The 144,179-nt window shown below is 37.3% G+C and overlaps 1 protein-coding gene and 1 pseudogene across 2 annotated transcripts; one reads left to right on the top strand and one right to left on the bottom strand.

Annotated features, from left to right (window-relative positions):
- The first annotated feature begins 43,208 nt into the window (after positions 1–43,208).
- On the top strand, positions 43,209–110,112 carry SPINK5 (serine peptidase inhibitor Kazal type 5). 2 transcript variants are annotated; one of them, XM_072631056.1, is made up of 33 exons: positions 43,209–43,341; positions 47,750–47,775; positions 58,300–58,430; positions 60,378–60,441; positions 63,498–63,625; positions 64,675–64,762; positions 67,166–67,293; positions 69,717–69,798; positions 71,031–71,158; positions 72,598–72,664; positions 73,676–73,803; positions 76,279–76,363; positions 77,019–77,146; positions 79,204–79,270; positions 79,480–79,607; positions 81,936–82,002; positions 84,746–84,873; positions 85,255–85,321; positions 89,742–89,869; positions 91,572–91,674; positions 92,072–92,202; positions 92,578–92,647; positions 93,806–93,933; positions 96,039–96,093; positions 98,171–98,298; positions 99,930–100,005; positions 104,020–104,108; positions 105,143–105,245; positions 105,438–105,565; positions 105,984–106,074; positions 107,139–107,269; positions 108,984–109,071; positions 109,814–110,112. In XM_072631056.1, exons 1-33 carry the CDS (start codon positions 43,233–43,235, stop codon positions 109,820–109,822), a joined length of 3,207 nt encoding a protein of 1,068 aa, XP_072487157.1. In that variant the 5' UTR covers positions 43,209–43,232; the 3' UTR covers positions 109,823–110,112. The 2 variants fall into 2 exon arrangements, with proteins under 2 accessions (XP_072487157.1, XP_072487158.1); XM_072631057.1 differs by lacking the exons at positions 76,279–76,363; positions 77,019–77,146; positions 79,204–79,270; positions 79,480–79,607.
- A 22,134-nt stretch (positions 110,113–132,246) lies between these two features.
- On the bottom strand, positions 132,247–132,694 carry LOC140526310 (ORM1-like protein 1 pseudogene; annotated as a pseudogene).
- Positions 132,695–144,179: the final 11,485 nt, after the last annotated feature.

The following is a 144,179-nucleotide window of genomic DNA, read 5'->3' as shown; positions in this document are numbered from 1 at the left end:
CATACCAGGAAACTGAATCACTTCCATTTGAACTGTCTTAGGAAGATTCTGAAGATCATCTGGCAGGATAAGGTACCACACACTGAGGTCCTGGCTTGAACTAAATTGCCAAGCATTCAAACTATGCTATTGAGGGCACAACTCAGATGGGCTGGCCACATTGTTCGAATGCAAAACGTACTCTTGCCCAAAAGAGTATTTTATGGAGAACTCATATAGGGCAAGCGATCATGTGGTGGTCAGAAGAAGCAATACAAGAACACTCTCTAGGTCTCTCTCAAAAACTTTGCATTGGATCGTGTGACAAGGGAGACAGAGGCACAGGACTGCTCAGTATGGCATGCCCACATCAGAAAATAGAATTTAAACAGCACAAAGAAAACAAAGGATGCACAAATTTGGAGTATTCACCCCAAACGTCCACATGGATTATCTGTAGATAATTAGTAGAGCATTCCGAGCTCATATTGGTTTGATCAGCCACAACTGGACATACTTTATTATGGTGATGTCATTTTGGTCCTCTTCAAGAATGAAGGACAACAACCAGTGGGATGGGCTGCCTTGGTAAGCTTGCCATCACTAAAGGTTTTCAGAGATGAGATGAGCTTCTTTCCAAGATTGGGTAGAAAGGATCCACACACTGCGTAGGGAAGAGAAGTGGGTTTGTTGACTTCTAAAGTTCTTTCCAACCATTCAGCCCTGAGAATATTACTATATAAGACACAATAAAAGATGACTTTCCCCAAATCACCCCCTGTCTAAATTTATGCATGTTTGTGAACTTGGGAAGAGTGTCTTGCCAGGTATACCCTGACAAGTACATGGACAGAAGGACAGGAGGAATGGTAACTGTAAAGGAAAGAGTACTTGACTAAGAATCAAGAAATCTGGGTGCTGGCTCTTCCTCTTACTAGCTGTGTGACCTCAGGCAAATTATTTCCATTCTCTGCCTCTATATTCTCCTCTGTAAAATTGGAATAACATCCTCTAATCTGACTCCCTCATAAGATTGCTGTGAGCCTTAGAGGAAAAGATGGATGGGAAAGCACTCTACTGACTACTAGCAACCAGATCAAAGGAGTTAGAATGGGCTAGTTTCCCAGTTAGGAAGAAGTCTGAGGTGTGCTGGGAGTACTGAGTGTGAAGTCACCAAGACACCTTGGAAAGAAATACCAGGTAAGAAAAGAAAAGATACATGCAAACAAGCAGGTGTGTGTGTGTGTGTGTGTGTGTGTGTGTGTGTGTGTGTGTGTGTGTGTGTGTGTGTGTGTGAGACCAGGGCTGCTTATCAAAGCATCCAAGCTACATGTCAAAGAAAACTACCCTTCCTGTAAACCAGTCCTAAAGCAAATGACTGGAAGTTCAAACCCCGCTTTTATCTCAAATAAAGAGGAATTTGAGCCACAAGTTACAAAAATAGCTCTCTGATCACAGGCAAGAAGCAGCAATGATGGTTTGCTTATTCTTAGAGGCACAGTCATAAAGCTTGGATAAATAAGAATCTTAAAAGTGGTGTATCTTAGAATTGTGGTAGAAGAATCATGGGGCACTGGAATATGAGACTCTTGGAGCCATTGATTCACAGTCATAAAATCAGAATCTTTGAGTCAAATACGATAGAATAGAATTTTAGAGTCATTGAATAAGTGAAACATAAGCAAAACATAGAATATTAAACTCATACAATCTTAGAATCATAGAATGTTAGAACTGAAAGGCATTATTATAAAACATCACCTGTATAATAACTAACTCCCTCAATCTACAAGTAAGGGAATGATGATAGAAAATAATTGTGAGTCAAGTAAGAAGAACTACTTGTCCAAGAAAGTCCTTCTGCTTTTGTACAATAAAATGCTTTTCATCACATGGAACCTAAGTCTGTCTCTTCCTAACTTGACTTTTTTGTTCTTAGTATAGAAGCAGCTTAGGTGGCACAAGGGATAGAGTGTTGGCCCTAGTGTCAGGAAGACCTGAGTTCAAATTTGATCTCAGACATGTACTTACTTGTGTGATCCTGGGCAGATCAATTTACTTCTGTGTCTTTTTCTGTAAAATGGAGATAGTAATAACATTTACCTCCTAAGACTGTTGTGATAAAAAAAACAAAATGTTTGTAAAACATTATGCAAAACTTTAAGTGCTGCATATATGCTATCATTTATAGTTATCGTTATTAATTGTTATATTTATTGTTATTGCTATCATCATTAATATCACTACTACTATTACTATCATTACTACGGTTATTACTACTACTACTGTTACTACTATTACTCCTACTACTACCACCATCACTACCACCATTACTACTACTACTACTACTACTACTACTACTACTACTACTACTACTACTACCACTACTACTACTCCTCTCTAAGACTGAAGCAAAGTCTAATCCCATCAGGGGTGGGGAACCTGCAGCCTTGAAACCACATGTGGCCTTCTAGGTCCTTGGGTGCAGCCTTTTGACTTGAGTCCAAATTTTACAGAACAAATCTTTTTATTAAAAGAATTTATTCTGTGAAGTTTGGATTCAAAGAGCCACACTTGAGGACCTTGAGGGCAACATGTGGTTTCAAGGCTACAGGTTCCATACCCCTGCGGACTAATCTATAGTGGGAAAAAAGAAAACAAAACAAAATTTAAAATCTCACTGAATTAGAATACAAGAAATTTGAAAAATATTTTCTCTTGGGTAAGTTATTTACTTTCCCTGAGTTTTAGATTCCTTGTTTTTGAAAGTTATATATATATATATATATATATACATATCATGACTCAGACATTCTCTCAACCTTCACTGTCTTTTTTTTAAATTAGGTTTATTTTACCAGTGTGGGGAGCTCTAGGAAAGAAACTTGCTCTGCCAATGTAGATCATCTTATCTACAAGTTAAAGTCATATTAGCTGGCATTTCTATAGGACTTTAGGGTTTGCAAAATGCTTTGCAAGTATTATTTTATCCTCACAACAACCCTGGGAGTTAAGTGCTATTATTATCTCTATTCTACAGATGAGGAAACTGAGGAAGAGAGAAATTTAGTGACTTGCCATGGGTCATGGAAGTAGTTAGTGTGAGGCAAGATTTGAACTAAGGTTTTCCTGAAACTGGGTCCAGAGCTCTGTCCACTATACCACTTAATATTTTCCTTATGGATACTTGCCTGGCATACCCAGGGATTAAGTGAAATGTCTAGGATCACATAGCCAGTATATTTCAAAGCCAGGATTTCTAGGTCTTCCTGATTCCCAAGCCATTGTTCTGTATGCTACACTATGTTGCCCCTCAACATCTTCTCTATTCTAAGGGTTCCTCTAGCTGCAACACTTTATGTTTCATGTTCCCATATCCCTTCCAGACTTGCTTTACCTAATCCCAGAGGAAAGAACTAGGACAAATGGTTAGAAATATCACCAAAAGGCCTATTTGGGTTTGTCATAAGGATTAACTTCCCAACTTAAAAATCAGACTATGCTGCTTAAATAAACAATAAGCTTTTCCTTTTAAAGGAAAAGCTGGATAATTGTAGAGAGGCTTCCTGTATAGATATGTGTTGAATTAGATAGCTGCTGAGGCCACAGGTCAGTAGAATTTAGAACAAGAAGCTTAGAAATGATCTAACCCACTTTCCTTATACCACATATGAAGAAACTGAAGCCCATACAGTCAATTAATTAACATTTATTAAGCACCTACTATGTGCTCAAAGTCAAACAGATAATAAGCAGGAGGGGCAGGATTCCTTGGCCCTCTGCCTCTAAATCTAGTACTCTTTCTTCTGCCATCTTTAAAACTTAATGAGTTCGTTTCCATCTCTGACATTCTACATTCCACTTTTTAATTCTTTGTAGTTCTCTTGAATTCTGTATTAACCCTGTATGTTTCAGGTAGGATATACACTAGAGCCAGACAGGAGAGGAGGAGCTGAGTCATCCAGCTTGATGGGTCCCAATTCAGCCAGCTGTGTCTGCTCACAGGATTGTGTTCATCTATTGCTGAAGAAGCTCATGCCATCAGAGAAAAAATGACATGATTTGCAGTTGACTTTCTTTTGAGTGAGGGATGGCTGTGCAGGTTACCAGCCTCACTTCTCCTCCACAGTCATGTGAATCCAGTGATCAGATACTCATCCGAATGCCTGGAGATGACCCAGGATGACTCCTCTCCTTTCTTCTCCTCTCCAAAGGAAGATAAATTTGGATGACCAAAAGATGCCCAGTTGATTGACTAGTTCCTCTCCCCTCCCCTCCCCCCTCCCCTCCCTCCTCTCTCTTCTGCTCTCCCAAAACCTTAAATCTACTGCACTCTGAAGCTGGGATGCCAATGGGGCCCCGCCTAAGGGCTCTTCTGGACCCTCCTAGCTTTAGAGTGATTATCAGTAGTAACTGTTGCTCTTTCCCTCTCAGCCTGATGTCTTTCTTTTCCTTGCCCTCATTAAAGGGGCCATGCCCTGGCTACCTTTTAAACAGTCCTATTCAATGAATGGGTGTTGCCTCACCCTAAGTGAGTACCTGTAAAGACCTTGGCCTAAAGGGGCATCATCTCCAGTCATCCTGATGAATATCTGGTTACTGGATTCAGATGGCTCTGGAGGAGAAGTGAGGTTGGTGACCTGCACAGCTGTCCCTCCCTCACTCAAAACAAAGTCAAGTGCAAGTCATGTCATCATTTCTCTGATGGTGTAGTTTTCTTCCTCAGTGAAGAACAAACACACACACACACACACACACACACACACACACACACACACACAAAACAAAAAACTAGAGCTTCTAGTGGTAAAGCAGAAGGTAATTTTTCTGGCCCTGTATCTTCCCCAGGGCTCCTGTCCTACAGTACATATCAGTAGTCTATCTCAGGAAGTCTTCCCCCACATCTATTCCATTTCCACCCCTGATTCTTGCAGCTGTCTTCCCACTGAAATTCCTGGCAGCCACCCCCAAGCTACTCCTTGTCATTGAGTTCTTCCACCTCCCACTGATGCAGACCTTATCGTAAGCTGCCCCCATGGCGTACAATGTACTTCCTTTTAGGCAAACACACCCACCTGGAACTTCCCCTCCTAATGGGGAGGAGTTGGGTTAACTCCTTTCCCTAGCTGAGTCCCACTCAGGGAATGGATAGGAGAGAGTGCTAGTTTAATGAAAAGATTTCTGGACTGCAAATCAGGAGACCTTAGCTTAAGTTACATTTTCCACCCTGAATTGCTATGTTAATAATTGATGGAATTAATAATCCTTGTCTTGCTTCCAATACAAATCAGTTGTGAGGAAAGCACTATAAACTGTAAAGTCTTAGAAATATGAATTCTTTTTATCATCATTATCATTATTTCCCTATTAGCAAACAGAGCCTAGAACATTTCACATTGTATCTAGGAATAAAAGCCTGATCTAGATTCTCTTAAGGTAACAATGGATCCTCCCACATTCGACCTTTCACAACAAATCCTCCCCATCAGTGCAGAGAACACAAATGTGCATCCAGAGACAGATTTTAGAGGGTGGCCTCCATTAATTAATTTTAGTGCCAGGCCACTCTGGTGGCTAATACTGAACCTGAAGCTACTAAAGTCTTCAGGTCTCTGCCCCATAACTGATGAGCTGCAGAAAAAGTGCATGGGCAAATGTAGTCATGTCATGGAGCTTACTCTGTAGTATCTGATGCTAATGGTAAGGATGAATAGAATGTTACAGCTAGAAGAATGTCACAGCTAGAAAGGACATTAGTGCATGGAATGCTTGATCATGGATAAAAAATGACAGGATAGAATACAGAACATAAAAGAGATGAAGTGAGAAAGGAATAACTTAAAACACAGTCAGAGTTGAAATAGATTTTAGAACATGGAACATAGCTATTAGAATGAAGACGGGACTTAGAGGAGATCAAGTCCAGGCTTCTCATTTTAAACATAAGTAAAGGAGAAGAGAATAAACATTTGTATAGTATGTGCTATGTACCAGGGACTTAATAATTATTTTATTTGATCCTCACAACAACCCTGCATGGTAGATGCTATCATTACCCCTATTTTACAGTTGAGGAAACTGAGGTAAAGACAGGTTAAAATGACTTGCCTAGGGTCACACAACTAATAAGTGTCCGAGGCTGGATTTGAACTCAGGCCTTCTTGACTTCAGTGCTCTACTCACTGTGCCACCAAGTACACAGAGAGATGACTTGCCAAATATGTCATAGCCAGATTTCTTGACAAACAATCTAGAGGACTGGTCTCTTTCACTTTTTCATCTTTCATTAACATTTTTTTAAAATAACTTTTTTGTTAAGGTAGGGCTCTTCTTCCATTGTGGAGGGGTATACTGTTTCAAGCTTCAGGGGTTTTGTACAGCTGTATGCTGAGATACTTCTAGGGACCTGTAAATTTTCAGTTCTTCCAAGGTGGTATGATTAAAGGAAAATTGTTTAATCCTTTCCTGGTCTGTGAGTGACCACAAACATTCTTTTCTTCCTTGGAACTGTGAGGAGGATTCCCTCTCCATTGCCACCACAAGCTCCTCCACACCAGCACTCCTCCTTGCCCCAGGACTGCCTGGTATTGTGACCCAGATCCAAGCATGGGCAAAGCAAGAGAATCCTGACTCAGCACCAGCAGAGATTCCTGCAATCTTCCTCTGAGCAGCTGCTTGATCTCCCCACCATCTGTGGGCTGAGAGTTTTGGCAGCAGTCCCTGCTGCTGCCTGGGCAGCCAACACCCTGGTGGTGGGGTTGAACCATGCTCCTCTCTCACTCAGGTCCAGCAGACTTTTCCTATTGAACTTCTAAGTTGTCTTTGGCTTTTTGGGGGGTTTGAGAGGTCTGGAAACCACCACAGCTACCTCTGATTCAGTTCCCTGAGTCCTGCTCTGGGTTTGCTGGGGCCCTGTCTTTGCTGGCATGGCCCATGTTGGACTGTACTCTTCTCTCAAACTGGTGCAACAGACCTTTCCAGTCAACCTTCCAGGTTGTCTTGGGCTGGAAATTTGTTTTGGGTTCTGTTGTTCTAGAATGTTTAGAATCATTTTTTTGCAGGTATTTGGAGGGGTTTGGGGGAGAGCTATAGCAAGTCTCTGCTTTTACTCTTCCATATTGGCACCACCCCTCATTAATTTTTTTTGAATACTATTTTATTTCTCCCAATTACACGTAAAAATAATTTTTAACATTCACTTTTTAAAATCTTGACTTCCAAATTCTCTCCCATTATCTCTCCCCTTTCCCCTCCCTCAGATGATAAGCAATTTGGTATGGATTATACATATGCAATCATGCAAAACATTTCCATATTAATCATGTTGTGAAAGAGAACGTAAATACCCCTAAGACTCCTACAAAAAATAAAGTCGAAGGTAGTATGCTTCAATCTGCATTCAGACTCCATTAGTTCTTGCTCTGGAGGTAGATAGTATTTTTCATCATGAGTCCTTTGGAATTGTCTTAGATTACTGCATTTTCTTTTTAAGTTTTACAAGTCACCTTACTTATGATAAGTACATTTTTATATGGTAATATCTCAGGCAACTGACATGTTTTAAAAATAAGGTTCTTAGAATTCTATTTTGTTTCTGTATTGAAAATAAAATACATGAGGTAAGCAAGTTTCTTTATACAACCTTCATTTATGGATCACATCTGGTTTCTTATTCTTTGTATCAGTCATTAAAATTTTAAACATAGTGCTCAAGAAATATTTTTAAAAGAATAAATGAACTAATAATATGTTTAATATTATGTTTAATAATATGTATAAATCCTACATTTATTTTACTTTGTTATGTATTATTAAAAATGAAACACTTTACAAGTGAAAATAATGATTTTATTATCTATTTATCCAAACATAACCTCTCCTGACCTCTGGTCTGACATCTTCACCAGACTTTTTGAGATCTTTAATGAGTGATCTTAGATCATTGTAAATGACACATCTTAAATTCAGTATGTCCAAACCGAGCACATTATCTTTCTCCCAAAACCCTCTTTTCTTTCTAAGTTCCTTTCACTCTTAAGGGCACTATCATCCTCCTGCTCACCCAATCTCCTTACCTAGGTGTCATCCTCAAGTTCTTTCTCTTACTCACCTCCCATTCCCCGTCTATTGTAAAGTCAATATCTTAGCAACATCTCTCTGCCTTTTCTTCCCTACTACTACTTCCAAAGTCTTCATGGTGCAGAATCACATATCTGCGCCATGTCTGGACATTTGAAATAAGCTCCCTAACTGTTGTTTGGTTTCCTTACCTTAAGTTTTTCACTATTCTAATCAACCATCTATTTAGCTACCAAGGTGATATTTTTTATTTAATATTTTGTTTTCCAACAATTATATGTCAAAACAATTTCAACATTCATTAAAGAAAAAATTGAGTTCCAAACTCTCTCGTGCTCTCTCTTCCCTCCATCCCTCATTGAGAAGGCAAACAATTTGATATAGGTTATATGTCCATAGTCATGTAAAACACATTTCCATGTTAGTCATGTTGTGAAGGAAAATACAGGCAAAAAACTTCCAAGAAAAGTAAAGAAAAGAAAAAGTGTGCTTTGATCTGTATTCAGAATCCATCAGTACTTTCTCTGGAGACGGATAGCATTTTTCATCATAAGTTCTTTGGGATTGTCTTGGATCATTGTATTGCTGAGAATAGCTAAGTTCTTCACAGTTGGTCATCATATAATGTTGCTGTTACTGTATAAAATGTTCTCCTGGTTCTGATCATTTTACTGTGCATCAGTTCATGTAAATCTTTCTAGATATTTTTTCTGAGCATTTTGTCCATCATTTATTATAGCACAATAATATTCCAACATAATCATATACAACTTGTTAAGTCATTCCCCAGTTGATGGGCAATTTCCAATTCTTTATGACCACAAAAAGAGCTGCTACAAAATATTTTTGAACAAATAGGTCCCTTTTCTTTTTCTTAAATTTCTTTAGATTACAGATCCACTACTGGCACTCCTGGATCAAAGGGTATATAGTTTTATAACTCTTTGAGAGTAGTTCCAAATTTATCTCCAGAATGATTGGATCAATTCACAAATCCACTGAATGCATTAGGGTGCCAATTTTCCCACATCCCATCCAATATTTATCATTTTAATTTTCTGTCATATTAGGTAATCTGATAGGTGTAAAGTGGTATCTCTGATTTATCTTCATTTGCATTTCTCTAATCAATAGTGATTTAGAGCATTTTTCATACTGTTATAAATAGCTCTGATTTCTTCATCTGAAAACTGCATGTTTATATCCTTTGATTGTTAATCAATTGGGGAACCTAATATTCTTATAAATTTGACTCAGTTCTCTAAATATTTGAAAAAATAAAGCCTTTATCAGAGACATTTTCTGTAAAAAAAAAATTCTCCTTTAGTTTTTTTTTTTCTTGTTCTGATCTTGCTTGTGGAAACACCTTTCCATTTAACACAATCAAAATTATCCATTTACATCTTGTGACACTCTCTGTCTCTTATTTGGTTACAAATTCTTCCCTTCTCCAAAGATGACAAGCAAACTATTCCTTGCCTATCTAATTTGTTTATGGTATCATCCTTTGTGTCTAAATCATGTACTCATTTTAACCTTGTCTTATGGAATAAGATGTTGGTCTATAATGTTTTCCAGTTTTCCCAGCAGTTTTTGTCAAATGGTGAGTTCTTGGCCCCAGAACTTGAGTCTGCGTACTTTGAGCACCAGATTAGTAAGATCATTTGCTACTGTGTCTTGTGTATCTAATCTATTCCATTGACTCATCCCTCTGTTTCTTAAGTTAGATACCAGATTATTTTTGATAATTACTACTTTATAGTACAGTTTGAGATCTAGTATAGCTAGGCTACCTTTCCTCAAAATTTTTCATCAATTCCCTTGATATTCTTGTCCTGTTATTGCTCTAAATGAATTTTGTTATTATTGTTTTCTAATCATATAAAATAATTTTAGGAAGTTTGGTTGGTATAACACTGAATAAGTTAATATAGATAGAACTGTCATTTTTATTACTTTGGCTCAGCCTACCCATGAGCAATTGATATTTTCCCAGTTGTTTCAATCTGACTTTATTTGTGTGAAAGTATATTGTAATTATGTTCATATAGTTCCTAGATTGTGTTGGCAGGTATACTCTCAGGAATTTTATATTTACTATGGTTATTTTAAATAGAGTTATTCTAGCTATTGTGCTTTGTTGGCAATACATAAAAATGATTTATGTGGGTTTATTTTGTGTCCTGCAACTTTGCTAAAGCTGTTAATTATTTCAACTAGTTTTTTGATTTATTCTCTAGGATTTTCTAAGTATACTGTCATTACCTATAAAGGGTGAGTTTTATTTCCTCATTAATTATTTCAATTTCAATTTCTTTTTCTTCTCTTTTTGCTACAACTAACATTGCTAGCATAATATTGGCTAATAGTAGTGATAATTGGCATCCTTTCTACATCCCTGATCTTATTGTAAAGGCCATCAGCTTATATAACATTGTAGATAATGCTTGCTAATGGTTTTAGATGGAAACTACTTATCATTTTAAGGAAAGCTCCATTTATTCCTGTACTTACTAGTGTTTTTAATAGGAATGAGTGTTATACTTTGTCAAAAGCTTTTTCTGCATCAATTGAGATAATCATATGATTTCTGTTGATTTTGTTATTAATGTGATCAATTATGCTAATATATTTCCTAATGTTGAACTAGTCCTGCATTCCTGAATGCCATTTGGACATAGTGTATGATTCTTCTGATGTATTGCTGTAATCTCCTTACATGTATTTTATTCGAAAATTTTAACATCAATATTCATAAGGAAATCATATAGTTTTCTTTCTTTTCGTGGTTTAGTTCTCAGTACCATATTTGTGTCATAAAAGGAATTTGGTAGGACTCCTTTTTTTGCCCATTTTTCCAAATAGATTACATGGAATTGGAATTAATTGCTTGGAATTGGAATCCACTTTTAAATCTATCTGGCCCTGGGGATATTTCCTTATAGAATTCATTGATGGCTTGTTCAGCTCTTCTTTTTCTAACGTGGGGTTATTAAAATATTCTACTTCTTCTTCTGTGAATCTGGGAAATTTATATTTTTGGTAAATATTCATACATTTCCCTTAGATTGTCAGATTTAGTGGAATATAGTTGGGAAAAATAGCTCCTAATAATTGCTTTAATTTCCTCTTCATTGGTGGTGAATTTATTCTTTTCTTCTTTGTTACTGGTAATTTCATTTTCTTCTTTTTAATCAAATTAGTCAGTGGCTTATATATTTTTATTGTTTTTTTATAGAAATAACTTCTAGTTTTATTTTTTATTTTAATGGTTTTATTACTTTCATTTTTATTAATTCTTCTTTGATTTATAGGATTTCCAATTTGGTGTTTAATTGGGGATTTTTAATTTGTTATTTTTCTAGTTTTTTTTAGTGGCATGTCTAATTAATTGAGCTGCTCTTTCTCTATTTTATTGATGTAAGTATTTAGAGATACAAATTTCTCCCTAAGTACTGCTTTGTCTGGAGTCCATAAACTTTTGTATATTGTCTGACTCTTGCCATTCTCTTTAATGAAATCATTGCTTGTTTCTACAGTTTGTTCTTTGACCAATTCATTCTTTAGCATTAGATCATTTATTTTCCAACTAATTTTTAGTCCATCTTTTCCTTTATTGGATGTAATTTATATTACTTTATGATCTGAAAATGATGCATGCAATATTTCTGCTTTTCTCTATTTGATTTTGAGATTCCTATGCTCTAATACATGGCCAATTTTTGTATAGGTATCATGTGTCACTGAGAAATAAAGATGTATTCTTTTCTGTTCCCATTCATTTTTCTCCAGAGGTCTATCATATCTTACTTTTCCAAAATTCTATTTATCTCCTTAACTTCCTTCTTACTTATTTTGTGTTTAGATTTCTCTGGTTCTTAGATAGTGAGGACGAGGTGCCCTGCAATACCTCCCCCATCTTCTATTATTTTCTTCTCCTCCATTTCCTGTAGGGTGAAATAGAATTCCAAACACCCTTGTGTGTGCATGTTATTCCCTCTTTGAGCCTATTCCAATGAATGTAAGGATTAAACAATGCCCACTACCCCCATCTTTCCATACACTGTAATAGGTCTTTGTTCCTCTTCATGTGAGATAATTTGCTTCATTCTATCTCTCTCCTCTTCTCAGTGAAATCTTTGTCTCCCCTTTATTTTTTTTTCAGATATCTCCCCATCAAAGTCAACTTATATCTCTGCACACTGTCTATGTATACTCCTTTTAACTTTCCTAATGTGATGAAGTTTTTAAGAGTTACAAGCTTTATCTTTCCGTGTAGGCCATATAATCTTATTGAATCTCTTTGCTGTTTACCTTTTTACATACTTCCCTTGAGTTTTATATTTGAAAGTCAAAATGGCTTTTCCAATTTGGTCTTTTTAATCAGGAATGCTTGAAAGACCTTAATTTCATTAAATATCTATTCCCCCCACCCCCACAAAGGATTATATTCAGTTTTTCTGGGTGAATGATTGTTGGTTGTAACAATAGCTCCTTTGCTATATATTCCTTGAAATAGTGTGTTCCAAGCCCCATGATCCTTCAGTGTAGAAGCTGGTAAATGTGGTGTAATCCTGACTGTGGCTCCATGATATTTGAATTGTATCTTTCTGACTACTTGCGGTACTTTCTGTTTGACCTGGGAGGTCTGGAATTTGGCTATAATATTCCTGAGAGTTTTCACTTTCATATTTCTCTCCAGAAGTGATCAGTGGATTCTTTTAATTTTTATTTTACCATCTGGTTCAAGGATATCAGGGCAGTTTTCCTTAATAATTACTTTAAAAATGATGTTTAGGCTTTTTTTTCCTTTTTAGTCATAGCTTTCAGGTAACCCAATAATTTAAAAATTATCTCTACTGGATCTATTTTTCAGGTCAGTTGTTTTTCCAATGAGATATTATTTCGCATTTTCTTTATGTTTTATTCATTCGTTGTGTTCCACTCGCATGATTTTTCATCAGTGAGCTTTCGTACCTCCTTTTCCATTTGGCCAATTTTACTTTTTAAGGAGTGGTTTTTTTCACCAAATTTTTGTACATCTTTTTCCATCTTTTTTTTTGCTTCCTTTGCCAAGCTGTTGATTTTTTTCATGATTCTCTTGCATCACTCTCATTTCTTTCCCTATTTTTCTTCTATGTCTCTTATTTGATTTTTAAAATCTTTTTTGAGCTCTTTCAGGAGTTCTTTTTGGTCCTGAGACCAATTCACATTTTTCTTTGAGACTTTGTGTGTAGGCAATTTGACATTATTGTTCTCTTCTGAGTTTGTTTTAATCTTCCCTGTCACCATAGTAACTTTGTATGTTAAGATCTTTTAAAATATTTTGCTAATTTTTCCAGCTTATTTCATGACTTTTAATTTATATTAAAGTTGGACTGATCTTCTGTGGTGCAGGGGGCACACTCTCAAGTGTCTTGTGAAGGGGTGCTTATTCTCACCATTGGTTTCCTGCTCTGTCTCACCACTGCCATGTTGTACCAGGGCTGTAATATCTCACTTGTTGGTCTGCTGTGACTATGGAACTTCACTACAGAACTGTACCAGGACTCAGGGCTTCACTGATAACTTGCACCTGTGTTGAACTGTGCTTCTCTTTTGCCTGAGTGAGACAGACCTTTCTTACTTACCTTCTAAGTTGTCTTCAGCTGGAAAATTATTTTCCCCTGTCCTTTTGTTTCTTCTGCCACTCCAGAATTCATTTTGAGGTATTATTTTACTGCTGTTTGGAGCTGAACTTGGGAGAACTCAGGCAAGTTCCTGACTTACTCTGCCATGTCATCACCACCCTCATCATCAACATTCCTTAATCATTTACCACCATACGATGTTCATAATTCACACTGACAGGGATCAAAAGAGGAAATTTCATTTTCTCCTTTGGTAGGTAGATAGGGAATAATAGCACACATTGCTCTGAATCAGATGTCAGAAACTAAAAACTATAACAATGTATCATTAAGGTAATTAAGTTATTACTTTGAAGAAGGTGGGACTATAGTGCCAGAGACATCTATGTCTGAAATATAAAGGGTTGAGTCTTGTCTCACGTAAAATATCTCACAATGTCAAGGTCCTGAGGATATAGCAATAAATCCTTCAATAACCTTTTATTAAGTGTCTACTATGAGTCAGGAAGGGCAGTTAGATGGTACAGTAGATTGCAGGGCCTAGAGTCAGGAGGATCCGAGTTCAAATCTGGTCTCAGACACTCAATAGCTGTGTGACCGATCCTGGGCAAGTCACTTAATCCTGTTTGCCTCAGTTTCCTCATCTGTAAAATGAGTTGGAGAAAGACATGGCAAACCACTTCAGTCAACATCTTTGCCCACAAAACCCCAAGTGGGGTCATGAAGAGTTGGACATGATAATAACAAAATGATTCCTAAATACTGTGCATAGAAGGCATTTTGAGGGGCATAAAAATCCTGCATTTTTGTCCCTTCTCTTCCACTTATTAACCATGTATTAGAGCATGGCCAAGGCAATTTATCTAAATGGAGATAATGAAATTGAATTACTCATTTATTAAATGGAAACTATGTGTAGTGAACTGTGTCAGGCTCTGTCTCCTCTAAACAGAAATGTCTACTACGGTATCCTTGATGGGAATAGGAAAGGTGTCATTTAGACTGTGCTTGAACACTGCTAATGATTAAAAGTTTGCTACCTCACAAGGCAGTCCAAGTCAGTATTAGACAACTCTGATTTGTAGGACATGCATCCATATTTTGAAGTTATAGTAGCTGGGTCTGATTCAGACTGGTCTATTTCTTCAGGTTTGGAAATAGATCAAAATAAGACACTTGTAGACCCTCCAACAGTTAGCAAGAATGAGGTTTACTTAGCTATGGCATAGAAAGGATATTTAACAGGAACACACCATTGATTCAGTTGGAAAACAAACAAACAAGCAAAACAAAAACTTCCCTGCTTTTGCATTGCTTATGCTGGTCTGCTTGAGGGAGAAGCTACCTCTGTCTCCTTCTAGGATGCCTTTTGTCCTAAAGGCACTAAGAAGCTGTACAGACAACCTGAGCCTTATTCCTGTAAACCAACTAAGTCTTGAGGACTGTTTCAATAACTTTTAAGGAAAAATAACAGCCTGCATGGCAGATACTGCTTTTTCCACATTCCAGTCCTTACTGGGAAGATTACTTTCCACAATATCTGTACTATTCCCAGGGATGTGAGAAACTAGGACTTCTCCTGTATTGGGGAGGGGAGGAGGAGAATTAAAAATATTTATCCCTTTAGAAATCTCTGTTGAGGAATTACCTATCCTCTTTTTTTTTTTTAACAGCTTATCTGTACACAGTTCTTTCCATTGTTGTCAAGAATCAAGCCACCTTTCAATACCATGGTTCCTCCATGGTTATCCAAGTTCTCCCTTGAGTTAATAAACATTTGTTAAGTGCCTGTTATATATTAGGCACTGTGCTAAGTGTTAGAGTCAGGAAGACTTGAGTTCAAATCTGGTCTCATACACTTAATAGCTGTGTGGCCCTGGGCAAGTCACTTAATCCTATTTGTGTCAATTTTCTCATCAGTAAAATAAGCTGGAGGAGATGACAAACCACTTCAGTCAAGATTTTTGCCAACAAAACCTCAAATGGGGTCATGAAGAGTTGGATGTAAAAGGCTAAAGACAGTTCCTGCTCTTAAGTTCACAATCTAATGGAGGGAGATAACATGTGAACAACTATGTACAAATAGGATGTATACAAGATAATTAAGATAATCAATATGGGGAAGGCCTAACATGAAGGGAGATCGAGAATAGCTTCTTATATAAGGTAGAATTTTACCTGAAACTTGGAGGCAATCAGGGAAGCAGGACTGAGATGAGGAGGGAATTCACTTCTTGGAAGGAGTTGTCCAGTGATCACTGGGTACTGTACTAGTAGGAATGGGAAGGAGACTGAGGAATTTTCCAGATTACGTTAAGGAAAGGCTTATCCAGGGCCTTTCTTTGCCTCTTTCCATGCCAGGGACCACCTGAGATCCCACTTGGCTGCCCATTCTGCTGACACCAGAGCTTGTACCACTGATCGCTGGAGCCCATGATGCTACCCACTGTGCTACTTGTGCACCTGATTCACATGACTGGAGGCCCCACTCTGTCTTCCATTAGTGGCCCTCCTCCCACTGCCCACTTGACTGGCATTAGTAGGGCCAAGAAATGCCCTTCTGTGCCAGGGCCAAATTACCCTGTGTTAGAACGCAGGGTCTAGAATGGTCCCTTCTTCTGGTCCAAGGCCTACTGCAGATATCCACGTATGCCAAAGCTTAGTCACAGCTGAGGCATGAGTGCTACCCTCCTGTGCTGAGGTGAGAGTGCTGGTCCTCTGTGCTGATATAGTACTTCTGTGATGGATCTGAGAGCTGCCCCTGGATGCCCAGACAGGTATTGTTGCAAGCATTGACCCTGCTGGAGCCTGAATGCTGCCCTGCTCCCTGTGCTAGGCTAAATGCTTGTGCTAGGCTAAATGCTGCTGCTACCCTCTCCTCCATGCTACAGCTTAAGCTGGGGCCCACTCCCCAGTGACCCCCCTTACATACTTCTTACTACAGAAGGAAATTCACAGTTGACAGCAAGGATAGTATAAGGCATCTTTCCTTCTTGGCTCTACTTCTGATTCTGCCTTTCCGTACTTGGACACCATGACTCAGCTGGCATCTCATTCTAAAACTTCCCTTAAAATCTGAGGTCTCCTCACCCAGAAATATCCATGTTTTCCTGCAAGCTTTTCACACTGAATCCTGCCCCATCTTCTCCCATTGATTAATTTCACCTTGGTGTCTTGGATTTTGGAGAAGGGCTCAGCATGGTCAAACTTCATTCTCTTTCCTGTTCTCCTCTTTCACTTTTCAATTCCCTTTCATGTATTATCTTCCCCCATAACAATGTAAGCTCCTTGAGGACATAGACTATCCTTCTTTTCTTCTTTTGTTTATAACCCCAGTGCTTAACACAGTTAGTGACATAATGTTTAGTCCTTTAGTTTGTCATATTCTACATGACCCCATGGACTTCTGTCCATGGAGTTTTCTTGGCAAAGATGTTGGAGTATCATTTCCTTTCCTGGGTGTTCCCATTTTACAGATGAGAAACCAAGGCAAATAAATATTAAGTGACTTACCCAGGGTCATATATTCGGTAATGTCTGAGGCCAGATTTGAACTTAGATTTTCCTGACTCTAGGTTTGGTGCACCTAGCTATCTACTGCACCTCCTAGCTGCCCCACCTGACATATAGTAAGCTCTTAATAAATGCTGATTGTCCCAAATTACCCCTCCTTTAAAACTTTTAAAACTAATGCAACCCCTCCTCCATTCCATCAACTAACTGGGACGCATTTGTTACATCCCTCTTTAGCCTCGGTTCTAGAAAGATCTCTAGGGTGGTGTGATCTGTGCTTGCTAAAACTAGAATTGTTGCTTGATGTCCTCGCTTATCCTGTGATGGATTAAGGACTACGGCATAATTCTGGGAGCATTGGTTTGGAGGTCAGTTGACATAGAATCTCTTCCCAGTTCAGTCATTTACACACCAGTATATATCATATTCTTGACTAAGCTCATAGGAATCAGAGGATTTAGGGATAGAAGGGACCTTCAAGGTGACCTAGTCCAACACCCTAATATTATAGATTAAGAAACTGAAGCCCAGAGAGTTTAAATGACTTCCCTAATGTTGCAAAGTAGCAGAGCTGGGATTGAAATGAAGGTCATTTGATTCCAAAACCAGCGCTTTTGCCATTATGGTTTAGCTGCCTTCACTTGGTGCATTAAGTGTTAAAGAAAAACAAGGTCATCAGAAATGGTGACCAATTACAACACTGGAATGCCAGAAAGTAGAACATGAGATATTTAGGAGAAAGAGACTTTATGAATTAGTTTTTCTGTTATCTTGATTTAAGAGTGTTATAGGTGGGAGTCTAATATGTGGAAACGTAAAGAGACACTGCTATGAATGTATATGTATGATAGCTCTAACAATCTTGGAAGGTGCTTAAAGGGATAAAAATAGGCTTGAACTTGGAGCAAAGTTCTCGTTCTGTCTCTGCCACTAACTTTGAGACTTAAACCAAGTCCTTTCCTTTCTCAGGGTCTCAATTTCTACATTTATAAATTGAGGATGTTGGAGTAGATAGTTCTTAAGGTCCCTTTAAGGTGACATTCTATGTTCTCAGACCCTTCTTTCTAGCACTTGCATTCTGTTTCAACATCCTGAGGTGCTACTGATTTCTGATGTTCTTACTTCTAACATTCTGTGTTCCAAGGGTCCTTGAAGAGCAATTATTTTATGTTTAAAGTCCCTTACATCTTTGACATTCTCTGTTTTGTCTTCAAAAGTAGTTTTTCAACTCTAATATTCTCTGTTTCATGCTATAAGGTACTTTTCATCCTTGGTATTCTTTGTTCTGTGTTCTAAGGTCCTCCCCAGCTCACATTCTAAGATCCTTTCCAGATCACATGTATTCTGAGGATTCCTCTAGTTATAACATTCTAGGTTTTAACCCTTTCTGTTTTAGGAGCACTTGATCTAGCATTCTGTTCCAAAGCCTTCTTTTGTCTTTGACATTCCATGCTTTACCTTCTTCCATAGTTTAGATTTTATATTTTCTTTCCTAAGTCCCCTTTCAGCTTGATATTGCTTTGTTCCTATCTTCTAAGATTCTTTCCAGATCTGATATTCTATTTTCTACATTCTGAAGTCCCTTCTAGGTCAGAGTTTATGTTTCACATTCTTATGCTTTACACTCTAAGAATACTAGGATTTCTAACACCCTGTGTTTTAAAGTCCTTTCTATTTTTTGACTCTAGGTTTTAAGGCCCTTTGTAGATCTGACAGTTAATGTTCTTTGGCCTACCATTTTATGTTCTAGAAGTGCTTATAACTCTAAGGCTCTATGATATTATAGTAATTAAATATATAATATTTTTCTCCATCATTGTATCTCTGATAAAGTCTTATCACAGCTTCTAGCTCTCACTTGATCTGGTATAAGGAACTTCAAAGCCTGTTTGTATTGACAACATTTTTCCACTGTTTTATTGATATCTGGGTCTTATTTATCACATTCCTAAAAATGATATGTTTAACTCTAAGGGCCTTCTGAGCACTGAGTTTCTGTGTGCATGTTCCACCACAATTTGTTAGAATTAAAGTGTAAGAATTTTGACCTATATCTGTTGCTATGGGATGACAACAAAGCCAGGACCTATAACTTCATGTGAGACAATGAGAGTTTACATGACAAGTCTAGGCAAATGACATTTTATAATGGAATTGCGTAATTAAAGAAGCAGAAGGTGTTTTTTTTTTTTCGTCCCCTCAGGCTGAGCTCACTGTGTTGTAGACCCTCCCACCTCCAGAATTCTTCTTGCTTGAGTGAGTGGTGTTACTCACCTGGGTCATAGTTGAGAACTTATTGACAAAGATAGGACTCTTGCCTGTTTTGAAGGTTTACTCTACCTTCCTGTATTTTCACATTGCTTGGTCTTGACAGGTCCTGCAATGATTAACTCATCAATTCATAAAATGTTAGAGCTGGAAGGGAGATCTAGGATGACAGAGCTGCAAAGGGCTTTGAAAGCAGAGTAAGTTAGAAGAGACCCTACCACATACAATAGATGACAGAGATCTCAAGGGCCCCACAATATACAATAGGAAGGAGAAGATTCTTTAGAACACAGAATGGTAGAGTCAAATGACATAGAATTATAGAATGTAGAATGTTAAAGTTTGGAGGGCACTAAGAGTTCAAACCCCTACATATAGTAGATGTAAGTGAATCCCAGAGAGATAAAGTGATTTATTTAAGGTCACTGAGTGAATTAATGACAAACCTAGGGCTCATAATTCTCAGTCTCTTGCTCTTTCTACTAGAATAATCTAACTTCACTTGTCCTTCTCCATGGTGTCTCATTCTCCTGAGGATCAAAGTATTTTCCCTCTCATGTTTGTATTTCTGTTTTCTTATCTTTAATTAATAATAACTGACACATATAGTATTTTGAGGTTTGCAAAGTGCTTTATGAGAACTATCTCATCTCAGCTTCATTACTACCCTATTAGTCAGATGTAATGGATTTATTGCCCCCATTTTATAGACGAAGGAGTGGAGTCTAAGAGAGGTTAAATGACTGGTCATGGCCATACAGTCAATGGGACTCTAAGTCCTGCACACTATTCATTAGCCTAGACGCCATTAATACAGTTACTGCATAACTGTTTCAGTCCTAGCTATTCTTCATAGATTGACAGCTTTAAAAGTGCTCCTCTAAAATCTTCCTTTTGCAGACATCTAGTTTGCAAAATATCTTGTCCGTAACAGTCACCATTGATGTTTCTTAGATTTGATTCATATCAACTGGGGCCTAGGAAACTGAAAACTGGGAAAATCTCCTGTCAGAATCTTGGAAGTTAGACATTGGGGGAGAGAAACTGAATGTGAGGAAACAGAATGAGAATTTTCAGAAATAGCCTGAGCTGTGAATCAAAAGCACTGAATTCTAACTGAAGACTTGCTTTGAAGTAGCTATGTGAACTTGAGCAGTTAACTTCTACACTCTGTGCTTTAGTTTATCCATAGTTTCTCTTTTGACTTATGGGACTTCAGTCAGTTCATTCAACCCCATTGTGCCTCATAAAAGTGAGGAAGCTGGATTATATTTAATTCAGTTCTTTCAAACATTAAGTGTCTAAGATGTACAAGGCACAGTGCTAGGTACTGATGATACCAAAACAAAAAAGAAGTAGTCCCTGTCCTCAGGGAGATTCTGCTTTAAGGCTAGGGGATAGGTAGGGAGAGCCACAATATGTACTCAAGTAAGGAAATATAAAATATGTGTATCCATGCCAATATCTATATCTCTCTCTGTATAGCCATATCTAGTATTTATCAATCTACAAAGTAACAATAAGTAATATCAAGAAGGAAAGGTGGCTAATGACTGGAAAGACCAGAAGAGTCCTCATGGAATTGTGGGGAGACCTAAACTCTGCTTAAGGAAACTACAGTCACTTGATAAGCATTGATTGAGTGCCTGTTGTGTGCCAGACACTATGCTAAGCTCTGGTGGTATAAGAGGGACAAAACAGTCCTTGTCCCAAGGAAATTCTGATGGGTAGAGATGAAGATGAAGACTTTTCTAGATATGGCGGTGGGACACTTGTACAAAGGAAGAGATGGGAGATGGAATTCTGTGCTCAGAGAACAGTAGGTCAGTCTGACTGGTATGGGGGATGTGTGAGGTGACTAGCATGAAATGGAAGTGGAAAATTTGGTGGGGACCAGATTGTGGAGAGTTTTAAATGTTAGGCTAAGAATTTTGTATTTAAGGATGACATGAACATTAATTTAGAACTGGAATGGACCTTTGGGGTCTGTTAGTTCAATCTCCTTATTTTGCAGGTGAAGAAATTGAGACAGAGATTTGCAGCTCTCTTTGCACTACAGCACTGCCTTCTTAGAGTGAAAAGAGAAGTATTGAAAATTTTTCAGTAAAAAAAAAAATGATGTAGTCAGTGTTGTGTTTTAGGAATAGCAATTTGGCAGCTGTATGAGGGCTGAATTGGAGAAGGAAAGACTGGAGGCAGAGAGGCCAATTATGAGGCTCTTGCAATACTTCAGGCAAGAGATGATGAGGGCTCGAACTAGAGAAGAGGTTATGTGAAAAAAGAGAATGAGCCAAATGTAAGAAATGTGAAGAGTCAGTACCTAAGACTTGGTAAATTTTTAGATGCAGTAACTGAGAAGGAAGAGCCAAGGATGACTATAAGGTTGGGAACCTGCATGAAAGGAAGGTTGATAATAAATAACCTCCTAGCTTCTTCAAGTGATAAAACCTTAGTCCTACAATTTTTATTCTGAGGAGGTGTGGTTTGAAACCTGAGACAAACCAGAAATGCATCAGATGGAATATTAGTTTTACAAAATTACCTAAGAGAGGCTTTGAAGATTGCTGAAATGGGGTGGGCTGTGATAAGAACTGTATATGATGAAAATGTCTCTGGCACTGTATGTAAAGAAGGTTATGTTTATTCATTGTTTATGTACATTTTACATATGAACAACTTGATTCATTTCCCTAGTATTACAATTTTGTTAATTTTTATCCTTTAAACACCTCACTGCCTATTTGTTCTTACCAAGTACATTGTGGCAAGGAGGTAAAGTTGGATTTTTGAAGTCTGTGTCACCAGAACACAAACTATGGTAGTTCATACTGATTTAGAAAGGCTTTCAGGATGGTGGCTGGTAGAAGGCTTTCTCTGTTACACACAATTTAGATTCTCTCTCTCTCTCTCTCTCTCTCTCTCTCTTCATCTCTCTGTAACCATAGCAATGGAGACTATCTGTTAAAGTTTGTGGATGGGCTGGTATTATTTTTGTCAGTGGAGAAAATGTGGATGTTTTAAAGTATTAGCATGCAAACAAATGGATTTAAGAGATGTGAATTGTCATGGGTAAAATAAAGATTCAAGCTATTCTTCCTGTTAAATACTTCATAATTTTATGGTATTGAGGACTAATAAAGAAGAGTAAGGGAATTTTTAGGTAATAGAAAGAGTTCTAGGTTTGAATTCCAGATACCTAGGTTTTTAGTCTTTGCCCTATAACTTATCAGCCCTGTGACCTTGGTTAAGTCACTTTATTTTACGAAAATTTTTAAATCTATAAAATGGAGATGATTTAGTACCAAAGGTTAACACATATCTTCTCTAAGAAAGGTATCATGCCAGATTCTGATGGTATGGAGATTTTTAAAAATAATAAAGCTCCTGTGATAACGGAGTGTACATTGTATTTTAGTAAGATGTACAAAGATCATGTGGTATTGTGATAAGTAGACTATATTTCAAATCAAAGAACCTGGATTCCATTCTTGGTTCTTCGACATACTATCTATGTGACCCTGAGCAAGTCAATCCAACTCTGAAGATAAAATCTTCATATTAACAAAATAGAGGAGTTGGATTAGATGGTTTCGAATGTTTCTACAGATTATCTTAGTTACACAGTGGATTTCTATCTGTCTCTAGAGTCAGGAGGACTCATCTTTCTGAATTCAAATCTTTCCTCAGACACTTATTAACTTGTGACCCTGGTCAAGTCACTTAATCTCATTTGCCTCTGTTTCCTCATCTGTAATATGAGCGCAAAAAGAAAATGGCAAACCATTACAGTATTTTTGCCAATAAAACCCCAAATCAGGTCACAAAGAGTTGAACACGATTGAAAAGCAACTGAACAGCAGCAACAGTGTTCCTTCCACCTCTAAGACTTGTGATTCTATAAATCCTATAAAGTTTGGGAAAAACGACGAAATTTATACAAAAGGTTAGAGTTGCCTTTGAAATTTTATCCATGGAGGTGGAATGGATCAGGGAATCAGGATAGTAATCATGGAAGAGCAGTCATCTAAACTGCCCCTAAAAGGAAGTAAGTATTTAATCAAATAGAAATACAGAGAGATTGGGAAAGAGCAATTTTGATTCACTAGAGTGCCTATAAAAGTAGAATAAGATTGGGAAATGATTAGTAGTTCACCTTTCCAGTAGTGAAGGAAGAGTAATAGATGATAAGCCCGGAAAAGTAAATTGGGGCCAGATTTCTGAGGGACTTGAATGATACATTGATGACTTGCTGTTTTAACACTATAACAAATGGGAAGCCATAAAAAGTATCTGAGTATGTAGTCAAAGTTGTATATTTTGTGAGACATAACACATGTTATATTGAAATGTGGTGCAATAGAATGAGTCCTGAATTTGAGTCAGATGGCCTGGGTTCAAATCAAAGCAAATCATTTAACCTCTTTAGGTCTCCCTTAACTCATCTGTAAAATGAGGAGGTTGGACCACTTATTCTACTTTTTGGATAGCTCCATAATGAAGTTGGACACAACTCTATTCTTCACCACTTCCAAGCCATATTGTCTATGCTCCAGCTGAGATTTTCATCACTCTCCCATCAGAACTTCACTCTGATAGGTAAATTTTGCCTTATTTTGCCCAGAACCAAACCTTCATATACTTCCAAACCATGCTGTTACATGTATACTCTACTCCCTAATCTCTTCTTACTTTCCTTTATGTGTTTTAGTCATTGTTCAGTTGTTTCCAACTCTTTGTGACCTCATTTGGTCTTTTCTTGGCAAAGGTACTGGAGTAGTTTGCTATTTCCTTCTCTAGCTCATTTTCCATATGAGAAAATTGAGGCAAATGGGGTTAAGTGCTCAGTCACATAGCTAGTAAGTATCTGAAGTCACATTTGAATACAGGTCTTCCTGACTCCCAGCTGACACTCTTTCCAAAGCACCACCTTGCTGCCTATAAGGTGGTGTTTATACACTCCTTAAGGACAGAGGTATCCTTATTTGTCTGAATTTGTGCCACTTGCACTTAGAAGAATGCTGGGCACATAAATGTTTTTTCATACATTTTTTGAGCTGAAATTTATTACTTTGGAACTTTAAATCATTGCTCCCTTGAGGACCCCACAGAAGCTTGATCACTCTTCTACATGACAGTCCTTCAGACAGATATTTCAAGGCAATATTCATTAATATTAATATTGTTTTGGAGCCAGCTTGAACTATGTTGCTTGAGCATATATATATATATATATATATATATATATATATATATATATATATATATATATATATATATATATATATATATATATATATATATATATATATATATGTATAGCTTTGATTTCTTCCTCCGATACTGTCATACTGTTTGTTCATATCCTTTGACTTTCAGCTGGGAAATGACTCATATTCTTCCAAATCTGAAAAAAAAGTTCTCTACATATTTGAGATATGAAAGTTTTATCTGAGAAACTGTCTATAATATTTTTCTCAGTTTTTTGCTTTCCTTCTAATCTTGGATGCATTAATTTTATTTATACAAAACCTTTAAAATTTAATTTAATCAAAATTAATTTTTTTATATCTCACAATGATCTCTATGTCTTATTTATTTATAAGTCCTTATTTTGTACAAAAGTCTGATAGGTAATATGTTCCATATTCTTCTAATTTATTTATATCTCCCTTTATAGCTAGCTTATATATCCATTTTGACCTTTCTTGCTAAATGGTGTGAGATACCAATTTTTACCTGTCTGTTTTCCAGTTTTCTCAACAATTCTTTTGTACCAAATTGTGAGTTCTTATTCCATAAGCTTAAAACTTTACATATATAAACACAAAGTTACTATAATCATTTACTACTGTGTATTGTATATCTACTCTATTTCACTGATCCACTTTACTATTTCTTAGACACTACCAAATAATTTTAATAATTACCACCTTGTAATACAGTTTAAGATCTGGTATTGGTAAACTTCCTTCCTTTACATTTTTTTTAAAATTAATTCCTTTGATATTCTTGATTTTTTTCCAAATAAATTTTATTGTTATTTTCTCTAGCTCAGTAAAATATTTTTTTTGGTAATCTAATTGGAATGGCATTGAATAAATAGATAATTTTAGGTAGGATTGTCATTTTTTATACAATAGTATTTCATTTTTCCACTTATATGTAAAGATAGTTTTAAACATTCATTTTTGTAAGATTTTTGGGTTCCAAATTTTTTATCCATCTCCTTTCCCTCTTCCTTCCCTTCTTCTCAAGATGGCAAGCAATTTGATATAGGTTATACATGTTCCACCAGCCTTAACATCTTTCCCCATTAGTCATCTTGTGAAAGAAAAACAGAACACAAGGGGGAAAACCCTGCAAAAAAAAAAACAAAAAAACAAAGGAAGTGAAAATAGTGTGCTTTGATCTGCATTGAGACTCCATCAGTTCTTTCCCTGAATGTGGATAGTATTTTCCATCATGAGTCTTTTTCAATTATCTTAGATCATTGTATTGCCAAGAAGAGCTAAGTCTATCTTAGTTCATCATGATACAATGTTGTGGTAACTGTGTACAATGTTCTCCTGTTCCTGATTGCTTCACTCAACATCTGTTCATGTAAATTTTTCCAGGATTTTCTGAAATCCACCTGCCCATTTCTTATAGCATAACACTATTCCATCACATTCATATACCACAACTTGCTCAGCCATTCCTCAATTGATGGGCGTTCCCTCAATTTTCAATTCTTTGCCACCACAAAAACAACTGCTATAAATATTTTTGTATGTGTCTGTCCTTTCCCTTTGTTAATGATGTCTATGGGATACGGACATAGTAGTGGCACTGCTAGGAAAAAGGGTTATACATAGTTTTATAGCCTTTTGGTCATAGTTCCAAATTGCTCTCCAGAATGGTTGGATCAGTTCACAACTCCACCAAAAATGCATTAATGTTCCAATTTTCCCACATTTTATCCAACATTTATCATTTTCCTTTTCTGTCATATTACCTAATTTTGTAGGTATGAGTTGATACCTCAGAGATGTTTAAATTAGCATTTCTCTAATCAATAGTGATTTAGAGCATTTTTATATGACTATATTTAGCTTTAATTTTTTCATCTGAAAACTGCTTGTTCATATCTTTTGTTCATTTATCAACTGGTGAATGACTTGTATAGAATTCTTATTTTTTTAATATTGACTCTGCCCACCCATAAACAATTAATATTTCACCAACTATTTAAATCTGACTTCATTTGTATAAGAGTTGTTTTCTAATTATATTCATGTAGTTTCTGGGTTTGTCTTGGCAGGTATGCTCCCAGGTATTTTATGCTGTCTAGGATTATTTTAAATGGGGGATCTTTTACTATCTTTTCTTGCAGGGTTCTATGTGAGAAATGCTAATGATCTATATGGATTTATTTCATATTCTACTACTTTGCTAGAATTATTAATCATTTCAATTAGCTTTTTAGTCAAATCTCTATGATTTTCCAAGTAAACCATCATATCATGTGCAATAAGGACAAGTTTTATTACCTCATTGCCCATTCTGATGCCTTCATTTTCTTTTTCTTCTCTCATTGTTATTGTAAATATTTTTAATATAATGTTGAATAATATTGGTCATAATAGGCTTCCCTTTTTCACTCCTACTCTTACTGGTAAGGCTTCTAACTTGTTCCTATTACAAATAATGCTTGCTGATGGTTTTAGGTAGATGCTTCTTGTCATTTTAAGGAAAAATACACTTATACCTACACTTTCAAGTGTTTTTTAAATAGGAATGAGCATTATATTTTGTTAAAAACTTCTACTGCATCTATTGATATAATCATATGCTTTTTAAAACTTTTATTATTGATATAATCAATTATGTTATTAATTTTCCTTATGGGAGTTAAGTCACCTCTGCATTCCTGGTATAAATCTCTCTTGGTTACTTAATTTTTTCTTCTTTTTCTCATTAAAGGGGACATTATCTGATTACTTCTTAAAGAGGCCTATTCATTGAATGGGCTTTACCTCACTCTAAGTAAGTGAATAGTCCAAGGTCTCCCACTGCATCCTGGGCCTTCTCCAGTCATCCTGATGAATTATGGTCATTGGATCCAGATGGCCCAGGAGGAGAAAGTGAGACTGGTGACCTTGCACAGCCCTCCTTCACTCAAAACAAAGTCAAGTGCTAGTCATGTCATCATTTCTCTGATATTATGGTCTTCTTTGAAAATGAAGAATGAACACAGATGCTGATAGCATTTTCTCCTTGACTTATGAACTTTGAAATTTAGCTATAATATTCCTGTGAGTTTTTATCTTGGGATCTCTTTAACATGGTGATCAATAAATTTTTTCAATTTTTATTTTGCCTTTTAGCTCTAAAATTTCAGGGTGGTTTTCATCAATGATTTCTTGAAATATAGTGTGTAGATTCTTTTTTAAATTATTATTTTCAGGTAGACCAACAATTGTTATATTTTCTCTCCTCAACCTGTTCTCTCTAGGTCAGTTGTTTTTCTTTTCTCTTTGTTTTTATTGTTTTATTTGTTTTCAGTGTTCTACAATCACTTTCATATAATGTATACTTTTCCCCCTCCATCCTTCTCCTTCCTTCCTCCCTCCCCCCTCCCTTCCTGAGACATCATACAATTTTATGTAGGTTCTACACATACATTCCTGTTAAATAGATTTTCACTTTACTCATGTTGCATCAAAGAATTAAAATGAATGGGAAAAATTATAAAACAAACCAAATGTTAATACAAAAGAAAATATTATGCTACATTCTGTGGTCAAATTCCAGTTTTTTATCTGGATGTGGAAAGCATTTTGCCTTAAGAGACCACTGGGAATGTTATAAGTCCTTGCATTGCAATGAAGTTCTAAGTCTACCAGAAAAAATCCTCCCACACTGTGGTTGTTGTTGTGTATAAATTTCTCCTGGTTCTGCAATTTTCCTCTGATTAGTCATCTGACCTCCATACTCTTAATGAGGTGAAAGTTCAGGAAACTGATGCTGCCACCAACACAGCTGCCCCCAGGGCTTATTGTGTGTTGATTGGTGATATCTGCCCTGAGGTATCTTCATTTCAATCAAGTCAGACCACCACCCCAGGAGGTCAGGTCTTTCTTTTTTTTTAAGACATCTTTTTGAACTTTTAATTTTTACATTACATACGGGGCTATTAACTTTCAATTTGGACAAACTGCAAGGTGTCTATACATGAGTTTTTATAGCTCTTAAAAAGAATTCTTTTTAAAAGTAATTTATTGGTTTTCAGTTTTCAGCAATCATTTCCATAAGTTTTAAATTTTCTCCCCCTTACACCCCAAGATGGCATCCAATCTTCTGTGAGTTCTACACATACATTTTTATTAAACATATTTTCACATTAGTCATGTTGCATAAAAGAACTAGAATGAATGGGAGAAATCATGAAAAAAACAAAACATAACATAAAAGAAAATAGCTTGCTTCATTCTGCATTCTGATTCCATAGTTCTCTATCTCCATGTAGATGGCATTTTGCATCAATAATCCTTTTCTTCTTTAAAAAAATTCCTTGACTTTATTTTAGCTTTTCTTAGTGTTTCACTAATTTCTGTTTGGACCATCCTAATTTTCAGTGAGTTTATTACTTGGGTCATTTTTTTAAATCTCTTGTTCCAACCTATTAATTGTCTACCCAAATCTTTATTCCATAAATGAGTTTTCTTTTCCAGTTCTTTTTGCTATTGCTCTCATTTCACTTATACCACATTAACTTATTTTTAAATTTTTACATCATTTCTTCTAGGAATTCTAATTGATCTTATCGGTGTAGAAGTACACCTCACCCATATTCTAAGCACACCTAGAGAAAGCAAGAGGACCAAACAAGGGAAGACAACGAAGAGCTATCAAATTAGAGAAAGAAAGAATGGTTACATATGTAAGAAAATTAATAGCACATTATGTTGTCTCTGAATCCAAAGGAGGAAAAATTAGAACTAGAAGAGGATGTCGGACAAGGTCAAAGCTACAGAAAAGTCATTATCATGAAGACAACAAAAAGATCAGAGATGGTGATTCAGAAGTTATTGGTAACCCTGATAAAGACATGTAGTTGAAACAGAAATCAAATTGGAAAGGGTTGAAGAGAGTTGTTGGGAAAGTAGAGATAACGAGCATAGGCAAATTCTTCAATACATATGTTTTATACAAATACATAGATAAATATAGAAATCAATTAATTAAAGATTAAATTAAATATGAATTGTGTATACACACATAAATTGGGGCAACTAGGTGGCATAGTGAATAGATAGAGTGGTGAGCCTAGAGTCAGGAAGACCTGTATCCAAATCCAGCCTCAAACACTTACTAGCTATGTGGCCCTGGGAAAGTTGCTTAATTCTGTTTGCCTCAGCTTCCTCACCTGTAAAATGAACTGGAAAAGGAAAATCAAACCACTCCAATATTTCTGCCAAGAAAACCCCAAATACAGTCACAAAAAGTTGAACATGACTGAAATGGCTCAACAACAATATATGTATATATGAATACAAACATAAATACAGGCATTTACAAAGTATAAAAACAAATGATATATATGTATATGTATGTACGTAAGTGTACATATGCAAATTTTAGACATACAAATTATATACATATACATTTGCATATGTATGCAACTTGCTCTTATGTACAGTGTCCATACCTGAAGTCTCCCACCTCTGAAAAGAAGGCAATTAGGTACCTGCACATATCTCTGCTTTGGGGCCAAGTGTGGTCATTAGAATTTGTCAACATTCAGTTTATTCATTTTATTTTTTTTAAACTTACATCATTAGAGTTATTATATTGCATGATTTTCAAGTTTTGCTTACTCTACTTTGCTTTTGCTTATGTAAATCTTTCCATACATCCTAATAGTCATCATATTCATCATTCTTTATAGTACGGTAGTATTCCATTGTATTCATATGCCACCATTTGTTAAGTCATTCCCTCATTCGTGGATATCTCCTAAGTTTCAGTTCTTTACTAATACACAGAGAGATTCTATAAGTATTTTGGTGTATTTGTGGCCTCTTCTTTTATCATTGACCTCCTTGAGGATATGTATGGGATAATGTAATATTAATAATAATAATAGGATAGATAATGGGATGTCTAATTCAAAGAGCTGGGACATTTCAGTCATTTTCTTTGGATAATTCTAAATTGTTTTCCTGAAAGGTTGGACCACTCCACAGCTCCACCAGCAGTATGTTAGTATACCCTTCTTTCTACAACTCTGACAATATCGATTATTCTTCTTTTGTCATTTTTATATAGTCATTCTCCCCACCCCCCACCCCCCAAAACACACACACACAAGAAATTTAGTAGTGTATGAGAAGAGAGAGAGAAAGGACAGTAGCTGGATAGGGTAGACCTGGGAATACTTGTATGCAGATGAGAAGGATCTGAGATAATAGGAAAAAAAGAAGATTCATGACAGTGGGTGGTTGTCAGGTAGAGCAAAGACTTGAGGGTGGCAAGAGGGGGAGTCATCAGGTTAGAGGGTTTTGCCTTAGGATTAAAGATATTGCTTAGTCTGTAACTAAAGGCAAAACAAGCATGAATGATGCTGGTGAGACATTTAAGGAATTGAGGAACTCATATTATTTAGCTCCTGATTCATACAGTGAAATAAGAAGCCATTAAGATGACCTGGTCTGCTGTATGTGGAACTGTGACTGCAGATAAAGGTAGAGAAGAACAGGTTGAGAAAAGACAATTTGGAAGAATTAATGGATGATTGAATAAAAAATCATTTTTAAGCTGCTTTTTATGTGCCTGGTTTTGTGCTAAATGTTTGGAATACAAAAAAAAATGACACCATTATTATTTCAAGGAACTTAATTTTAATAAGGAGAGATAGCATATATAGGGGAATGGTAACCAAGGAAGGGTGTTTTTGTACAGGAAGTAACAGAGATGGTGAGTGGAATAATAGTGCAGTGAATTGATGATTCTTTTATAGAGGCAATTATAATATTGATTGTATTGCAGCTTCTAAAGCAAGAGGTAGGTAGAGGAGTTTGGGGAAGAGCACCCATGGTAAAATAGAGCATGACCAGGGTGAAGAAGCATAGTTCGATGTGGGGCTAGATCAAGGCAGTAAGACATGACCCTGAGATAACATGCTAGCATAGAAAGAATATTGTTTTAGAGCCAGAGGACCTGAGTTTCAATCTTTCTCTGACACTACCTATCTTTCCTTGGCTAAATCACTTAAGCTTTCTGGGGCTCATTGTTCTCATCTGTAATATGAGGGGATTGGACTAGGTGGCCTCTAAGATGCCTCTAATCTTTAGATTTTTGAACCCATGGGCCCCAGAGTAGATGTTACATTTTGGAGGGTACAAGCCAGAGTGAAATGTGTGACTGTTATATGACCAGAGAGTTGATAAGGGTAGAATCTTCGTCAAACAATCCAGCTGAAGTTATAGGCCATGAATTTGTAGTGGGTGGATTTAGTTCAAATATGGCAATTTTTGTCCATTGATGTTCTTACTCTCCCTAGAATAGATAGAAGTAGAAGAAATTAAGTTGTAGGAATTTATTCAAAGATAATGATTTATAGGTAGAGAAGAGTGGAAAGTTGAGAGTTAAGAGAGTCTAGGTAGGTTAGTAGCTAGTGAAAGACCAAAATGGCAGACAGTAGAATTAAGGCTGTATAGAGAGTCAAGAGAAACCACAGGGCAGCTTGGAGAGGGAGAAGTATAGCAGACTAGGGCTGAAGACTTAAATTTCAAGTTTACTGATTTTGGAGGTATCTTTCCTTACAGATTATGTATTCTTAGGTTTGATAGTCCTACTTGTGATTGATGCAGAAAAAGAGGTCAGAAGAAGGCAGAAGTGAGGAATTGGTGGTCAGGTTGTTACTGGGTTCTTGAGTGCGAATGCAGAAGTCTTTGAGGATGAGATGGGACAGTGGTGTTTGAACCATTTGGTGTTTGAACCTCCCATTTGGGGGGGTTATAATGATGTTTCAAGGAAGTTCACTAGTAACTAATATTAGAATATGTGGTGAATTCCCAATTTTTTTTGTTGTTGGTGAATGGGATTTCAACAACAAAGAAAAATGTTGAGAACCATTGAGGTGTGAAATTTAAATGATAAGAATTCCATGAGAAATTGAGAATGGCCATTCAGGAATACCCACTCAGTCTCTGAGAAAGTTGGGAGAGTGACTTAGAGCATGGTAGATGACTGTGACAGAAATGAGAAGGTGTAATATAAATGAATTGTAAGGAGTTCAAAAGGGGAAAGATGATTAGAGCATGGTAGTAGAATCATAGCCTAGAAGCGGTAACAAGAAGCAAAGAATACGCTTATCCTGTTTTCTAGACTTAGGATTCGGGGGAAGTAGAAGAAAGTTGCCTCCAGAAAAAGATTGATAAGGGATGTGGTGATATTCTATTGTCTGTATTCTAAGGTCTTTTTCAGCATCGACATTCTGCATTATAAGACCCTTTCCAGTTCTGACATTCTATGTTCTAAGATCTCTTCCTGACATAAAATATGTGATTCTAATCCCTTCTGCATAATACATAGTATCAAATGCATAGAGCATAAGCACATAAGGAATGGAGGGAGGAGAAGATGCCCATCGAATGGTAGAAATTCCAGTCCTATTAGTGACAATAATACTGTGTCTGTCTGGGAGAGGCCTAGCACCGTGGGAACTGACTGTTGGTTCTGGGAGTACTCTATGCTATGGCCCAACACTGAAAGGGGAGATGAAGGAGGCAGTAGGGGGGGAACTCTCTCTTGGTATAAAACAGTCCTTCCCTCCCTGTCTCCTATTCCCTAGCCCTCCCACCCCCACCCCAATTGTGTTCTTCCTCATCAGATGCCCCTTCCTAAGAGGGGAGGGGATCATGCTTAAAGCGAGGTGGCCCAGTTCAGTTTCACCGCACACCAATTAATTAAGTACTGAGACACACTGGGGTGTGGTGATACTGAAGTCTAAGATTCCCCCCACACCCTGAGTGAGCATTGGCTTGGCCTTCTGCCTTCAACCACTCTAACAGCCCTGGCATCTCATATTGCAACCCCACCCATAAAACAATTCTGTGTCTCCATATCTCCCTGTCACAGGATTTCTGAATCTATATATCTCTGTCTCTGCCTCCCTCTCTTTTTTCCTCATTCTCTCTGTCTCTGTCTCTGTCTCTGTCTCTCTGTCTCTCTGTCTCTCTCTCTCTCTCTCACTCTCTCTCTCTCTCTCTCTCTCAGTTCTTGTTTAAAAAAAAAATCACAAATAAGAATTTGGCAGAGAGTTTTCCAGCAAGGTTTGTTTCAGTTCCAGTTTCCACAGCAGAGTGAGCTGGTCTGACACTGGGAGAGTCCACATGTTTATGTAGGGGAAGTAGAAGAATGCAGAAGAATGAATATGCTCCAAATAGATATGGAGTTTAGAAAAATGTAACTAGTTGGAAGTCATGGATTTAAAGAGAACCTGGGGAGAATCAGAATGGCTCATGAGAGGTGGCACTATAAAGTGGAAAAAAACACTGAATTTGAAATTAGCAGGTTCGGGTGCTGGCTGATACTTAATACTTGCCTGATCTTAGGCAAATTACTTAACTCTCCTTAGTTTCCTCATCTGTTCAATGGGTATATTCTATTAGCTAACCTTTGAGGTCCCTTCTCGGTATAAATCTATGATTTATGCAAAGGGAAGAGGGCACATCTGGGAGTCAGTACGCTTGTATTTGATTCCAAGGTCCGCTAGTATTTGTATAACCTTGGCTAAATCTCTTTCTCTCTGTGGACCTCGATTTCCTTGTCTGTAAGACGAACAAATTTTGCAAGATGGTCTCTAAAGGCCCTTTGTGCACTAACATTCTGTGATTCTGTATATTTGGAAAGAGGACAAGGGAACTATTGCCCCTCTCCTTCTTCTGGATGCTCTATATCTTTTAACATTGATGAAATCATGTTAGATTTTTTTGGGCTATGAGGTCATGCTGTATAAAGTTGCTATTTCTAACAATTATTAACTCAGAGTTCTAAAGTACTTTAAGGTTGACACAATGATTTCTTCACAATACCTCTCTGAGGGAGGTAGTGCCAGTCTTTTTCTTTTACAGAAAAGGAAAATTAGAAGATGTACTTGCTCATGATTTTAAGTATTGGGCCTTGCTCTGGAATTGTGTTATTATTGCATGAATTGTCATGTTGGAGGTATCTGTGTATCTGAATATTGTAATTCATTGTTATTGACAATGATGTTGAATTTCTTTTCAAATCATTTTTAGATCATAAGGGCTTACTATGTGTCAGGTGCTGTGCCAAGCACTGTGGACACAAAGAAAGGCACAAAGTCCCTGTCTTCAAGGAGCTCACACTCTAATGGGGGAGACAACATGTAAATAACTATATATTCAAATATATGTACTGAGTAGATAGAAGGTAATGGGGATGGGGGGATGAAGAGGGCAGGAAAAGATCTCCTGAAAAGATAGGATTTTAATTGAGTGCTGAAGGAAGTCTAGGAAGCTAAGAAGGTCAGTATAACAGAATCACCAAATATATAGAGCAGAGTGAAGAATGAGAAGACTGGAAAGATAGGAATGGGCTAGATTGTGAAGAGCTTTTAAAGCCAAACAGGACTTTGCATTTTATTCTAGAGATAATAAGGCACCAATGGATTATAATGAGTGGGTCAGAGTGTGTTACATGGTTATGCCTGTGATCTAGAAAAATAGCTTTGGCAGCTAAATATAGTAATGGATTAGAGTAGGGAGAGAAATTTTAGGCAGGAAGACCCACCAGAAGGCTAGTTGCAGTAGAACACATGAGAAGTAATGAGGAGATCAATGAGATGGCTATGTCAGTAAAGAGAAGGGAACATAGACAAGAGACGTTATGGAGCTATGTAGAAACAGCAAGATTTGATGACCCACTATTCCAACAGCAATTCTCCTGCTGACAACTTCTGGAAGGATTTTTAAGCAGTGTATACACACTATGTTACCACATTAGAGATTGGCATGCTCAGGTCTCCTTTCTACTTGGCCCAACCAAGTTAATGTCTCTAAAAATTAATCAGTGAAACTCTCCTCTTATGATTTCTTGCCATGACTAGCCACCTAATAAAAATAATAACAACCATAAATAGCCCTGACCACACAGTCAACAACTGTTGTAATGTAATTCCATTCTATTCTAAGGGCAGCCCATAGAATTGCTTATCTCTGTAGTTTCTGGGTCTGTGCCACAAACACAGTCTATTGCATAAAGAGGGGTTGAAGAATCATGCTGTGAGAGGAGTATTGCAAGGAGATGGTGGTAAAGCAAGACCTGATCTACCCAGTGCTTTGGAAATGAGACAACAGATTGTTATGTGCAAGGAAGGGAAAAGAAGCAACAGACTCTCTGAGTGGGAAAGAACCTCTGAGGTCTGTAAGTCCAAATCATACCTGAACAGGTATTCTTTCTGTCTACCTTTTTCTGGATAAGTGTTTATCCAATCTCTATTTGAAGACCTTTGAATGATGATGATACTATTTCCATTCCACTTTGGGATGACTCTGGTGGTTCAGAATATTTTTTCTTTATATTGAGTTAAAGTTTGCCTTTTCATCTATCTACCCTGATTTCCTCTTGGATCTTTCTCCTGGACCCAAGCAGAACAAGGTGAATCCTTCCCTAAGCACTACAAATACTTGAAGACAGTTACCCCTTTAGCTAATTCTTCTCTTCTCTAGGCAAAATATGTCTGGTTCCTTCATTAGATCATTGTATGACAAACATTCCAGTTTTGTTTTTATTTTACTACCTTGGTTATTCTCTTCTGAGTATACGTCAGGTTGTCTATGCACTTATAAAAATGTATCATCCATCACTGAACAAAATCTTCTATATTAGGATTGCAGCAGAAGACACTATGGCTACTACCTCCTTAATTCTGCACACTGTTTAAATTAACACAGCTTAATTGCCAGCACATTAGCTTTTGGGACTGCCATGTCACACTGATGACTCAATTGAGTATATAGCCTACTGGAATATAATGATATGGAGGAATAGAAGAGAGGAAATGGCAGAGGGGGGAAGAGGAGAGATGAATTCCATGTTGACAAGTCATTTAAGGCTATGTTGCAAGCATAACTTTTCTGGCCCTGATGGCTGTGTGTGTGTGTGTGTGTGTGTGTGTGTATGTGTGTGTGTGTGTGTGTGTGTGTGTGTAAAGAAAATCTAATCTCATCAAATCACAAGATCTCAGAGTTGAAGGAACCTCAAAGGTCAACCATTACCTGGAAAGGAATGTCTTCTATAATGTCCTCAACAAGCAATAATTGAGCCTCTATTTGGAAACCTCTAGCAATATAGAACCCATTCCTTTCCAAGACAGTGTTTTCCATTTGGGAAAATCCTTGATTGTTAAATAGTTTTTCCTCACATGAAATCCAAATCTGCCTTTCTGTAGCTTCCATGCATTGCTTCCAGTTTTATCCTCTGGGTCATGACAGAACAAATTTTTTTTCCTTTGAGTGGCTTTTAACTACTTCAAGATAACTATTATGTCCTATGCCTTCCCATATCTCCTTTGGAGTGGTTTTCTTTTTCTATGTCACAGAATTATTCATTTCCCTGCTTGTTATTTACAAAGATTTGGTTTATTTATCTTTAGAATTGCTAAGATAATTGCCTCATATATCTTGTTTTGTATTGACTTGGGCCTACATTATTTATAATTTGGGACCATTTCATCTAAGATGGGCATTTCTGGGATAATGAATATCAGTCTAAGAGATTGATAATGATGGTGATGGTAGATATGAAAATGTTTGACTTTACTTAAACTTCTTTCCCTAAGGGAGTGCTTTCTTTTTTTTTTCTTTTTCATTTGGGAAGGGAATAACAGTCTATTCAATTAATAAATCAAGAAGCATTTATTAAGTGCTTACTATGTGCCAGGCACTAGCAACTGTAAAAAAAAAAAAACCTCCTTCAGTAGGGAGCACTTGAGATAAATATTAAAAGAAGGGAGGGAATCAGAGGCAGAAGTTAAGATGGAGAGCTTACCAGGCATGGAAGTCAGCCATGTTAAGGCTTGGAGAAGAAATATGGGACATATGTGTGATGAAAAATAAGTCATATGATTGGACATTAGAATGTGGGTCATAATGTCTAACAAACCTGGAAAGATAGAAAGGGTCAAGGTTGTGAAGATTAAGATATCACTAGAGATTTCCAAGCTGAGACTCAATAAAGAATACTTGCTGAGAATTCTTTCATTCAACAAACACTTATCAAGCATCTACTACATGTAAGACATCATACTATCTTCTGGAAATTCAAAAAAATGTTTTAGAAGATACAATTCTTGCCCTCCAGAAGTTTATAATCTATTGGCTGCAGAGTGTTTGTGGGATGGCTATGACATGCTTCTAGGTAAATATCATACAAGTTGGCAATGATGAGGGCAAAGGAAAAATCTGGACAATTTTTTTTTTAATTAGGAGCCAAAAAATACACTAGAGGGGAACAGGAAAGACTTGCCAGAGGAAATGATCTCTGAACTGAGCCTAGAGGAAACGTAGTAAGCAAACAAACAAATAAATAAACATATAAGAAGCATTTTTTTTTTTTTTTAGAGAACACCATAAACAAGTTTAAAAACATCCTGTAGAAATACTCTTGGAACAAGCTAGCAGTACTTCATTAAGCAATAGTAAAGGTTGATAATGGGAATATGACAGTGGATTTGTCAAATAGAATAGAAAGTCTTTTACATTCAGAGGGAGCTTATAAAATTGCTAGGATGCAACAGTGGAAACAAAAAGGTGATTCTGTATGATAGGTAATATCTGCATGAACTGCACCAACAATATGTCAACAAAGAAGCATCTAATCAGTGTCTAAGTCATGTGGATTTGTTTGTGGAATTGAAGTTTAGGACAGAAACTCAGGACTTGGTGATCAATATAAGTTATTCAAGGAAATTGGAGAAATTGTGCAACACAATCCTACAGCCTATACAATTTAGCCTAATCCTAAATGCATGTTAAATACATAGCAAAAGGTGACCTAGTGACTAGAATAATACATCACAAGTTTGCTGTCAATTTGGCTGAATTATAGAACATATGAAGGGCAGTAAGTGCAACAAGGTTGGAAAGGTAGCTTGGTATTAAATTGTGGGGGTCTTTTAATACCAGATTAATGAGTGTGTGCTTTATCCTAGAGGCAATAGAGATATGCTGAAGGATTTTGATCAGGTGCCTTAGCAAATTATTTTGGCAGCTGTGTAAAAGAAAGATTAGAGAGGAAAGATATGAGAGGCAAGTAGGCAAACCTCAACTAAGAGGCTATATCAATGGTTCATGAGAGAGGTAATAAAGGCTTGATTAGAGTGGTAACAGTGTGAGTGAGATAAGAGAGAAGATGTCAAAGATGAGGAGATAGAATAAATAGGATTTTTCAACCAATGAGACTTGATGGGTAAAAGTGAGGAAAGAATTGACAATTCTTAGGTTTTGAATCTAAATGGTAGGAAAGACAGTCATACTGTCATTAGAAATAAAGAATTTGAGGGGAGGGGCATATATTTTTTTCTTGAGAGGAAGTGGGATTTGGGGGAAACAATGATTTTAGTTCTAAATATATTAAGTTGGGTGGGGTTAGTGGGAAAATCAAATGGAGATGTTCAATAGTCAATTAGATATGTGGGTGACTAACTCAAATGAGAAATTAGGACTGGGGATTATCCTATATATATGCATATTTATGCACCCATCCAAATATACATACATACATACATACATACATACATACAAATGTATAGGTATACGTGCATGTATAACAGGAATAGGAATTGGAGTCAGGAATTAGACCTGTGGACTCATTGGTATAGGGAATTTCTCATGTGAAAACACTCTTGCCATTGCCAAGTGACACTTTCTTTGCAACTTACAGCATTGGAGAGTTGCCTAGAGAACTTAGAGGTATATGTATGCATGCTTGGATCTATGAGGCAATATGAGCCAGGCAAGTCAAAAACCACCTTGACCACCATTTTCCTCTTAAACCCTGATGGAGACAGTTCAGTACCTTGAACCCAAGAGCCTTGGAAAAAACAATGCTTTTGGCCCACTGCATATAGTCATCAACATGGGAAATATCTCCTCTGGGAATGAAGTCTGGAAACCAGCCACATATATTGAAGATACAGAAAAGAAAGTTCTTGTATGCAAAATCTTTGGCACTGCCAAACGGTTCATCAGAAACTGATAGGATTTTATTAGTAGAAATGATATTAAAGAACACACGTTGCCATGTGTTTTGTTGTTGCACCATAAGGATCGTATGATTTTTCCATGTGATTTATTACTGAAACCTTCCATACATGTTTTCTGCTCTACTGGAATATAAGCTCCTTGAGTGTAAGGTATGTCATACTTTTCTATTTGTATCCCTAGCATTTAGCACAGTGTTTTGCATATAGTAGGCATTTAATAAATGTTTCATTCATTCATTCATGTATGCATATGTATATGCATATATATGAATGACGGATAAACAAGACATACACAGAGAGATAGTCATGATATGTACAGCACATATACATATATATACATATTTATGTAGACATAAAGATAGATACATGAAGATTTAGTTGATTTAGTTGAGTTAGGAAATTTTGAATAAGGAAACCCCTCTCTACTAAGGCTTACTGGCATCTTTTCCAGCAACTTATGTCTTAGAGAGTTGATAAGAGTATGGAAAGGTTATGTGATTGGCCCAGTGTCACAGCTAGTATGTGTTAGAAGTAGGATTTGAACTCAGGTCTTCCTGGCTGCAAGGCTAGCTCTATCCATTAGGCCATGCCTTCTCTGGAAATAGAAAGCAAGATCATCTACTGAGAGATAAGGAGTTCGGATAGAGTTGGAAGCTTATGGCTTAGAATAACCATTATGGAGAATTTGATAGAGCCACTCAGAGATAAACAGGATTCCTGTGCAGCAGTGAGGGTTTTGTGAGGTTGGAAATAGAGATTTGTAATAGACCCAGTCAGAAATTTCATTTCTTAATGCAGTAATGTCATTGGTTCAGCAGTAGGGACAAGAGTAGTTGGGGTTGATCTGGGGTAGATAAATAGTAAGGAGCGAATAGTGGGAAGGACAAAGGGGCAAGGGATTCAGAGGTGGAGGACAGTTCTTTGTTGAACTGCTTCACTATAAGGTCAGCACTGTGGCATGGTACAACATAAATATCACTGGACCTATATAGTTAAAGGAAGCACCTGTATTCAAATTATGTCCCTTCTGCTTTCTACCTATTGAACTTTGGGTAAGTTACCTAACTTCTCTGGGCCTCAATTTCTTCATCTTGTAAGGTGAAGAGGTTGGATTAGATAACTTCTTAGGTTCTCTTTAGTTATGACCCTTGGACTATGGCCATAAAGGAAGGAAGGCAAGATCAGTACAGGTGTGAAAGGACTAGGAGACACAGAGACTGTGGGACCAGAGGACCATGATGAGATGTCAGGGATTTTGTAGAGAAGGTTGTATTAGCTATCCTTGAAAGTCCTTTCTTGTTCTGAGACACCACAATTCTGTAATTTACCTTTTTTGTAAACTCCCTCTTTTAATGAGACAAAAGGGATCTTGCTTTTAACATCTGCCATGGATGCTCCCTAAACCTGACCCTCATTTTGACCCCAACCACCCTCCCTCCCAATCCACCAGAGCCTCCATTCCATCCCTGGGATTTCTAGACTCACAAAAAGATTAGCAGAGTACTAAGTGATTCATCTCTGGATTCACAGCATTCCTGAGCTAAAATGAAAAGAGCCTCAGAAGTATGGTCCAACTGCAACATTCTTCTAATAGGTAGATTTCCTAAGCATTCTCTTCTCTGAGAAAAATATTTAGTTTGGTCCATCTTAAAACAACAACAAAAAAAATTTGCTCAAATTTGAAAGTTTAAAAGGCATTTACATCCTCTATTCTAGTCAGAAGAAAAGCAACTCCCACAGTCTTTCCTCATAACTTAGATTCTTCAGCCAGTCAATCATCTTACAGCCATTAGTTCTGCCCTCCTCTTAGGTATGGCTTCCCTCATTGGAAGCGGATTGGTGTGCGCCACATTTTAGTGGTGGTGAGGAGGTTCTAAATAGCAGATTGAACCAGTTCCAACAAGAAATTTTAGTTTCACAAGCATTCAACAGTTACCATTTAAGAAGCAAGATATATTTGTTCAGCCAAAGCTTAGAAACTTCTGTCCAGGACTGAAAGTAGGAGCTTTAAGATAAAGATCTGGTGTTTTAAAGTTTAGAAAAAATATAATCAGATAGGCATAGAAGTGAAAATCCTGTTGCTTCTTATGTATCCATACCCAGAGTTGACTTTACCAGTAACTGAAACCTGGAAATGATCTCAGAGGCTATAAAAATGTGATTACAGAATACACTGTCAGAGCTAGAAAAGATATTGGAACATCAAATGTGAGAGCTGGAAGGGACACAAAGACAGCGTATTAGAGATTGAAAGAGACTAGTTCGCTGGAAGTCTTCTTTTTACAGTGGAAGAAAATGGGGAAGACAGAAAGCCAGGGAATAGAGCTTGCTCTAGGATACATAATTAAATTAATGACAGGGACAGGGCTCTAACCTCAGTCTCCCATCTCCAAACTAGTAAATTTTACATTACACCAGCATGAACTTCAAAAGTAATTCCCCTGGTATCCTTCAGCCACTGGTTTAGTGGAATCACAGACTGACAACAAAGTGATTGAGTCTGGTCATTTTAGCAAAATCCTATCTAAAAAGGGCAGAAATAGTTGTGTATTTTTAAAAAAGAGAAAGATGTTATAGTGTAGTGGGAAGAGTACTAAGCCTTTGAATCTGGAGATTTGGGTTCTAGTGCCACACCTGCTGTGGTATTAATCTGGACAAGTCTTTCCTTCTTGCTAAGAATTATTTAATCACTAGGGCCATGTCCAACATCCCATATTCTCATTTCTCTTCCAGAACTGATATTCTGTATTTCGAGGTTCTTTTTAAATGTGACATTCTACATTATCATCTAGTTCTAACATTCTATGTTCTAAGGCCCCCTTTCTAGCTGTGAAATTCCATGTTCTCAGATGCCTTCCAGGTCTTACGTTCTATGCTCAAAGGCCCCTTCTATGTTTCAAGGCCCCTTTCAGCTCTCACATTCTCTGATTCTCACAATAAATAGTTAGAGTCAGTGGCATACACTGACTAACTTTATTCTTTCTCTTGAATTCTGGGATTTTCTCTTGCCCAAAGTCAGGGTCCAAAAGACTTTTACACAGATGAAATTCAAGCCATAGAGCATCCTTTCATTTCAGATATGAGAGAATTGCATCTTAAAGAGGCACGGTGGTTTGCTCTAACACTTGTCCAGGTTATGGGAAATGTGGGACTAGAACCCAGATCTCCTGACTCCCAATTCAGGCCTCTTTACTACTATATTTATATTGATGCCCAACAGCACAAAACCCCTCCATTACAGGGAAGTAGCCACTATCTGTTTGGGATCTGCTATTTGGGCATGATCTCAAATATGTCCTATGCCATGGAAACTGCTGTGCACATTCATCAGCACTGCTCTCAACAAACTGGTTTATATTGTTAATGATGGCTTTCAAAGGAAGGATGGTGCAACCCTGTGGGGGGTGGGGGTGGGGGGTGGAGCTCCTCTTGTATAAAATAATTGACTCCCCATCAGCCTTGTTCCCTCTCAGAGCATCCGGTTAGCGATGCAATGTGCCGAGTCGACTCATAGGAGCTGCCTTGCGAGACCTGTCTTGACAATGAAGATTTCTGCTGCGTTTATTCTAGTCATCCTGGCCTTGGGCTCCATCTCAGGTAAATGCCTTCTTGCCTGCCACCTGAAGCTCTATCTACCTGAGATAGGCTTTCCATTCAGAATGCCACCCAAAGAAGGGACTTAATAGGGTTATAAGATAAAGATCTGGAAAATGTTAAGGCTTGCTGGGAAGATCCAATGAACTCATTCAGATAAAAAGGTTTTGCAACTGTAAGGTGCTATACAAGTGACAACACGTGCTACTATTTTGAGAAACATTTAGTCAAGCCCCTGAACTTGACAGAAGAGCAAGCAGAAACCCAGAGAGGAGAAATTGTTGACTGAATTGAATTACCCAAACTCAATCAGCTATCTTGCAGCAAAGTCTGTACTAGATCCTGGATTCAGTGTTGACTCAGTACGTTCTGTCCCACAGGGTCATTCATTCTTCCAAAGTCATTTTAACTGGTACACCAAAGCTCTTGAGTTCCTTTATCAAACTTGCCTACACCTTAAGTAAATACTGAATTTAATTCAGTCAGAAATTTACGGATAAAAAACAGAGTATTTTTAATTTTTGTTTATTTGTTTGTTTTTGAAAGGGAAGGGGGAGATTGGTATATGTAAAATGTCTTTTCCTTTCCTTTCTTTTCTTTTCTCTACTTTTCTTTCCCTCTCCCTTTGCTTCCCTTTGCTTCCCTTCCCTTCCCTTCCCTTCTCTTGTTTTTCCTTCGCTTTCCATGATTTTTCTTCAGACCTTGTATAGCACATTCTGTTTAATCTCAAATACCTTTTCACTTTTCTTCATTTTTTTTGCCCTCTTTTTTTTGCCCTCTCCTTGGCTATCTTTGCCATGATGGGGAACATAAAAGATCACCAAATGATTTTAGAATTAGATCTGGTTCAGAGATTATTGGTGGTCAGGAAGAGAGTCCTTGAGTTGCCTATAACTTGAACTGGATGCTGCATCATTCCCATTGATTTCACAGAAGCGAAGGAGGGAGGGTAAGCACACCATATTTCTGAAAGATCCTCCTGGGAGTAGGCAAAATTGGTGTAGAGAAAAGGGGATGGACAATGTAGGAGGTGCCAGAACCATCAGCACTGGGAAATTGTGAAGCATTGTGCTGAATTGTAGTGAGCCATATATAAAAATGATGCCAGTCCTGATGCAGCAATGCGTTATCCCACTCTGGAAAGAATAGAGGACCAAAGGAAAGTATTGAATCCCTGCCCATCTTTTAAAACTCAGCTCAAACGCTATTAACCATCTTCAGTAAGTCTTACAGCTAGTAATAATGGTAACTCATATTGCTATAACACTTTAGAGGTTACAAAGTGCTTTCTCTGTCACAGTCCTGAGAAATGATTAGTTCAAATATTCTTCTGAAAGGAGGTCAGGGTAATGGATTAAAGTACTAGGTTTGACATCAGTCCAATATGTAAATCTAGAAATATAAAAATCATAATAACAGTTTATAGAATTCTCATAATAAAGCAGAATAGGACCTGGGAAAGAAGCCTCAGGAGGCTTCAAAAGGAGCCTCAGCTCCTATGGAGGGACTAGTTCATGGGTGGAAAACTTCAAGTTTCACAATTCTCACTGTTCTGTGAAATTTGGTTCAGTCAGAGGGCCACACTCGAGGATCTAGAGGGCTCCATGTGACCTGGAGGTCAGAGGTTTCCCACCTGTGGGCTAGAGTGTCCTGGGAACACCTCTGTCTCCCCCATTTTGTATACCTTTTCTCTCTTTTGAAGTTTTGTACTCCTCGGCTTTTCAAACTTTCTTTCCAATGAGAACTATAGGAGAAGAGTAAACACAGCCAGGACTCATCTGGAAGGCTCTTCTCCAAACTCAGTTGCTTGTGTTGAGATGTGAGACCAGAGAAAGCTGTTCTGAAAAAATTGATTCACCAGCCTGGCAGAAAGATGACTGGACTGGGAGTTAAGACACCTAGGTTCTAGACCCTGCTCCAACACCGATTCTGCATCTCTGTTTCCTTTATAGTGATGATGATTATGGTAGCAAGAACTTAAGTGCTTTAATCTTTGCAGAGTATCTTACAGGTATTCTCTTTTAATCTTCACAAGAACTTTAAGAGGTAGATGCTGGGAAAACTGAGGTGGACAGCAATGAAGTGAGGGACATGTTTGCTGGGATATAGCCCTGATAATTCTATTCCTTACTAGCTTTTTAACTGGTGAAAGCCTCTTAGTAAACAGGGGACAAAAATATTCACAGGTAGCTATGAAAAAATATTCTGTTGACCTTAAAGCACTAAAGGAAGGGGAGTTATGATTATTATTCCAGTTTTATACAAGAGCAAGCAAAAACAAGGTATAATGTTCTCTAGGGAGAAACTGGACCCTGAAGCAGGAGCAGTACTCACTTGCCTAAGGTCACTTAGCCTGTCTGTGGTAAACTCAGAAACAGAACTAGAGTTTTTTGATTCCAAGCTTGATAAACTTTACTCAAATAAAGAACAAACAAACCCAATATGTTATAGTGACCTTATTTACCTTCTTTATCTAGTATTCTAAGCTTTATGAGCTTTGATAAGTATATAGTACAAGTATTATTATTTCCTTTTTACAGATGAGGAAATTAAATTTGTTCAAGCTTACTGCACTAGAAAGTTCTGCAAAAGGACTTGGACCCAGTATTGTCATCTCTAAGTCTCCTTCACTTTTCTCTGTGCCACACTACTTTGTTTAACTGTACATAGGTCTGGAGTTGATGAATCTGCTGCTCAGACACAGGCCCAGATAGAGTTTGGAATACATATTCTAATTGAAACAGCATTCCTAGGTTTTGTTGTTGTTCAATCGTTTTCAGTCGTGTCCTATTCTTCATGACCCCATTTGGAGTTTTCTTGACAAAGATACTGGAGTAGCTTGTCATTTCCTTCTCCAGCTCATTTTACAGATAAAGAAACTGAGGAACTTGGAAATAAGTGACTAATCCAGGATCACACAGCTAGGAAATGTTGAGGCTGGATTTGAACTCAGGGAAGATGAGTCTTACTGACTCCAGGTCTGGCACTTTATCCACTGTGCTATGTAAGTGCCCCTTATGAATAGGTGGAAAGCAGATATTTTGATAGACCTGTGAGCTTTGAGCCTATGAGCCAGGCATGGGCTTTCAAAAAGGAAGAATGACATAGTGAAAAGAGTTCTATAATACAATTAGGAAGAACTTCGTTTGTGTCCCAACTATGTATTATTTATATGACCTTAGTCAGGTCTTAGGATCATATATTTAAAGCTGGAAGGGACTTAGAAATCTCCTTTATTTTATAGATGAGGAAAGTGAGGCCAAAATGTTATGTGACTTGTTCAAGGTCACAAAGCTAGTAAATGACAGGATATCATTTTCAAAGTTGGTTACTCGTACCCCAAATCCAAAGTTCTTTCTGCTGTGCCATCATGGGCCGTGGTTTTCTCCTTTGTAAAACTAGTGGCTAGAACTCATTGATCGACAAAGTCTCTTCGAAATCTAGAAATCTATGAGTTGTTAGATTGTCTTAAGAATGAGACTAATCTATTAGAATAGTGCTTACATTTTATAATTCCATTGAAAGAGGGTGTTATACATTCAAAAATATTTCTGGTCCATACATTCATTTTTCTAACACCTACTAGCTACAAGATACTGCTCAATACCAAGGGAATATATACACATATATTAGATATGTAGCATATATGTATACATATACTTGTACATGCACATGCATACATACACATACACATAAGTACATAAGTATATGCAACATACACATACATGTACATATACATATATGTATATGCATACACACACATATATGTATACACACACAACTCCTCTCTGACCTCAGGAGATAGCTTTGCTTTTATTAAGGCTTACAAAGCATTATCCTCACAATAATTTTGGAGGAAAGCAGTATAAATATCATCATGCACATTTTACCGGAACTTAGGTGAGTGCACTAATTTGTCCAAAGTTACACAGCTAGGAAGTATCAAAGCTAGAACTCAAACTATGGTCTTTTGATCCCAGGTCTAGGGTTCTTTGTACTATGTCACACTGTCTCTTGGGAGGATAGAAAATTTAAAGTATGTATACAGATTACTGTAATACAGATTTGAGTATACAAAATTCTTAAGAAGAATATGAAGTGCTCTGAAGTTGGATGAAGGAAAAATTACTTTGTGTAAGTGAGCGACTTGGAAGGAGTTAGGAGAAGCAGCATGAGCCTTGAAGGTCAGCTAGGTATAGTTTCAACAAGCAGAGAAAAGGGAGGGGCAGAGAATAGGAGGAAATGCTAAGGGATTATCTGAGAGTTCATGCTATAAAGCTCTAGTGGGCCCCATTAGCAACACTCATACTGGGGGAGTGGTTGGCTGTGTTCAGAAGCTATACTGTCTGTGAATTATGTGCTTTTGATGATTTAATTACCTTATCTTCTGCATCTCTCCTTTTTTTCCCAGATGTTGCCGGTGAAGATGAAATTCAGGTTAGTCCTGCTTTTCCTCTGTTCATTGATTCCATTCCCAGCTCCCTGCAGACAAATGATTGGTGAAGGACACCTGGGTGTTAACACCATTCATCCTACTGAGAGGTGCTGATGGCCTGTGTCAGAAACGTAAACACAGCTCCTTCATGAATGATTCATGAACAGACCTACACGGGGCATGATGGGTATCTGCAAGGGTTAGGTCTTAGATCTGAGAACATAGAGTGTTAAAACTAGAAGGGAACCTGGAACATAGAATCTAGAATATGAGCTTGATGGAAACTTAGAAGGCAGACAAGAGACATTAAAGCAGGATACATACAGCCTTAGGACACACAGTATATAATATCAAAGAAGGATGGAGTCCTAGAACATAGAGTGTAGACATAAAACCTGAGAGTTGATAAGATCTTTAGAATGCTATAGTTGAGAGGGATCTTGGAACATAGAATGTTAGAGCTAGGAGGGATCTTACAATATAAAATGTCAAATTTGGAAGGGACTTTAGGAAATAAAATAACAGAGGTAGAAGGGACCTTAGAATATAGAACATGATGTTAGAACACAACCACTTGGAGCTGGAAGGCATTTCAAAACACAATTTCCATTTCCATAGTGATTTCAGGTTTAAAAAAATGGTTTCTTCACAATGACCCTTTTCAGGTAGATCTTAGCATCTTCATTTTACACATAAGGGAAGGAAGAAGTTCAGCTTCTCTTTCCTGAGTCTACACTCTTCTCCCAAGATCACAAATCCTCTTAGAACATAAAATATTTCATCATACAACCCAGAACACTAGAATGGAAAGGAATCTTGAAAACAAGATGCTAGAGATAGTAAAGATCTTAGGATATTAAAGTTAATAAATGCCTACTGTTGAACTGAGTTAGAATCTCTTGACTGATCATATATATCAGTCCCTTCATTTTTGAAATAAGGAAAATATAAACAATAGGGGTGGGATGCTTTGTGTAAGGTCACACAGCAAGTGACGAGGATGAGACTCAGGTCTAGATCTCATGATTCCCAGCTAAAGTCTATTTAAGCCCTAGAGATTGATATTACTTGAGGAAGGATCATAGTTCTCTTGATGAATTTTTTTCAATTGACTTTCCTACTTTATTTCATTGAAGTTCTTAATTTGACTTAATTTAGAACTTTTTAGTTTAGTTAATTTAGACTTTTCAATATTCATACTTTTTGGTGATATTGTTAATAAAAAGGGAAAATGTATATATTAAGTTTAACAAATGCAAAAAAATAAGAAGTAGCATAAAGTAGCAGAAAGAGCACTCATTTACAATGAGAGGTTCTCTGTTCAAACCCTGCCTCAATCACATACTACTTGTATGACCCTGGACAAATCATGTAACATGATGTGTGAACCTGGGCAATATTACTTTTTCTATTCCACATCTGCAAAATCAGAGGGTTGGACTAGACAGCCTTAAAGGCTCTTTCTAGCTCTAACTTGATGATTCTTTGATCTTGTAGAAAAATATTTAATTTTCTTTAAGACAGGAGATCTATAAATGACTATTTCCTTTTCTTAGAAGATGATGATGGTAATGATGACAATACTACTGGTGATAATGATGATAATACTAACACTTAAAGGTTTGCAAATCACCCTCTCACAACCACCCTGTCAGATTTCTAGTAAGCATTACTAACTCTGTTTGCTCGATAAGGGAATCAGCACTGAGAGAGGTTAAGTAACTTGTCCATGGTCATAGAACAGCTAGTTTCTGAGGCGATATTCAAATGCAGGTCTTTGGATTCCAAGTCCAGTGTCCTTTGTTGCTGTGGTCTCAAAATAAAATTGTGTATTCCTTTGTAGTTTATAGCACTTGTTTATTCAGTGCCTATTCCCATAATCTTTTTTCTTCATTCATAAAGAATTGTTCACTTGATCAGACTGAACAACTAGGAAGGGGACATAATAAAGGGTGGGGTAGCTTACAAGCCAGTGTAGTCTAGTCTTGGAGATTCAAACTCAGGTCACATAACTCTCAAAATCTGGGCCTTTTCCAAGCACCTAGATTAAGTGCTTATGCATTCTCAAGCACATCTTCAATGACGGGAAAATGGAGACGGTAAAATGTTGTGTCAAATCTCAGGAACTTAAGTCAAAATCCTAATGTGTTTGGGAGAAAATAAAATATTTCTTAGAATAGTGGTATAGTGGAAAGAACTTTGGATTTGAAGGTAGAAGTTCTGGTTTGAATCTTGGCTCTGGCATTTACCAGTTGTGTCATTGTAACAAACTTTTTGACTTCCCTTAACTTGTCTTTCATAAGGTAGAGATGCTAACCATCCTATTCCATCCAAGATGAGACCATCTGCCACAAACTCAGAAGGATTTTTCTGTTTATTAGAGAAACTGCAATTAATTTATTTTGTGCTTTTAATAAGATTAATTTCTATCATATTTTAAGGTTTGCAAAATGCTTTTCTTAGCACAGAGCTGTGAGGTAGATAGTGCAAATTTATCCTCATTTCATAGTAAAAGAAAATGATACTAAGGGAGGCCAGCTTATTTCTAGAGTCATAGAATTTGTAACTTATTGAGAGGATCTAGTCCAATCCATTAATGTTTAAAAAAAAAGGAGGAAATAGAGTACCAGATTGGAGTCTGACTTATTCAAGATCACATGGATAGTTAGTAGCAGAGTTGGGACCCGAATACTGGTTTTATGATTCTAAATCCAGCATAGTTTCAATGATGCTGTACTTTTTTCTGGGCTATAGGAAATGAAGATCTCTTCCCCCTCAGAACTCCAGGAATTTTGCCCTGAGTCATAGGTGGACTCAGATGAGGACAAAGGAAAGGTCTGAGATGAGATAATGGGTAGAAAGAGTTAGTCAGTCAGTAAAAAACAAAAAAACAAAAAAACATTTATTAAGCACTTATTAAGTATCAGGTACCATGTTAATCTCAGGGAATACAAAGAAAGGCTCAGAGTAAGGTCCTGTGCTTAATTGCCCTCGTTCAAATTCGATGAGGGGCACAAAGCACAAGTAGCTGTGCAAATACAAAAGAAACAGAATGTCATGCATTAGATCATTCTGTCTGAAGAAGATCAATGAAGTCATGGTAGAGGAAGTCCTTCTCAAGCTAGACATTGAAAGTAAGAAAGGATTTCAAAACCTGGAAGTTGAAAGTTAGGGAGAGTAACGTGAAACATGTAACATGGAAGATATTGTGAATAGACACATTGAGGTGGTAGGCAAGGGTGGGTACAATATGACAGCTAATGAATGTAAAATTGAGCTAAATAGGAAGGCTAGAGCCAGAGGTAGAGCCTTGGAATGCCAGGATTCAGAGGTTTTTACTTGATTTGCTAGGCATATGATAGATTTGGTGCAGTGGTTGCTGAATTAGGAGTCAAAGGCCCTAGATCTAAATCTTGATTTCTGCTATGTATTACATTTGTGACATTGGATTAATCCCCTCCCCTGTCTTTATCTCATCTATCAAATGAACAGGTGAGGTCAGATGATTCTTAAGTTCCCTGATCAGTGAGGGACAATGAGATGTTCTCTGACCTATGTACTATTAAGGTGACAAGTAGAATGTTAAGGAGGTGTTTAACAGTGTTGTGGGAGTGGGGGGAAAGGGAAATAAAGACAGAGAGATATTCAGAACCTGTTAAAACAGTCCAGGGAGATAATGGAGACCTGAGCAGGATAATTATTATAGCAGTGGAAAGAAAGAAATTTAAGTGGTAGATCATCTTACCTAGTGAGGGGTTCATGCTGGTATTATGTTTTCATTTCTTTCCAATGAACAAAAAGGAGTCCAAGTTTGTTTCTACTAATGAAGCAAACTTGGAGGGATCCCCACAAGTGAACACCCCACTGCCCTCAACCCCATAAGCCATAAACCCTACCCACTTGAGGGCCTTCATAATAGCTTGAGACACTGCTAACACCTTCTTTGGCTTCCTAGAAATGTCCATCCCTCCTCTTTCTGGTACAACCCTAGATACAGCCCTAACAATGCAGCCTGAGGGCAATAAACAGGTGCATGTGTGCACATGCACATATGCACACGTATACACATAGATACAAGTTCACATACTTGCTCCTCTCACTTCTTTCTAGCTCCCATTTGTGCAGGGCTTCACAGTTTACAAAGTTTCCTGTGAGGGAGGGTGTCCAAATGAATCACAGAATATTAGCACAGACAGGGACCTTAGAGATCACTAAGTCCATCTTTCAAATTTTGAACCCCAGAAATGAAAGAGGACATGCTGAAAGTCAGCTGGTAAGGGGCAGAGATGGGATTTAAACCCACATTTCCCACTGAACCACACATCCTCTCTACTGTCCTCCATTACCCTACATTTCTCTGTCTCTTTCCCATCCATTTCCTACTATTCTTCCTCTCCCTCATCCTTCTTCATCTTTTGGACCTTTCGCATTCTCTTTTCTTGAATCCCTATTTAGCAGAGGGGAAAAAAAGAACTGCAGATCAGAGAAATTCAGAGTTTTGCCCAAGGTCATAAGGCTAATAAAGGTCAAAGTTGAGATTTGGACACAGGCTTTGTGGCTTAAAGAATCTACAATGAGTAGTAAGGGCTGGACACCTTCAGATGAACTATTATATTGAAACAATCATCTTCCATTGCAATGTTGCTCAGGTGTGCTTCACTGTCTCTGTTTCCATGAGATACTCAGCTAAGACTCTACACCTTAAGGTAGAGACTCTGTGGTATTAACCTTTGCCTCCTCAACAGCCCAGGGCTCTGTCTGCACAAACAGAGTAGGCATCCAATAAATATTTGTTGAATTGGACTGATTACATGGGATTGTCTTGTGTCTTAGCCAGGTTTATCAAGTTCAACTTTTAAAACAATGCCTTTGATCTATATTCTCTACTATGCAGTTCTGCTCCTACAATCATGAGAAACACTCTTGAGTGGTCTGAAAGAAGACTATCACAAGGTTCAGAGCTATGAGATTTTAGAGATCATCTGGCCATATCTTCTCATTTTACAGAAATCAAACTGAGACCCAGAGAGGAAGATGAATGTGCCTAAGCTTACACAGGCTTGAAGTGGCAGAGCTCAGGTACAAATTCAAGCATAGTTTCTATGGAGTGTTCGTTCCCCTCTTAGTGTGATTTAGACATCCTTAGGAGAATCAAACTCTGTAAGTCTCTTTCCAAAGGATGAAAATGATGTTTTCAACACTGATGGCCTCTGGGGGGCCATTTTTAAAGGTTAGGTTATAAAATCTGCCTAAGAAATCAAAGAAGAAAGGTTCCATATGTACAAAAATATATAAGTTCTTTTTGGAACTCTTTTTGGCAAAGGACTAGATACTAAGGGAGTGCTAATCAATCAATCAATAAACATTTAATAAGCATCTATTATGTGCTCGGTATAGTGCCATGTGCTCAAAATACAAAAAGAGTTGAAAAGCAGTCTCTGGCCTCAAGAAGCTCAAAATATAATGGGGGAGACAACACGAAAACAAACAAAGACAAAAAGACTATTAGCAAAATGTGTAGGAAATAATTAGCAGAGAAAAGATATTGGAATTAAAAGGAGTTGAGAAAGGATTCCTGTAGAAGGTAAGATTTTAGTTGGGACTTAAAGGAAATGGGGAGGTCAACAGTGGGAGCAGAGGAGAAAGAATATTTCAGGCATGGAGGATAGTCAGAGAGAATGCCCAGAGTGAAGAAATGGGATATCTTGTTTATGAAATAGTCAGGAAGTCCACTGTATCGAAGAGCGTGTGTTGGAAATGAGAAAACTGGAAAGCTAAGATGGGGGCTAAGCTATTGAAGATATCATTTTCATTCTTTTTAAAAGACACCTACAGAGTATGATTATCTAAGAACTCTCAGAAGAATTTGTGCTCTGTGAATATAATTTTGGCTTTGAATGCCAAATAGATCATTCTGTAATTGACACTGAAGGCAATAAGAGTTTATTGAGTAGGGAGTTGACATGATCAAGCCTACATTTTAGGAAAGTTAGGGAATATGATCGTCTGCAAGGAAAAAAAAAATTGTGTCAGACAGTTCTCTGAAGACTTCTAAGAACTGATACAGAGAGAAGTGAGCAGGACCAAGAGAACAATTTATACAATAACAACACTTTAAGACAGATTTCTTTATGGAGAAGATAAAAGTACATTTTCAACTAAGAGATGTTTTGAATTAGCATGAGAGGAGGAGGCCAGAGGAGACTGTGTTTTAAGTAACTGAATGGAATCACATATAAGTTAATATATTTCCCCAATGTGTCAAAATTTGGAGGGAACCAGACCTCTCCAAGATTATATTCATGGAGCACAAATTCTTCCTCAGAACAAACCAACAAACAACAACAAAAAGCTGAACTTGAGAAAAATAGAGCTGCCAAGGCTGCTTTGGTCATTTAAGCATATTCTCAGCTTAGGGTGGAAAGGATATTACAGAGAGACTAGTCACTGACATTCATTTTTTCACCATATAAATCAATCAAATCATCTACTGAGCACAGCGGATGGAGTGCCTAGCCTGGATTCAGGAAAATTATTGATTCAAATCCTGCCTCAGATACTTATGACCTTAAATATATTACTTGACCTTGATTTTCCTCCATTTCTTCATACATAAAATGGGAATAATAGTAGCTCTTACATCTTAGTGTTGTTTGAAGATGAAATAATATTTGTATAGTACTTTGAACACCTTATTGCATTATTGTTGCTGCTGATACAACAACTACTACTACCACCCAAAACAACAACAATTAGAGAGGTGATGATCTTTGTGATTTAAGGGTGTCCCCGCACAATTGAATCACATATACACTAAGGATTGGAATTTTGATAGTGGATGAGACCTTTGAATACATGCTGGAGGGACTTTAGGACACAGAATGTTAGAGTTGGAGGAAACATTAAGACACAGAATACTGGAGGCTGGTATGATAAAAATGAATAGGCAATCCAATATGAACTCTATGTGTATCCATATTCTGAGATCAGAGAAGAAAGTGTTTCTCCCTTATCTCTTATCAAAGCCAGAACTTGCTTGGTGACCTCTGAGACAATAGAAAAGACATTGGTCATGTAGGTAAGCAAACTGGGTTCTAGTCCAGGTGCTGCCACTGACATGGGAATGTATGTTGTCACAGCAACATCTACCCACTCTCCAGAACTAAACATACCAAAGTCAATGGCTTTAGGGAGCAATGCTTGGGTGCGGCAGTGTGTGGGCTTGGATCAACCCTTGTGATAGATGAGCACCATTCATGTGAATGTGGAACAATGGCCCACATAGGGTTTTGTGGGCAAGGTTGGAGTGGTGGTAAGGGTGATTTAACGAGTGGTCCTGACTGATTGTACTGGGTGCCCCTCCAACAAGATTGAGTCAGTGCCAGGTCAACATTCACATCAGGGAAAATTGAGAGTCAGAAAATTAATTGGAAAGAATGGGAAATTCTAGCTTCTTTTAACTGAAAGTTCATATTTCCAAGAGTTTGCTTTGTACTAGGAAGGCCAGAAGGGCTATGGAACTTGGTTTCTTAGGTCAGAAAAGCAACTGCTCAGCATTTGGGTATTTTTAAGTTTACTCACCAGCTATTTCCACAGAGCCAGAGTTCTCTACATATCTTGCTATGCTTGTCTACAGTGGGAAAGTGGTTTGCTTGACTTTATCTCATTAACCCTACAATTATTATGGAGTGACTCAGCTTTTACCATTACCTCATATGATGAAACTGAGGAGCAGAGAGTTTAAGGGACTTACTTTAGGTTATGTCAAAGTGAAGAGCTGAATGGATTGATAAATATTTACTAAGTACCTACTATGTGCCAAGTACTGTGCTATGCACTGGGGGTATAAAAACAAAAATGAAACAATTGATGACTTCAAAGAACTTATGTGTTATTGGAATAGGAACCAGACTTAAGAATCTTCTATCCAACTGGCAAATTGTTGCTTCTCTCTGAGTCTCAGTAGACAACTAAGGTCCCTTCCATCTCTGACATTCAGTGTTCAATCATCTAAGATCCCTCCCTACTTCTGACATTTTATATTCCATGTTCTAATGTTAATTCCAACTCTGATGTTCTGCATTGGAATGTGGCCTCCAGATATAATATTCTTTGATTCCCATATCTCAGTCTCTATAAACAACAAAGGACTTTAAATGACAAGGACTATACCTCTTTATTACCTTTTTCATAATTATTTTATTATATTTTATTATATGTCATTATATATAATATATTATAATATATTATATTGTTTTTAATTTTTGCCTGTGCAGTCATGCAAAACATTTCCATTTTAGCAAAGCTGTAAAAGAAAACAGAAAAAAAACAAGAAAAATAAAATCAAAAAAAGAAGTATGCTTTGATCTCCATTCAGATTCTAGCAGGTCTTTCTCTGAAAGTGGATTACATTTTTCATCATAAGTTCTTCAAAATTGTCTTGGATCATTGTATTGCTGAGAATACCTAAGTCATTCATAGTTGATCATCACACAATATTGTTATTACTGTGTAAAATGTTCTCTTGGTTCTGCTCATTTCACTTTTGCATCAATTCATGTAACTCTTCCCTGGTGTTTCTGAAAGAATTCTGCTCATCATTTCTTATAGCATAATAGTATTCCATCACAATCACATACAACACCTTGTTCAGTGGTTCCTCAACTGATGGCATCCCTTCAATTTCCAGCTCTTTGGCACCACAGAAAGAGCTGATATAAATATTTTTATACGTAAAGATCCTTTTTCCTTTTTCTTTATTCTCTTTGTGATAAAGACCTAGTTATGGCATTACTGGGTTGAATGGCATGCATAGTTTTATAGTCCTTTGGGCACAATCCCAGATTGCTCTCTAAAATGGGTGGATCAGTTCACAACTCCATCAATGGTACCATGCCTCATCTTTAAGTAAGTAAGATGAGTAGGATTTCTTAGGTTGAAGGGATATGTTTAATAAGACTTTTCCAGGAAGGGACCATACAAAGTAGAGGAAAGTATTACATGTGAAGGACAATATTTGAGTTAGATTTCCAGCAATGAAAGGATTCCTGAATTGGAAGTCAAGTAACCTGGATGCTAGTCCAGTTTTGTCACTAAGCAGCTATGTGATGTTGAACATGTCATGCTTCTCCACCTCTCCACTGAGTCCCATTGTCCTCATCTCTAAATTAAATAGAATTGCACTAGATGATCTCTGAAGATTCCTTCTGGTCCTTAAAAACAAAACAAAACAAAGCAAGAAAACAACAATAACTTTCTAACTACAAGGGAGGTCCTGACTGCTCTGTGAGTGAGACAACCTGGGTACTAGTCTCAGTTCTTTCACTTTCTGATTATATGTATGACTTTGGACAAGGTTCTTCCTCCCACTGATATTAGGTGGCTTCTCCTCATTTTACTCAACTATACAATGAAGACAATCATTTTTGAATCCCTTGTTTCAAAGGGTTGATGAGAAAGAAAGTACTGAATAAACTTCCCAGCACTCCAGGAGATGAGTCTATTATTATGTGTTTCAGTCTTGCTGGGGCAGGCTGAACTTCTCAAAGAGGAAAAAACAAATTTGTTTTTTTCTTCTTTTCCTTCTTGATAGGCATTGTAGAGGAAATCATTTAGAATTTGAATGTGTTTTTTCCTAGATAAAAAGACAACTGAGATCATCTGGACTTAGGCAATGTCTATTTGGTTCATTCGGGATCACCCACTCAGGTCTATGCCTGAGAAACAGCAGGAAAGACTGGCATATGCTGTAGCTAGACCTCTTACAAGAGCAAAGTCTAGGGCTCGTCTATTTCATTAGAGGCTATTGGTTTGTTTGTTCTTAGTTTGCTCTTAACCTTGACTTTGTTTTATCTCTTGCATTTATTTAACCCTTAGGTTTTTTTCATTTATTGGGTTAGTTGTTTGTTCTAATTATTAAATTTGGTCTGGGTTTTGAGTTTATTGTCCTTTTCCTTTTTTCTTCTCTTAAATCAGTGGTTTGAGTCTACATCTTATACTTTGGTCTGAACTTGACTTTGTTCCAGCTTATAAGTTGTCTATTTTTTGATTTCATCTAGTTTCTAGTTTTATTCTAGATCTTGGGTTAATTTTTTGAGTTTCACTTTACTCTAGTCCTTTAATTTATTATAGTTCTTGGCTTTATTCTAAATCCTAGTTTTAGTCCACATTTTGCAGTTAAGTCTGAACTTGCCTTTGTTCTACCTCATAGGTTTATTCTATCTTTTTGCTTTAACTCTTAGTTTTATTTTAGATTTTAGACTAATTTTTGAGCTTGATTTTATTTTAGCTGTTGAATTTATTTTAGTTCTTAGATTTCCTCTGGATATTGGTTTTATTTCAGATCAAGGTTTTGTTTTTGAGCTTGCCTTTTTTCTAGGTTACTCCACCCCTTGAAGTCTGAGGAATTTGGTGATTGAGGTATTAAACATCTCATACAAGAAAATTTTAAGATATTAAACTGTCCTGAAGGCAGTAAAGTCAAAGTAATACTGTTGATGTCAAATCTCCTTTGTCCTACTTTCCAGGACCAATGTCATGATTTTCGACCACTGGCAAATCCAGAAGGGAGGCTTGCCTGTACAAGAGAAAATGACCCAGTTCTTGGCCCTGATGGCAAAACCTATGGCAATAAGTGTACCATGTGTTCAGAAATATTGTGAGTATAGAATCAATTATTTATAGTGATACAAATAAGAGAAGAGGTACCTGAAGGATCATGAAGGATCTTTGCTCAAGACATAGATTCATATGATCCATTCTACAACTAAGATGGCAAAATCTAGAGGGAGGAAGATGATTACTGACTTTGTGTGTGTGATGGGCTGTCGCAGAAAAGAGGAACTGGATTTGTTCTGTTAACCCCAAACCAGAACCAAGAACAGTGAAAGAGACAGAACTTGATTCATTGGAGGCAAAAACTTTCTAATAACTGGGACCTATTCCCTAGTGAAATAAGTATTCTTCTTGAGCTCCTGAGCAATAAAACATTTATTCAGAAGATGGATGACCATTTGCTGGAAAAGTTGTGGAGGGCATAGGATTCACTGATGTCCAACATCCTCTTTTAAGATTTTATTATTATTTTTAATTGAATTATTTTATTTGTTTTCAATGTTTGACAATCACTTCCATATATCTTAATATTTTTTTCCACTCTATCCCTCTCCTTCTCCCTCCCTCCCCACTTCTTCCCTGAGATGGCATACAATCTTATATAGGTTTTGCACATACATTCCTATTAAATGCATGTTGTATAGAAGAATTAAAATGAATGGAAGAAACCATGAAACAAAACAAAACATAATACAAAAGAAAATGGTCTGTTTCTATCTGTGATTCAGTTCCATAGTTCTTTCTCTAGATGTGGAAGACATTTTGCTTCTAGTATATTGGAAATTTTTTAAGTCCACATATGTCAATGAAGTACTAAGTCTACCAGAAAAATTCCTCACACACTGTGGTTGTTGCTGTGTACAGAGTTCTCCTGTTTCTGCTCCTTTCACTCAGCATCAGTTCATATAAGTTTTTTCAGGCTTCTCTGCAGTTTTCCTGTTCATCATTTCTCATAACATAATAATATTCCATTACATGCATATACCACAACATGTTCAGCCATTCCCAAATTGATGGACAATCCCTTGATTTCCGGTTTTTGGCCACCAAAAAGAGAGTTGCTATAAATATCTTTTGTACATGTGGGACCCTTTCCCATTTTTATGATCTCTTTGGGATAGAGTCCCAGAAGTGGTATTGCTGGGTCAAAGTGTATGCACTTTGGGTGCATACCTTTGCATACAAAGGGTAGCCCTTTGGGCATAGCTCCAAATTGCTCTCCAGAATGGTTGGATCAACTCACAGCTCCACCAGCAATGAATTAGTGTTCCTACTCTCCCACATCTTCTCCAACATTTATTATCTTCCTGTTTGATCATGTTAGCCAATCTGATAGTTATGATGTGGTACCTCAAAGTTGTTTTGATTTTCATCTCTCTAATCAATAGTGATTTAGAGCATTTTTATATGATTATAGACAGCTTTAATTTCTTCCTCTGAAAATTCCCTACTCATATCCTTTGACCATTTATTAAGATTTTATTATTCTACTTGACAAGAGACTCCTAAATGACAATCAAGGAGGTGGGTTTATACAATGGCTTAATTTGGAAGCAACAAAATTCAGAAGGGGAAAAAAATGAAAATTTACTGACATTAGCTGGCTTCTCCAAATTTTTGAAGTCACTGAAATCTATGACTTTCCTATTTTGCCTGCAATTCTCTTTGCCAGTTTTAGTTAAGTATAGTTTAAGATTGGGGTTCTTATCCTAGAGTTCACACACATACTCCCTGCAGTCCACAGTCAGATTTTGTTGTTGTTGTTGTGTTCATTAACTTCATGGATGTGGAAAAAAATACCCTTTTCACTAACCTGTAACTAAAATTTAGCATTATAATATAAACAATAAAAAATATTTGAAGGAGGATCCATTAACTTCACAGAGCTGCCACAAAAGTCAAGAACCCCTTGTCTGTCATCAGCATTTTCTTTTCTTTGCTGAAGTAATTTGATTGTGTTTCTACATAGACCATTTATTTCTCTACACAGAATGAGAGAAGTTAAAGACAAAGCAAAGTTAAGAGAGAGGAGAACCAGCAGAGAAGCTGAAAAGGTGAGTACTGACCTTTGTGACATTTTACAGTTTCTAAAGCACTTTGCTCAAAACACTGGTAAGGGAGGTAGGTAGATATGGTCCTTTTAGCTTTCCTTTACAAATGAGGAATATTCAGAGTATAGAACTGAAATATATAGTCACAAACCTATCAAATATCAGAGACTGGTTTTATCTCAGGTTGACTTCATATCTGATACTCCTTCCAGTGTGGTTGCTCACTTCCCTTGGTTTTGTGTAACTGGCAACAAATGAAGAATGCTTCCTATGCCTGCTTCATGAACTAGGCAATTGTGTTCATATGTTTGTTTATCATATCTAACATCTTTTCCTTCAATGCAAAATCATCCTGAAACCATTTCCAGAATGTTATTAGCTAAATTTTGAGTTCTGAATATGTTTCCTTTTTCAGGCTCCATATTTTGCTTTATTTTCTTGCCTTTTCTTTTCAGGAAGAGAATATTTGAGACTTTGTATGTTCAGCAGCCAATTTATTTCCCATTTCTGTCACTTTCTGTTTGTATGAGGTCTCAGTTACAATGCATATACAATAGATTCATAGGCTATCAAAGCCTGAAAGGAACTTCAGGGGTCATTTTATTAAATCCCTGCTTTGTTCTGAAGAGAAAACTGAAGCCCAGGGATTTGTGGGAATTTATGTCCTTTGTTCTAATATTCTGCATTCAAAAGTTCATTCATATTCTAGTATTTTATTTTCTGTATTGTAAGAGCTGATATTCTATAGACTTTGCTATATATCCTAAGGATCCCACAGCTTTGACACATGGTATGCTGAGGCTTAACAGTTCATGTTTTATATTCTAAGGGATGGCAGTCTGTCTGTGTTCTAAGGACTGACATTCTATATTCTAAGGATCCTTAAGCTCAGAAATTTTATGTTCTAAAGTCTAAAGATCATTTAGGTTCTATGTTCTGAGAACCCTTCTTCTCTGAGATTCTATTCTCTGGGTTTTAAAAAGATTGGTATTATATGTTCTATGTTCTCAGGCATTAACATTCTGTATTCTAAGAACCTTCCAACTCTGATGGTCCGTATTTTGTGCTCTAAGATCTGTGTTCTAAGTGATATTCTTGTTCCAATAGACATCAACTCTATGGCCTTTTCTTTGCTTTTTTTTTTTTTTTTGACTCCTTGGTTATTGCCACTTTTATGAGACATGCACTCCTGATTACAACAAATGGGCTGTTTTACAGACAGTTTAATATCTGTCACAAAATTAACTTGTCAGTCTATTGGCCACAAAATGTTTTACAATGAATCATACCTTAGAAACAAGATAATCATTATTTCTCTGATGGGAATCAATGATCGTGGATTTTATGGCTCTATTTGGATATGCAAGTTATCACTTTCTTCTTAGAAGCCTTCAATGAAGGAAACTCACCCAACATTCTCCAACAGATAAATGGCCCATTCTTAGGTTAGTTCAAGCCAGATTTATACCTATCCCTATTCAGATATTAAACTCTAGTACTACAGATGGTGAGGCTCTATTAGAGTTAGATGTTGTTGTAGGTTGTAGGTTTAACTCCCAAAGTTAAGAGTAACAAAATGGAATGCCAGAAAGAACCTTAGACTTTCAAGACAGAAGCACCCTGACCTCTCTGAGATGGACTTTCTTCCTCTGTAGCATTCATGGGTTAGACAAATGGTTCTCTAAAATTTCTTTTAACTCTGACATGCTATGATCCTACAGTATTGTTTTAACTAATATATGAGTGGAGACAATCTAGTTGCAAAATATTTTGATCTGTTCAAGTCATGGCTACCAAGAGAAAATCAACTACTAGGGAATCTAATACAGAGAATTGTAAAGTCTTTTATTTGAGTTAAAAGGTTCAACTATGTAAGAGTACTATGGGCAAGTCTGACTAGACAAATGTTGAAAAAAAAGCACCTGGGGTCTTAAAGACTGCAAATTTAACACAAATCAACAATATGTTGTGGCAATTAAAGATGCTAAAGCATTCTTAGACTACATTGAGAACAACACAGTAAGGTGTCCAGAACAAGTGATGTGATGGTCCCTTTTCTCCTATACACTGGGTAGACCAATGTATTTAATTTTGGATGTAATGTTTTAGAGTTGCTATTGATAAAGTAGACCTTACTGAGAGGAGGGCAACTACATTGTGGTAGGTATTTGAAACCATATTGCAAAAGGAGTGGTTTAAGGAACTGGAGAAATTAAGTCTGAAGCAGAGAATGTGTAAGGATTATATGATTACAGTGTTCAAAGGGTTATTACATGGAACGTGAAGGAGAACAAAGATTAATGTGAACAGGTCACAGGGAGGCAGATTTAAGTTTCTTAAAGAGAAGAACTTTCCAGCAATCAGAGCTGTTCGAATAGAGGATTAGATTGCATGGGTAGGTAGTAAGTTTTGAATTACTAGAAATCTTTAACCAGAACTTGGGGAGGGTTACTTTTTGGGTCTGTTGTAGAACATTCCTTTTCATCTACTACTTGGGCAAAATTTCTTCTGTTTACCTGTTAGCTAGGTAGATAGAGTGCAATGAATAGAGTGCTAGACCTGGAGTCAGGAAGGCCTGAGTTCAAATCTAGCCTCAGACATTTAGTAGCTTTGTGACCCTGTGCAAATCACTTAACCTCTGTTTGCCTCAATTTCTTCACCTGTAAAATGGAGATAATAAAGGCACCTACTTCCCAGGTTGTTGTGAGGATAAACTGACATGATAATTATAACATGGTTAGAAAGTGCCTGACACATAGTAAACACAATACAAATGTTAGATAGCAGCAGCAGCATCATCATAATCATCATCATCATCATCATCATCATCATCATCATCATCATCATCATCTATGATATTCAATGGAATTAGAGGAACTGGGATCAATGGACAGATCCTCCGTTTTATAGATGTATGACCTGGCCAAATGGCTCCATCACCCTGAACTTCACTGTCCTTATTTGTAAAATGATAATGATGATGATTAGACTTCATGAATGTCCCTCAGATGAAAAGGACACTATTACTCACACTGGTCTTTTAAAACCTGTTTTTGAAGGAATTTTGCAAAATTTTTGAAAGCCAAGTGAGGAATGGGATGCTTCCCTGTACACGAGAGAAGGATCCTGTCCTAGGCCCTGATGGAAAAATACATGGAAATAAGTGTGCCTTCTGTGCAAAATTCTTGTGAGTATGTAAATTGCTCTTTAGAACAACTAAAAATACAGATATAGAGAAAGAGATAAACTATTTCTGAAATTAGTGGGAGATCCAAGACAAAAATCCAGGTGTTTGATAAATCCACTGTCTTTCAGTAAGCAAAGTTTCTGAGTACTGAGCACAATTCTCATTTTTCTTTAGCAGACTTGGATTTGTTGGGTCAGATGAAAATAGGAAAGATTTGACTATGAGATTCTCCATTAAAGAAATGTTGATGATCAGTAGTAATGGCTGACTTTAGTTCTATACTCTCACACATACCTGCAGTAACTTCCATGTTTGAAGCCTCTTCATTTATTTGGAATTAACCTGGCATAGAAAAAAGATCCCTAAGAAAATTTAATCAATCTGGGTTCTATTCCTTCTTTACAACTCTTTTTTTTAACTTAGGTATACTTTTTCCTCTCTGGGTTCCTTTTCTCTCATTAGTAAAAATGAATGAGTTGGATGAGATGATCTCTAAAATTTCTTAGAGATTCTCTAAATTGAATATGAATTTGGAAGAAACAAGGAGGCAGACTTGGGTTCAGCGTGAGTAAGAACTCTGCAACAATTATGAATGTCCAAAAATGAAAGAAACTTCCCTGTTTTGAGCAGAGACTAGACAGAGATTCTGCAGTGTGATTTCTGCTCACATACAGACTGAATTCAGAGATAGGTAATCTGCAGTTCTGAGGCCACCCAGGTCCTCAAGCATGGCTCTTTGACTGAATCCAAACTTCATAGAACACATTGCCTTAATAAAATAATTTGTTCCATAAAATTTAGACTTTCCTATTCCCTTCAACTGTTAGTATCATTCCTCCCACCCTACTCTTGTAAACTTAATAATCTTTTGTAATCTACTGACTTTGTACTTTTTTATGTGCATTTATTCTGCATATACTTATATATGGAGAAGTTGTCTCCTTGAGGGTAGGACCTAGAACGTAGTAGATACTTAGTAATTTCTTGATGATTTTTGATTCAGTGTATTACGTTAGCTTTGGTAACTAAATTTGCCCTCTCTTCTGCAGCAAAAAACAATATGAGGAGGAAAAAAAGAAAGCAGATGAAGATCTTAGGAAGTCTGAAGAGAAACCAAAATTTAAAAGAGAAATTGAGGTGAGGCCAAAATTACATACAGGCCATTGTTGCAATTTTTAAAAATGATTTTTCAAAAGTGAGAATTTTATTTTTTAAGGATAAGAACTTGGACTATCCATAGATCTGGAGTTTAGACCATCTTACTACCTGACCTTAGTTAAAATCCTTCCTGTACATTTACTCTGTGTAACTTTGACTTTCTGGGCTTCAGGTTCTTTTTATATAAATAGCTGGAATTGGACTAGATTGCATCTGAGGTCTCTTTCAGCTTCAGATCTATAATTTCGTGCCTTAGGTGACCTTGCCCATGTCTCTTCCCTTTTCTGGGCCTCAGTCTGCTCATCATTTAAATAGATATAACAATTCCTTCCCTCCCTACCTTCCAGGGAGGTAAAGATTAAATGTGTAAGTACTTTGTAACTCTAAAGCAACTGAAAAAATGCTATTTAAATTCAAAGTGTTATATTCATTGTCAAGATTGCTAGTAATGGTTGTCTGAACATTGTTCCTAAAATTGTAGTATCATTTATCTAGTAATAATAAAAGTGATATTTCTAGAAATGCTTTCTAGCTTTAGAATTTATATAGTGCTTACAATCAGCCAAGGACTGTGCTAAGTGCTTTATAATTGTTATATCCCTTGAGCCTCACAACAAGAAGTAGGGGCTATTGTTATCCCCATTTTGTAGATGAAGAAACTGAGGCAAACAGAGGTTAAGTGACTTGCTCAGGGTCACACAGCTAGTAAGTATTTGAGGCTGGATATCACCTCAGGTCTTCCTGACTCAAGGCACAGAGCTACCATTTGTAATAATTCTACTAGTGCTGTACTGGTAAGTATTCCAAACATTGCATACTGGGAAGGAAAGTAAGACTCTCAAAAAGGGGGAAGTGACTTGCCCAGGGTCACATGGCTAATTAAATGACCCAGGACTGTAGCACCAGTACGATATTCACAACACCAATGGGGGCCGTGAACATCCCAGCGCAACTCTGAATCGCGAAATACCATATGGAAAATAGAACCAAAACATTTATTCAGACACCAGAAAGCTAAATCCATCATAGTAATGGAAATCTATGCACAATAGCAATGCAGAGGACAACACCAGCCCCAAGCCTTCCCCTGCTTCATTAAACACAATTACAAATAGGCTTCCCTTAAAAAAATGCACTTCTCACATTCACAGCCAGCTGCAGACTTGCCTACATCCTTTACTTCTAACTGCTTTCATGACTAACTTCCTCTCAGCCCTGCTCTAGTTCCATCCTTCCCATTTGACCCATTCAGCAAACTCCTCCCACCACTGGCTCCATGTGACTGAAACTCATGTGATTCAGGCTTCCATGTGACCCAGGTAGGTCACACGGGTCTATTAATGAATAAGAAAGGTCTTCCCATTTTAGATCACCATTGCAAGACCTCATGTCTTTCAGTCTATGGCTTTTTCCACCATGCACTTATTACATAGGTAATGATTCATATAAATTTATTCATTTATTTATCTATCTATCTATCCAACCATGTATTAGTCATTCATCATTTAGTCATTTATCTATATCTGTTTGTTCATTTGTTTAGAAATATTCCATTACTTTAAAACAAAGGAATCAAATAGATTTTCTCAGATGTAAAAGAACATTTTTGGTCTTTTCTTCCTATTTTCCTGATGAATCCTTCAGCTCCAATCCATTCAACAACCATTTATTAAGCACATACTATTTACAGAGCCATATGTTGGGCAACTGGGGGTGCTTTATGATTATAGACAAGAATATTTGTCTTAATGGAGATTACAGTCTATTGGGGATCTAAGATGTCAATATGGACCACTGTAATCCCCAACAATTCATGATAAATATGTTAGAAAGATGAAAATAAAGTAGGATATTTGGTTTCAGAGGAAGAGGATGGCTAGGGAATTGGGGATATTTTCTTGAACGAGGTAGAATTTAATTTGAGCTTTGAAGGATGGTTGAGGAGGAAGACATCAGTTAAAGAGGCAGAGTAGGAACCTCTGGAGTTAGGGAATAATGTGAGCAAAGACACAGAGGCAGAATATTTCAGAGTATATAAGCAAAAGAAACGCTGTCAACTTTGGCTACAGCACCCAGTGTGGCAATAGCATAGGGCTGTATAGTAGGGTAGAATTAAATTGCAGAGGGCCTTGAATACCAAGAAGAGAAGTTTACACTTCACTTGAGACAAGAGAGACACTAAAGATATACTTTTTTTAGCAGAGGTATTATCAATACCTGAGGGAGTAGGGAAGAGAGCATAGGGAAACTTGAGGAAAACTCTGATATTCCTTAATTAGTCTTGCCTCCAATGGTAAGTGCATTTGAGATGCATGTTTTATATCTCATGACTATAAAGAATGAACAGGAAATTCAAAGTCAGGTATTTTTTATCTTCTGCAGACACTATGCAGTGAATTCCGGGAACAGATGAACAATGGACGACTCTTTTGCACCAGGGAGAACGACCCTATCCAAGGTTTTGATGGCAAGCATTATGGGAACAAGTGCTCCATGTGCAAAGCCTTCTTGTGAGTATGAAGAGAGGCTGCAAGAGCTCTGCTTCAGGCTGGGGAGACACTCTAAGGAGAGTCCCTTTGGATAATACAGACCTTTATTCCTATTCTCTAATTTCTCATTTCCTACCAACATTCTTTGCCTGGAAAAGCAAAACCTTCTCAGCATTGATTTATTTTCTTTATAAGCACATATTGGAATCTGAAACTGAAGGCAGTGCTTTGGTTCTATTGCACGATAGCACTCTAGACTAATATTCAGAGAATTTTTGAAACTTAGAAGCTCAGACTTTTTGTCTTTTATTTTAATTTGTATTGACAGCTTTTGGTTTTAAGTCATTCTCATTTCTATATATAGACTCCCATCCTCCCTACCCATTGGTCCATCCCCTGTCATTAAGAATAAAAACTAGAAAGGAACAAAAGCAGTTTCATAAAACCAACCATTAACTGAGACTGACAGTATATGCACTATTCTAGAATCATAGCCCCCCACCTCTGCAAAGAAGGGAGGGATGTGTATTTTCTAGACTCTAAGACCAAGTTTCTTTGTCATTAAAATTACAATAGCATTCAAGGCTTTCCCAAGCTTTTCGTCATTCTTTCCATTTGTATTAGTGTAGTAAGTAGTGTAGTCCTCCTGGTTCTGTTTCCTTCAGTTTGAATTGGATCACACACCAAGCTCTACATGCTTCTCATATCCATAGTGTTACTAAAGAACACTTCCCCACCTCCCTCATCTCTGCAGCCACCCAACACATACTCATGTTGTATTTGGGGTTGTAGGTCTCTTTTTTCTTTCTGTCTAATGGGTAATTAGAATTGTACTGACTCAAATATTATGTTTATTCATGCTTTGTAATCATAGACCCAGACATTCCCACTAGAATGATTGTCTCTAGACTCATATTTCTCAGTCACTGCAACAACAGGACTTGTTCAGCTGCATCTAGAGGCATCCTATTCTGTCCTCACTCCCATGTTTAATATCGCACTCGATTCAACACCAAATCCTGGAAGATCACCCACTGACAGAATGTAGACTAACCACTGTCTCAAATGTTTGGCCTGAGCCCTTTCAAACATATCCCACCCTAATCCTCTGGTGTTATTGAATGGGTGAATGCTCTCTGGGACTTACCCAGGGGACCACACCTAGATGTACTCACACAGAAACATGAATTAATATACATCTTGTATTTGTGTTCACAATGCATGGGACATCCCAAAGTTCATACAAACATACATACATATTTAAGCTCCACACACTTGGGAAATTCTTCAGATTTACAGTTAGAAAGCTAGAGATATTCTTCAAAATGTTCCTGGAAGTTGTCACCAAACCTACCTTAAAAACTTGGACCCCAAATTCTAAGGTCAGGGAAAGGTCCTTATGCTTTTCTTAAAATCCCGGGAGAGAAGTTGATGGGGTTGATTTCACTTAACAATCAGATAAGAGGCTATTTTACTTCTCCCACAGTTGCCAACCCCCAACTTTCGGTACTTCTGGGTCTCAGGATGAAAATGTCCTAAAAATAGATTCCTAGAACTGAAGACTCAGAACCAAATCTTTATCTTTCAGAATCTTGTAGTCTCAGGCCTTTTAGATTCCCAGAACTTTAGATCCTTGACCTTTTTAGACTCTTAGAAATACAGAACTTGAAATATTTACTACTTCTAAATTTTTTTTTAAATCACCTTTAGATTTTCAGAATTTTAGAGTTTCTAAACCTCAAAGTCTAAGAAGTAGAAGTGACCTTAAAAATGACCTAGCCCAACCACAAATCAGGGTAGAAATTGCCTAAGCAACATCGTTGACTGAGAGTCATTTGCTTCTTGATTAAATACCTCCAAGGTAGGGAAAGTGAGGATTGGCAATGTAAGTGGTTGAACAGAGCTTAATGTAAGCTGGCATGTATATAGTGCTCTAAGTTTTGCAAAGCACTTTACATTTGTTAACTCATTGGATCCTCACAATAACTCTATGAGGTTGGTACTACTATTTTCCCCATTTTGCAGATGAAGAAACTAGCACATGGATGTCAAGTGACTTACTTTCTTAACGACATACAATCAGTGTCTAATGCAGGATTTACACTCAGATCTTCCCAATCTCAAGTTCTCTTATTCACTTTGCCACCTAGTTGCTAGAACTAAGGTTGGGACAAATTTTGGGTCCCTATAACTTTTTCCTATTGCTGTTAGGTCTGCCCTCTGGGAACAAGTTGGTTCTTTCTAGATTCTAGATGGCTTCTCTTGGAGCGATGATTTATGGGGAGAGGTTGTGAAATAGTAAATATCTCACTTGAGATCTCATTGTTGAAAGGTCCTAATGGTGATCCTGCTAAGGGATGAGAGTTTAAAAGCAATGTTGAAGAGGGAGAAAAAAATGGTATTTCCATGCTTAATAGAGCTCTCTTTCTTTCTCTCCCCTACAGCCAAGCAGAAGCCGAAAAAGACAAAATAAATGAAGAAAATTTAAGGAATAAGAGAGAATCAGCAAACACTGACTCATTTGCGGTGAGTGACAACAAGCCACCTGGTTAGAAATCCCTGGGTTCTGACTTATGTGGTCTCATTGCAGACCAAAATACAAGTCACCTTGAGATCAGGGATGACCATCAATTCTGTGAATATATAGCCATAGTGTCATGGGATTTGGAGCCAGGACGGACCTTGGTAATCATCTGGTTTAAACTTCACACTTTAGAGCTGAGGAAACAGAGGCTCATACAGGAAAAGGAACATATTCAAGCTCACACAAGTGATTCACACAAGAGTTATGCAAGTGTCACACAAGACAAAATTCAAATTCAAGCCCTCTAATTCCAGATTCATGAAGGTGTTGTACTTTGTTATCCCTTTGAGTCTTAGGCAAATCTGATCACACACCTTACATTCCAGCCAAACCAGACTATGGGGTACTGCTCCTCAAACCTGTCCTAAGGCTTCCAACCATCCAGGATTTCCTTTGCTTGTCACTAGCTCCAGAGGCCTTATATGTACTTCTTAAAGCCCTGATCAAATGCCACCTCTGCTGTGAAATCTTGCCAAGTCCTGGCCCCAGATAGAAGATCTTTCCTTCCTCTGAATTAACATAGAAAAATTCATGGATCAGAAGAACTGAGGCTTTAAGATGATTTAGCTAGTCCAACCCTCTCATTTTACAATGGAGGAAATTGAGACCCAGAATGATGTGACTTGCACAGTCAGAAAAAAAAAATTATAATACATATATATATATTTTTTAGCATTTTAAAATTTGTAATAAACTTTTTCACAATCACCTTGGGAAGTAGATACTGCAAGCACCACTGTCCTCCATTTACAGCTGAGGAAATAGAATCTCAAAAAAATAAAATGATTTGGTCAAGGCCATATAGACAGTAATTGACAGAGATGGGATAAAGGCAGAGGAGGGACAAGAAAAAATGTAAAACTCTTGTAATTGCATCATGCTACCTTCCTCCCCTTGTCTATTTTTTTTTATACTTAGGAATGCTAAAAACTTCACAATAGTAGGAATACAAGTTAAACGGACTCTTGAAAAAAATTAATTTGACTTATGAGAGAGATACAGTTTAGGTCTAACTGGACTTAAGAGGATCTCTAACTTAGGGCCAACAGGTCTACCTACTGATATGAACCTTATTATTTTAGCCTTTTATCAAGTTAAAAAAAAAATTGAGGGGAAGTACACAGTTAGAAAAACAAACAAAAATATGTCAACCTCCCTCCTTTCCTGTGGATAGGAGCTGTGCAGTCCATACCGCAACTATATGAGGAATGGACGAATGGCCTGCACAAGAGAGAATGACCCCATTCTGGGACCAGATGGCAAAATGCATGGCAACACTTGCTCTATGTGTGAAGTCTTCTTGTGAGTACAATGAGGGTGTGGAATTAGGGGATCGCTAAAGTCCCTTCCAGACATAACATTCCATGTTCTGTGTCTTAAAGTCCATCCCATTTTTGACATTGTCTGTTCTAAATTCTAAGATGTCTTCAGTCCCTACTTTTTATATCTTAAGGTTCTTTAAGCTCAGACATTACTTATTTTATGTTCTAAGATCCTTTGAAATCCTGATACTCTAGGTTTTAAGATCCTTTCCAATTTTGACATGTGTTCTAAGGTCCCTTCTAGTTCTAACATTGCATGATTTGTGTTCTAAGTCTTTTCCAGTCTCTACAGGTTAAGATCCCTTTTAGCTTGAACTTTCCATATGTTATATTCTAGCTTTTTATATTGTAAGATTCCTTCCAGGATTACAATTCAAAGATATCTTCCAACTCTGACATTTAATATTCTAAGTTCTAAGACCCCCTTCTAAATCTGACATTTTGTTATTCTGATAATAACATTCTTTGAATCTATGAGGAAGATGTCTGTTTGGGACCTTAGGAAGTGCTAAAAAACAGACCTGGCTTGGAGAAAAATTGCTTTGGAGAGATTTATCTGGTAAATGGGTCTGCATATTCTCTCCCCTCTCCTCAATGCCTTTGGTAAAGGTTGTCTGCCTCTTTGGATGAGAAAATTATTGATTGTAATAGCCAGGCTATCAGCCATATAGGCTAAAAGGCCCCGAGTTAGGAACCTGTGAAAAGGGCAGAATTGTATCAGTGGGAGTGTTCCAGTGTATTGACTTTCAGCAATGAATGTTCAGTCTACAGGATCAGGATCACAAAAAAGTTTTTCAAACAGTCATGGGAGAGTTGAAAGGGCATTCACTGGTCATGGATTCAAAGACCTGGCTTATTCACTGTGTGATGATGGGCCACTCTGTTAAGTTCTTGAAGTTCCTATTTCCTTATCTGTCAAATGGGCACAATTATATTTGAGAGGAAAATGTTTTGAAAATCTTAAATTGCTAGAGTTATGGAAGTTAATAATAAAAACACAACTGTGAATTAGGTAATTAAAAGATATTATCCCTTGTTATGGATATAGAAAATGATGTTAAGGAAAAGTGACTTCTGTAAGCTCATATAGCCAGGATTTGTGTCCAAGTTTTTTAAATTAAAATTTAATATGCTTTCCATCAAAACTAGTTGATTGTGAAGCACAGCCCTAAGGGAATGTGGACTCTGTCCTCCAATATTAAACAGTCTCAGAGAACAAAGGCTGAGAGAATGTTGTGTTAGATAGTATATATTCCCTCATGAACAATTTTCCTACACTTGGACTGATCTTTCTTTGTCTCTCTGTCTCTTTTTTCCTCCTCTCTGTCTCTGTCTCTCTGTGTCTCTGTGTCTCTGTCTCTCTCTATATCTATCTATCTGTCTATCTCTCTGTCTCTGTCTCTGTGTCTCTCTCTGCAGTCAACAAGAAGACAAAGAAAAGGCAGCTGTGGAGGCCAGTGTAATAACAAAGAGAGAAGTTGATAAGGTAGTTACACCAACAATGCTGATAGTGGGATTATGAGAAAAGGTGGGTGGCATGAGGTTCTGGAATTGGGATTCAGAGTATTTTACTAGAAGGTGAGGAGATGGGTAACGGAAGGAAAAGTTAGTTTCTAGACAGAGGAGAAGCACCCCATCTTCTGAGAGGGCAGGTTAGGTTTTCTTTTTCAGACTCAGGGATTTATCCTGTTTGGCTGATGGTTGCTCCATGGTGTGAATGTTAGTCCATAATAACGGACCAACACATTTCAGCACCTTGACTCTTGTGGTATAATAGAAAGCTTTATAACTGAAGTAGCACATGTAGGTTTGAATCCTGTTCATATTCACTTTGTCTCTCTGGGTCTCCATTTTTTTTCCTTCCTACAATGTTGGATTAGATAGTTTCTATGCTATTCTGTGATTCTGGGGCAGGGCTTAGGCAGAGGTAGATCAAATGATCATGATCTAGAGCTAAAAGGGATCTCAGAGGCCAACTAACTGAACTCCACTTATTTGACTGATGAAAAAAATCAGGTCCAGATAGGCTAGAAGACTAGCTTCTCATATAGATTCAAAGTCATACAGGTAGCAAATATTAGAGGTAGAATTTGAACGCAGGTCCTTTGCCTCCATACACTATGCCACACTGCCCCCCTGAGTTGGTGGGTATGTGTCCTAAGGACCAACCAGAGAGACTTTTTCCAACTGCTTAAGAGATAGAGGTATCCTGGGATAATGGAAAGAACACTAGGTCTAGTCAGAAGCCTTGGGTTTGAGTTTTGTCATAGATTACTTTGGGCATCCAACTTAATAATTATGTGCTTCTGAATACTCATTTGTCAACTGAAGGGGTGGACTAGGTTATCCCAAAGCATCCTTCCAACTCTAGTTTCTATGAAGTATATGAAGCCAAACTAAAGAGACGAGTATCCAAGGAAGAGAAGAAGGTTGTTGGGGAAGGGGAGGAAGAGGCAACCAGGAGAAACCTTTACCCCAGCAGCATTCTCTTTTACAGAATCTGTGCAGTGAATTCCGAAACCAAGTGAGGGATGGTAAGCTCATTTGTACCCGGGAGAATTCTCCTGTCCAAGGCCCTGATGGCAAAATGCATGGCAACAAGTGTTCCATGTGTGCCAGCATCTTGTGAGTATTTGTGTGACATTCAAAGGGCATGACAAAAAACTCAGAACCCTAGCCTGGTGCTTGATGGAGCTAGAACTTGACTAGTATGTGAAAGAGCAATCAAGAGTCAGGAGACCTGGGTTGGAGGTCTTGTTCTATCACTAACAGACTGTATGATCTTGTTTCTTCATGTACACAATGAATGATGGGGCTGTATCAACTGATCTTTAATGTTTCTTTCAGTTCTGATATTCTGTATTTTCTGTAGTCTAAGTCTCCCTCTAGCTTTGATATTTTATGTTCTTCCAAAGATGATATAATAGAGGTTTCAAGGATTTAGTTTTTAACTAATTTCTATTTCTCAGTATGTCACTTCTTTTTTCCCTCCTGGAGAGCCATTCGTTATAACAAAAATTAAAAAAGGGGGGAACTTTTTTTTTTTAACAAAGCTAACCAACCTGTCTTATGAGCAATGTTCTAAGGCTTCTCCATGTTCTGTATTCTAAAACTCTGTCCAGCACTGATATTCTTTGTTCTAAGGTTCCTTCTGGTTTCTGACTCTTTAACTCATTACATTGGTTAGGAAACAACAATATAGATTCATTAATGACAAACCCTCCAAATGCAACCTGAAAATTAGCTCTGATAGAATAATCTAAATTAAGATGTGATAATCATTTAATATCACTTTTGGATTTTAATAAGGGCTGAAGCCTGAACTAATCAATCAGACTGCTTTATTTTGCTCTAAAAATGCTCTTTCCTATGTCAGCATTTTCAAAGACCTGTTTATGACTGGATACCTGCAATCAGAGTAATGGGATTCTTCTTATCTTGTATCACAGAGACATGCTATGCAGAGGAAACTCAGATATCCTGGGATTGTAAATTCCAGCTGACACTACTCAGTTAATTGTCTTGTCTCATTGTATTTACAACTTATTCAACTAAGAAAATTCCTTTCTCATAATAAAGTGTATTTAAGCCTGGTCATTCTTGGATCAGACAGTCAGAAGTTTACTTCTACTCCATGATCATGTATCTGCTAGCTTTAAGGGAATAAACAATATGAATTTAGCCTATTTGACTCTTTTAACCAAACTTTAGATCAACAGAGCATAACATTTAAAATTAAAACGCCTTTAAATAAGGCCTGTTTTCTATTGATTTCTACAAACTAGGACAGTAAGTATTTGTTTTTCATAGTTATAAAGTCACAACCAAAGAAAAAATATATATAAAAAAAAACATACAAATGTCAGCATGATGTGAAGTCACTTAAAGGAATTTTTTTTTTCTATCAATAGCTATTGATCCACAGAATGAAGTGGAAAAAAGACAAATGACAATCAAAGGTCACATACAAGGAAAAGATGATTTAATTAAATTTTAAAATTAATTTCAAGGAAAAAGTGAAATACTCAAACTAGCATGCTTTTTACATTAAGGAAAGGAACACACAATTGTGTGTGTGTGTGTGTGTGTGTGCGCATGTCTGTGTGTGTGTATGTGTATACTACAAATTGGAAAGATCAAAGGAAAGAAAGGTCAAAGAAGTGAAGGCTGGGTAAGAGGACAAGAGTAGAAAAGAAAGGAAACAGAATGACAAAGAAAGAAAAAGAAAAGGGGGGAGGAAGGAGGCTGAGGAAACAGGACAGAAATGGGCAGAGAAAAAGTTTAAGTGGATTTTGAGATGAAGATATTAATAATCTCTTCTTGGGACAGCATCATGTTCTCTTTTAAAAAGTGACCGTTGGCTATACCTGAAAACAGAATAGCTCAAATTTTATAATGCTTTAAAGTCAGTAAAGCACTTTCTTCACAACACCCAGTGAAATAAGTTTTAAAAATAGATTAACTCCTATTTCTATAGGATTTTTAATACCTTTCCTCCCAGAAACCTTGAAGAGTAGGTAGTATAAGTATATTACCCATTTTATAGGAGAAGAAACTGAGGTTCAGAGAGAACAAGTATATGTCCCAACATCACTTAGCATATATCAGAACAAGGGCTCAGAGTCTGATTTCAAATCAGGACTCTTCCCACACTGGTATACTGTTTTCTAATTAAATCCAATAAATTAACATAAAATATGAATTAGCTGATTAAATGCTTCTCATAGCTCTTGAAGTGTTTATCTTCCATCCTCTAGAGACTCTTCTTTGATGGAGGAAATTATTTTCTTACCTGTATCAGTGAATATTCACCAGTGTTACTCTTACAACTAGATGAAATCTTGCCAAAGACTCAGTCTATCCTGAATTCAATCAGACAATCAACAAACATTTATGAAGCCATTGGATACGTTCCAGACACTGGAATCAAAGCAAAATAGCTCCTGCCCTCAAGGAGCCTACATTCTGCTGGGAAAAGTGGTTGTTTGCTCTGGCTTTAAGCAATTTAGTAACTAGTAGTCTGGGGAAGAATACTCTGCCCCTGCTCTCTAAGGCAAGGTGACATTCAATTCAACCTCTGGCTTTCTCTCGTACATGCAGCAAACTAGAAGAAGAAGAAAAGAAAAACAGAAAAGAGAAGAAAAAAGTAGAGGGAGAAAACAAAGTTAAGAGAGAAACAGTGCAGGTAATTCCTTTCATACCCACTATCCCTTCAGCGTATCCTCAAATAGACTTTTTTGGAGACCAAACATCTTAACCCTAGGCCTTTTTCATCCATCAGGACAGTGAATACCCACACCTAAGAAATATGAAGTCTTGAAATAATATTCCATTACAGTGGTGGTGGTGGTAGAGGAAAGTTATACAGGCCCTCCAAAAACAGGCATGGTTATCTTTGAAGACACAAAAATAACCAGTAGAACTGACTCAGAGGGTCAAGATGCTTAGTTGTGTAGGTGTCCTTGAAAATGGAAACCAGTTTCAAATACTACACCCTTGCAGCTCTGTGTGGGTTTTTGAGGGCCTGGAATGAGAAGGGAATGTCTAAAACTGAATTCTTACTTTTGGGTTCTAGGATAGTTGGTTGTCATAGTGGAGTGAATATTAATCTTAGAGTTAAGAGTATGGCTTGCAATCCAAAGTCTTCCACTTCTGTGTGACTATTGGGAACACTTTCTCAGCCTTAGTTTCTTCATCTTTAAGATGGAGATAACAATACTCCTAATCCCTGTCTTATGTGATTGTTATAAGGAGTGTACTTTATAAACTTTGAAGTGCTATAGAAATACTATAACCATAATAATAACCTGTTATTTTTATTATTATTCCTACATGACCAGGAGCTGTGCAGTGAATACAGAAACTACATAAGGGATGGCCACCTTGCCTGCACACGTGAGAATGACCCCATCTTGGGCCTAGATGGCAAGATGCATGGCAATACATGCTCTATGTGTGAAGCCTTTTTGTGAGTATGGGCTCAGTTACTAATAGAACTAGAAAAAAGGAGGGATTGGCTTCTAGTGTTTGGGGTGAGGTGAGATTTCCTAGAATTGCTTATACTTAGTCTCTTCCATTCTCCTGGTACCTTGGCTGAAAGCAAAGATGATATCTTCCATTGAGAAAATCTGGGACTGTAACACATTGCCCCAGGAGAGAATAATGGAGACATTATTTATTAGAGGGAAGATAGACATCATAAGTTTCCTGTGAATGTTCTGTTATTTCTATAGTACTTCAGAGTTTACAGATTGCTTTTCTTCCCCAAACCCTGTGGGTAGAGAAACACAAAAATTATTATCATTTCAATTTTATAGACGACTAGACCGAGGTACAAAGAAGTAGAGGAATTCATCAGATCATGGAATCTAGTACACCAGAAAAGATCTTAGGGATCACTGAGGCTAACCCATTGACTTTGAGAAGCAGTATGATAGAGTGGATACAGTCCTGGAGTTGGAGTTAGGATGACTTCTGCCACCAAATGCTACTTGAGACATTTATTAGCAATGGGACCACAGACAATTCATCTAATTTTCCTAACTCATTTTTCTTTTCTTTTTCCATATATTTTTATATATTTCATTAAATATTTTTCAATTATGCGTAAAAAAATCAACACTCATTTTATAAAAAGTCGAGTTCCAAATTCTCTCCCCCTTGCCCTTCTCCTGTCCCTTGAGAAGGCAAGCTATGTGATCTCAATTACATATATGCTATTTTTTATAACCTGCGAAGTGAACATTATAATACAAATAGTAACTATCTCACAGTTTGTTTGGTTAGGATACAATTAGATAATATATGTAAAGCATTTTGAAAACTTTAAAGTCCTATATAAATATCTGTTATTGTTTTTGTACAGGGGGAAACTGAGGCACAGAATCAGAAAATGACTTGCCCAAAGTAAGGCAGTAAGGAAGTATTGAAATTAGAACCTGAACCCCATGTCTCTTGGCCTCAAGTTCAGCTACTTTCCACACCCTCGGATATTTGTTAATCCAAACTCTATGAGAGAATGGGTTTTGTCTTTCTCTAATATTAAGAGCTTTCAGAGACTATGGGTTAAGGAAATGTTGCCACAAGACAGACCATTTCCCTTCCTGAGCAATAGCCCTGTACTCAGATAACTCTTAAAATTTATTTTTAAGATTCATTTTTAAAAATTTTGAGTTCTGAATTCTCTTTCTCTCTCACACCCTTCCTCCACCCATTGAAAAAGCAAGAAACGTGATGTTGATTATATGTGCAAAATCATACAACACATATTTCCATATTAGTCATGTTCCAAAAAAAGTGAAAAAAAATTATGCTTCAATCTGCATTCAGACTCTGTCAGTTCTTTCTCTGGAGGTGGATAGTGTTTTTCATCAGTAAGTCTATCAAAATTGCCTTAGATCATTGTATTGCTGAGAATATCTAAGTCATTCACAGTTGATCACTATACAATATTGTTGTTACTTTGTACAATGTTCTCCTGGCTCTGCAAACTTCATTCTGTATCAGTTCATATAAGTCTTCCCAGGTTTTTCTGAAAGTATCCTGCTTATCATTTCATATAGCACAATTTTATTCCATCACAATCACATACCACAATTTTTCAGCCATTCCCCACTTGATGGGAATTTCCTCAATTCCAGTTCTTTGCCACTATAAAAAAGAGCTACACATCCCCTCCAACATTTGTAATTTTTCTTTTCTGTCATATTAGTCAATCTGATAGGTGTGAGGTATCTCAGAGTTGTTTGAATTTGTATTTCTCTAATCAATAATGATTTAGAACATTTTAAAAATATGATTATAGTTTTGATTTCTTCTTTTGAAAACTGCCTGTTCATATCCTTTACCATTTATCAATTGAGGAATGACTCAGACATAGTTTTGTAAATTTCATTCATTTTGAATCATAAAAAATTTGAGAAATAAGACCTTTATCAAATAAACTTCCTGTAAGTTTTTTTCCCCAATTTCTTGCTTTTCTTTCAGACAGATCTTCAATTCTGTTTTTTTTTTTTTCTCCTCTAGCCAACAAGAAGCCAAAGAAATGGCAGCTGCAGAGGCAAAAGTAAAGGCAAAAAGAGAAGCAGACAAGGTAGTTATGAAAACAATGTGGGTATGGAATGAAAGTTCTTGCTATGATGATCCCTCATGCATATTTCTCCATAGGGAAGTGTCTGTTCTCAGGGAAACTAGATAGATTTGAAGGCTGATCAAGCTCTGGAGGGACAGGTGGAAGCAGGAGGGAGACTGGGGAAGCAGACAAATTTGGAGAGAATGACAGCCTTCTCTTGGTTTTCCCAGGCTTTGTGCAGTGAATTTCGGGACCAAGTGAGGAACGGGAACCTCATGTGCACCAGGGAAAATGATCCTGTTCAAGGCCCTGATGGCAAAATTCATGGCAACAAGTGTTCCATGTGTGCCAGCATCTTGTAAGTAGATGTGCCTGGTTCCTAATAAATATGTGAGGAGCACTTTGGTAGAAATGTTACAGAGGGAGAGCATTCCATTTTAGAAAGACTTTGGGTTGTCCTTTGACCATCCTTCCAATTTCTTGATTCTTGATTTCTAAGTTATTTGCCCAGAGTCACAAAGCAAGGTGTGATGGGAGTGGGGTAGAAGAAAGGTTTGGTGATCAGTGAGAGAAATGGGGAAAAAAGAACAACAATAAATACGTTAAAAGTTGCACATAATGAAGAGAAGGGAAGATATAGGAGGAGTAAAATTATGGAATGATTTGTTATTATTTTTAAGCTCTCTCTGACATGTGAACACAAATGCATCTTTAAAAAAAACAGTCCTAAATGGACAGACATTAATGACTTCCTATTCTTCTCTTTCTTACTATTCATGTCTCAAGAATTTTGTGATGTTGATAAATGTTGAAACTATAATATATATGCATATATGCATACATGTTCATAATGTGCACATGTGCACATATGTGCATATGTATACAGATATACACACATACAGTCAATTGATAGGCAAAGGAGAATATGAATCGAAGATTAATAACATTTGATTCTAGATTTGTTTGTGATTTCACCAGAATTAGAAAATCTATGAGTAACCAAGTGTTCACTGTTCCTTTTAGATCATGGATGGAGGTACACACACACACACACACACACACATACACACAAACACACACAGATTATTAAGGACCACTGACTCATGGAAAAAATAATTGAAAACACATCAGTGTAACATCAAGTAAAAAAAAAACCCAAAACAACTTAATTTATTGATTTAAAAAATGTTTTTGCCTAAAGATATGTAAAATACCCAAATCTCTTGCTTTTTACATTGAGATGAAAATTGCATATTATGTATAATATACATATATATGTGTGTGTGTGTGTGTATACATATTTATGCATTATCCTATCTAGCTTAGGAGGATAGGAATCTATGGAAGTTTGGGGTCAAGGACAGAGAGTGAAAAAAATAGGAAAAGAAAGAATTAGGGGAAGAGAATCATTTGTTATTATTCAGTCATGTCTGCCTCTTTGTGACACTTTCTAGGGTTTTCTTGGCAAAGATATTGTTTACCATTTCCTTCTTCATCTCATTTTACAGATGAGGAACCTGAGGCAAACAGTGTTAAGTGACTTGCCTTAGGTCACACAACTATATCTCATGACATATTTGAACTCAGGTCCTCTTGACTCCAGAGCTGGTGCCCTATCCACTGAGGCACTTTTGACATTAGTTTCAGCCTAGAATGAAATAAATGAACATTTATTAAATAACTTCCTTGTATAATATGATATTTAAGGCACCAGAAATAAAAAGATAGTAGTGACAGTATTTCAGGGTTAAAAGCAATCACCAAAGCTGTCTAGTCCACTCCATACATCTACAGAATTCCCACAACATCCTCCAGTGGTCATCTAGCTTTTCCTTGAAAACCCATAGTGAGGGGAAAGCCCACAACATCTTAATTTTACCATTATACTTTTAGAAGTCTCTTCAGGAAATAATGTTTTAAAGTGCCAGTATAGAAGACACTGCATTGTGAGACCTCAAACTATATTATAAAATAATAATCATCACAACTATTTGTTACTCATTTTAAAAAATACCAGAAAAGAATAGAAATAAATAATCATTGAAGGGATCAAAAAGAGATGGGAAGGGAAAATGAAAGACAGGAAAGAGTTATATATATGGAAGGAGATCTAGAAATCTTGAAAGAAATAAATTCATTAGTTATATAATGAAATACATATATGTGTGTGTATGTGTGTGTGTAATTAGTTGTATAATAGCTTGTGAGAGAATAAAAGAAATGAGAGAGGGTGGAAAGGGAAGAAAGAAAGAAGGAAAGAGTAAAAAGAAATAGAAGAACATGAGAGAGACAAGAACATAGAGGACCAGAAAATAGAACAGAGAGAGAGGGAAGAGGAGCCAATGTGACTTCTTGAAGAAAAGGGATCAGCAGCCCTCAGGACACCTTGCTGTTCACTTCAGATAATCTCACTGTTCTTCAAACACTGAACTAAGCTGATTAACAAACTGCTGTGCATGGCTGATCAGGTGCTCTAGTTCTCAAACCTCCAGAGTTTACGAGGAAAGGCTAAAAGGAAACTGTTATCTAGGCTGTAGCAATCTTGCCTGGATCAGTGTTACCCTTTGGTCCTGATATAATCCCAGTCAAGCTGCATCTGACCTTGGGCAAGAGGTTATTGGAAAGGAGAGATTCTCTGGGAAGATGGGCCTGGGATTCAGCTTCTCCCTTTCTCTCCTTTGTGCAGCAAACTGGAAGAAGAAGAGAAGAAAAAAGCAGATGCAGAAAAAAAGGTTAAGAGAGAAGCCATTGAGGTAATTACTTTCACATCCTATCCTTCTTTCAACACCTGCTGGGACTTTGGGGAAACTCCCATAAGGAACAGCAACCAGCTGTGCACAGGAAGCCTCCTCTACTAACTGCATCTCATCTCTAGCACTGATGACCTTTACTGCCCATGGATCTTAGAAAAGTTAAGCCTTGCTCTTGTAAATGAAAGGAAGTTTAGTATAGTAGAACACTGGATGGGGAGCCAGTACACTAGGTTCATGTCTTAACTCTGCTACTTAATAAACCATGTGAACTTGTATAAGCCGTTTTCTCTCAACTTCAATTTCTTCTTCCCTAAAAGGAGGGAGTTTGGCTAGATGACCTTTAAATTCTTTTTTGCCCCTAAATGCTACTCAGTAAATCTTTCAAATACACATGTGCATAAACTTGCAACCCCCCCCCACTCCCTTGTTAAGGTAATATGCTTTTAACTTTGTTATTCACTAGTCCATAGAACTTGAAAGGATTTAGATGTTGTGTTGTCTGTTTCTATCATTTTGCTCATGTGGAATCTAAATCAGAAATATTGTGGTTTTTCTAAAAGTTGTTCAGGTAGTGAGAAGCAGAAACAGGATTTAAACCCAAGTCTTCCAGTTCCAGATCTAGCGCCTTTCTAGAGTTTCACATAGTACACGTAATGGATAGATCCCTGGACTGAAAGTCAGGAGATCTGGAAAGAAATTTCAACTCTGTCTGTCTTTAGTAATGAAATTTTGGCAAATCTTTTCCTCTCTCTTATCCTCTCTCTTATCCTCCATTTCATCCTCTAAAAATGCACAAAATGCGTGTGTGTATGTGTGTGTGCATGCATGTGTGTACATATGTATATGTACACATATACACATGCATACAGTAAGTTGGTATGCAAAGGAGAATTCAGGATCCAAGGTTGCTATTTCAATAGAATTAGAAAATCTATAAATAACCAACTCTTTACTGTTCTTTTTAGATCATGGATGGAGGTGTACACAACATGCACACACACATATTTTTATTATTAAGGACTACTGATGCACGCACAGGAGTGCTGTGATGACAAAATGAAATTAAGGTTGGGAAAGTAATATATAACCACAAAGCACTGAATGTAATGATAATGACAACTACAACAAACAATCATCATCCCTACTACTAATAGACTTTAATATCTCAAAAGACCTATGCTTTTGTCAGTGCTAGTATTTCTTTCACTCATGCAAATCACAGCCTTTCCTCGCCTTAGTAAAGTTTTCATGAATTTTTCTAAGTCAAAAAACTTTCTCCCCCTGGTGATCAATTTATGATGCTACAACATTATAGATAGCTTCTAGCTAGATGGGTCCTCAGACAACGTTTGGGGAGGGGTGTCTGTATTTAAGCCTTCCTACCTTGAGAGGATCTGTTAGAGCTTGTATTCCTTTGGAATTGGCTTTGATAACCTGTTAACTCCTCCATCTTAGCATGTGATATTCACTGGAGTAAGATGTCAGGAACTGGAGGATGGAATGATGATAAATGTAGAGGAGCTCTTATAAGTACTGGACATGGTATTATTAGTTATCTGATAAGCTAATCAAATATAAATTATCTTCTGTGTCAACTGCTTCAAGGAAAATTCTTTTACCCACCTTATGGCCCAGTGTATAAACCATGGCAACACCAAAATTCTCTGTCCACAGCTGATGATAACAATGAACACTTACATAGACCTTTATGTTCACGTAGTACTTCGTATCCATTATCTTATTAGATTGTCTCAGCTCTGGTGGAGAGTTGTGCCCTGGAAAGGCGGCACAGTAGAATAGGAATTATTATCTCTATTCTGTACATAAGGAAATCAAGGCCCAGAGGGTTTGTGTGGCTTGCCTGTGGAAAATAGTATTATGCACTCAGAACTGCAAAGACTCAGATGTCATCTATACAATCTCCTCACTGTACAAGTGAGACAAGGCTTTGTGACTTCAGCCAAGATCACGTAGGAAGGATGTGACAGAGCCTGGACAACTCACATCTTCTCTTTTGTTGGAGTTGAAGAACTGCCTAGGGCTTGCTAGAGAGAACTATTCAGGGTTCACCAGAGTTGGAGAATTAGTTTGAATCTCACAGAGAGTAGGTAATCTAAGGGCCTCTTAGTCATAGATCATGCACCCAGAGGTTTACATTCTGCTGGTGGAGGATTGCTTTGCTAGAAGGAGAGAACTCAAGAGAACTTACTGGGATGGGGTAAAAACAAACAAAAGCAAACAGACAAACAAAAAAACTCCTGCTTAAAATTTCAGTAGGATAGAGAAGCACTCAGCAGTTCATGTCTACCAGAAATAGAACATTGCTTCTGGTTTGCCGGTGAGAGAGAATTATCTGGAGTTTACTAAGTAAAGCATTTCTTTGAGTTCTGGAGGCAGAAGATAGGGGTTTGAAACATGCAGAGAATTATTTCAGGGTGGAAAGTTGTTCAGTTGATAGAACTCTGGGTTCTATCTGTCGATAAAATCAGGAGGACTTGAGTTCAAATTTGGCTTCAGATACTTATTTTTATGACATTGGTCAAATCACTTATCCTTCTGAGTCTTTGTTTCTGCATCTGTAAAATGGGAATAACAGTAGAACCTACCTCCCAGGGTTATTGCAATAATTACAATATTGTAAAACTAATGTAAGGAAAAAATGTGATGATATATATAGGGTATGAATAACCAGTATCTATAATAAAATACTGAGCCCTGTCTTCCTTCTCTCACCCATGGCCAGGAGTTATGCAGTGAATACAGAAACTATGTGAGGGATGGCCGCCTTGCCTGCACCCGAGAGAATGACCCCATTCTGGGCCTGGATGGCAAGATGCATGGCAACACATGTTCCATGTGTGAAGCCTTCTTGTGAGTATGAGAGTCAAGAGATGTCCACAGAAGAGCTTGTGATTGGGGAATGGAGGTTGGTGCTGGTGGAAAGCAATTCTGCATTATTTGTTCCCTTTGCTTTGTACCTTTGTCAAGGGTGGTCATTGTTTTGGTTGAAAGAATTCAGGCCTAGAATACATAGTAGATGAGGGTCTCAGAGTTTTCAAGGTAAAGCCTTACTCTTGGATGCCCAGTAGATGCTTGTTTGCTTACTGTGAATGTTCCCTTAGGCAAAAACAGGTCTATGGACCAGGGTCCTTTGTTCTTTTCCTTCAATGTCAAACATACTATTGAAAGACCAGTCCTCTTCTCTGACAGCAGTCTTGTGCTCGAAATGATTCCTGTTTCTCTCTCTTAAAGCCAACAAGAAGCCAGAGAGAAGGTTGCTGCAGCATCCAGAGTAATTGCGAAGAGAGAAATTACAAAGGTAGTTATCCAGGCAATGTTAAGCTGGAAATAACAAGCCAAGGTTGTAGATTTTTCTGCCATGATGAAATTTCATAGAAATGAAGGGGTACAGATTCTGGGAACCTCCTTGACCTCTCCTTGAATCTTCCCACTTAATCTGGTTTTTCATTCTCAAATCTATTACCCTTAAGCTACCCTGGCCCTCCATTGTCAGTTACCTCTGGATTACTCCACCTGCTTCCCACCCCAACCTTCCATTATCTGTTAACTTTGATTGCCTTCCAGCAGTTTCCTACCCTTGATCAGTCACTTCGGTCTGTCGGGATCCTCCTTGGACTCCCTAAGACCCTCCCTAAACCACTACTCCCATCACCTCAGAGTACTAGACTACCTCCAGATCCCTCCCACAGACTTTCTGTATATAAATTCCATCTTGCCTCCAAGAAGGCTCTGGTTTAATCTAGTTCAGATTCAATCTGGCCTGCTTGTCAATACAAGCCTCACAATTGGTGAGGCTTCTTGAGTCAACCCAGGATTGCCAGTCTTTAATAGACTTTGTTTTACTTTGACTGAAAGAAGATTTGGGTTGAATTCATTCTGGCAGGGCCTAGGGTGTCAGTATTTTGCGGTCCCAACCACCCAAACCTCAACATTAAGTTTCTCTGACCTCAACAGCAATATGGAGAGAGAGAACATAAAATATCAGAACTTAGAACAGGGAACATGAGGTTTTATGGAGTTAGAAAGATAATGGACTTGGATTCCATCAAGTCAAATCCCTTCATTTTAGAGATGAAGAACCTAAACCTCAGGGCAGTTAAATGGCAAAGTCACCTAGACAATGTCAGATGTGGAGTTTGTAGAATTAGAGACATAGAGTTGGAAGGAGCATCAGAAGTTAGCAAATTTAATTCCCTCATTTCATAAATGAGGAAAATGAGGTCCAAAGATGTTGCCAAATGTTATACAGACAGTAAGAACCACAAGTAGGGTTTGTACCCAGAATCTCCAGAGTTAGATTTCTTCCCTTTGTATCATGTTTCCTGTGCTGGAAGGGAACTTGAAACAGAATATCAGTCAAAAGTGAGCTTAGATCTGTGAACAGGGACCACTGAAAATGGAAGGACCTTTAGAATACAGTCTGAACTAGAAGGATTATGAGTATACAGAATACTGAAACAGAAAACACCAAATGCCTTAGTTGGAATGAAGAATGAATAAAGAAAAATCAGTTATTAAACACTAAATTTATGGAAGCACTGTGTTAAGTTCTGGGGGTACAAATTGAAGAGAAGTTCTCAAGGAGCTCATGTTTGAATTGAGAGTGGTAATACATGTAGCAGAGTTCAGCTATAGGGAAGGTGGAAAGGCCTGGGGTCCTTAAGATGCACATAGTAGACAGATAACAAAGCCCACTGTCCTTAGTATGTATCATAGTGCTTGCCCCATAGGAATATCCCACAAACACTGGGAAGGAAGGGGAGGGTCTAAAGGTCAGAATGGAGAGATTTTTGATTCCCTCTGGAAGCAATAGGAATGGTGACCAGTAGAGTAAAAGACTAAGGTATACTGTAAGGAAAGTTGGGGAGTCAGATTGTTGAAGTTTAGGGGTGCTGGAATCCCAAAGTGAATTCAACCCAAGTCTTCTTTCAAGCAAAGAAAAACAAAGCTTTACAAGAGATCCACCATAATGGGTACACTCTTAGGGAATTTGAGCATTTGTGATGGTAATGCAAATCAGCCAGATTGAATCTGAGCACTTTCATGGAAACAAGATGGATCTTATATACAGAAAGATTGAGGGAGAGATCTAAGGGTGGTCATGTATTCTGGGTGACTAGAGGAGGGGTTTAGAGAGGGTCTTGATGGGAGTGGTCAGTAGGCTAGGGTGACTTGAGGAAGAATCTAGGGAAGATCTTGATGAGAGTGGCCAGTAGGCTGGCATGACTAGAGGTTAGATGCTGGGAACCAAGAGAATGGGATTAAGGGTGGGAAGTAGGAGAAGGCTATCTAGAGATAATAGACAAAGGAGGGAGGGCTAGGCTACTTTTAGGGTAACAGAGAATTAGGCATAGAGATAATGAAAGGCTCAAAGCTTCAGATGAATGGCAGATCAAGTGGGAAGATTCAGGGAGAGTTCAAGGGGGTTCTCAAAGCCTATACCCATGCAAGACTAGATGGACTTTCAGGGTCCTTCAAGTTCTAAATCTGTCCTTCTTGCATTTGCATTAGGACATAATCAACTACTAATACCATAAGAGTAAATGTAAAACAGTAGAAAGAGTGCTGTATTTTTAGTCAGAGGTTGTAGGTTTTGCTTTTTAATATCTTTAATATCTTTCTGACCTTGGGCCAATCACTTAATTTCTATTGGTCTTAGAATTCTCATTTGTAAAATAGACTAGATTGACTTCTAAGGTCCATTAAGTTCTATGTGAGATCGTAGGGAGGAAAGATTATTATTAACTTGGGTGGAGGGTGGATCAGGAAAGACCTCTTAGAAGAAGGGTCCATTCTACCTCTGTAACAGTATCCCCACTGTGAGCAAACTCATACTAATCATCATTACTGCCTTCTAGGAAGATTGCAACAGTCTCCTAGTGGGATTTCCTGCCTCTACTCTCTCTGCACTCCATTTCATCTTCCATGCAGCATTGGACACACGTCCTTACACAAATATCTGATCAAAAAGTCACTATAGCTCCCTATTGTCTACCAAGTAAATCTCAACCAGTAGTTCAAGGACTGTGGCAATTAGGCACCACCACTCAACCATTCCAGCTTTATCTTTGTTCACTTCTTTTCCCTCACTCAAGCCAAAGGACTTCTTCCTTCCTCCTGAACAAACTATATGCTATCTTCTCTCCATGTCTTTGATCATTCCCTTCCCTTTTCCAAGGGTTTTTTATTGATTTTATTTATTCCTGGTATTTACTTAGCTATTGAAATCATTCAATCCATCTGAAGTGTCATCTCTACTACAGTGATATGTCCCCAGTCAGTAACAATATTAGCCTCTTGGATTTCACATAGCCTGTCCAATGCAATATAATATGATGCAGTAAACTTTTCTTGATGTCATGCCTCTATCACACTATCTGCTTCCAGAGGGAATATTTTATCTTGACTTTGAATCTTTCTAACCACACTTGAAGGTTTGGAAGATGTGCAATGTAATGAACAAAAGACTATTGGATCAAATTGAATTCAGCAAGATAAAGATGAGTCATTTGAGACAAGATTAAAGAAGTAGATGTTGAGGGAGTTTGGAATGTCAAGTTGAAGAGTCTGTCCTTTAGCCTCTGGGCAACAGAAGACTTTGTAGGTTTCTGAGAGTGGGAAGAGATGATGTAACAGAAGCCCTCAGATTGCTCCTGCACATAAACAACCCTCTAAGGGAAGATTCCACTCAAATTCATTTCTAAGGAGAATTTCTAGAGAGCAAAAAAGACAAAGAGATTGAGCCTAAAAAAGAGCCTAAAGCTATTTAAAAATTTTTAAGGACAACTTTTACATTTATATCACCTTTATTTCTGAATGTAGCTCTCATCCCTCCCTCTCCTTAGAACAAAGAGGGAAGAAACAAAGCAGTTTAACAAATGAACTAATATATCAAATGAGTTTATACAGTTCCTTATCTTTTTTCCAGGTTAAGCGCAATCTTTAGGATTACTCAATTCAGTTTTCTGACTGTTGTTATTGTCTTTTCCCTTTATGTTTTGCAGTCAGTAGGGAGTCTAAAACTATTAACTTGTCCTATGGGAAATGCCTTCTTTTTTTACTTGTACATGGAGGGAAGGCTTGCCAATTTTTATGCCACACATCTAGATAATCAGACACCAAACCTTCACACACACACACACACACACACACACACACACACACACACACACACACACCCCAAACAAATAACTTTGAGGTTATGAGACAGTCTGTAGATCACAATCATGATCATGATCAAGAACTCAATATTTATTTAATTACTGTCACTGATCACTCACAGACAATTCTGTCCAGTGGCTGTGTAGAATCACTGGGACTGTCTAAGGAGTTAAAGATTGGGCATTTCAGAAGAACCCCACAACTTAGAAATGGTTGAAAGCTTATTAGACCTGAGAATTGGGGTGAGGTGGGGGAGGAGATGTCCAGGTTCTTCCATCTAGCACTCCTATGGCCCTGGGCAGGTCCCTTTGTTCCTGACAGGTTTCAAGTCTTCCTCTGAAAAACTAAAAGGTTGGACTAGACTCTTCTTATGATCTTTTTTATAGTGAATGCTTTATCTCCCTTCCAGCTCTGTCATTCTATGTTTTCTGTCCTAAGGGCCACTTGAGTGCTGACGTTACAAAATCCATTCAGAGACTCCATATTTGTGATCTAAGTTATAAAGTTCTAGGAATCTCTGAAATATCAAGGTCACCAGGGTTTTCTTCTCTTTGTAGGATGCATGTGATGAATTTCGGAGTCTTGTGAATAATGGAAACCTCTTCTGTACCAGAGAAAACGATCCCGTCCGGGGACCAGATGGAAAAACACATGGCAACAAGTGTGCCATGTGTAAAGCTTTGTTGTGAGTAGATGCAGTGAGGAACATGGGGCTCTCTGTTCTCCTAGTCAATACTCAGATGCTTTGTGACTGATTCCCATCACTTTCTATGTCACTTCTCCCCCAGCAATAAACTCTCCTACTGATCTTCAGGGAAATACAAAATAATAGAAAAAATACCAATACATACGTGTATACATACATGTATGTCTGTTTGCATGTCTGAACTGGGGATTTCTTGGGTGTATTGCATTCTCTATATGAAAACTCCTTCCACCAATGTAAACAGTTCATCTGCAATGTGGAGTCCAAGGAAGTTACTTGGGTGGCACTGCGATGTTAAATGACTTGCCCATGGTCATACAACCAGTACATGTAAGAGGCAGAAATTGAATTCAGGGCTTCCTGATTCCAAAGCCAGATCTCTGTCCATCCTGCCATGTTGAATCTCAGAAATAACAACAAAGGTATGCATTTTACAATAGTTCTGGTAAGGCAATGGGTCATAGTGGGAAAGAGCACTGGATTTGAAGTCAAGGGAACTGAATTTGATTTCATAGTTATCTGAGGCAAGAACCTTAACTCTAGAGGTCTCAGTTTCCTTACTTACAAAATGTCAGTCAACAAGCATTTATTAAATGTTTCCTATATGTCAGGCATTGTGCTAAGTTCTGGGAATACAAATACCCAAAAAGGCAAAAACCAGTCCTTGATCTCTAGGAGTATACATTCTAAAGCCAAAAACACCATATCAATATGTAGGTACATACAAGTTATATCAGAATAGATAAAGATAATATAAAAGAGGAATATGAATGCATCAGCAGCTGGCGGAATTGGCTCCTACAGAAGATTGAAATTTGAACTGAGACTTGAAGGAAACTAAGAGGTAGGAGAGGCAAAGGAGGAGACATAGGGAATGACTAGTACAAAGGCATGGAGTCTCACCAATACTCAGCCATACACTCCATCTCCAGTCAGTATTGTTGGAATGCAAAAGTGGAGGGGAGTGAGGTGGGAGAAAACTGGAACATTTAAATTGATATTCCCTAATGTCCCAGTGCTCTCAAGTCTGAAATAAGGCTCACAAGACTGAGATAAGTAAAGGTATTATTCACATTTTACAGATAACAAAACTAAGACTCCAAGAAGTGAAATAACCCAGATCTTTCCTCATCTTAATGCTCCTCCAATTCATGGAGTAGCCACCAATTCTAATGCAACCCACTTAAATACAGTGATTATAAAGTTGGTTTGTCGTTGTCATTTGTTCTTGAAGAAGACCAAAATCACATCACTATGTTAGAGTCAAGTTACAATGTGTCTGACTATGGCTGATCAGGTCAGTACAGACTTGGAATGCTCTAACACAGTTTGGGAACAAATAGTCCATGGAACATTTGGGGTGGATTCTCTAAATCTGTGTGTCTCATATTTCTTTTGAGCTACTTCAATTCTGCTTTGCTCGTAGAGCACAGCACCTTCTCTGATGAGGGGCACCATGCTGGCCAGTCCTGTGCCAGTGTCTCCCATGTCATGCAATCAATTCCAAAATTCTCAAGAGAAACCTTGAGAGTGCCCTTGTATTGCTTCTTCTGACCACCATGTGAGTGCTTGCCCTGTGAGAGTTCTCCATAAAATATAAAGTTATCCCCTAGACATGTGTCAACTATCTCCAGTGCACATTTGACACTTTGTAATCTTTCTCTCACTTTGTGCTTTCCAGCCAGAAAGAAGATGAAGACAGAAAGAAAAAAGAGGATGAAGACAGAAAGAATAAAGAAGTTGAAAGAAGCAACCAGGGGGGTAGTGGAGCAGGAAAATCCAAGGTGAAAGGCATCTTTCAGTAAACTGAATTCAGTTTTTTGCATTCAATTGACCTAACTGCATGAAAATAGAATTCAGTTCAGAGCCTGCTGAGCAGAAATGTATGAAGCCTGAATTCACTCACTCATATAGTCATAAGGTTAAAATATGGAAATCATCTTAATGATCATTTAAATCACATTATATAGAGTAGAAAACCTAATCCTTAAAATCTAAAAATTATTAGCTCTATTTTACAGAAGAGGAAATTGAAGCTGAGATGCCACGCAGGGCATCTCTCATACTTCCCTCATCACCAACTTGGATATTTCTTCCTAACCACTAAGTTTAGCAAACTGATTAAAGAACAGTCAGTCAGTTACCATAGCAAACTTAGCCTCTCTCTGCTCACTGTTTCAGGACCCATGTGCTGAGTTTCAGAAAGAATGGAAAAAAAATGGACATCTCAGTTGTACCCGTGAGAGTGATCCTGTACGTGATGCTAGTGGCAAATCTTATAATAACAAGTGTACCATGTGTCAAAAAATCCTGTAAGTATCTGAACACATCTGCAGCAGGCAGTTGTTAAAGGTAGAAGTGGGATTGGGGTTGATATTGGTTCATTCCAAGTAAATGCTTCTTAACCATCAGAGATCTTCCAAAATGAAATGGTCTGCTTATGGAGGTCATGATTTCCCTTCCCAGCAGTTAAAGTCATTTGATGATGGAACAGGCTGACTCACAAGATAATAAGCTCAGGGTATCAATAATAGGAAAGTAGGGATGACATCATGAGGTGGGACATTGGACTTGATGACTTCTCAGGAGGCTTCCCTCTATTTTTTGAGCCTTTGATGTTATGCATTCCTTGAAGATGATCTGTTTGTATTTACCAGACAGAACTTTCTCCCCTCCATCTCTGCTAGGACTAAGGAAGATGAGGAGAACAAGAGAACTGTCACTTTCAAGAATAATAATGGGAGCACCAATGGAAAGGTAGGTGTTCCCTCTGACAGTTGTAGGGCTGGCCTTTGCATACACTTCCATCTACTTTAAACCATCTCAGATCAGGTCAAGGATGCATGACATAAGGCTGGCTAATAGAGATACTTTCCTTAGAAGGCTAAGACCTGGAAAAGAGACAAAAGTATACAGAAGCCGCACGAAGAGCAGAGTTCTCCCAGAAATTTTCCGAATCAATTTACAAACATTTATCCATAAAGCACTTATTATGTACTCAGGCAGTGGAGACACAGAGACAAAAATCAAACATTCTTTGCCCTCAGGAATCTTACTTTCGATAAAGGGATGTAATGCATGCACATCTAGTTACATATATTAGCAAAAGAATATGCACAAAATATGCAATATTTATATTACACAACATACACAAAAGAATACACTCACAAAGAAATAACCAGTGAGAGGGAGGGTGCTAGCACCTGGGCATCAGGAAAGGTTTTGCACAAAAGGTAGGCAGTACTACGGATATCATAGTAAGTTTAAGTAAAGCATCTGCACTGCCTATTCCCAGGAGTAACAGAATCACAGAATCTGACTTTTTAAAGGGAGATCATCAGTCACATGGTTAACTGGAGGTTTCCTTCATGAAAGACCTTTGTGACATTGAACCATCAATTACTTCGACTGTAACATGTGGTGGTTGGCCTAGAAGTCTTTGAAGGTATTTTTTAACATTGACATGCTAAGGATCGATCCAACTCTAAATGCTATGATTTTGTAAACCTCAGTCAAAGGGAAGTGAGAACATCACATCTCAGCAGTTTAGGACTAAATTCCTACTTCCTGGCATACCTGTCTTCCTTTATATTCAAACTAAAATCCCATCTTCTACAGGAAACTTTTCCTAACCCCTCTTAATTCTAGTTTCTTTCCTCTCTCATTTACCTCCTGTTTACTCTGTTTATAGCTTGTTTGTACATATTTGTTTGCCCACTGTCTGTCCCTTATGATGTGAGCTCCATGAGGACAGGGACTGTTTGTGCTTCTTTTGTATTATCATTTCTTAGCATAGCACCTAGAACACAGCACACTGTAGGCTCTTAATAAATGTTTACTGACTGACTGAATTCATCCCAGATGTGAAATCCTTTCTTAGATAGCTGGGCCTTTCTCATCCCTCTTTCCTTACAGGGCAAGTGTGATGAATACCGTAGCCAGATGAAAGATGGGAAACTGATTTGTACACGAGAAAGTGACCCAGTGCGGGGTCCTGATGGCAAAACTCATGGCAATAAATGTGCCATGTGTAAAGAAATATTGTAAGTATAGTAAAGTGATGATTTCTTGAAAGGGGGAGGCTCAGGCTGTTCCATATGTTCAGCTCCTATCAGGTTAGAGCTGGTTTTAAGGAAGGGCAAATGGAGAGAATGAAACAGCTCAATTCCATTCAATTTGGTTAATATTTCTGAAGGGCCTACTATGAGGCAGGTCCTATGCTCAATGTGAGGGTACAAGCAAAGATAGGACATAAGGCCTACTCTCAAGGAGTCTCCATTCAAATTGGGAGAAGATCAAGAACACATATAGTTGAAAAACGAGGGAGAGTGAGACAAGTGTACATCTAGGCCAAGTACTGAGGACCTATGCTTTTGGAGGTCCTGATTTGAGCACAAAGTAACGTAATGTAATGGATGAGGGGGCTAGACTTGGAGAAAGAAGACAAGTGGTGGAGTGTCAGCTCCAACTTACTAGTGATGCAATTCTTGGTAAATCACTTCTTTTTAGAACCTCAGTTTTCTCATTTGCCAAGTAGAAAAGATGATAACTGTGCTACTTATTTCACAGGGCTGTTATAAATTTTAAATACTATAGAAATGAAAACTTTAAGAAACAACAGAGCTTAGTTTCTAATGGAACAAGGCCTCAAGGCCTAATTGGGAAGATAGCATATGCATTACATTAGGCAGCTAGGTGGTGCAGTGAATAAGTCTGGAGTTAGGAAGACTTATCCTCCTGAGTTTGAATCTGGTCTTAGATACTTTCTAGCTATGTGACCTTAGGCGTGTTACTTTTACTCTTTTTGCCTCAGTTTCCTCATCTATAAAATGAATTTGAGAAGGAAATGGCAAGCCACTCCAGTATCTTTACCAAGAAAATGTCAAATGGGATCCCAAAGAGTTGGATACAATTGAACAATAAATACATAAATAATAGTGACATAGGTCATGTGGAATAGGCAATAGTCAGGTGCAAACTAAGTAATCTGAGTTTAGAGGAGAAGACCAATCCTACATGGAGTAAGATGGGAAAAAGATTTTTGAGATGAAATCATTAGAGTCAGCTCCTAAAGGATCCACTTTAATCCTATAAGCCTTTGCCAAGTGCCCTCTATGTATAAGGTATTGTACTAATTTCTGGAGGTTATGAAAACAAAATGAAAAACATTCTCTACACTGAAAGAGATTGCATTTTATTGACTAGAAACCAAATCTACAGAGATTAGTAGATATAAAATAATTTAAAATTGGGAAGAATCAATAACAAACCAGTGTTTGTTATTGGAAAAGTTTGTTTCAAGAAAGGTTTTAGGTAGGAGATGATACCAGAACTGATATTGAAAGGTAGTTAGAAATTCTACCAGGTCGAGGTGGTATATTATACCAGTCAATGATAACTCAGGAAAAAGGAAGGAGGCAGTAGATGTAGTAAGCCAGAGAGAAGGTGCACTAGGCAGAAGGGGTGTTACGTAGAGGACACATAGTGTTCCAGGCCCGAGAGTGGTAATCAGAGGAATATGATCAGAATTAAGGTCAAAGGGGGAGGTTGGGGCAGGCTGTAGAGACAATTTCATGGTGGCTAGCTGGTGCCATGAAAAGAGTGTGAGAGGGTTGGAAACTGTTTTTGATTCTGTAACTAAGATGATCATTCAATTTACATCCAAAAGAGACCTTAGATGGATCATGAAATCCATCATCTCTCATTTGGTAGATGAGGAAACTGACCAATAGACAGAAAGTGTCTCATTCATAGCCATATAGCTAGTAAGTAGTAGAATAGGGGTTTGAACTGGATTCTTTGACTGCAGGTCAAGAATCATAATCCTTCTGCCTTCAAATGTGATGACACTATGTATGCAGATTGGTATTAGAAACTGATTACAGTACTATAGAAATTAATTTAACTCAATCTCTGGGAAGCTCAGGAAATATTTGATCTAGATCTAGAAAAGACCTGAGGACAACTTCCTGTTTTCAGACATAAGAAAATTGAGGCCCAGAGATATTAAGTGACTGGACCCAGTGGCCACAGATAGTAGGAAGAAGACCTGGTATTCAAGTTTGGGCCATTTGAGGCCACATTCACTACTGTACCATATTCTTCTTTTTGTGGGAGCCAACGCCCCTTTTCTCCCTCTTTCTTACAGAGAAAAGGAAGCTCAAGAAAAGAAAAACAGTGAAGAAAAAAGCAACAAGGATAAGGTGAGATTCAGCCCACTGTGATTTAGTGACTCACTGCCTAACAGCTGAGAGCGGCAAATATTACCTATATCTTCAGTCCATTCATTTGGTCGCAAGTTTCCTGTTTTAGGATTCTACAATACTGACCAAAGGCTGGTACACAAACACTTCCCTAGTGGAAAACTGGAAGAACATTTAACTAGGACTTCCAGTTTTCCACTAGGATAACTTAGCCTGAATGTAAATACTCTTAACCTCATTTGACCAATGAGAAAACTAGTGTTGTGGAGATAGCACCTGTTAAGCTATTTGATCCTCTATAAATTTAAGCATAGAACCTGATGATGAGTCTAAGAGACAAAATGTTATAGTGGAAGGAGTGAACTTAGAGTTTGAGACCAAGAATTAGCTGTTTACTAGCTGTGTGACCTGGGATAAGTGCCTTAATCTCTTTGGACATGAGTTTCCTGTGATATAAAATGACTGAGTTTCACTGGATAAGCCTTAAGGTCCCTTTGGTGCTCTCTTTAGGGTGATCTAAGAGAATGAAACCATGAGACTGAGGAGTCTTTTTTACTCAGGGCATGAGCGACATCTAGTGTTCAGTGTGGAATAGAGCAAACAAAGATTGGCCAGCAGGTGAATACCGCAGCAGCATTGATAGCTCATGCTTCTGTAGAGGTTAGAAAGTATTTTCCCTTCAACAATACTGACTGGTGAAGTGTCCAATTAAGGTGGGGAAACTATGTTACTTATATTCATCTTGGTGCCAGCATAGGAAGATGGGGGCTTCTGCCAGGATGTTTGTCCTGTCTATAGAAAAGACTGAAGTCCATTAGGTATCAAGATGCAGTGGAAAAAACACCAAATAACATGGGAGAATTAGGATCCAGTTTCAGTTTTTCCATAAACTCCTCTTGGAACAAGTCACTTCCTCTAGCTGTGAGCTTCAGAGTTTTCATCCATAACAGTGACATGGTTCAGTGGATGGAAGGCTGGACCTGGAGTCAGGAAGTACTGAGTTCAAATCTGACCTCAAACACTTATCATATGTATGACCCTAGCAAATCATTTAAGCTTTGTTTGTCTCAATTTCCTCATCTGCAAAATAAGGATAATCATATTAACTACCTCTCAGGGTTGTTGTGAAGATTAAACTTAAGATAATTGTAAAGCATACTTAGCACCATGCCGGCACATAGTAAGGGCTCTATAAATATTAGCCATCTTCATCATCATCACTAGGGACTTAGACCGGACAATTTCCAAGATTCCTTTCAGTTCAGAAATCCTATTTCCTAGACTCTAACGACCTCTCTTAGCGGCAGACAGTTACAGCCAATGATCCAAGTGCTGGACTCGTAGCAAGGAATATTTAGTTTAAATCCTAGTCAGGCATATAACTATGAACAATGTACCAACCTTTAGAAATTTAGTTTCTTCCTCTGTAAAATCAAGATAATAATATTTCTAGAGCTACATTGCAGACTTGTTGTGGTACTTCAATGAAATTGTGCATGAAAGGTGCCTTATATAATTATTATATGATGCAATGACTGATTATATGTAAATATATATAGAGAGAGAGATAGAGAGATAGATACATTTATCTATCTATCTAAAAGATATCTCTGTCTATGTATCATCTATTGATCTTAACTTTTGGGAAACGCTAGAGGGGAGATATTTATATAGATATGTAAATAGATATATCTCCAAAGTGTCATGTACAAAAAGTCTTAGTTCATATCTTTGCAGATAGATATATGTATGTAAATATGTATGTATGTTTGCATGCATGTATATGTGTGTATCTCTCTCCAGGGTATATATGTCTAAGTGTATGTATGTGTGTGTGTTTTTCATTAACATATATACCACCTCTATATACTTTATATAAAGAACATAGCAATAATGCATACACAAACACCCACATATATATGTATACATACATACAGGTTCTAATAAATACATATACTTTATTGTTACATGCTTTACGTAAGATATTTAGGTGGTATGTGTATTTATGTTATCCTGGTCTAAAACTAGGACAACTCAAACTTACACAGAATGGTAACATATTTTCTTAAATCAATAGGACCAATGCAGCGAGTACCGCAGTCAAATGAGTAACGGAAAATATATCTGCACCAGAGAGAACGACCCTGTTCGAGGTCCTGATGGCAAAATGCACCTCAATAAATGTGCTATGTGCCAAGCTGTGTTGTGAGTAATGGGGTCTGAAAATGAGCTGATGATATAGTACCAAACTTACTACCTTGGGCAAGTCCCTGTCTCTCTGGACCTCCTTTCCATCATTTGTAAAATGATAGAGTAGGATTAGATAATCTTTAAGGTCTTTGACAGTTGTGCATCAACGATTCTATGAACTTTTGTTAGTGTCAAACATGCTGGATGCCTCATCTGGCTACAAGGTTTACATCCATGACTACGTATCTACAAGGCTCAAATATTTAATGGAAGTTGAATTTCAAAAAGAAGTTCTACAATGACCATGGATTTGTAAAGGATCTTTCCCGTTTATTGTAATTATAGTAAAGTTAGGTCCAGACAAATTAATCTGAAAAACTGAAGCTGCCATTTTGCAATAATCAGTCACAAATTTCCTGGGACTGGGATAATTGATTGTACTATTTGCATTGATTTATTTATCAGATAAACCTTTAATTTGAAGAAATAGAAATGAGCTTTGATAAATGTTATGGGGAGCCACTTGAAGCTTCAACAAAAATCTGTCAACCAATTTAACACTGTCAACCTTTCTCCTGAAAGCCTTATATTTTGTTTTAGTGGGATTCCCAATAGGCAGGTGGAATACAGTCTTCCACTACCTTGCTGAATATCCTTCCCTTTCCACTCAGTTGTGAAAGAAAATGTCCTCAAGTAGGGAGGGGGCTGACCTTCACAGTTAGACCCTCAGGCACCATCTGTTATTCTTGTTAGGGGTATTTCATAAATCTGAACTCATGTTGGAATAGCATCATTCATTCCACCTCCACTTCCATACATAAAAATTCCCCATAGCACTCCTCAATTAGGAAGACAGTCTGGGGCCTCAGTAGAGAAAAAGTGGGAGCAAACAACTCAGAAGAGATAGTAGCATATATTGGAAAAACTTGCTTCTCTATGGCTCCCACAAAAAACTCTGACCTCATATGATCAATTCCATGTTGACTCAGTTTGTCAGATGTCGTTCAGTAATGTCTGGAGAGACTCCAAGAATTTAGATCTGATCAGAAATTCACTTTTACTGTTTTGGCCTCATTGAATTAAAATAAGACACTCATTCATTTTTCCTGAATTTCCCCACCCTGAGAGGGGAGAAAGGGTCTGGAAATCTCTACTCGCTGAGCACAAGCTCTGGCCCATGATATCCAACTGGGAAGACTTTTAGTACAACCCTAATGAGTTTAGGTCATATATGGGGTCCAAGGGCCAGTAGAGGTAAATGCAGAGAGATGCATCACCAGAGAACTAACTACTCACTACATGTTGATTATTTTGTGACACAACTCATGGAGACTGTTAAATGAGACACAGATGGACTGTATTATGCATTGGGAGTTGGAGCATCCACACAGATGAAATTGTAAATGATAGGATCATAGATTTAGAACTAGAAGGTATCTCAGAGGCCATCTAATCTGAAGTCTTCATTTTATAGATGAGGAAACCAGAGAACAGAGTAGCTAAATGATTTGCCCATGGTTATACAAGTGGTAAATGTCAGAACATGTTTCAAAGTGTTAAAGATGTCATTTGACCGGGATTAGGATGGGAGAGAGGTCTGGCTAAAATACACACAGTACAGATAAAAGCCATCTTTTCTATTCTAGGGAGAGAGAAGCCAATGAAATGAAAAAAAGCAAAGAAGAAAGCAAGGCCAATGACAATAAAGCTGATGGTAACAAGGTATTTATCATCCATTTTACCAGATCACCAAATGGACCCCTCTGACCTCAAGCCTGTGTCTGTCCTTACTGCCAGTTGCCAATTATCTGTGACATTGCTCTTTGATCATAGCCATGAATAACCTGGTCTTGTCACTTTTTCATGTCCCAGTTAGTGGAAAGTAGCTTTCTTGGTATCAGGATTCACTGGCCATAAGAAAAGATGCCTTAGACGGGACTCTCTAGACCTTAGAAAAGGGAGTGAGCAGGAGATGGTACATCTCCTGAGTCTTTCCTTCTAGTTTAGTAGTGAATGAATGAATGAATGAATGAATGAATGAATGAATGAATGAATATAAAAGCATGTATTAAAGGCTTACTCTCTGTAAGATTGTGGAGCCTGGGCTTTTGACTGTTCTGGAGCAGTGCATTATCTTTGAATCTTCAGTTTCTCCTACAGAAGCAGGAACGGATACATTGAAGAACATAGGCTTAGTTTTGTCCAAGCCTTCATTTGTTCTTTGTCCATACATAAGAATAAAGACATTGCATACAATAGTATCCTCTACATAATTAAAATAGGACTAAAATGAGGTAGAGGAGAATGAGCCCTGAATTTAGAGTCAGAAGTCTGAGTTTGAGTCTTAATTCTGATACTTCCTTTTAGGCCTCAGTATCCTCATCTGTAAGATAAAGAGAGGAGGAGGTAGACTAACTTAGGTCTCAGATTCATTCCAATTTTATAATAGTCTAATTCACATGAAAAGAAAAATTCCCTTGCCTTTTCTCTGCATCCCTTTACCTTTCCCCTTTATTCTCCAGATCTGTCCAACATATCCACATTTGCATTGAGCCAACCATATGTATTGTCATGACTTCCAATTCCACTAGCTTAGTTCTAGAATTTCAACCTTGATGTAGAAGGAAAAATCTATTTGATCAGATCAGGCACAAACAGAGTAATGAGAAATAGACAGTTAGCTGAGGCCAGAGCAAATTTTCCTATAAGGTGCTTCATGACATTCTGGTGCTTGGCACAAGGTAAAAAAGGATTCCAAGAAAAATGTAGATATGCTTTATCATAATTGTATATTCCTTCTTTTCCCATCTAAAGTCAGTCAGTCATTAAGCATCTATTAAGTACCTACTATGTACCAGGCATTATGCTAAGTGCTGAGGGTAAAAAGACAGAAATGAAACAATTCCTATTCTCAAGGACCCAACATTCTCAGAAATAAAATTGTACTAAACATGCTTATTAAACATAGTAAGATTTCATTGTGAAACTAGACTTAAGTTCTATTAGTCACTTATGTGACTGTGTGGAAATTAACCTTTCTGGGCTTCGCGTTTCTCAGCTATGAAATGAATGAGCTGAATTACATAGTCTTCAAGATCCTTTTAAGTTATAAACAATATGGCTTTATAGTCATCTATAATACAACTAATTTTCTCCACCCTCTTTATTCTAGGACCTATTGATTCCCCCAATCAATCAATGGGTCAAGAGCATTTTCTACATTCCAGGCACTGTGATAAGCATTGAGGATGCAAAACAAAAGTGACTCAGTCCTTGCCCTCAAGGAGTTTGCAGTTTATGTGGGGAATATAAAATATACTTTTATAGCTTTATGCAAAAGAGATTCAAAATAGATACAAGATTATTTTGGAGGAAAATCACTAGTAACTGGGGGTGGCAATCAGGAAAGTCTTCGCATAGAAGACTGCGTTGGAGCTGAATGTGTAGGAGGATATTAAGAAGGAATGCATTCAGGGCAAAGGAGTCAGGCTATGTAAAGGCAGAGAAGCAGGAGATAGGTGCTATAATATGAAGAATTGTAAGTAGGTCAGTTTGGGTAGATAATACCATAGTGAAGGTATGGCATTATATAAGTCTGGAAAAGTAAGATGGGGTCAGAACATAAAAGGCTTTAAATATCAGACTAAGTTTATTTGATCTTGGTGGTAATTGGGAACCAGTGGAATATACAAGGAGAGTGACATAGACCTACACTTGAAAATATTACTTTGGAATATGTGGAGAAGATGGGCTTCAACAGAGAAAATCTTGAGGAAGAGAAATTAATTAGCAGGGTGTTGCAATAGTTCAAAAAAATGGCAGTAAGACTCTGAACTAGGGTGGTGGCCATGATGATGATTCCCTTGACATAAATGGAAGAAGGGAGAAAGTTTGGGACAGATGAGTTGTTCTGGACATGTTGAGTTGGAGATGCCTAATGTGTTTCCAGTTTGAATTGTCTAGTAGGCAGTTGATGGTGCAAGTATTGAACTCAGAGGAATAATTAGGCCTGGATAATTATATATGTTAATCTTCTACATAGAGATGATAACTAGTTCCATGTAGGCTGAGCCATAAAAAAAAAAAAAAGGCTATAGACAGATGAGAAGGCCAGGAGAACTGAGGGCATATCTTTCTAGATCCTAGGGTACATCTATACTCTGTTAGGGAACATATTTTACATGACAATCCAGCAAAAGAGACTAAGAAGGAGTTGTGAGATAGGTAGGAGTAGAACCAAGCATAGTATTGCAAAAACCCAGAGATCCACTAGAGTGTATCACTTATGGTTTCTATCAACACATTTCTAACCTCACTTCTAACTTGGGGGAGACAAGTGCAAACACCTGTGTGCCTACACAATATTTGCAGTGTAAATGGGAGGTAATCTCACAGGAGGCCACTGGGGGGGGAGGGTAGGAGTGGTAAAGGGGGATCAGGAGTAGATTCTTGCCGAAGGTGGAATTTAAGCTGAATTTTTAAGGAAGTTAGGGAAGCCAGGAGGCAGTGATGAGGAGGGAGAGCATTCCGGGAATGAGGAATAGTAAATGAAAAGTAGTCAGAAGATGGACTGTACTGTATGAGAGACAGCAAGAAAGCCAGTGCTGCTGTATTGTAGAGTATATGGAGGGGAATAAAGAGTAACACAACTGAAAAATTGGAAGTATTCAGGTTATGAAGGGCTTTAAAAGCCAAACAGAGGCTGTTATAGTTGATCCTGAGGGTAATTGGGAGCCACTGAAGTTTATTGAGTAATAGGGTAACATGATCAGTACTTTGCTTTAAGAATATGACTTTTACATCTGAGTGGATGAAGGACTGATATTGAGACAGATGGTTCAGGGAGGTCATCCACTAAGCTATTGCAATGATCTAGGCATGACATGATGAGGGCCTGCTCCATAGTGGAAGCTATGATGGGAGAGAGTTGGGGATGGATATATAGGAGACATATTGTGAAAGTGTAAACAGTAAGACCTAGCAATAGATTGACTATGTGGGGTGAATGCAAGTGAGGAGTTGAAGTGATTAGGACTGAGTGATTAGGAAGATGGTGGTATTCTTGATAATAACAAAGAAGTCAGAAGAAATAGGATTTGTGGAGAAAGCTGAAAAGTTTGGTTTTGGACTTGACTTTGAGATGACTACCGGAAAACTGCAGGATCTTGGAGTTGAAAGGCACCTCAAAAATGTCCCAACTCATCCTCTACCTGAACAAGACCCCTGAATAATAATCTTCAACATGTTGTTTTATAGCCTTTGCTGGATGATCTCAAGGAAGAGGATTAGGGGGTTGGAGGAGGGGTTTGGCTACTACCTCACAAGTCCTTCCATACCATTGGTGGGGGCAGGCCTTATCATTCTTCCTTCCTTTGATATTAAGCCTGTATCTCTGAAAATGTTCCCTGTTGCTCCTACTTCTGTCCTTTGGTTCTAATTCCTCTTACTCATGCTAGTCCTTCAAATACTTGTGGAAACTGTCCTTTCTCAATCTTTTCTTCTCCAGGCTGAATATCCCTAGTTCCTTTAGCCAATTCCCTAATGGTATGATTGAGGCCTTTCAACACTCTGGTTGTTCTTCTTGAAAGCAATGGACTCCAGTTGTTGTAGGGCAAAGGACTGTCAAACTTTCACTTTCTCTGTCCTGAATGTTTCAGTAATCCTAATGCAGTCTAACAGTGCATGAAAGATTCAATGACCAGATCACGGTAGTAACATGTCTCATTGCTTTGGTAGGACAAATGTCACAATGCTCAGAACCAGCGGAGCAGTGGCAGTCATGTGTGTTCCAGGGCTGCTGACCCTGTTCGAGTTCAAGCTATAGTGTGAGTAAAGGTTGTTATGCCATTGCTACCACCTGGGAAAATGGTTTCATAGCTATCATTGTTGTGGGTAGATAGGATTGTTAGGCTACAGGGAGACTAACATTCACTTTTCTCCTTTTGTAAAGGCCTAGTTAAAAAGAAACAGGATTTTCCATTCTTAAAATGTCCATGGATTTGGAAGTTGTAGTTGATTTTTCTATGGGAATTAAAACAAACAAAATTTTCTGTATAAAGCATTAGAAAAAAGTGAGCTGGGTTGTTGAGATAACCATCTTTATTACTGAGTAGATGTATTCCTCATGGGACTTGGTGATGCAGATGGACAGATGTCCCTCTGAATTTGCCAGATGACTACTCAGTTTGACTGCGTAGTTATTGGCTTTGAGAAGCCTGAGCCAGGGATTCATAACCAGTATACAATGACTCACTAGTTGATCTGGAAGCCTTACCTTGTAGATCTGAAAAAATAATTGAAGTCATTGCTCTTATCCGCCCCATCACACACCCCAAATTAGGATTCCCAATGGGGAGGAGGTACTAACCTTCCCCTGCCCTCCTCAGTTACTTCTCCTTATTTTACTCTTAAGAAGGGTGATGCAAAATGAAATCAGTGATGAAATTTAGATTGCCTGGGATTTAGCTGCCCTGGGACCCTGACATTGCAAAGTGCAAAACTGTTCAAGGACAAAGGGTATCATTCCTTTGTCTGAATATTTGACTATTCTCCTGGTCAGTCATGGTAGCCTTTCAAGGTCAGAGACTTTTTTTTGTGCTTCTATCTTACAGAATAGAGAGTTGGATAAGCTCCTATATGTCATCTTGATGACCTTTGAGGTAGATCCCATCCCTAAATCTGTGATCCTATCATCTTTTAAGGCTCTAAGGGCTTATGAATTGTGTCATCCACAGTGACTAAATCATAAGTGTTTTGACCTTAAGCTAGAGAAATGTTCACTTAAATTAAAATTAAAAATGTTTGAAAAATCAACATAATACCCATAGAGATAATTTTCTCTCTCTTTTTGACTCTTTAGGAAGAAAGAAGGTAATGAAAGGGAAACAATTGAGCTCGCTAGCCTCACTGAAACGAATCCTTCAGAATCTCATAAAAAGTCTATACAGATTTCAACTTTTAGGGTAAGTTGGCTCAAGAAATTCCCCCTTTCCTCCATTTTTCTTTGAAAACTAGTATTAAGAGACTTTCAGAATGATCTTTTTTTTCCCTTTACTTACCTGCCATCTTACAATAGGATTCTGAAAGCACCAAAGCACATGAGCCCAAGACATATGTAAATCATGGTCACATTCTTCTTCTCCCTTTTTTATTAGGAAATATGCCCAGAGTTTCAGGACTTTATAAGAGGTGACAGCCTTATCTGTACCCGGGAGAATAAACCTGTTTATGATGCCAGTGGGAAATTCTACAGGAACAAATGTGCCATGTGCCGAGACATCCTGTGAGTGAGGATGAATGCATATTCCAAGGCCTATCCTCTCTTAGAGTCTCTGATATCCTTTTTTCACAGACTAAAGTCCAACAGGTCACTGCTTTCTCAAAGTAAGCCTTTCTTTGAGTCTGTCTCTTCCTGTAGCTGACTTCCTCCTCTGGATTCTGGGACGTAAGCTCTATTTCCATATCTGAGCTTGTTTTCAAAGGATGGGTTGAAATTGTATATATACCTACATCTAAGTAGGCATATGTGTATATATACATATATATATATATATATGTATGTATATATATATATATATATACATACACATGTACATATATATGTGTTATGTATGTATTTATAGAGTGAGTGTGTGTATATATGTGGTATAAGAATAAGAGTAGTTTTTTAGAACACTTATAATTTTCTTCCCATTCTAAAGTAAAAATGAAGTTGAAGAGAGAAATAAAGAAAAACCATCTATCCAGTCTCTGGAAGAAGATAAAGACCAGAGTAAACCATTTATTTCTGTGGTGAGTGTAACTATTGAAATCTACCTCTCTGCTTCTTCTGTTGTAAAATCTTAAGACTACCTTAAACTGATGACTTTCTAGAGAGAATATAGGGGAAAAAAAGAAAAAAAAGACCCTCAGTCAAACCAGTGGTGTTTCCCTAGGTAGCTTTCACAAGGAATTAAGGAAGTGAGGAAGGCAAAGAAATTGTCTTGAAGCACTAAAGAGGGATTCTAAGATTATCTGCAAGTTGCATATTTCTGTCTGTGCTATCTTCAGACCTAAATTATCTACCAGGTTCACAAAATGTATGTTTAGGGTCTTCCAGAATGAAGAGAAGTACAGCAATTAACTTTGAATTTATTGCCTTTCTGAGTCAAGAATTTCCTTTCTCTTTCTTCCTTCCTTTCTTTCTTTCTTTCTTTCTCTTTCTTTCTTTCTTTCTTTCTTTCTTTCTTTCTTTCTTTCTTTCTTTCTTTCTTTCTTCCTTCCTTCCTTCCTTCCTTCCTTCCTTCCTTCCTTCCTTCCTTCCTTCCTTCCTTCCTTCCTTCCTTCCTTCCTTCCTTCCTTCCTTTCTTTCTTTCTTTCTTTCTTTCTTTCTTTCTTTCTTTCTTTCTTTCTTTCTTTCTTTCTTTCTTTCTTTCTTTCTTTCTTTCTTTCTTTCTTCCTTCCTTCCTTCCTTCCTTCCTTCCTTCCTTCCTTCCTTCCTTCCTTCCTTCCTTCCTTTCTTTCTTTCTTTCTTTCTTTCTTTCTTTCTTTCTTTCTTTCTTTCTTTCTTTCTTTCTTTCTTTCTTTCTCTTTCTTTCCCTGTTAAGAGGAAGTTGGAGAACCATGCTCTAATTCACACAGAAGAAAATGGCATTCACAGATTGATAAGAACATTCTTTGTTTTAAAGCCTACATTCAGTATTTGAAGGTCTGTCCCCTCTGTCACCTATAAAAAAAACAAAAAAACAAAAAAACAACTTTATGCTTCTCTTCACTTCTTCTTTTAAGAGGTTACTGGAAGAAAAGGTAATGCAAAGTCAACCTTTCATGGAAGAAATCACATACAAAATCATTGTTTTCATTTGGTTCCTTTTCAGGAGTCTGATATGTGCCGGCAATACAGGGTCATTCCCAGAGTAGGCTACCTGTGCCCAAAGAACTTGCATTTTGTGTGTGCTGAGAACGGCAAGACGTACAATCACCCCTGTTTGTTGTGTCATGAAAATCTGTAAGAACCAAACCTTAGGTCTCAAACACCCTGAAACTTTACACTGAGACCAGTTCCTTCCTTCCTCTCCTTTTTCCCACTCCCTTTCCTTCCTCCTTTTAATTATTTTTTTAAGGCAATCTGGGTTAAGGTCATACAGGGTCACACAGGTCACACAATTAATAAGTATCTGAGATCAGATTTAAACTCAGTTCCTCCTGACTCCAGGGCTAGTGCTTTACTCTCTTCTCTCCTTTCTTCCTTCTCTCTCTGCTGTGAGAAGTCAGATTGAAAATTTCACATACCTGGAACTTCGAAACATAATCACTCTCATAAAGGGAGCGTTATTGACTGGAAAGAGCAATGGGGTAGGAGGCCTATGTGCTAATGTAGTCCTGGCTTCACCAGAAAATTAGTATGTGAACTTGACAAGTCACTTCCCTTTTCGGAGACTCAGTTTCTCCATCTGTGGAATGAGGATGACTTCCATCAACCCCTAGACTGTTATGAGGATTAAATGACTATAAACATGATTAAGGCAGAGAAATAGTGGAATGGGAAATAGTTCTGAAGTTATGAAGATATAGGTTCAAGTTCTGCTTCTTGCCTTGGGTTCAAGTTTTGATACATGCTAGCTATGTAATCCTGCTCAAGTCACTTCACCTCTATGTACCTCTAGACAACTCTATCAGATTACAAACTACAGACTAAATGCTGATCTGTATCCATAAAAATAATTTCCACAAGAAAAATTCACCACATTGATGAAATAACAGGTCCAAAGTTGTCAGACATGGATACTAAAACACAAGATAATTATGTGCATATATGTAGATAATGTGTGTATATATGTATGTTCATATGTGTATTTACGATATATACAATACACATACAATTATATAGGCATAATGTATATACACATATAGTGTACAGCATATATATTATATATATACTCATATATACAGGCACATATGTATATCTAGTGTTATATATGAATGTACACATATAAATATACTGTATACACATAATGTAGCTTACTGTTATAGATTTATTTTTATGTATGGTTACATACTTAAGGTAAATATGTATATATAAACACATATCATATACACATATATACATTATATACAAACATTACACACATATGTTTATATACATGCATGTGTATGCATATATGTGTATGTATATCTGTCTCACTAAGATTACAAAGCCCTTGACTAATCATTTGATTCTCAAAGCAGACCTAGGTGGGATAATAAAGCATTATACAAATGTGATTTATTATTAATTATTAATATATTTTGGAAGGCAATTTTATTGTATATATTTTATAGAAAAGGAAAGCAAGGTTCCCAGAAGTTGTTACTTACCCAAAGCCACATAGAAGGCAATAGCAAAACTGGAACTAGTATCTTGGTCATCTAACTCCCAGTCAATTGATTACTAGGGACACTCAAGGAGATATTCTAGGATCCTATTGGGAAGAAAACAAAAACCAGGTAGAGAAGAAAAATGGAAGATGTTGTTGGGGCACCAACCAAGTAATCTGCCACATCCCTATTCTGCTTTTCCCTTGTCTTCAGTTCTGTGAGCCCATGAACATACTGAATTTAAACCTTAGCTCATAGTGACCATCTCTTTCTCTCTCTCTCTCTCTCTCTCTGTCTCTCTCTGTCTTTCTCTCTCTCTCTCTTTCTGTCTGTCTGTCTCTTTTTTCCTTGTCATCTTGTTTCAGGATACATCAAACCAATATCCGAATGCTCAGGGAAGGGAGGTGTGAAGATGAACTTTTAGGAACACTTCCACTGAATTCTTCAGGCACTGTAAGTAAAAATATAGGAACTTAGGGTTTAAAGCTGAAAGGATACTTAGAATTAACCTAGTCTGACCACTTCATTTTATAGAAGATTTAACTGAGGCCCAGAGAGGATAAATGACTTCTCCACCAAGTTCAGCAATGTCAGATCCATAATTCTACTTTGTTCTTTCCTTGACCCTCAGCTTGGATTATGTAACCCTGAACCTTCGGGAAACTGAAACTGACCTCATTGAGAGGAGATTCGCAATTTTCTCCTCCCAGAGAAGCAAGAGGCCCAGATCTTAGAAGTGGCATATGTCTCTAGCCAGACCAGAACAGAATTCTTTGTTAGATGGAATCTTATGCAGTAGGAAGCCAGATTTTAGAGGGGCCTTCTAGTCAGTCACCCTTTTTTACAGAGATAGAAACAGACTCAAAGTGGGGACAGTTCTTATATTCATTGAGATTCTATCATGAGACCCAACTACTAGGCCTGGATCTAATTCAAACTTACTATAAGATCTTGGTTACATCATTTCCTCTCTCTAAAATTTAGTGCCTTCTTTAAAAAAATAAGGATTTACCTTAAATGATTTCCAAGGTACCTTCCAGATCTGAGAGTCTGTGTTTATTCTGAGGCTGTTTTCAAACATGTGAGAGAGCTGGGAAGAAATAGAAAGGACAATGGGAAAGAGAGGAGACTGACTGGATTATCTGTTGGATTTACTCCTGAGTTCATAGTCTGTGGTCTTTGTCTTTTCTTCCAGAATAAATGATGAATTAGTTGAAACCTTGAGAGAAAGGTTCAAATGCTCAGCCCTGGAAAATCTGCCTTCACCCTTCTGTATATATTAAGGAACTCTTTTGAGCACGTATTATTTACTGTGCAGAACAATCCTGAACTGCTGGGGAAAGGACAAACTGATTTTCAGTCTTCCATCCTTCTCTTCCCGGACTCTATGATCCTGGTGTGGAGACACATGCTGCATTCAGCCAGTGCTCTGGGGCCCTTGGTCACGGTGCTGTCTGTCCATTTGCTTGTGCAATAAAAGTAAACTTAGCAGAATGGGCATTCTACTTTTTGTTTCTGACGCGGCATGAGAACTTAATATAATTATTCTAGAGAGGGCTAAATAACAGCTTCTCTGATCCTTTGCTAAGAGGGAAACTTGCTATACAAGATCATTCTCATCTCTGTCACATATAGGCATAGAGAGTCATTCTCCACTCACCTCTATTCCAAGTAGTCATGGCTATCTCCTTTTACCTCTATCCCTCATGGAAAGGGCTATCTCCTTTCACATATATTCCACAAAGACAGGATCAGTATCCTCCCATTCATCCCACACAAACAGGGCTTTCCAATCTCACCTCTATCCTACAAAGATTGGGCATCCCTCTTTCATCACTGTCCCACACAGAAAAGACCATCTTCCTTAATGTCTATTCCAAATATGCAGGTCTATCCCCTGTCATCTTGATGTCATATAAAAAAGACCCCTTACATCTTTCTTTTTTTCCACAAAAAATGGTCCCACTTCTAGCAATCTCATGAAATCCTGCATAGATAAGAGACAAAATGATATACAACAATTTCAATCCCACATAGACCCAGCCAGACTCACTCTTTCCTCTCTTAATATACAATGCTACTGTTAACATGATCTCTAATTACATTATATTTTATACTTCTTGATTCTTAATTTGAAGAATTAATGAAATATTTTTCTTTCTTTACATTATTCCCTCCATTATGCCTTTACCTGGGCTAGCTAAGTAAGTTGAGTGGCAGCAAGAATGAAAGAGGCTACTGTGGAAATATGTGTAGAGCACTAATAAAAAGGCAGAGGAGGAAAGGAGAGACAGATAGAAGGAGAACCAAGAAAATGTTTTGTCTCTGAAGTTAAAGAGGAAAAGATCACTCAGTAGTAGTGAGTGGTCACAAGTTTCAAAGAGTAAAAAGAAGTCAAGGAGGATAAAGATGAAGAAAGTCACTGTTAAAGAAGTGATGAATGATAGTAATTCACTGAAATAAAAAGTTTAAGGGAAGACTTGTTTCTCAAACTTGAGAATGGTTTGTAGGCAAAGGAATAGGAACAAGTGGTGACTAAGACATTGGAGGTGCATGGAAGAATAGGAAGGATAAGTTGATCAATGAGCTGTCCTAGAGAAGGTGGGAAGAAATGAGATGGAGCAGAAGCTTAAAAGCATCTCTTTGCAGTGTATTCTGGGTAATCTGCCATTTTGAGTCCTCAGAACTTAAGACATTCTAAGGTTTAGAGTCAAAAAACTGACCAAAATAAAAGTGTTTGCGTGTGTGTGTGTGTGTGTATGTGTGTGTGTGTGTGTGTATGTGTGAAGGGGCAACCTGTGGTCATTGATAATGTTGTGTAACTTCTCCAATTCAATCCCGTCTGAATCTATTTAATTCTGGATCCAATTCATTGTCCATATGCAACAATATATCCAAAATGGAATCTTCAATAGGTTCGTAATTTCTATCTATTGCTCACTGGACTGACACTTTTTGAATGATTATGGCTATTATTAAAGATTCTCTGCATTATCATGGGTCTTGATGTGATCAATCCAAAGAAACCACAAGCAAGACTATATGGAGAATCTCAACATCTATAGAAAATCCTTCCATTTAGGATCTATAGGACACCCTTAATAAGATATTGAATGTTTTTGAAGTGCATAAATCTTCCAGGTTGATGCTTCTCAGAGGATCACTGAATAGTTTTCTGTACTTACATCTGTCAGGGAATGACATATGATCTCATCAGGTGAGATGTATAGTTTGAGGAGAATCTATAAAGGCACATTTTATTGTGAATCCCTTAAAAAAGAACAGATAAAATCTTGTATTTTCTATGTCTTTTAGTCACTTGTGTGACTATGAAGAAAATAGTCTGCTATGAAATCATATATAAAATGTAGGATAGGGGTGGGTGTGGGTGGGTGGTCTTAGACATCATGTAGAACAGAGATTACAAATATGTGGCCTATATGCTTGTGCAGGCCACAACACTCCCAAATGAACCAGATTAAAATGGAATTGGGAGATATTGAATGAAATAAATACAAATATGATAAATACAGTGCAATACAACATACATAATAAACATAGATAAAACACGGATAATATTACCTTTTAAAAGCAAGTCAATATGTGCCATACAGTGATCCTCATGTAGGATTTGGTGGCCTCCAGTTTCTATTTGACTTTGACACCACCGATCTAGACTCTCTGTCTCATTTTGTAAATGAAGAAATTGAGGTCTATAATGGTCAAGTGACTTACACAGCCAAACTGAATAGAGTCTTTCAGGGGAAATAAAGGATACCTAATGAAATAGGAGACTTTCAAGCATTCCTGATAACAAGATCAGAGCTAGGTAGAAAACTTGATTTTCAAATAGAGGACTCAAGAAAAGTATAAGAACATAAATACAGAAAGAGAAATTATATGAGATTCAATAAGGTTAAATTCTGTACGTTGATACATGGGAGAATGATACTCAAAACTGCTAAGAAAGTTATTATTAGAGTAGTTAGAAGGAGTACACACAGAGGGCATAGGTGTAAGTTGACTATGATGAGATGATCTAAAAAAATGGAGGGATGAGAAATAGGGTTATACTGAGAAAGGAAAGATAAAATGGGGAAAATTCTCTCACACACAAAGAAGAGCTTTTATAATAAAGGGGAAAATGGGAAATGATGGCAGGAAATGCTTGAATCTTGCTCTCATAGGAATCACTTCAAAGAAGAAAGAAATAACATACAAACTCAGGTATAAAAATCTACCTTACCCAACAGGGAACCCCCAATAAGAAAGGGGACAAGAGAATGCTGGGGGCTGGAAATGGAGGGACTGACAAAAAGAGGGTGGATTAAGGGAAGCAGTGGTTAGAAGCAAAATACATTTTTGAGGAGGCATAAAGGAGAGAGAGATAGAGAGAAGGGGGGAAGTGAGAGGGACAGGGAGAGGGAGAGAACAAGGGAGAACAAGGGAGAGGGGAAAATAGGATGGAGGTAAATACATAGTAATTATAACTGTGAATATGAATGAGATGAACTCATCCATAAAATGGATTTGAATAGCAGAATGTATTAGAAACCCAGAATCCAAAACCTTTTTTTGTTTACAAGAAACATACTTGAAACAGAGGGACACACAGAGTAAAAATAAGGGGCTGGAACAGAATGCTTCAATTCAGGCAAAAAAAATTAGACCTCACAAAAAGAGAAAACCAGGGAAACTACATTTTGGTAAAAGGTACCATAGATAATGAAATAATATCAATATTAAATACATGTGCATAAAATGCATTGCTTCCAAATTCTTAGAGGAAAAGTTAAATAAGTTACAGGAGGAAATAGACTATAAAACTTCAAGTAAGGGGCCTCAACGTTCCCCCATCAGAATTAGATGAATCCATATAAACAAGGAAGTAGTTAAGGTGGTGAATAGAATTTTAGAAAAGTTATATATGATATTCTCCTGGAGAAAACCGAATGGAAATAAAAAGGAGTACACTCTTTTTCAACTATATATTGTACATTCACAAAAATTAATTAGGTGTTAAAGCATAGCAAACTCATAACCAAATGCAGAAAAGTAGAAATATTAAATTTATCTTTTTCAGGTCACAATGCAAATAAAATTATATTCAGCAAAGATCTGTGGAAACAAATTGAAAATTAGTTGGAAACTAAATAATCAAATCCTAAAAAATGAGAGGATCAAAGAAAAAAAATCATAGAAACATTTTTATTGTATTTGTTTATTTATTTTTACATTTCAACATTCATTTCCACCAAATTTTAGTTCCAATTTTTTCTCCCCATCTCTCCCCTCCACCCACCCCCTAATACTTTGCATTCTGATTACCCCTTCCCTAAATGCAACTTTCCCTCTATCACACCCCACCCTTCCCTTATCCCTTCTTCTCTCTTTTCTTGTAGGGCAAGATAAATTTCTATACCCCATTACCTATGTTTCTTATTTCCCAGCTATATGCAATAATAATCCTCAACATTTGTTTCTAATCCTTTGAATTCCAACTTCTCCTCCTTCTCTCCCTACCCATCCCCATTGAGAAAGCAAGCAATTCAATACAGGCTATATATGTGCTGTTGCAAAAGACTTCCATAATAATCATGTTGTGTAATACTAACTATATTTCCCTCTAACCTACCCTATCCCCCCTCTTTTTTATTCTCTCATTTGACCTTGTCTCTTCCCAAAAATGATTACTTCTAGTTATTCCCTTCTCCCATTTGCCCTCTCTTCTATCATCCCCCTCACTCCACTTCTCCCCTCCTCCCCTCCTTTCCCGTAGTGTAAGATAGATTTTCATACCAAATTTAGTGAGCATTATTCCCTCCTTAAGCCATGTGTGAAGAGAGTAAGCTTCACTTTTCCCCTCTCACGTTCTCCCTTTTCTCATCCATTGAACAAGATTTTTCTTATCTCTTTTATGAGTTATAGTCTATCCTATTCCATTTCTCCCTTTCTCCTCCCAGCATTTTCCTCCCTCACCCCTTAATTTTTTTAAAATTTTTTATGGATATCGTCTCTTCTGATTCAACTCAACCCATACTCTCTGTCTATGTATATGTGTGTGTGTGTGTGTGTGTAACCCCTCCACCTACCCAGATATTGAGAAAAGTCTTAAGAATTACAAATGTTGTCTTTTCATGTAGGAATGTAAACAGTTCAACTTTGGAAATTCTTTTGTGATTTCTCTTTCCTGTTTACCTTTTCATGCTTCTCTTGATTCTTGTGTTTGAAAGTCAAATTTTCTATTCAGTTGGTCTTTTCATCATGAATACTTGAAAGTCCTCTATTTTATTGAATGACTATTTATTTCCTTGAAGTATTACATTCAGTTTTGCTGGGTAGGTGATTCTTGATTTTAATCCCCATTCCTTTGACTTCTCAAGTATCCTATTCCAAGCCCTTCAATCCCTTAATGTAGAAGCTGCCAGATCTTGTGTTATCTTGATTATATTTCCACAATACTTGACTTGTTTCTTTCTAGCTGCTTGCAATATTTTCTTTTTGACCTGGGAACTCTGAAATTTGGCCACGACATTCCTACGAGTTTCCCTTTTTTGGTCTCTTTCAGGAGGTGATTTGTGGATTCTTTCAATATTTATTTTGCCCTCTGGGACTAGAATACTAGGGCAGTTTTCCTTGAAAATTTCATTGAAGATAATGTCTAGGCTCTTTTTTTGATCATGGCTTTCAGGTAGTCCCATAATTTTTAAATTGTCTCTCTTGGATCTCTTTTCCAGGTCTGTTGTTTTTCCAATGAGATGCTTCACATTATCTCCTATTTTTTCAAACTTTTGGTTTTGTTTTCTGACTTCTTAGTTTATCTCACAGTCATTCACTCCCCTGAACTCGATTCTTTCTTTTAAAGAACTATTTTGTTCAGTGAACTTTTGATCCTTCTTCTCCATTTGGCTAACTCTGCTTTTTAAAACCTCCTTCTCCCCATTGGTTTTTGGACCTCTTTTTCCAATTGAGTTAGACTCTTTTTAAAGATGTTTTCTTCCTTAGTATTTTTTTATTCTCCTTTAGCAGGCTGCTGACATACTTTTGAAGTTCTTCTATGACCTGAGCCCATTTCTTATTCATTTTGGAGGTACTGGAGGCAGAGGCCTTGGCTTCCTCTGACAGTATGCCTTGTTCTTCCTCATCTGAAAGGAGGGAAGGAGACCTGTTCACCAAGAAAGTAACCTGTATGGTCTTATTTTTTTCCCGATTTTGGGCATTTTCCCAGACAGTTACTTGACTTCTGAATCCTTAGTCAAAAGGAGGGTCCTAGTGCTCCTCCTCTCCCCAGTGAGGTGCTCAAGGTTGAGATTCAGATCAGCTGCTCAACTCCCCCAGGGGCTTCAGGTGGGTGCTGAGCCACCACTGAGTGCTGAGATTCAGATCAGCTGCTCAATTTTGCCAGAGGCTTTAAGCTGAGCTTTCTGGACAATGGACCCAGGCTGCTTCTGTATAGTTGCCTGCTGCCTGCTGCTGCTGCCATCACTAGCACCCCATGGTGCCAGTGCTGAGTGAAACCTGCTCCCCTCTCTCCCAGCTGGGAAAGCCCTCGCACACTGACTTTTGGAGCTTTCTTTGTTACTTGTAGGTTGAGGGATCTGGGACCCTCCCTACTGGGAATTCTGCCCTGGAGGTCTGTTCAGGTCCTGTTCCTCCCAGTGCCACATGACTAGAGATGAGCTCTGCTCCACTCAGTGTCCCATAAGATAGACCTTTCCTTTCGGCCTTCCAGGTTACCTTTGGCTGCAAGCCTCTTCCTCTCTGTTGTTCTGTGGCTTCTTCTGTTCTAGGATTTGTTGAGTCATTTTTTACAGGTATTTTGGGGGCTATGCAGGAACATTAGAGTATATGAGTCTTTCTACTCTGCCCCATAGATTAGAGACAATTTAGTTTAGAGAGAATGACAGCAATGAGACAACATGCTAAAATTGGTGGGATGCAGCCAAAGCAGTATTTAGGGAAAAATTTATACCTTTAAATACTTCCTTAATAAAATAGAAAAAGAGCAAATCAATGAATTGGGTAGGAAATTTTTTTTAAAAAGTACTAAAAAGAATAAATTTAAAATCTTTAATTAATTTGAAAATCAAAGCAGAGAATAATAAAATTGAAAGTAAAACAGAACCATTAAATTAATAAGTAAAACTGGAAGCTTGTTTTATGAAAAAAAGTCAACAACAAAATAAAACTATTGGTTAATTTGATTTAAAAAAAGGAGAAAGCCAAATTAAACAATAAAAATGAAAAGACTGAATTCACTACCAACTAAGAGGAAATCAAAACAATTATTTGGAATTATTTTGCCCAATTATATGTGAATAAATTTGACAATCTAAGTGAAATGGATGAATATACATAAAAACATGAATTGCACAGATAAACAGAAGAGGAAATAGAATACAAATAACCCTACTTTAGAAACATAAATTGAACATACTATAAACAAGCTCCCTAAGGGGGAAAAAAAGAAAAAGTACCAGATGAATTTACAAGTGAATTCTACCAAATATTTAAAGAACATTTTTCTTTTCACATACCATATAAAGTATTTGGGAAAATAGGCAAAGAAGTCCTACAAAATTCCTTCTGTGACAGAATTATGGTGCTAATATCTAACCCAGGAAGAGTAAAAACAGAGAAAGAAAACTATAGACTAATTTCCCTCGTAAATATTGATGTAAAAATATTAAATGACATACTAGCAAGGAGATTACAGCAATATCTCATAAGAATCATATACTATGACCAAGAGGGATGAGGGTCTGGATCAATATTAGGAAAACCATCAATACAACTGACTATATTAATAACAGAAACAGGAAAAAAATTATGTGATAATCTCAATAGATACAGAAAAAAAAAACTTTTGAGAAAACACCTTACTTCTTTCTATTAAAAACATTAGAGAGCATAGCAATAAATGGAGTTTTCCTTAAAATGATAGGTAGTATCTATCTAAAACTACCAGCAAGCATTCTTTATAATGGAGATAAGCTAGAGGCTTTCTCAGTAACATCAGGGATGATACAAGGATGCCTGATATCACTATTCAATAGCATAATAGAAATGCTAGCTATATCAGTAAGAAAAGAAAAATAAATTGAAGGCATTAAAATAGGCAACATGGTAACAAAACTATCACTCTTTGCAGATGATATGTTATGCTTAGAGAATCCTTAAAAATCAACTAAAAACACAGTTGAAACAATTAACTTTAACAAAGTTGCAGGATTGAAAAAAACCCATATAGATCCTCAAAATTTCTTTATATTGCTAACAAAGTCTGGTAGAAAGAGACAGGAAAATTTCATTTAAAATAAAATACAGACAATACAAAATATTTGGTACTATACTTGACAAGACAAGCCTAGCAACTATATGAATACAATTACAAAACGCTTCTCACAGAAATGAAGACAGATTTAAAAAACTAGAGAAATATTAATTGTTCATTGTTAGACTGAGCCAATATAATAAAAAATGAAAATTTTACCTTAATGAATTTACTTATTCAATGCCATTTTAATCAAATTACTAAAATTTATTTTATAGAGCTAGAAAAAGCAATAACATTCATATGGAAAAACAAAAAATCAATAACATAGTAGAATATCAAAACAGCAATGGGAAAAAATGTAAAAGAAGTTAGCCTAGTAGAACTGGATTTCCAACTGTATTATAATGAGATAATCATGAAAATTGTGGCAGCTAGGTTGTGTAATGGATATAGTATTGATCATGGAGTCAGGAAGACCTGAATGAAAATCTGACCTCTGACACATATTAGTTGTGTCACCCTGGGCAAGTTCCTTAACCTTGTTTGCCTCAGTTTTCTCATCTATAAAATAAGCTCAAGAAGGAAATGGCAAGCCACTCCAGTATCTTTGCTAAAACAAAACAAAACACAACACAACAAAAAAAATAACTGAAATGGTATTATGAAGAGTCAGACATGACTGATTCAACTTAACAACAACAAATGAAAACAATCTGTTACTGGCTAAGAAACAGAGTGATGAATTAGAGGAAGAGATTATGTATACAATACCTAGTAATAAATGACCATAGTAATCTAATGTTTGAAAAATGCAAAACCTCTCATATTGTATAATAGGGTAAAATAAAAATGGGTAAATGACTTAGACATAAAGGGTGATATCATATAACAAGATTAAGGGAGTAGGAATACTTTACCTGTGAGATCTAGGTATAAGGGAAGAACTTATGACAAAAATGAAGGCAGAACATTACAGGATGCAAAATGAGTTATTTTGATTACATTAAATTAAAAAATGGTTTTGCAAGAGCAAAAACAAATGCAGCCAAGATTAGAAAGAAAGCAGGGCAATTATTATAGCAAGTTTGTGTGATAAAGTCCTCATTTCTCAAATATATAGGAAACTGAGTCTGAGTTATGAAAATAGTCATTCCTTAATCAATCAAAGGTCAAAGGATATGAACACAATTTTCAGAAGAAGAAATCAATGATATCAATACTAATATTAAAAATGCTTTGAGTTATTATTGATTAGAGGAATGCAAATAAAAATAGCTCTGATGTATCATCCACACCTACAAGATTGGTTAATATGATGAAAAAGAAAACAACAAATGTTGGAAAGGATGTGGAAAAATTGGAACACTAAGGCACTGTTGTGGAGTTGTCAATTGATTCAGCAATTTTGGACAGCAATTTGGAACTATGCCCAAAAGGCTATAGACCTATATAACCTTTGATGCAGCAATACTACTACTAGGTTTGTATCTCAAAAAGATCAAAGAAAAGAGAAAAGGTCCTATATACACAAAACTATTCATAGCAGCTTTTTGTGGGAGTAAAGTATCAGAAATTGAAGGGATGCCATCAATTGGGCAACTTCTGACCAAGTTGCAGCAACTGATTAAAATGAATATTGTTGTGCTATATGAAATGATGAGCGGGATGATTTCAGAGAAACCTTGAAAGACTTACATGAGATGATGCAAATGAAGTGTGCTGACTCAGGAGATCATTGTACACAATAACAACAATAGTGGAAAGTGACCTACCGTGAATGACAACTATTCTTAGAATCATCCAAAGACAATTCCAAAGGACTTATGGTGAAAAATGATATCCACCTCCAGAGGAAGAACTGATGGAGTCTGAAGTAAATCAAATAATAATATTTTTCTGTTTTTTTGTCTGTGTTCTCTTTTGCAACATAGCTAAAATGGAAATACGTTTTATGTGATCGCACAAGTGTAATCTATATCAAAGTGCTTACCTTCTCAAGGAGGGAATAAGGGAGAAAGGGAATTTAGAATTCAAAAATTATTAAAACAATGAGTGTTATAAGTTGTTCTGACATGTAATTGAGAAAAATAAAATAAAAACATTTTTAGAATATTAACAAAGTCTTCTTTCTAAAGTACAGTTCTGACCATGCCACCTCACTATGCAATATAATCCCTTTACTCCCATGATCAAATATAGAAGCCTCTATTTGGCTTTTAAAGCCTTTCATGGACATTTTCTACTTTTCCTGCTTTCTTAGACTTTATTCTCCACCACATGCATTACAATACAGCAATACGGGCTTTCCCGCTATCTTTCAAATATTACAATCCATCTTGTGTTTCTGTCTTTTCACTGGCTTTCCTTCCATACTGGAATACTCTCCTTTCTCCCTTCTCACTGCAACCTCCTGGCTTTTCTGATTTCCTTAAAGACTCAGCTTAAATTCTACCTTCTGTGAGAAGCCTTTGGTGGTACCTCCTGCTCAACCCAGTACCTTTCCTATGAGATTACTTCCCATTTAACACTGTATGTATCTTGTATGCACATACATGTTTGCATTTGTCTCTTCCAAGATTAGAAATGTGACAAAGATGTATTTATGGAATCCATAAATGATGTTCTTTCATGGGTTTCTGAGTTTTTGTGACACTGTTCTTACCTTCTCAAATATACCTACTCATTATTTTATATAGCACAATAGTATTCATTTTAATCATTTGCTTCAATAGAAATGATTCTATTTATGTCTGTCTGACCACTCTGTTTCAATCTTCTTTGTTAGATCATTATCCAAATCATGCTTCCTAAGTGTGAGTATATTCCCAGGTTCTAGGAAAATATCCTTTTTCTCTCTATATACTTTTTCTTTTGATGATATCATCAGCCCACTTGAAACTAATTACGTCTATGTAGAAAACTAACAAATCTACATACAGGATTAGTTCTTCACTTGGGCTCGAATCCAATATCACCAGCTGCCTAATGGGCAAGTCAAACTGGATACACAGTATCTCAAACCTAACATCTGAAAATAGAATTCATCTTTCTCAAACTTTTCCCCCTCTTTCACACTTTCTACTTATGTCAAGGGAACCACCATCATTCTAGGTATGGAGATTTATAGCTTTGGTGTCATCTTTTCCTCTCCTCACCAGTCAATCAGTTGTCAAATCTTATCACTTCTATCTCTTCACATCTCTCCTGTATATCTCTGCCTCACTACTCACATAACCTTCACCCTAGTTAAGACCCTCCTTACCTCTTATTTAAGTTATTGCAAAGGCCTGCTAATTAGTTTGCCTTCCTCAAGATTGTCTCTCTTGTAGTTTATTTTCAGCACATATTCCAAAAAGTGCAAGTCTGCTATGTTACTCCTCTCAATATATACCAGTTGCTCCCAATTGCCTCTAGGATCAAATGAACTTCTGTTTGACACTTAAAACTCTTCAGAACCTGACCCCTTTTGACTTTTTAGCCTTATTACAGCATACTCTCCTTTATTCATACTGTAATTTACCCAAATTAATCTTAAAATTCTGCTTCTCTGACTTTGCAGTCTGACCAAAATGTACTCCCACTTAATATCCTCCTATTAAAGCAGAGGTTCCCAAACTTATTTGGCCTACTGCCCCCTTTTGAATAAAATACTCAGTGTCCCCCTAGAAATCTATTTTCTTTAACCCTTTAATGGTTTTTTAAAAAAATAATTTGCATCATTTCAAAATTACAATTCTTAAATTATAAATATTAAATATATCTATATTTACATAATATATTCATAAATATTATAAATATTAAATTATATCTGTATCTTAAATTTAATAATTTATTATAAATTTGTGTTTTTTCTGCATTGAAATTACATTGACATAATATTGCAACATGTAGTATCATGTTGTAAACAAGTCACCACAAGTACATATTTCTACTGATGCATGCTGAATATACAAAATGCTCACCTGCCAACACTTTCTTTACCTTTTGGAGGACTTGACCACTGATCAGTTATAACTTACATTTTGTGGGTTTATTTGGAAAATAATGCAATAACTATGATTTTAACTTTGTTACACAACAGATGAAATATGTAGAAATTTTCTTCTCTCCTCTTCTTTCTTTATACTTCCACTTTCTCCTTTTTTTCATTCAATGATTGCATCTGAGGCTACTACTGCCCCCCTACCCCCCGGAAGATTCCAGAGATCCGCAAAGGGCAGCATCACTCATTTTGAGAACATATGACACTAGAGTCTTTTGATATTCTGCTCCAGTACCATCTTCAACATTAAGTCTTTCCTGATCTCCTCCTGTAGCTGCATGTGGTTTTCCTTCAAAATTATTTTGTATTTATTTTGAATCTTTGTTTGCATTTACCTATATATGTACACTTTGTACCCCTAGATAATGATAACACTAATAATAATATTAGCTAACATTTATATAGTGCTTACTATGTGAAAGCACTATGCTAAGAACTTTACAATTATCTCATTTGATCCTTACAACAACTCTGGAAAGTAAGTGTTCTGATAATTTCCATTTTACGTTTGAAGACACTAAGGCAAGCGGGGATTAAATGAGTTGGCCAAGATCACACAGTTATCAAGTGTGTAAGGCCAGATTTGAAATCAAGTCTTCCTGACTCTAGGCCCAGGGCTTTAATCATTGTGCCACCTAGCTGCTCTGCATTTACAGGTAGATTCTCAAAATTCTGAGGGTAGAAACTGTTTCACTTTTGTTTTTGTATATTAACATAAAGATTGTATGTAGTATATAGTAGGTATAGTATGTAATAGGTACTCAATAAATGACCTATTGATTAATTGATTGGGGGATCAACTGCTCTTAGAATAAAGAGGAACTGAGATAACTGAGAGGTATTATAGAAGATCATAAAGCCTTATCTTTCATAACTGAAAGGGGTCTGAGAAATCACCTGGTCCAAACCTTTAAATCTGTAGGTGAGGAAATGGAAGCTGGTAGAGGTTAAGTGACTTCTACATAGTCACATAAGTATCTGGTAGAACTTGTCTATTTTCACAATGATAACTTGCTGTATTTAATAAGTATGTTTAGTACAATTTTATCTAGGAGAATGTTGATTCCTTGAGAAAAGTAATTGTTTCATTTTTGTCTTTGTATCCTGAGCACTTAGCACAATGCCTGGTACGTAGTATTAATTTAATAAATTCTTCTTGATTGATTGATTGATTCTAGATAGGAAAAAAGAAATATACAATTATGATGAGCATATCTACATTTTTCTTATAAGCACAATATGAGAAAATCTGTTCTGGTTTGAACACAGAGAAAATTTGCTGTCTATTTCTCATTGTTCTGTTTGTGTCTGGCCTGATCAAATATCTTTTTCTTGCTATATCATTGTTGAAATTCAAGAAGTTCTGGCTGAGCTAGAGAAATTGGAAGCCATGACAATAGATATGGTTGACTCACATGTGAATACCTTGAATAGATCTGGAAAATTCAGGGGAGAGAAAGGTGAAGGGATGTAGAGAAAAAGGCAGGGGAATTTTCTTTTCATGTGAATTAGACTATTTTAAAATTGGAATGAATCTGAGAGTTCAGCTCATCTACCCCCTCATCTCCTTATCTTACAGATAAGGATGCTGAGGTCTGAAGCACTGGCACACATTTAACTTGCCCATGGTTACAAACTAGGAAATATCAGAGTTAAGACTCAAACTGAGACAACTGACTCTAAATTCAGGGCTCATTCTACTCTACTCCATTTTGGTCTTATCTCAATTATCTGGAAGGGATGGGATCTAATACCTGTTTTCATACATACGGCCATAGGGCAAATGGAGGCTTGGACAAAACTAAGACTGTGTTCTTCAATGTATACATTCCTTCTTCTCTAAGAGAAAATGAAGAAGCAAAAATAACACACTATTCTGCAGGAGCCAAATGCCTAGGCTCTACAACCTTGCAGAGAGTAAGTCTTTAATACATGCTTTTATATTCATTCATTCATCCATTTATTCATTTACTACCAAACTAGAAGGAAAGGCTGAGGAGACACCTCACCTCCTGCTTACTTCTCACCCTTTTTTAAGATTTAGAGAGTCACATCAAGGGCATATTCTCTTATGGTCAGCGGATCCCAAAACCAGAAAACTACTTTCCACTAATTGGGACATGACAAAAGTGATAAGACCAGAGTTATTTATGGCTATAATCAAAAAGTTACCTCACAGGTAATTGGCAGCAAGTAGTAAAGGCAGACACAGGCCTGAGGTCAGAAGGGTCCATTTATGAACTGAGAAAATGGAAGATGAATACCTTATAATTATTTCTATTATTGTTATTGAGCTTGTTTTCTTCATGGCTTCTTTTCCTTTCATTGGATTCTCTCTCCTTAGAAGAGGAAAAAAAGGAGTGTGCATGGTCTTTACCTGGATGCATTTAGCCAAAAATGTCTCCAATTTTAATTTCTATCAAATGGAATCTGCAATATTAAAAAAAAAAAAACTTTTTATATTTACCACTTATATGACTATGGACAAATCACTTAGCTATTCCAGTTTCTAGTTTCCTCAGTTATAAAATGAAAAATTTGGACCAAATGGTTTCCAACATCTCTTCTAGATCTATGATAATGTTATCTATGATTTCTTCCATGTAGATGTTCCATCTCCTGATGCAGAAAATAATCCATTTATGCCTCAGTTAACAGTCTTCGTGAGTTGCCACCACCAAAAAATCAATGAAGGGGAGCTAATTCAGCACCTGTTTCATGCTATAAGATATCTTGGAGAAGAAGAGGAAGAACAGTGACTGGTGGCTAGGGCTTCAACTCTGAAGGTCAGCCCCTCCCTACTTGAGGACATTTTCTTTCACAACTGAATGAAAACAGAAGGATATTGAGCAGGGTAGTGGGAGATTGTATTCCACCTGCCTTTTGGAAATCCCACCAAAACAAAGCATAAGGTTTTTCAGGAGAAAGGTTGACAATGTCAGATGGGTTGACAGATTTGTAAGTTGAAGCTTCCAGTAGCTCCACATCAAGTTTATTAAAGTTCATTTCTACTCCTTCATATTAAAGTTTTATCTGGTAAATAAAAGCAATATATACAATACAATAAATAAACCCAGACTCATGAGATTTGCCATTGATTGCTGCAGATAGCAGCTTCAGTTCTACACACTAATTTGTTGAGACCTAATTTTATTACAGTTGACACCAAAAGGAAATAACCATTCCAAATCGATGGAAATTTCAGAAATATTTATTGAAGTTCAACTTCCATTAAACATTTTAGCCTTATAGACAGATAGTAATCGATGTAAGTTCTGTAGCCAGATGAGGCACACAGTATGTTAGATTATAACAAAAGTTCATAGATATAGAACTGAAAAGTATCTTAAATTTTACAGATGATGAAACATAGAGCAAGAGAGAGAGATTTGCCCAAGGTAGTAACTTTGGGGCTATATCATCAGCCCCTTTATAGACTTCATTATTCATAACACAGCTTGGTACATGGCACATTTACTGATGTCAGTCTTGCCATCCAGGCTGCAAATAGAATTGTTCTCTCTGGTGTAGACATATTTTCCATTATCCATTAGATTGTGGTACTCACCACACTGATCCTACGGATATAGGAAAACATGTTACCACTCTGGGTGAGTTTGAATTGTTCAAATATGATTGGAATGATTTTAGAGCACATGTATGTAACCTGTATACATCTTATATATAGGGCACAACAATATGCATATATTCACCCAGAGGAGAGATATATAGCTATCTCTCTAGCTAGTTATACATATATATGCACATATGTACATATATTCATTCATATACATGTGTATCTAGATCGATGCTCACAAAGACTGCATTAAAATTTTTTGTAACAGGACATACTTAGGGGAGCATGTGTAGATGAGACCCCTATATATATATATATATATATATATATATATATATATATATATATATATATGTATATATATACATATAGATAGATAGATAGATAGATAGATATATAGATATATATCTATATATATATATATACATATATATATATATATATATATACACATGTACATATAGACAGATAGACATAAATGTAAGTAGATATATATATTTCCCTCCAGGGTTTCCCAAAATTCAAGATAGATGGATGATAGCAATACATAGATTAGCTATAACTATAGATAGCTTTGAAACATCCATATAGGTACATATATATATATTATATATAGGTATAGGTGTGTGTGTATGTGTGTGTACATATACACATACACACAAAGTAATTTCCTTTAAGCTTTATAATAATCCTTCAAGGTAGTTCTAGAAGCAACATTATCTTGATTTTAAAAAGGATGAAACTGAAAGTCAGAAGTTAGTGTCTTGTTCATAGTTATGAGGCTGATAATAAGGATCTGAAGTCAAGTCTATTTGACTACATATCCAGCACTTGGAACTTTGGCTCATCTCTTTGCCTCTAATAAAAGATGTTAGAATCCAGGAAACAAGATGTCTAGAGATCATCTAGTCAAGGTCCCTTATTTTATAGATAAGGAAACAGAAGCTCAGAGGGAAGTGAAAGTGTCAGGCCTAGAGGCCTAAGGGCTACCCGAGTCTTACCTTACCTATCGCAGGTCTTCGGCTGGCCAAACCGGATAAACGTATGAGAGAAGAGACTTTCCAGAGTCGAACAAGGGTTAGGCTTTATTCAGGGTCTTGGTTACATGTGCAGGGTGAATTCTTCCTCAGGAGAGAGGAGTCCTCTTCCCAAGGAGGCAAAGATCTTACAGTAAGGGAATGGAAGCGGGAGAGGGAGAGGGGAGAGGGAAGAGAGGAGAGGGGAGAGGGGCCTTCTGTCCTCTAAGGGTCCCTCAGCGCTAAGAGCGCCTTCAGGCTTTCCTGACCCTACTTAAGCTCTCCCGCTGCATAGTTTGCACCTGAATACCGTGCCTGTTCTCAGCCCTTAGACAACAATAGGTGTGCTCAGACCATGGATTAATCTCAAGGGCGGGGATGCTCTCCCCAGCAAGTTTCCCACTGGGAAGAGGTGGAAATGCACGAGATAGCCCGGGTCTCACATCTCAATTCCCAGCTGTTCCCTGGGGGGCCTCATGAGAACTCTAAGGTTTAGAAGTCCTCACTTTTACCTGCCCGAGACTGTCCACATGGAACTGAGTTTACACCCCCAACATGAAAGGACTTGTTCCAGGTCACATGAAGAGTTGATGTGGAAGAACCAAAACTAGAATGCAATTCTCTCAATCTTGTCATATAACTTATAAATTCCAAATTTCCTGTTGACAGATTGAAGTATATTTTGGTGGATCCCTCCAACTTGTATTTTACTTGCCTGTATTGTTGAAGGAAAAATGTTTTGTAACTTCAACATTCTATGGAAACATGAGCTGTTAATATTGCTATAACAATCATACACTGGCCAACCTTTGTTCTTCTCCACAGTGAACCCTAGATGTCGCTCATTACTTGAGTTAAATGGCACAGACAACATTGTTCAATACTTTAACAGTACCTTTAACAGTACCTTACAGGACAGCACTAAAGGGAACTTGGGGGTTATCTAGTGAAACCCAGTCATTTTAGATAGGAAGAAACATTTCCAAAGAGATGAAGAAAGTTGCTCCAGGTCATACAGTAAACAGTAAAGCCAGGATTCTAAGTCAGGGTCTCAGAGTCCAAATTTACCCCTTCCACTGCAATGTGCTATCTCTTGGACTCAATACTATTAAAATTGCTTAAATTTATGAAGAACTACATAACTTAACAAGTACTGTTTTCATAACAATAGTTTTCTCATTGGTAAAATGAGGCTAGTAATATCTGCATTTAGGCTAAGTTATCACCATGGGAAATTGAAACAACATTTAACTAGGACTTATTGACAGAGCCCATGATTCAAACTAAATCTTCTACCTAGCTTCAGAATCTTACTGAAAAGTCTTTGCTTTTTTCTGGGTCTCATGTTCCTTATCTATGAAATAAAGCTATTAAACTAAATAATCCCTAAAGTCTCTTTCATCTCTGACTCTGTGAGAAAGGGGGATATGAGTAACAATCATGCCAAAATTAGGTTCAGGTCTCCACTGCTTTCTTTAATGATCCCATCCTGTCCCAGTAATTAGTGTCTCTGCCAGTTACCAATGATAGAGATAATTGGCCCAAGTTACTGAACTTAACTTACTTCCCCTTCAAAAACCACCTTTGCATCACTGAAGAGGGTATGAATCAACCCTTAGCAAGAAGCTTGTGTCCAAATTAATGCACTGAAGACATATATACATACATACATGCATACATACATATGTTAAATTGTTTTCAATCCTTTCTGACTCTTTGTGACCCTTTTAGGGGTTTTCTTGGCAAAGATATTGGAGTGGTTTGCCAATTCCTTCTCCAGCTGATTTTACAGTTGAGTAAACTGAGGTAAGAAAAGTTAAGTGGTTTGCTCAGGGTCACAGTTAGTTTTATTTTGTATTTTTAAAATAATCTATTCATTAGCAACAACAAACCTAACAGAAACCACATGATTATCTCAATAGATACAGAAAAAGCTTTTGACAAAATACAACACCCATTCCTATTAAAAACATTAGAGACCATGGGAATAAATGGAACTTTCCATAAAATAATAAGCAGCATTTACCAAAACCTTCAGCAATTATTATATGCAATGGTGATAAGCTAGATGCATTTCCAATAAGATCAGAGGTGAAACAAGGATGTCCATTATCACCAGTATTCTTCAGTTTGGTACTAGAAATGTTAGCTGTAGCAATAAGAGGAAAAAAAGAAATTGAAGGAATTACAATAGGCAAGGAAGTAAGTAAGCTATCACTCTTTGCAGATGATATAATGATATACTTAGAGAATCATAGATATTCAAATAAAAATCTACTTGAAATAATAAACAACTCTGGCAAAATTTCAGGTTACAAAATAAATCCACACAAATCTTCTGCATTTCTATATATTAGTAACAAAGTCCAACAGCAAGAGATAGAAAAAGAAATCCCATCTAAAGCTAGGGTAGACACTATAAAATATTTGGGAGTCTACTTGCCAAAACAAATCCAGGGACTATATGAACATAACTACAAGATACTTTTGTACAAATAAAATCAGATCTAATTAAGTGGAAAAACATCAGCTGCTCGTGGGTAGGTTGAGCCAATATAATAAAAATGACAATTCTACCTCAATCAATTTACTTATTTAATGCCATACCAATCAAACCATCAGATAATTATCTTCTAGAGCTGCAAAAATAATACAAAAATTCATCTGGAAGGACAAAAGTTTCAGAATATCAACAGAACTAATGAAAAGAAATGCTAGGGAAGGTGGCCTAGCTCTACCAGATCTCAAATTGAATATAAAGCAGAAATTATCAAAACCACTTGGTACTGGCTAAGTAACAGAAGGGTAGACCAGTGGAATAGGTTAGGTACTCAAGACACAGTTGTCAATGAATATAGCAATCTACTATTTGATAAACCCAAGGATCCCACCTTCTGGGATAAGAACTCACTGTTTGACAAAAATTGCTGGGAAAACTAGATAACAGCAGAAACTAGGCATAGATTGATGCCTGACACCATACACAAGAATAAAGTCCTAATGGGTACATGGTCTAGGTATAAATATTGATACTATAAACAAATTAGTGGTGCAAGGAATAGTGTATTAGATTTATGGAGAAGGGAAGAATTCTTGACTAAAGAAGAGATAGAAAGCATTATGAAGTGCAAAATTGATAATTTTGATTACATTAAGCTAAAATATTTTTTCACAACCAAACTCAATGCAACCAAGATTAGGAGAGAAGCAGAAAACTGGAAAAAAATTCTTTCAACTAGTTTCTGTGATAAAGGCCTCATTTCTAAAATATATGTAGAATTGAGTCAAATGTACAACAATACAAATCATTCCCCAGTTGATAAATGGTCAAAAGATATGAGCAGGCAGTTTTCAGAGGAAGAAATTAAAGATATCTATAGTCATATGAAAAAATGCTCTAAATAACTATTGATCAGGGAGATATGAATCCAAACAACTCTGAGATAACACATCACACCTATCAGATTGGCTAACATGACAGAACAGGAAGATGATAAATGTTGGAGAAAATGTGGGAGAGTTGGAACACTAATTCCTTTTTGGTGGAGCTGTGAGCTGATCCAATCATTCTAGAGACCAATTTGGAATTATACCCAAAGGGCTATAAAAATGTGCATACCCTTTGACTGGGAAATATTGCTTCTAAGACTGTATCTCCAAGAAATCATAAAAGTGGTAAATAGTCCCACATATACAAAAATATTTATAGCAGCACTCTTGTGGGGGCCAAAAACTGGAAATCATGGGGATGCCCATCATTTGGGGAATGGCTGAATAAATTATGGCATATGAATGCAATGGAATAATATTGTGCTATAAGAAATGATGAACAGGAAGACTTCAGAGAAGCCTGGAATGACTTCTATGATCTGATGCTGAGTGTAAGGAGCAAAACCAGGAGAACTTTGTACACAGCAACAACCACAATGTGTGAGGATTTTTTCTGGGAGACCTAGAACTTCATTGCAATGCAAGGACCTAAAAAATTCCCAATGGTCTTTTAAAGTAAAATGCCTTCCACATTCAGAGAAAGAACTATGGAATTCAATCACAGAATGTAGCAGATCATTTTCTTTAGTATTACGTTTTGGTTTGTTACATGATTTTGCCCATTCTTTTTAGTTCTTCTATGCAACATGAGTATGGTGAAAATGTATTTAATAGGAATGTATGTGTAGAACCTATATAAAATTGCATGCTGTCTCGGGGAGGGAGTTGGGAGGGAGAAAAGGAGGAAGGAGAGAGAGGGGAAAAAATCTAAGTTACGTGGTAATGATTGTAGAACACTGAAAATAAATTTAAAAAATCTATTTATCAAAGTAAAACACCCATTTTTCTTAGTGTTTCAAAATGTGGGAAAAAGACAAAAAACATACAAAACCAGTTGCACAATTGATTTCCATACTCAAGACTATGAATGCAAAATAACGATCTCCCCAAAAGAGACAGTTTGAAGATAGTATGACTTTATTAGAATAAACTGATTTTTAAATAGTGTGAAACTACTTTATATCATTAATTTTAGTTTATTTTCCAGAAGTCATTAAATTTTGGGACGTTTAATTTTTCATCAATTTATTTTCTGATGTTTGCAATAACTAATTATCATGAACAAAAGTTTTAAGGAATCCTCAAGAAATTATGTGTAGCAGTTAGGGCCAGGAACTACAAACTCTCCTATTTCTAAGAACTGGCTAGAAATGGACTTAAAAGGACAACTTCAAGTTCACTTTTTTGAACATTTAATTTGTTATCCATTTTGAAAGTACAGTTAATAGGTAAAGTGGAGATGGAGAAAAGGAACTATGAAGGGAAAATTTACTCCTTTACTGCAAAACTACTAAAAAAGAGACCCAGTGTTTAGGAGCTTACTTTGTACCATGGCTGAACAAAGTTAACTTTTTACTAGACAACTCATTTCCTTATATTTACAGCTGTCTGTCTAGCATTTAACTCTCCTTCTCCAGATAAGAAATTTTAACCTTTAAATGATTCAACTAGGTAATCAAAGAAGTATGCATTATGCTTCAGACTGCCTGGAATCAAATTAGTTTTTTTTTAAAAAATGATCAACAGCCCTTTACAAAACAAAATCCCCAGCAGAACTTTGCTTTGCCCAAAATTAATGACTGAACACTCACTCAAAAGGTGTACAAAGTCACACTGATACCTATTAATGAGGCTTGAAAGTACATCACCAGGACTCATCTGTCTCCTGATACATCCACAGCTGAGCAGGTTTAAACAAAATACAACAAACCAGCAAAAACAAAGAGTGCATCTGTAAAACAAAAAAATAGCTGGCTATTTTAGGAATAGGACATTTGACCTTTATGAAGAATATTCTTCAACTTCTCTGTGACTGACTGGATACATAGTGCCCTTTCATTTATCTGAGCTACTGCTATCCTCTAGACTCCTATGTTGATATGTAGAACATTTTTGCTCTCATTGTACTGTCAATCATTTGTGAGCAGAACCTGTCTTGTTCTCCTGGAAAACTTCTGCAGAAAGTTATCAGACATGTTAAATACTTAGAGGCATCTAGCAAAATTCTGCTTTTCCAAATAGCATACAAATAAGTATTAGACCTTGAATGTAAAAACTTCCCACTGCACATTACAATGTAAATGGCATAGCATGCTACCTACTCCTTCCTCATAGAAAAAGCAGTAGCCGCAAAGTTTTGGTCAGAATGATAATTTCACATTTTCATTTATTTATTAATACCAAAGATCAGAACATTGTGCCATTGTGGCATTTTGGGAATCAGCACACCCAGGACGGAAGTTGTGTTTAAGACGAAGTATATAAGGATCATACTTGTTGTAGAAGCTTGCTGGAAAATGGAGAATTATTGGAAAAACCTTGAAGAACTTCCATGAAAAAGAAAACTGCATTCTATAGTTCAGTTGCTCCCCATGAGTGAGCAGCCTGGCTTTAGCTTGGTCAAGGGTTTCAAAAGGTGGTCCTTTTACAGCATGTAAAAATACATGCATTCTCAGATTATGTATATTATTTGTTAAGGTCCAAGCAACAGGAACACTGAAGAAGGGAATGTTGAGTAAAACAATGTGAAGCAAACCAACTCTCAATGCATACATCAGACACATACCATAACTGGTATATGGATTTACCTCACTGTGAGCAACTCCAACATTCATTTTTGCTCAGGATGAGAAAACCTTCCCGAAAGGCCAGAAAAGGGATCACACAGTTACTGACTGAGGTTGGATTTGATAAATCTTCCAAGCCTAGTGCTCTATTCACTGTGCCACTTAGCTGTTATATGTGTGTGTATGCATGCATACATACATACATACATATACACATATATGTGTATAAACACATAAATGCATGCATATGAATATACATACATACATACAGTTTGTTTTACTAGCAACTATCAGCTGTTGGTCATTGAGTCACCAAATCACAATGGGCTCTCTCATACCTGCTCTTTGTTGATTTTTTCTTCAATACTTTTCTTGTCTTGAACTTCCTTTTTTCTGTGTAAGAAAGAAAGAGAAAAGGGACATTGGCTTCCACAAAGAAAGGAGTATGGTACAGAAGAAAAAGAACTCACTGTGGCCTCAAATGGTCTAAGCTTGAATGCCAGGACTTCTTCTAACTATATGTGGCCACTGGAGCCAGTCACTTAGTATCTCTGGGCCTCAGTTTTCTAATCTCTGAAAAGAGGATGTTGCCCTAAGGTCCTTTTCAGAGCTAAATCAAATATATCTTGAGCTTCCTAGCAGTTGAGTTAAATTAATTTCTGCAGTACTTTGATTAATTTCTAATGCCATTCTGTATATATAGTATCATCATATATGAGGACAGAAGGATTGTAATATTCTACCTGGAGTCAAAGAATCCGGGTTCAAATCCCTATTCTACTACTTACTAGCTGTATGACTTTGAATGAGATACTGCCTGTCTATTGCTCTGTTTTCTCTTCACCAAGTGAAGTTGGATGAATCTTATGATCTCTAAAATCTCTTCTAGATATAAGTCAAATGATCATCTTAATTACAGAATCTAAAACATCTGAGAATCATGCAAAGCTTTTTGTGAGCCAATGATAAATGAAGTGAACTCAACCAAGGAAACTATATACTGTCACTAAAATAATGCAAATTTAAAGAATAACAGGAAGAAAAACTGGAATGGTATTGTAATTTTAATGACAAAGAAGCTTAATCTTGGATAAGAATTTAGAAAATTTGCTTCTTTTCCTTCTTTGTTGAGTATTTCAGAAAGCTACACATACTGTCAAACTCAGTTGATGTGTTGTTGTGATTTTTTTTCCTGTTCTACTTTTGTCCCTTTCCAAGTTTTATTTTTAATGATAAGGGATGAATCAGTGGGTAAAAAGGAGGCAAGGTTATACTTGGAAATGAAGTTAGCATAAAAAAACAAACCTATCAATACAAATTAAAAGAAAAAAACATGAAAGGTCTGAGCATTTAAGGTTCTATGATTCTTTGACTATAAACCCAGACTTACCCTGCAATAGAACTAAAATATTGCCTGCATTTTCAGATCCCAATACATGCTTATAAAAAAGTCAATCAATCCTGGGAGAGCATTACTTTCCCTTGACAGAAAATGATGTTAGGGAAATGAAAAATCAGAGAATGACAATAAACGTTTATCTTATGCAAAGAGACTCTTCCCCAGAGAGCCTGCAACAGAGTTCCTGCTGCCCCAGTCATACTCGAAGACTTTGTTCATTGAACACTTGCTTCCATAATGCTTCCCATCAAAATCCCATCCTCTCTGCTACAGAAGAGCCTGCCGTTCCTCATCTGGTACTGGAATTCATAGTGTCTGAAGAGGGAAGGTAATGAGATCTAGTTTTTGTTTTTCTGTTGATTCCTTATATGCATGAGATGTTAGAGGGAAGGAAAATAAAGGAATATCAGAGAAGTCTTTAGTAATTCTCTCCATATTCCCATCCCATTCCTGCAGCTATTGGTAATATCTTTGCTCAAAAATCTTCAGTGACTCTATGTACCTCCCAAGAAAAGTTCTAACTTTTCTGCTTGGAACTAAAGGCCCTCCCCAATCTAATGTTACTATACCTTGCAAGCTTATGTTATGTTTCCTTATCCTCTGTGTTGCCCAAGTTGGGAGATTTTCCTGTGCCTATGTATCCTGGACTATCCTGCCTCTGTCCTTTTGTTCACACTATTCCCTTAACCTAGAATACTCTACTCTCCCTCTTGACCAGATGAATCTCTATCTATCCATCCCTCTAAGCTCAATTCAAATTCCACCTCATCCAGGAAGACTATGATTTCCCTTTGGACTACATGGAAACAACCTAGGATGTTGAATCCAAGAACCTTGGGAATGGCAGTGTCACTTAGACTACTGTCTCTGTTTGTAACCCAGGCCCCATTGTCATTATTGAAAAGCAATTATTGTGGAAAAGGAGCCCACTTTCCATCAACAACCCAAACTATTGACCAATTACCACTGGTTGGCAAATAAAGCTAAGACTTTTGGTAAGGCAGCACCTCTCACAACAGTAATCCTGCCCCGGACTAGGCCAGGCAGGCTTAAATTAACCTAGGGAACAAATTCCATGGGGATAAGGTCTAGGGATTACTTCTGTGGATGTTGTAATCACAGTTACCGAATACTCAGAAAAGATTGTTCTTGCCACCCAAGTCCTTGGCACTGTTCAATGGTTTGGCATCAGAAACTGATGTGATTTTACCAGTAGAAATTAAGGAGGAGGCATTGCCATATATTTTGCAATTTTATCTTAAGGACTCTAAAGTTTTGTCCTGTTCAGTAGCTTATGACTTAGATAACAGTAGAGTGTCATACTTATTAAATGTTCTGAGAATAAAAAAGCTTGAAAGGGTAGTTCGCAAATTGAACAACAAAGTAGGATCCAAAGAGATCTTGGCAGGCTAGAATATGGGACTGGATTTTTTAAGATAAAATTTATTAAGAGCTTTCTTTGCCCCATAATTGGATCTATCCCAGAGTCTGTTTTCCTGAACCAGGAAATGACCTTTGATGGTGACAAAAGACTCTTTTTACAAAGGTCCAAGAAAAACCTCTTCTTTAATGTTTTTTTAAAGACTCTACACATATTTAAGCTAATCCTTGAAACTCTGAGTCTCATGGACCCTCCAAAAAAAATAAATAAAAAGTAGCCTTTCCCCAGAAATCTGTCAGTCTATAAGAATTTATTAAGCACATATTATGTGCCTGCCCTTGTGCTAAGGAATGCAGGAACAAAAAGAGACCAAGCACAGTCCTTGCCCTCAAGGAGATCACAGTCGAACAGAGGAGACAAAAAACTAACAAACACATGTAAATAACCTACGTACAAAAAAATAAGGAATAGTTAAAAGAGTGAAGGTACTAGAATTAAGAGAGACTGGGAAAAGTTTTCTCGAGAAAATGGAATTTTAAATCGACAATGATGAAATCAAGGGAAAGCAGTAGATAAAAATCAGAAAGGAAAGCATTCGAGGCACAGTTCTTCATGCCAGAGAAAATACCCAGATATGAGAGATGGAGTATTTTATTTGTGGAGGTCAGGATCACTTTGTGGAAGAATATGGCAGGAGTAAGGTACAAGAAACCTAGAAAGGTATAAGCTCAAAGGTAATATAAAGAGCTTTAAACACCAGAGATTTTTTTAAATTTGAACCTAGAGTTAAGAGGGTGCTAGTGGGTTTTTTGAGTAGGGAAGTGAACTTGTTGGACCAATTCAGGGGGAAATAATTTGGTAGATGAATGGAGTATGAACTGGAGTGGAGAAAGACTTCAAGCAGGTACACCCATGAGTAGACTATTGAAATATTCTAGGTGTAAGGTCCTGCACTAAACAGAATAATGGCAATATCAGAGGATAGAAAGGGGCATGTTTTAGAGACATTGCAAAGGCACAGTCACCAGACCCTAGCAACAGATTGGAAATGCTATGGGGTGAAAGATAGTGAGGAGTTGAGGATGTTGCCTAGGTTTTGAGGCTGGGGACTGTGAGGATCATATTGACCTTGGCAATGATAGGGAAATTTGGAAATTTTAAAGGGAAAGATAATGAGTTCTGGAGTCCAAATGTTTTGGACATTTTGAGTTTAAGATATCTACTGGATATTTGATTTGAAATGTCTGAAAAGAAGTTGGAGACATAAGATTGGAATTCAGCAGAAAGACTGGGGCAGGGGTAGATTTGAGAAACATCAGTGGAGACATAATAATTAACTCAGTGGGACCTGAGGAAACCACCAAGTAGAGTGATACAGGAGGAGAAGAGAAGAGGGCCCAGTATAGAACCCTGTAAGTCACTTATTGTTAGAGGGTGTGTTCTGAATGAGGATTAGCAAAGGAACCTCAAGAATAGTCAGATAGATAGGAAGAAAGGCAAAAGAGAGTGACCTTCTCCAAACATGATGAAAAGAGAGTGTCAATGAGGAGAGAGCAATCAGCAATGTCAAAGGCTGTAGAGAGGTGAAGAAAAATAAGAACTGGGAAGACGACATTGGATCGGTGCTATTACTATTCCCATTTTAGAGATGAAAAAACTGAGACAAACAGAGATTGAGTGACTTGTCCAAGGTTTTACAGCTAGTAAGCAACTAAAGCTGTTTTTGAATGCAGGTCTTCCTTACTCCAAGACTATCTACTACATTTATGAGAGCTAAGCCTGAAGTCAGGAAGACTTGAGTACAAATCCATCTTCAGACATTTAAGAGTCATGTGACTCTTGTCAAATCACTTAACATGTCTGTTTGAGTTTCCTCAGTTATAAAATTGTGTTCATAAAAGCACTTACTTCACAGGTGGTAATATTGGTAAAAGCTTAGCAATACTTGGCACACAGTAGGCACAAATGTTTGTTCCCTCTCCCCTTCCCTGTGACTAGATGGTATTATGAAAAACACTCTAGATTTTGAATTTAAAGATGTAGCTTTTAATCTGTTTTTTGCTGCTTGCTACTGACATGAATTCTTATTCACCTTCCTTTCCACCACTTGAAAACTTGTTTCCTTCAAAGCTGGACTTGAAGTCAGAAACACCTCAGTTCAAATTTTGCCTCAGACACTTATTAATTGTGTAACTCCTGTACCAGTCACTTAATCTCTCTCAGCCTCAGGTTTGTCATCTATAAAATGGACATAATAACAGCATGTATCACAAGGTTGCTATGAGGATCCAATGAGAAAATATTTATAGTGCTTTGTAAACTCTTGAAGTGCTTTATAAATGCTAGCAATTATTGTTTTCTTACTCATAAACCTTAAAAGTTTTCCTTTGTGCTCTGCTAATCATAACGGTGGATGAACCAAGCAGGCACCAAGAAGAAGGAACTGTAACAGAACATCCTCGGGATGCTTTGGGTCTCTAATATCTTGAGGAGCAACTGGAAGGTACAGTGAATAGAGGGCGAGGCCTGGAGTGAAGAAGGCTCATCTTCCTGAGTTCAAGTCTGACTTCAGACACTAACTAATGGTAAGACCCTAGACAAGTCACTTCACCTTTTTTGCCTCAGTTTCCTTATCTTTAAAATGAGTTGGAGAAGGAAATAGCAACTCACTCCAATGTCTTTCACAAGAAAAACCCGATGAGGTCATGAAGAGCTGGACTTGATTAAACAACAACAACAAGATCTCATACTTGATAGGTCAGCTACTAAATAATGTCTTGATGACAAAAAGAGCACTAGAACTATAGTCACAGTGTCAAGTTTCAAATTCTCTTATTTATTTACCTTTCTGAATGGGCCTCAATGTCCTTTTTGTTATCTTCATGGCTATTTCTAAAGCAAAATATGGTTCAATAATCTTTACTTCTTAAGAAGATCTTAAGAGTAAAATCAGAGGGTCATAAAATATATTATACACATATATGATTAGGAAAATAATTTCACAGGGAAACAAAGCAGTGGAAAGGATAGAGAATTGTCTTAGTAAGAGAACTGTGTTTGAGACTTGGCTCAAAGTCTAAGTACTCCTAGGATCTCAGTTAAGCTAATTTCCTATATTAGATTTCAATATCCTCCCATGTCAAAGCAGGCAATGAGATTCAGTGAAAAGAAAAGAAAAATCCTCTACACTTAGATTCACAAGACCTGGATTTGAAACCTGGTCTGGTCATTTCTTAACTTGGTGACTCTGGACAGGTGGTTCAGCTTCTCAGGATCTCACATTGCTTAACAATAACATAAATGGATTGGGAAGGATGACTTTTACCTTATTTGCTGACCAATATGTCTGCTTTTAGAGGTGTCAATCGGTCAGTAAATATTTCTTAACCACCTACTATGTTCCAGGTACTATGCTAATGGCAGGGGATGCAAATACCAAAAAAAAAAAAAAAAAACCAAACCAAAAAAAACCCCCAAAAAACCATAGCCAGTAACCTCAAGAAGCTTAAAATCTGATAGAGGAAGATAGTGGAGAAAATGAAGTTAAAAAGTATGTGTTGGTGGAGGATGGGCAAGAAGAAAGAATTTTCTGATACAGGAACATGATAGGGAATTCCAAAGAAATCCAACAGCAGTGTAGCTAATAGGGAAAGTGGAGGAAATAGCTGCCGTGGAGCACAAGGCTCTGCCCTCGAGTTAGAAGTTCCAATCAGAGAGATAGAGATTAATGACGAGATTTGAGTACCAGGTATATTCAGTCTTGCAACATAATGGGATTTCCCAAAGATGAGTGTCCTGGAGAAGGAAATATGTGAGATTGGTTGCTGTCCTTATGAAATACCTATGAACTATATTGATAATGTATATGAGGATAGCTAAGGTTCCATCGTATGGCAAAATACTGACTTTCACTGGGTCCAGAAGACCGGGATTTGAAATTTTATTCTGCTACTTACTTTAGGCTTCAGGCAGGATCCAGAGCATGCTTTAGTCTTGGTTTCTTTTTCTGTAATTCATAGGGATAGATTAGAGGGTTAGGATACAATACGATATTATGAAGACATGCCTTCACATCAAGTTTGCTTCTCTCTGAACTATGCCTAGCTTTTAAGAAAATCCTGCTTTATTTGTGAGGCACAGGATACAACAAGGATGCACAAGGTGGTTTTGATATTCAGGGCCCAATGAGGTGGCTACTGGGAATAACCAGAGCAGGGTCAGTGGAATGGTGCAAGGTGAAAATCAATCAATGAATCAGCAAGCATTTATTAAATATTTCCTGTGTGCCTGATGGTATGTTAGGTGCTAGAGATACAAAGACATACATAAAATTTAGTCCCTGGCCTCATGGAGTTTCTATTCTGTTGGGGGAGATGTTATGTAGATGAAGTTGGGTTGGAACATTTCTCATGGAGGTTTGTATGCATTTGTGACCCTTCCACTCAGATACGTGCTCTGATCCCTTGCTAAAGAGCCTGCAGATGGAGATGAAAGTTTAAAAGGATGAATCATTGAGCCAAGAGTAGTCACCCACACTATTTTCTGTAATTATAGAAGAGAGAGAGCTTCCAGAATATTTTTGAAGCAGTCTTTTTTTTGAAGGGGGAGTACAGACAACCCCAGTTCTCCTTTGAGTTTTCCAGTGAATTTGAAAGAGGATTTCTCTTCCCTTCTCTTCCCCTGCAGAACTTGTGACTGCAGAGGTACAGGCACTATACTAAGCTCTGGATATATAAAGAAAGGTTAAAAAAATCCACCAGTACCTTCAATCAAGGAAGTCAGCTACTAAAAAGTGAAACAGTGAATGAGGGGAAGCTATTCTTGCTTACTCCCATTGCTGAACACTCATTCTTCCCTCAAGATACAACACATATTATCTGTGACTTGTGACTCTGGTATACAGAATGAGTACCACAGTGTTAGGGTGTAAATGAAATATTAGTGAAGTTTCATATTTTTTCTTACATATGGAACCTTATTTTTGTTGTAGAGTCATATTGTGTCCAACTCTTCATGACCTCATGGAGACTTCCATAGAGTTTTCTTGACAGACATACTACAGTGATTTCCCATTTCCTTCTCCAGTGTGTCTCCATTTTACAGAGCAGGAAATGAGGTAAATAGGGGTTAAATGATGTCAACTGGATGGGAACTAGTCTCTAACCTATAGGTTTGGCCACAGCCAAACAAACAGAACGGGCACAACAGAAGTTTAATTAATTTCGAAATGAAAAAATTGATATATACATATGGAAGCCTCCCCACATCTCTCCTAAGAAGGAGGACTTAAAGCTGCTAAAGCTGGGACCACTTATTTACATGAAAGGGATTCACCCACACCATAATCATTCTTAGATGTTGAGATAGTTCTCATGGTTGCCATTTCTTGGGACAATATAGGCATTCTTAGATCCCAGGGGAAGAGTCATTGTTTTAAGTCTTAGGGGTCATGATCATCCTGTCAGGTATAGAACTAAAGTTCTGCGACAGGAACAGGAGTATAATACCTGTCACTGACAAGGAACAGGGATTGTGGACATATGATGGATGGTCCTGGGAAACTGGGGGAGCTAAATACTTTATTGAACACCTGGTGCTGGTCCAAACAATACATGTTGCAAGATGATATCATCCTGAGCACAAAGAATTGTTGTTATGCCAAGTTGAAGGCATAGCCTTCTTGTTAAGCCTTAACTTTGGGAAACAAGGTATCTCCAAAATATTTTGAAAAATGATTTATCCAGGGTAATACAGCTAGTAAGTATCTGAGGCTGGATTTTGAACTCAGGTCTTCCCAACTCTGGTCCAGTACTGCATCCACTACAGCACCTATCTATCTTTTATGGAACCCAGGCATCATTTTATAATAAGGTTTAAGAAATCAGAATAGAAGGGAGATTGGAATCACAATTGCTTCTCTTATTTTCCTTCTTCAACTTTTCTTTGGGTAACCAGAAGTCTACAGTGGAATTCATATTTGTTAGTGTCTTAATGAGTGGGTGAATAGTTCTGAACTTCCCTTCACATTTCTAGTTCAGGGAGAATGCAACTAGTAAAAACACTGGCTAAATGCCTTTTACCATATGTTCCCAGTTAGAGAGAAGTCTCTAACAATAGATCACTTCACTTCCAGGCCTGGACCTATAATAACAAAACAACCACCCAAATCTTACCATTCAATGGTCTAAATGGTTAAATTATAAATTCAGTGACTGAAACTCCCAAGGCATGTTGCACACTCAGAATATGAACAAAGAAACATAAAGAAAGGAATGTGTTTGGGTAGATCACAGATGTTCAGGAGAACCAGGTTACTAGTTAATTGCACATCAGGTACTTTTTTGTCCATTCTGTGGATGCTGAGGCAGAGAATAACACTTTATTCTTACTCTTTTTGGTTGGGATCTCCAAGTCCCAAAACAAGCCCCACAATGTATATGTCCTTACAACAAGAGATAAGGGGGCTTAGTTTTTAGAAAGGTTGTGTGCCATGTGAGACTCTAGGAAGCCTCTAAGTAGCCCCGCAGCCATGCAAACCCAGATGTTGGTGCTTCCCTTTCTGTTGTGGTGGCTATGGTTCTGGGGAACATCGGGAGATGACCAGAGTCAGGGCTCAAGTGGATTAGCACAGCTTCTGACCATGCTAGAGGAGTGAAGGCCTTGAAAGTGTAATGTATTCAGAATCCAGACCAGAGCAGCTGGGAGAGCTTGGAACAAAGCTCTGTCAAGAATGGAAAATGACCAGTGTGCCAACCTTAGAGAGATGAGCAATGGAATGCAAGCAGAAGTTGGAGTGGAGAGAAGCCTGTGCACAGACTCAGGCAGGAGCTGGGAGCACCTTGCTCCTGCTGGAGGAGAAACCCAGGAGCTCAGAGTTCAGCCTTGGGGCAAGATGGAGATTGTGCAGCAAGGCACTGAGTGTGTTTTTTTGCAGCATTCTCCTGGGATAATTTGGGTCCCAGGGGGTGGAGTTGCCTATAGTGGGTGGGAGGAAGTGCTCTGTATTCCCAAAGATTCCACCCTGATGGCTTTGTTGCCCAGCCACTACTCAGGACTTGGAAGCAGGAGTTGGAGTATTGTTAAGGCTGCAACTTGGCTCATTAGAACCTACATCTGAGAGTACCTGCAAGGGCAGTATGAGGAGAACACACCCCTAAAAGATTTTGCTTGGATACTTTTGTTCGAGATTGAAGTAGGAGGAGATGGCTCCTTACTCAAAGGATGATGTTATGTTATGCATATACCTTTGTGTTTGTTTAAAGACATATGGTCACCCTAGTAATGTGTTGCTATGTTATATATTCTGCAAATATGAATTATGTTGTATTTAACTAAGGAATGTTAATACCTTTGTTTGTTCCAGGATCCATGGCCATTTAGATTGTAAGGTCAAGGATCCTGGAAGGGTAGAGTGTGATGGCAAGCAAAGTAGGTTTTCTTGCTGTTTTTGTTTTAGTATCATCAAGTGCCTCTGATTGAATAATGAGATTAAAGATCTTACCCACTCATTAATGCGCCCGGGAAGATTTGTAGGAAGGTCCATACCTTTTATTAAATTTCTAATGAGTCACTGGTTCTGAAGGGTTGTGATGCCCTCTGGCTCTAAAAAATATAGAAGTACTCTGGGGATGAGGTTTTACTTTGAGGCTTAGGTTTTGGAAGAAGATTTGTGTGCCAGATGAGACTCTGGGAAGCTTCTAAGAAGCCCCCTGGCTTTGAAAACCAAGATGTTAGTGCTTCCCTTTCTGATAACTATGGTCAGACAGTTGGAGGTCTTTCTGTTGGCCTTTATTTCTTTTCTTGTATTTTTCTCTATTGGTGTATGACTAAGTATGTATATGCACATATGTGTCTGTGTGTATGTATATGTATATATACTAGATTAAAGGAGATTGACAACTCATCAAAAAAAGAGAGTTAAGCAAAAATTCAAAATCCTGGAGGCTATGGAAGTATCTAGGCCACTTCTTCTGCCTACTGTGGAGGCAAATTCAGAATCTGTCTTTCTTCCCTTCTCCTCATATTCTTTAAAAAATTTCTTTCTGTTATTATTATCATTTTTTTCAGTTTTCTAAAATCATTTCTATAAGTTTTTTATTTTTTTCCCCCTCTCACTCCCTCCTTCATCCCCACTTCCTCCCCAAGGTGGCATGCAATTTTATATGGGTTCCACACATATATCTTATTAAGCCCATTTTCACAATCATGTTACATAGAAGAATTAAAATGAATGGGAGATACCATAATAAAACCAAATCAAAACAAAATATAACACAAGAGGAAATATTCTGCTTCATTCTGTGATTCAATTCCATATTTCTTTCGCTGGATGTGGAAGGCATTTTGCCTCAAGAGTCCATCGGGAATGCTTTAGGTCCTTGCATTGTTATGAAGGGCTAAGTCTACCAGAAAAATTCCTCTTGCACTGTAGTTATTACTGTGTACAAGGTTCTCCTGGTTCTGCTCCTTTCTTCCTTTTTTTAAAGTAACTTATTTTATTTGTTTTCAGTGTTCTACAATCACTTCCATATAGCTTAGATTTTGTCCCCTCTCTTTCTCTCCTTTCCTCCTACCTCCCGACTCCCTCCCTGAGACAGCATACAACCTTATATAGGTTCTATACATACATTCCTATTAAAAACATTTTCATCTTAGTCATGTTGCTTAGAAGAATTAAAATGAATGGGGGAAACCATAAAGCAAAACATAATAAAAAAGAAAATGGTCTGCCTCATTCTGTGATCCAATTCCAT

Source organism: Notamacropus eugenii, chromosome 1 (assembly GCF_028372415.1).
Source record: "Notamacropus eugenii isolate mMacEug1 chromosome 1, mMacEug1.pri_v2, whole genome shotgun sequence".
Classification (NCBI taxonomy): domain Eukaryota; kingdom Metazoa; phylum Chordata; class Mammalia; order Diprotodontia; family Macropodidae; genus Notamacropus; species Notamacropus eugenii.
The sequence above is the reverse complement of the archived record's forward strand: the minus strand, read 5'-3'. Positions and strand labels throughout refer to the sequence as shown.

What these genes read in the sequence shown, in the direction of transcription:
- SPINK5 (XM_072631056.1), top strand. Translation starts at nt 43,233, where the DNA reads ATGCAATGTGCCGAGTCGACTCATAGGAGCTGCCTTGCGAGACCTGTC. An exon ending in TCCATGTGTGCCAGCATCTT is followed by an intron (nt 73,804 to 76,278) that starts GTGAGTATTTGT and finishes TCGTACATGCAG; the next exon opens with CAAACTAGAAGAAGAAGAAA. An exon ending in CGAAGAGAGAAATTACAAAG is followed by an intron (nt 85,322 to 89,741) that starts GTAGTTATCCAG and finishes TTCTCTTTGTAG; the next exon opens with GATGCATGTGATGAATTTCG.